We start from the raw sequence: 144179 nt of genomic DNA on the forward strand, positions 1-144179 counted from the left end.
GACATGTCAGTATGGTGCATTTGTTATGGTTAATAAACCAATATTTACACATTATTAACTAAATGTCTTTGTCAGCATTATGGATTACTCTTTCTATTGTGAACTTTCAAGGTTTTTTTTTTTTTAATTTGCAATGTCTTGCTCCACCTTGCATGCACTCATCATTCTGTTGCTGACAATCCCCTGTGCTTCAACTGTTAGTCCTTCTGTCTTTTTCTCGGAAACAGCTAATTTTTTGTTTTAGACCAATCTCACTCTGTTACCTGGACTGGAGTGCAGTGGCATGCTGTCAGCTCACTGCAACCTCCACCTCCCAGGTTCAAGTGATTCTCGTGCCTCAGCATCTCAAGTGGGATTACAGGTGCCCATGACCATACCTGGCTAAGTTTTACATTTTTAGTAGAGACAGGGTTTCCCCGTGTTAGCCAAGCTGGTTTCTAATTCCTGACCTTGAGTGATGTGCCCACCTCAGCCTCCCAAAGTGCTGGGATTACAGGCATGAGCCACTGCACCCAGCAGGAAACAGCTGATTTTTAAAAATTGTCTCTAGAGTTTGCCTTTTTACAAAATGACACCTAGTTTGAATCACAGATTATGTAGCTTCTTCAACAGACAATCCCAGCCTCCAGAATGGTGAGAAAGAAAAAACTGTGTTTATACCACCCAGCCCATGGTATTTGGCTTACCTTTTCTTTTCTGGGGACAGGGTCTCACTGTGTTGCCAAGGCTGTAGTGCAGTAATGCGATCTGAACTCATTGTAGCCTTGACATTCTGGGCTCAAGTGATCCTCCCATCTCACCTGGGACCACAGGCACCCACCACCATGCTGGGCTAATTTTCTTTATGTTTTTGTGGAGATGGGGGTCTCACTATGTTGCCTAGGCAGGTTTTGATCTCCTAGCCTCAAGCAATGTTGGAATTCACTCAGGGTGGCTGGCAAAATATTAAGGGAAATATCAGGGAAAGTTATAAGATATAGTCTCAAATGTTTTGGAAGATGAAAAGATTTTTATAACTTCTAATAATGAAACAGGCTGAAGGCAGCTGGTTCTTACCTTACAGTATTAGGTTATGGGAAAAAATTAGGGATAATAGAAGCTTCCCCAGTTAAGTCTGTTTACCTCACATTCCTTTGTCTCTACTCTAACTCCCTTGTTTACTTGTGGTCTTAAAACTAACCTTTGAGCTGGGTGGCCCTATTGGGGGAGGTCAAAGGGAGATTACTCCTTAATGATGTTAGCTCTGGGCCCTGGAACCAAATCTTTAACCGTGTTAATTATTCACAAGCATGTTGAATTAGAGTTTCTGTCATTAAATCTAAACTGAATAAATGTGAGGAGGGACAGCTATTGAAGGGTTGGGTAGCTGCAGTGGCCCTCTGAGAGCAGCTGACTGATTCACTGTACTTTGTGTGTGGAGGGTATTTATTCATCTGCCACAGAGTCAGGATTTGCGGGACAGGCCCCCGCAGGTGGTGATCAACCTCTCAAAGCAATCCACCTGCCTTAGACTCCCAAGGTGCTGGGGTAAGAGGCAGGAGCCTCAGCACCCAGGCAGCCTTGTTCTAGCAGCCTGCACTGACCCTGCCTGACTTTTCCAGAAGACACTGGTTGGAGAGGGCCGTCAGGAGGGGCAGCATCAGGCTTTAAGCTGTGTGAAAGGGAAAGTTTTGCTCAGCAGCAAATTCTCTCCAGATTAAGAGTTTTGTAATTGGCAGCCACCGTGAACTAGAGAGACACATCCTTCAGGGAAAGCCTGCACCTCCCGCAAGGTGTCTGTGCTGGCTTCTGGGGCCTTTGACCACTGCCTTCCATCTGGGGGATTCTGTGTTCACAGTGGAAGCAAAAGACCTGAGAAACACCATGCAGCGTGACTTGGTCCTCATGGTCCCTTCTCTCCTGTAATTGTAGGTGGCCTCAGGAAAATAGCCTGTATTCTGGAATCACTGACTCACTGATAAAAAAATCCAGATGAAAAGCAAGGCAGGATTTTTCTGCTGGCTTCAATCTGATTCTAGCTTCCCACCGGGCACAAGACGGGTGGTGTAAGGACTGATTTTTGCAGGCAAAGAACCCTGGCATCATTGTACAGTCCCTGGAGCAACCATATCCCTCTAGGTCTGTGTGCATGAGACTCTGGAGGGGTCTTCGTGGGTGTCATGCGGTGTGACTGAATGTGTGTGGGAGTGTGTGGGTGGAAGTGTGTCTCCTCATGAGAGGTGTTCCACCTACACAGCACAGGTGCTACATCAACAGTCTCTAGGGGAACCCCACTGCCACTGTGTGCTTCCCATGTGTTGACATGTTCATGGCTCACCACAGCCTTGCCCAGGGGCTCTCTTTCCAGTCCCATGCCTCAGAAAATGAGGCACAGAGAATGATCCACACTCCTGAGCTTCTCTGTGAAAGAGATGCAGGGTGAGTGAGGGGTGGGGCCCCATGTGGAAGCTCAGGACCACTGGGTGGCATTCCTCACTCAGTAGCAGACTCATGGGTCACAGGGCAGGGGAGATACAGCCCCATGCATATGCCTGGAAGTACCTGGGTGTGTGGAGTTCCAAGACACCACCCATGGTTAAAAGGCAGCCCCTGTGCTGACATAGCCCAGGACATCTTTGCATATATCATAGATTTTCACCCAGCTATTAGCCTAAAAAGTCCAAGTCATGGAAACAGAGTAGAAGGGTGGTGTCTGAGGATGAAGAAAATGGAGAGCTGGTGAAAGGGCACAAACTTTCAGTTATGCGATGAGTACATTCTAGAGACCTGGCACACAGCATGGCAACCATTGTTTATAGTGATGAATTGCACACTCGGAATCTGGTGAGAAAGAGAACCTGGAATATTGTCACCACACATGCAAATGGCAACAATCTGAAGGGATGGGAATGTTTATGAGCTTGATGGTGGTCATCATTTCACATTGTTTGCATATATCAAACCTTCACATGTTATACCTTATATATACATATTTTAAAATTGTTCAACTTTGTCTCAATAAAGCCAGGAAAATATCCTCAGAAATATTCAAAGTCTGTGAGCTACACATCCTGGAAGTGATGAATTAGAACCGGCAGGACCCCTGCTGATCAATGAGCCCCATTAGCCTGGCTGAAGTGCCCCAGGACAGCAGAGTTAGAGCAACAGCGCCAGGCCCACACCTCCCCCTGTAAGGAGCCACCCTTCTGGCCTATGTGAGCAGGTCTAGGGAGATGTCAAGAAGATACTGGCAATTTAGTGGCAGTTAAACATGGCAGGAGAGGTCAAAGGACTTTCTTGTTGCATTACAGTGTAGAGTTGGGCACATGGAGAGACTGAGCATTTCCTGTTGAATTAGGTGGCCTCTAGATCCTTGGCTGAGGACCCTGAGCCTCATCCCAGTCCTGCTTCTCTTTTCCAAGCCTCTTCCACTGAGGGGGATGACCCAGCAGCAGCTGAGCCTATGTGGTAAGCCCACCATGCCCATGCAGGGCTGTGTCCCCCTCAAGCCACTGCCCCAAGTCATCCACAAGCAACACCATCAATGCACTGCCAGCCAGCCACTCTGTCCTCCTAACCTCCCTAAGAGGCTACTGGAGGAAGAGTCAGACCTCACAGCAAGGAAGGATTGCCTGTCTTTGTCCAAAATAGACACGACAATTTGTTTATTTATTTCATTTCAAATTCATTCATGTATGAAAATCTGGCAATATACATAACATATGATATATACTGTTTCCTGGCAAGACAGTGTTAGTCATGAATGGCAGCCTCAGCTTATTAACAAACTGGGAGAGGGCCTAACCTCAGCACTTGTACTTCCTTCTTCTGGGACTAAGAATTTTCCAACTGCCAGCCAAAATAGACTGGGAAGACCCACAGACCCACCCTCCAGGGAAAGCTCCTGCATATCCTACAGGTGTCCTCACAGTCACTGTGGGGCTTTGACTAGACTACAGTTTCCCCTCTGTTTTTCTAAAGCAACCTGTTCTGTAATTATGATACAGAAGTGCTGAGAAGGGAAGTGTCGTTCCTTTAAATGATACAAAACAGGGGAAGGGAAGAGCTGGGTAGAAAAGGGTGAGGTCCCTGGTGGGGCTCCACCCCCACGGACCTGGTAAGGACAAGCACTCCTGCCTTCATGCCCAAATGTTGCATTTCCCAAGACCATTCTGGCCCACCATGTTGAGAGAAGCATATTGGTGGAGCAACACAGAGGTGGCTGGACGTTGAGAGGAATGCACTGTCAGGTGCCAGCACAAGGGCAGGCCACTGGCCAAAGTGGAATGATGTGGAGTTTGGCCAGAGTGGTTGAAGAGGAGTCCCACCGCTGGAGAAGAGTTGCACCACCAATGTCCCAGCTCTAGGGGAAAGCCATCTCCCTTCTGGCTTCCAATCTGCTGAGAACTACTCCCACTCAATAAAACCTTGCACTCATTCTTCAAGTCCACATGTGATCTGATTCTTCCCCTACACCAAGGCAAGAAACCCTGGGATTGAGAAAGCCCTCTGTCCTAGTGACAAGGTATAGGGTCTAATTGAGTGGGTTAACATGAGCCACCTGTAGACAGCAAACTCAGAGAGCACGTCGTGACACACTCCCACTGGTGCCTCAGATGTAAACATTCACCCCATACACTGCCGTAGGGTCAGAGCCCCACAACCTGCCCAACTGAAGAAGTGAGCTGCACCCCCACTGCATGCCCTGTGAGGGGAACAAGAGAACATTTCCGGTTTCAATTACAAATCATCCCAAGAGTGAGTAAAAGTGGTGCATGTTCTGGAATTACTCAGTTGCTGAGAAATAGTGGAGGTGATGTGGAAAGTGGAACTTTCCTTTTGGCTTTGGTTGGAGAGGTTGATTCTGGGTTCCTATTAGGGGTGAGGATCAGGGAAGTGTTGATGGAAACTGATTTTCCAGATAAAGAGTAACGGACACGTTTCAGGGAGCAGCTGTACTCCCCTTCAGATGGTGGGAGGCTGGTGTATGGAGCTGGCACTCTGAGTGTGAATGCGCCTGCTGCTCTCTGAGTGTGGCTGTCTAGGAGGCCCTGCATTCATATCCCCTCTAGTAGCACAGCCACTATTGTGAGTTTCCAAATGCAAAACTCACATCTCCATGATTGCATATATAAATATATATATGTTTAAAATTTATCAGGTTTTACACTTCATATGTGTGTAGTTCATCACAGTTCAGGCTGTGGTCAGGGCCAGGGAAGATTAAGGTGGGCTCCTGGGGACAGTGAGGTGTCCTCTCCCCTCTGCTGCAGCTTCCCTGATTTTCCAGCACATGTTTTCAGGCCATGCTCTTCACTCTGTTTACAGTTTGCCACAGTTCTGAACCCCTCTAGGGCCTGGATATGACCCACTGTTTAGCATCCCCAGGGCCTCAGAGTGGCCAGTACTTGTGCCTGTGCACAGGAAGTACCTATTAAATGAAAGATAGCACTTGTCCATTGATTGCTACTCTGCAAGAAAAAAACAGGGGAGATGGGGTGATGTCTCCCACATCTCCAGATCCCCAGTGCTATGCTCTCCAGGGTGTCAGCCATTAGCCAGGTGTGTCTATTTTAATTAATTTTTTAAAAAATGTAATATTTAGCCCCTCATTGGACTGGACATGTTTCTGGCACCCAGTAGCCCTACACACAATGCAGAGAGAACATTCCCATCTGCACAGGATACTCTTGCCACAGTGGCTCTGACCTGGCACAGGGTCTGTTTGTTGGATCACTGACCTGAAGCCTGCCTGTAGCTGTTGGAGCCCCACATTGATCAGACTGGTGGTAAGAGCTGTGATGATCTAGTGGATAGGGGAGTGGCAGGTTGCAAGGAGGTCCTCTCTTGATGTGAAAGTTTGCAAATGTGACCATTGACCTGATGAAAGCCTCTGATGCAAGAGATCCCAGATAAGTTCTGGGAAGGCTGAGGACAGAGCAGGGAGTTGCTGTGGGAGCCAGTGTGGCCTCCCCTGCAGCATGCAGGATGGGTAAGCTCCTCTGGTTAAACACCTTGCTCGTGTTTGTGTCTCCAGAGCTTGATTGGCCACAGGAGAAATGGTTCCAGGTAGATCCACACTCTGGAGAGAGGGTGCCACAGAGGAGGCTTGAGATGTCAATCACCACCAGCAGAGGTCTGTCTGCAGTCCCTGACTCAATGATGGGTGAATAAATTCGCTCTCACACCTGCTTCAGTGATTCAAGTGGGCTAGGGATGGTCATCTGCTGCTTTCAGAGGGTGACTGCAGCCAATTGACCAGACCCTTGTCCATCCTCACATTTATTCAGCGTGAATTTCATAACAGAGTTTCTAAGTCAACATGCTTATGGATAATTAACACGGTGAAAAGAGTGGTTTCATGATGAGAAAAGCTTTTGGTTCCAGGGCCCAGAGCAAACACCATTAATGGGTAATTCCCCTTTCACCTCCCCCTGAGAGGACTATCCAGCACAAAGTTTACATGAGGAAAAAGAGTAGAGACAAAGGGATGTGGGATAAAGACCCTCAACTGGGAAAGCCTCTCACCATCTATCTTTTCCCTAACATAATGGACCAGCTGCATTCAGCCTGTCCCAATAAAACCTTTCAGCCTTCCAAAAGGTTTGAGACTAATCTATAACTTTTCCTAATATTTCCATAATATTTTGCCAGCCACCTCAAGTGAATTCCAACAGAGGCTTCCCAGGGCAGCCCAGCCAGTCCTACTGCTTCAGAGATGAAGAAGAGGGAAGAGGATGAAATCAGAAAAAAAAGGAAATATGTGTAATTTGTAAAATGTTAATGATACAATTTAAAAAGCAATTATGTCTATGGCCTTTGAGTGTCATGTCTGTCACCATCTTTTCTTGCTTTGCTTCTCGAAGATTATCTTTGCCACATGACCTGATCTTTTCTGCCTCTGCCACCACCAAATATCAGACACTTGGGTTTTGTTGGTTATCATCTCTTGAGAATTGAGCATAGAGCAATTAGTCTGGGTGGTGCTGGCCTGAACTGTGAGATATCCATGGGCACAGCTCTCTCCCAGACACTAGAACCTGGGACCGAGCTTTCTGACTGTGTCAGGTGGGGGTTGGAAGTGGACCTCTCCCATCTGCACTGCGCTCCCAGGTCTTGTAGCAGCAATTTGGTGTTTCTGTCCCCACCACTTACTCCTGGTTTAATGACATTCCTGTGGTTGTGGAACCTCACTAATCAGCCTCAGTGTGGAGCACTTGTAGCAAACTCAGTCCTTTCTATGATGGCCTCTGGAGCTAGGACAGCCCCTTCAAGTCCTGAACTGGGTGAGGGGCTAGGGTTTCATCACTGCACATAGCTCAGTCATGGAGTGCAGGTGGTCTCTGGAAGTATAATTGTGAGTGACCCCTTATCCAGTTATAAGACCTTATCCAGTTATGCTTGTCTGCCGTGGGAAGAGGCCCTCATGATGCAGCAGCACAAAGGGATGGTCCGGTGTGTGAGGGGTGGACCCCACACACAGGCCAGCACCCCCTCACATTCCACCCGGGGCGCTGGGCCTGGAACCAGAGCGAGGCTCCAGTGGGCCCCCAATGACAATAAGGCATCTCTGATGATGCTGGCTGAGCAGTAATATTCAGGCATTTGGGAATGCACATACAGCCCTGAAGAGGCATCATGATGAACACCATCAAGTCCACTAAAACCCAGCCCTTGTACTGTTTAGACACACTTATTTTATGTGCGTGTGTGTGTTTGCACTCCCCCAAGCTTCACACTTATTTCATGAAGTAGTTTCTCCAGTAATCTGTTTGGCCTTTTTTCCCAGAAAAAAATGTCAAGAGTTCATCAGTGGAAGGAACCATAGGCTCTGCTGGTCTCCAGTGGTAACTGATGCTCACTGTCCTCCTCTTCCACTGCCCTTCAAGCTGCCCCAGCTGGACACTGAACGTGTGTCCACAAAGCCATGTGTGGATATCCAAGCCCCAGTGTGATGTCCTCAGGAAGCACAGCCTCTATGCAGTGATTAGGTCATAAGGGCTGAAGCCTAATGAAAGAGCCTCCCATAGCTTCTCCCATCCCCACCATACAAGGATGCAGCAGAAATACAGCCACCAACAAAGGAGGAGGCAGGCCCTCCCCAGGCATCACCTCACCCAATGCCTCCATGTTGGACTTCCCAGCTTCTGGAACAGTGAGAAGTAAATTTCTGTTGTGTGTGCACCACCTAGTTTACAGGATGTTACTACAGCACCCTGCATGGGCCATCTGCATCATGTGTAAAGGCTTGCTGTGCCATGGAGGACAGCAACACCTGGCCTCCTGCTCAGGCTGGGCTCTGCAATGACAGGGAAGCCTTGTTACCAAGCAGGGAACTGAAAATCAGATGGGTACCCCTGGGCCCAGGTTGCTGGTGTCACCTATGAGACCCTGGGCTAATAGATTAGAGTGGGCTTCTGTTGGATGCAGTGGGAAGAGCACTGGTACTGATGGCCCCAGCACTGCAGCCACAGGGGACTGGGAGCGGCTCTCCAGGAGCTGTGGACAGTGACACTTCCTGAGTCACCACAGCCAGGGCAGCTCCTGAAAACAGATGTGAGAGCAGAAGGTCAGGAGGGGAGAAGGGACAGGAAGGTTCAGTGTTGCCTTCCCACCCCCAGCATAGAAGCTCCCCCAAGCTGCACAGGCAGCCAGGACCGTGAACAGGAGAGGAGCCCAGTCTTAGTGTAGGTGACCCAACGTGGTGCTCTTCTAGACCTGCTCCTACAGGGCCACCCCCAGCACCTGGGGTCACACCAGAGCCCTGTGGGTTGGGGCTCAGACACAGCAGCTCCTTTCCAGGGGACTCTTGGAACAGTCTCCACTACCAAGTTGCTGCATATCAGCCACTGTGGGTTCATGGTACGTGGGCCTGGAGGAGCCTTCCCATTGTCCTTGCTCTGCAGAGCCAGGCCCAAGGTGTCCACTGTGGTCCCAGAGACATAGGGTGCTGCACTTGCTCTTGCAGGCCTTTCCTGTTACCAGTAAGCACCACACAAGCCAGCAAGCCTCACACACCACCAAGCAAATGCTTGCTTGCTCACTCTTCCCAAAGTTCACATAGACCCTGTCTTAAGGTATTCCATTCTAATCTTAGTGAATTGCCTGAGAGAAACAAAACTGTGTGTCCACATAATGATTTCTAGAGGAAGGGACATTGCAGGATTGTTCATAATGGATTAAACTGGACACAACCCAAGTGATTGCCAGTAGGTGACTAGATTAAAATATGTCCATCTGATGGAGCCCTGCACAACATAACAAGACACACAACAACATGCGTGAATTTCAAAGCTGTCATGTTGAATGCTAGAAGGTCGGTATGACAGAGGACGTGATACCTGTTTCTTTCCAGATGAAATCCTACACAAGAGAAATCTGATCTGTAGTGACAGAAAGCAAATTCCTGGTTGTTGGGGCCAAGGTTGTTGGGGTAGTCTGTATGTTCATTGTGGAGCAGATTGTGGAGCAGTTAAAAGATTCTCTCTCTCTCTCTCTCCACACACACACACACACACACACACACACACACAAAATTGATTTATCCATTCCTACATATTAGTCATTTCTCACAAGCTGTGCTCTTAATATAGACACATATGATTTCATATGAAGCCTACCTCAATAACATTGATTTAAACATAGAACTACTGCACTATTTGCATCAAAGTAGCCCAAGGCCAAGTAATGGAGAGTTGGAGAAAAGAGAGGATGGCTTTCTCAGGACTGTCAGGCCTTATACACTGGGCTGGGGTGGAAGAACTCAGCAGAGGTGCAGCCTGACTGGAGTAGGGGACAGCCCTGGCTCCAACAGCACAGGGGAATTTAGGTCTTCCATTCCCATGGTCTTGAGCACTTTGTGATCAGCACCGAGGCTGCTGTCCTGGGTCAATGTCATCATCGGCCTCCTGCACTTACTGGAGCCCAGAGAAGCTCTGGGAGGTTGAGCTGCTGACTGGAGCTGAGACCTGCACTGGGATTCAGAGCAGGCTCGTCCTGGCAGAGCAGATGTTGAGGTATTTCCCAGCTGCCCTGGTAGCAGGACCCCAGTTACCCCCAATGTTGCTGGTGTTCCCTGTGGGTGGAGATTCTGCCTCCTGGATACATCACTGGAGACACCAGGATCCCTGTGTGGAATCAGATGCTGAAGCCCATGTGTGGATTGATGTGGCTGTACTGATCAGGATTTCTAGGCACAGAAAACAGTGTTGACTCCTACTGGTTTAGTCCAGATCCTAAGGGGCTGGGCATTGGGCTGTGTTGCCTCATCCATCTGTGCCTTCCTGAGATGCCCGAGGCTGCCTTGTGATAAGGCACCACATGTTTGCCTGTCTCTCTCCTGCTAGTGGGCATGTCTTACTAAGAGGCAGGTGGCTCCTCAGGGGCTCCACAGAAGCTTCTTAGTGAAAAGATGCTCACAGCCAAGGTCTCTGGGCCCAGGAATTTTGTCTTACTCGCTTTTTTCAGATGAAAATCTTCCACTACAAAGAGCAATAGCACAGTGAAAACCAAATTCAGCCCAGAGCCCTGGTGCTTGCATGAGTCTGGGTCATATCTCAGGAAAAACCAGGTATGTGTCCCAGCATGTTATATAGTCACCAGCATGGAAGCCACTGCTCAGGATGCAGGTGAACAGATGGCCCTGGGGAAGCACAGACGGGGAGCAGCCATGTCAGCACAGGGTGCTGGTGAGCCTGAGACACCCCCGGGGATGCATGGGTGGGGGTGGCTGAGTCAGCACAAGGTGTAGGTGAGGCTGAGATGTCCCTGAGGAGGTACAGGTGGTGAGTGGCCAAATCAGCACAGTCTGGGAGATGGAGCCTGCAGGTGCAGACAGGGGTGGGTGTGGGCACCACCAGTGTAACTCTCACGGGGTCTGAAGCTGAGGAGCTGACACAAGCTGGGAACTGAAACCTGGTCTCCAAGGCCTGCTGCCACCTGTGCAGTGAGAGAGGAGCACGAGGAGAGGAGCCCAGACCCTGGTGGGCTCTGTCCTTGACCCCTCCATGGGGCTGGAATGCCCAGGCTGCCTTTGCTTCCCCCTCTCCAGAGGAGGGGCTGCTTCTGCAGATGTGTTTCCATCTGGGACTGCCCAGCCCTCCCTGAGCCCTGGGTCTGGATCTGGGCTCACTCACACTGCAGATCCAGGAGGGGGAAGGTTTGCTTTATCCACTGGGGGAACCCTGAGAGGAAGCACCTGCCAAGACCATGCAAAGGTCCCTGCTCAGGGACTCTGCTGTGCAAGAGAGGACACTGCCGCTGAGTTCCCCCCCATCAGTAAGCCCAGGGCCCAGCCTTGAGGCGCTGGCTCCTTGGAGTAAATGGTCTTTATTGAGTAGCTGTGTAGAGATCACAGCGTCAGCCCCTCGTGCCTCTCCTGGTCACAGGCCACACAATCTGCCATGGTCCAGAGAACTGAGAGCCCAGCTGGTCTCTGCCATTCACCAGTCACTGTTCACACATGCACGGTTCAACTCCAACATTTGGGCCTGTGGGATCTTCTCCCTCTCATCACACACCATGTCCCACTGTGGCAAGGCAGTCCTCACAACCCTCCCCACCTGTCCCCACCTTCACCCTTGATGGGACAGGGGACCATCAACAAAAATGCACAGGGACGTTATTTAAGAGGCCATTTTTAAGAAAAGAAAGACCCACTTCTCTTGTGACTCCTCCACCCAGAAGACGAGCAAGGACACCATTCTCCCAGCATGCAGCCAGAGCCACAGCCCTGAGAGGGCACAGGGTGTTTGGGGGCCCCCACACCAGGTGGGTGTGCACATCCAAGTGGCATTGGAGCTCTGGAGAAATGTAGAAGGCTTCGAGTTGCCTAGAAAAATAAGGACCAAGACTAGGAAGTCCCCAGACACCCTATTCCAGCTTGAGACTCAGTTCAGTCATATTTACTAAATATAATTTACAATAATTCACCTACAGTTCTTAACATTGTATACTACCACCCATAATTACATTATTTTAAAGGCCTATTTTAGTTCTGGTTGATAATCTGGTCCACTTTCCTGCTCTCTTGCCTCTGGGGCAAGAAATCAAGACCCCAAAGACAATATCATTCTTCTTGATAGACTCAGGCTGAAGATCAAATGCAGCCCATCCATTCATTAGAAGTCACCCCTGTGTCAACCCCACCTGCCTTTCTCAGTCCAAGGCAAATGGCTGAGGTGGAGGGAATTTAACCCTCCTGATCAAGAGCCTGACACCATCGGGCCACACTGGAAGGTGTCACCAAAATGGTGACAGCCTCCTTGGGATGTTCTAGTTTGCATATGCCCCCCAAAGGAGTCCCTTTTGTGATGGGCACCAGCCCAGTATTCCCACAAGCACAGGACAGTGCCTGAGAAGAGGGCCAGGCTGCTCCAGCCATGAGGACAATGCCCTGCAGGGCACCTAAACACACAAAACAGGGAGGGTCAAAGCCATGAACTTTGTGCTTTCAGCAAAGCTCCCCAACACCTAAGGGTCCAGGACCTCTGATACTCAACATAATCCTGTCACCATGGTCAATGACAATCCCAACCAGGGGAGCTGTCCCCCAATAAAAGAGGGATTCTGCCCACTGTAGATCAGTTCAGCTGGCCCATGCTCCCAGAGTGGCAACATGGCCCCTGCATGAATCCCTGATCCTCCCTCAGTACCCTGTGGGATGGGTCTTCATGTGAGAATGTTCCTCATTCCCAAATGTCCCCAGGCCCACTGAAATCTGGGCATGAGCAGCAGATGACCTTGGGGTGAGGGGAGGATGGTTATTGCAGGACCTGATTCAGTGAGCTGGGAGCCACATCTCACTGTGGAGTAGCTTCTGTCCTCCAATATCCCTGGAGCTGCAGAGACCTCCTTCCTCTGAGCCATGGGAGAGGACAGTCCCAGAGACTGGAACGGACAGTTGGAGGGAAGGCAACCTCATTGGAGCTGCTCAGTGGAACTGGGCTTGGGGCTCACTGGACCCAGTGACCATCTAGAAGCTCTCAGACCACACACATCCTAGACCCTGGGCTGGCATGGATGGGGCCATCACGTTCTTCCTCATCCATCATGCCCTTGGAGACTGTTGAGCCCTGAGGACTGACTGATGCCTGTTTGGATATAATCAGAACTGCCCAGGCATGGTGGCTCACACCTGCAATCTCATCACTCCAGAAGATTGAGGCAGGAGGACTGCTTGAGGCCAATAGTTCAAGACCACCCTGAGAAACATAGTGAGATTCCATCTCTAGGAAAATAAAATTTAAAAAGTAGGCAGGCATGGTGCCATGTGCCTGTAGTCTCAGCTATGGGGGAAGCTGAGGCAAGAGAATCACTTGAGCACAGGAGTTCAAGGCTGCAGTGAGCCATGATTGTACCACTGCACTCCAGCCTGGGCAACAGAACAAGACCTCATCTCTGCAAAGAAAAGAGAAGTCCGTGTGCAGATGGAGGCGGTGGCTGGAGTGACACTGTGGTAAGTGAATGAATGGCAACAATCGCTGGCAAACAGCAGAAGCTGAGAGGCAGGAAACAGGCCTCCTCCAGAGCCTCCAGGAGCCAGCCCTTTGCGCCCCTCAAATGTGGGCTTCTGGCCTCCGGTGCTGGGACACCGTGTGTTTCTGTCATTGTAAGCAACCCAGTCCCTGGAAGTTAGTTACGGATGCCACAGGATTCTCATCCAGCCATCTGACAAGGGCAAGCTCCAAGGAAGGGATTCCCTCCTTATCTATGTTGTCTGAAGATTTTACAATAATTTACTCTTGTATGGCTAATCATTGTTAACCAATGCAAATAAAATAGTAAAGAAATGACCTACGTCTTCAGTTGGGAGTTTGGTCTGCTGCTTATCAAGTGTGGAATCTTGAACAAGAGTTAAACATCTGAATGTCTCCATCACATCATCTGTAAAGTGGGAGTGCTCACACCCACAGGGCTCACCTCCCAGGTTGGTGCCAGACTTTCCCTGGGCCCCTGTTCTCTCACCAGCCATGCCCACTCTTCCCCCAAAATGGCTTTCCATTCCCACCACGTTTGTCTCTAACCCCAGCAGCAGATCAATGTCAGCAGAACACAACTGAGTGTTCTTCTCCTCATGCCCCTTCAGGGGTTCCTCACCACCCACCAGAACAGGTGCAAGCTTCCAAGCCTTGCTGGATACTCTCTACATTCTGAGCTCCACCTGCCTTCCCATCCCCAGCCTTCCCCACTCCTGGTGGAAAAGAGCTGGGTGTGTGGATGGTTTCTGAATGCTGAGCATGGCCTTTTGCAGCCAGTCCACTCCTTATGCTGTCCCTATCAGGGTCTCCACCCTAAGCCTTTCCATCCTGGAGCCTCTTCCCAGGGCCCCACAACAGAAGTGACTTCCCTGTCCTTTGAATTCTTATAGCAAAAGGGCTACTATCTCCCATTAAACTGCAAACTCCTTTTGTGGAAAAAAACTTTATTCATTATTGTGCTATCACTATCTTATGAAGAACAGATTGTCAATAATTATTTGCTGAATAAAGGAATAACAGTTACAAAACGCTTGTTTTATATGGATTAATACTGGTTCTAAAACTGAGAAATTACAAACAGCACTGATATTTAGCCAGTACACACAAGTCTGGGCACAGCAGTTGTAAAATACTGAAATATCCACTGCCACTGACCCTTAGCATCCAGATGCCCCTCACTGCCACTGCTCTCCTCCCTGGAGTGTCTGGACCTCCCACAGGCTTGTAACTAAAGGGCTGACCACAGCCGGGAACACCCAAGACCCAGCAGCCACGTGGCCAGGTCCACTGGTGAAAGCATCCATCCTGACTGACCAGGTCCTGCAGGGTTTCAGTGTTAAATATTTTGATAATATCCCTGATTATAAATAAGGCTCAGTTATATAGTTGGAAAATGATGCTTCTCATTGCAAAATCTTTTGGAAGACTCTGTAGATCCAGGACGGAAGTGGATCTTTGAAAGTTTAGGGCATATTCATTAGCACTCTGTCTTCATGTAAACCAGAAGATATGCAGTTTCTTGCCTAGGGAGATGAGAAGACACATCAGCAAAACAGCATAAAACCTTCATCAGAAAAGGATGCTTCATTAATCCATGACATGACAAGTGTCAGCAAATATCCAGGCAGCTGGATCAAGCCTTTGTCTATCTATCACCTTGGAGAAGAACAAAATAGACGGCCTGGGAAGATAAGCACTAAGTTTCTGTTAGTTAATATCTAAAGCAGAGGCTAACAAGCTCCAGGCACACAAGCCAAATTCAACTCTGTCGGGTTTCTAAAATAAACTTTCAACTTTTATGTCAGATTCAGTGGATACACGTACAGGTTTGTCATGGGTGTGTGAGCATAATACACAACAGTTGGTTTTTTGCCCCTCCCTCTCCTTCCCCCTCTATTAGTTCCCAGTGTCTATTGCTGCCATCTCTAAGTCAATGAGTGCCCAGTGTTTAGCTCCCATTTGTAAGTGAGAATATGCATTGTTTGTTTTTTGATGAGACGGTTCTTGCCCTATCACCAGACTGGAATGTACTGGCACAATAATAGCTCACCGCAGCCTCATACTCCTGGGTTCAAGTGATCCTCCTGCCTCAGCTTTAGCTTCCTGAGTAGCTGAGACTCCAGGTATGTACCACCATGCCTAGTTATAACTTTTACTTTTTTTGTAGAGATGGGTCTTGATTTGTTGCCCAGGCTGGTCTTGAATTCCTGGCTTAAAGTGATCCTCCTACCTCACCCTCCCAAAGTTCTGGAATTAAAAGCATGAGCCCATATCCAGCCTCCAAGCCCCTTTTTGGAAATAAATTTAACTGGACCCCAGCCATGCTCATTCACCCATGTACTGTCTATGGCTGCTTTTACTCCACAAGGCAGAGTTAAGTGGCTGCAACCGGGCACTGTACAGACCACAAAGCCTGAAGCACTTTCTCTTCAGCCCTTTATAGGGGAAGGCTGCCAACCTCTGATCTCAATAACAGGGAAATCAATGGCAGCCACTAAGTGGCAGAGATTGGGTGTCTAAGAGGATGCTCAGAATAAACAGGAGAGAAAGATGAAAAGTAGAATGAAGATTTCAAATGTCAGCTTCACCTAATCCATTATTTTTCAAATGACCAGGCCTATCTCTGTAGCTGAAAGTCACCTCAAATAGCGTTTCTGATATACAACCTAAAATCTCAGCTAAGAAAACTTACAAAATCTCTCTGCTTAAACTTCATCCAGCCTTTTTCTCTCCAGCTTCTCCTCTGTGGTCATTGGTTATAAACATATTTATTGACACTTACTAATGCAAGGAAGACAAAGAAATATGAAAAAAGTCATCCTTCTCTCAAAAGGGTTAATAGTCTAATGTTATAGAAAACTATGTAAGCAAACAATTTTAAAAACCAGTGGCTGGGTGTGGTGGCTCATGCTTGTAATCCAAGCACTTTGGGAGGCTGAAATGGGCAGATGGCCCAGGATTTTGAGACCAGTGTGGCAATATAGCAAGAATTCATGGTGTTCTCATCCTGTAGCGAGCATAATACCCCAGACTGGAAGGGCCAGACCAGGCCAAAGTGCAAGGCCAGGACAGTCCAGGCCAAAAGGCAAGACCAGACCAGATCAGTCCAAAAGATCAGGCAAGGCCAGGCCAAAAGGCAAGACCAGGCCAGAGCAGCCCAGACAAAAGGTAAGACCAGGCCAGAGCAGGCCAGTCCAAAATGCCAAAAAGGCCAGGCCATGCCAGACCAACAGGCAAGGCCAGGCCAGACTGGGCCAAAAGACCAGGCCAGACCAAAAGTCCAGGCCAAAAGGAAAGACCAGTCCAAAAGGCCAGGCCTGGCTAGGTGAAGCCAAAAGACAAGACCAGGTCAGGCCATGCCAGGACAAAAGACAAGACCAGGTCAGACCAAAAGATCAGGCCAGGCCAGGCTTAAAGAGTAGGCTAAAAGGCAAGACCAGGTCAGGCCAGTCCAAAATACCAGGACAAAAGGCAAAATCAGGATAAGCCAGGCCAAAAGGCCAGGCCAGACCAAAAGGCCAGGAGATATGGCAAGGCCAGACCAGGCCAGACCAAGAGGTAAAGCCAGACCAAAAGGCCAAGCCAATAGGCCAGTCCAGGCCAAAAGGTAAGACCAGGCCAGAACCAAAGGCCAGGCCAAAAGGCAAGGTAAGACCAGATCAGGCCAAAAGGTAAGACCAAAAGGCCAGGCCAGATCAAAAGGTAAGGCTAGGCTAATAGGAGAGGCCAAAAGGTAAGGCCAGGCCAGGACAAAAGCCCAGGCCAAAAGGCAAGCCAGGCTTGGCCAGGCCAAAGCCAAGACCAGGTGAAAAGGCCAGGCCAAAAGGCCAGGACAAAAGGCGAGGCCAGGCCAAAATGCCAGGCCAAAAGGCAAAGTCAGGCCAGACCCAGCCAAAAGGCCAGGCCAAGAGGCCAGGCCAAGCCAAACGGCAATAACAGCCCAGGCCAAAAGGTAAGGCCAGGTCAAAAGGCAAGACCAGGCCAAAAGGTAAGGCAAGGCTAAAAGACCAGTCCAGGCCAAAAGGTTAGGCCAAAAGCCCAGGGCAGACCAGGCCAGACCAAAAGATAAGACCAGGCTAGACAAGGCCAGGCCATGCCAGGCCAAAGTCCAGGCCAAAAAGTCAGGCCAGTCCAAAAGGTAAGACCAGGCTAGTCAAGGCCAGGCCATGCCAGGCCAAAAAGTCAGGCCAGACCAAAAGGCCAGGACAAAAGGCAAGGCAAGGCCAGACCAAATTTCCAGGACAAAAGGCAAGGCCAGACCAGTCCAGGACAAAAGGCAAGACTAGGCCAGATCAAATGTCCAGGCAAAAAGGCCAGGCCAGACCAAAAGGTAAGGTCAGGCCAAAAGGCAAGGCCAGGCTTGATGAGGCCAGGCCAAAAGACAAGACTAGGCCAGATTAGACCAAAATGCCAGGTCAGACCAAAAGATAAGGCCAGGCCGAAAGTCCAGGCCAAAAGGCAAGACCAGACCAGAGCAAAAGACCAGGCCAGGTCCAAAGAACAGGCCAAAAGGCAAGAGCAGACCTGGCCAGACCAAAAGGTAAGGCGAGACCAGGCCAGACCAAAAGGAAAGGCGAAGCAAGGACAAAAGGTAAGGCCATGTCTTGGTCAGACAAGGCCAAAAGGTCAGGCCAAAACCCCAGGCTAGGTCAAAAGAACAGGACAAACCTGCAAGGCCAGGCCAATAGGACAGGCCAAAAGTTAAGGCCAGGCCAAAAGTCCAGACCAAAAGGCAAAGCCAGACCAGGCCAGACCAAAAGGTAAGGCAAGGCCAAAAGGAAAGGCCAGGCCAAAAGAACAGCCCAAAAGGCAAGGCCAGGCCAGACCAGACCAAAAGGCAAGGCCAGGCCAATAGGACAGGAAAAAGGCAAGACCAGGCCAGGGTAGACCAAAAGATCAGGCCAAATGTCCAGGCCAGACCAGACAAGGCCAGGCCAAAAGGACAGGACAGACCAAAATGCCAGGGCAAAAGGCAAGGCCAGGCCAGCCAAGACCAAAAGACATGGCAAGGCCAAAAGTCAAGGCAAGGCCAGAAGACCAGGTCAGGTGAAAAGGCCAGGCCAGACCAAAATGCAAGGCCAGAGCAAAAGGTAAGGCCAGGTCAGGCCAGACGAAAAGGCCAGGCCAGACCAACAGGTAAGGCCCGGCCAGGCCAATCCAAAAGGCCAGGCCAAAAGGTCAGGCCAGATCAAAAGACCAAGTCAAGCCAGGACAGACCAAAAAGATAAGGCCAGGCTAAAATGCAAGACCACGCTAAAAGGCAAGACCAGGCCAGACCAAATGGCCAGGCTAGGCCAAAAGCCGAGGCCAAAAGGCAAGGCTAGACCTGATTAGGCCAAAAGGCCAGACCATAAGGCAAGGCCAGACCAAAAGGTAAAGCCAGACGAGGACAGATCAAAAGGTAAGGCAAGGCCAAAAGGTAAGGCCAGGCCAAAAGGCCAAGCCAAAAAGCCATGCCACACCAGGCCAGACCAAAATGCCTGGTCAAGCCAAAAGGTAAGGTCAGGCCAGGCCAGACCAAAAGGGAAGGATAGACCAGGCCATGTGAAAAGACCAGGCCAGACCAAAAGGAAAGACCCGGGAAGGCCATACCAAAAGGCCAGGCCTGGCCAAAAGGCAAGGCCAAAAGGTAAGGCTAAGCCAGGCCAGGCTGAAGATCAGGCCAAAGGAAAGGCCAGGCCAATAGGCCAGGTCAAGGCAGGACAGACAAAAAGGTAAGGCTAGGCCAAAAGGTAAGGCCAGGCAAGACCAAAAGACCAGGCCAGACCAAAATGTAAGGTCAGGCCAGATCAGGCAAAAAGGCAGACCAGACCAAAAGGCCAGGCTAAAAGGCAAGGCCAGGCCAGACCAGGCCAGACCAAAAGCATGGCAAGGCCAAAAGGTAAGGCAAGGCTGAAAGGCCAGGCCAAAACACAAGGCCAGACCAAGCCAGGCTAAAAGACATGGCAAGGTCAAAAGTCAAGGCTAGGTCAAAAGTCAAGGCTAGACCAAAAGGTAATGCCAGACCATGCCAGGACAAGAGACCAAGCCAGACCAAAAGGTAAGGCCGGGACAAAAGTCAAGACTAGGCCAGAGCAGACCAAAAGATAAGGCCAGTCCAAAAGGCCAGGCCAGACCAAAAGAGAAGGTCAGACCAGGACGGTCAAAAGACCAGGCCAACAGACAAGACCAGGCCAAAAGGCCAGGCTAAAAGGTAAGGTCAGACCAGGACAGACCAAAAGGTAAGGCAAGGCTAAAAGTCCAGGCCAGACCAAAGGGCTAGGCCAAAAGCCCAGGCCAGGCCAGGCCAGGTCAAGAGACAAGCCCATGCCAAAAGTCCAGGGCAAAAGCAAGACCAGGCCAGACCAGGCCAAAGGCTAGGTCAAAAGGCCAGGCCAGACCAAAAGATAAGGTCAGGCCAGTCCAGGCCAAGAAACCAGGCCAAAAGGCAAGGCCAGACCAAAAGGCCAGGTCAAGTCAGGACAGACCCAAAGTTAAGACCAGACCAAAATGCAAGGCCAGACCAAAAGGTAAGGCCAGGCCAGGCCAAATGTCAAGGCCAAAAGGACTGGCCAGGCCAAATGTCAAGGCCAAAAGGCCTGGCCAGGCCAAAAGCCAGGCCAGACCAAAAGGCCAGGCCAAAAGGCAAGGTCAGGCCAGACCAAAAGGCAAGGTAAGACCAAAAGGCTCTCTCTCATCTTCTGTTCTGTTTTCTTTTCCTACCATTGTCTTCTTACCACCCCCAATAATTCTTGCTAACATCTTTTAGACACTGTTAATTTACCATTTCCTTCTCCCAGCTCCCACTCCCCAATCTTTTTCCCCACTTCCCACTCCCTTTTTCCCTCTTCTTCTGACCCCTGCTCCCTTCTTCCCTCTTCCCCCAGCTCCTGCTCTGTTCTTCCCACTGCTCCCACCTTCTTTCAGTCCTGTCTTCTCCCTGCTCCCATCTCTTCTCCCCATGGCCTTCTCATTCCCTCTCCCCACCATATTTTTCTCCCCACTGTTTTTTCCTTACATTCCCTCCCGCTACCTTTTAGTGCACACCTTCTTCTTTCCCCTGCTTCCTCTCCTCTTCCTTCCATTTCTTAGCTATGGACATCTCACAACCCTTTCTCTCTCTCCCCATGGTATCTTCCGTATCTTCCCTCCCCACAAACTTCTCATTCCCTCTGACCCCAACCCCTCCCCACCATCTTGTTTCCACTGTTTTTTCCTCACCCCCCTCCCCATGTTCTTCTCACCACCCCATGCCCTCTCCCACTATCTTGTTATAACACTCATCTCATCACCTCCTTGGTCTCTCCTCAAGTTCTTCTCCCTGACTTCTTATATTCTTCTCCCCATGTTCTTCTCCCTTCTCTTCACAGAATTACCTCTCCTTACCACCTTCTCCCGACTGTCTTTTCCCCACTGTCCTTTCCCTTTTTAGTAGAGATGGGGTTTCTCCATGTTGGTCAGGCTGGTCTCGAACTCCTGACTTCAGGTGATCCACCCACTTTGGCCTCCCAAAGTGCTGGGATTACAGGTATGAGCCACTGTGCCCAGCCTTTTCTTCCATTTTTAAAAATCAGTGTTTTATAATGATAACTATAGAGATTTTTTACTTCTCTAGTTAAAGTTACATATAGGCATTTTTTTGGTAGCTATTGTAAATAGGATTGCCTTTTTTCTTGTTCAGATTGTTCATTGTTGCTGTATAGAAACATGACTAATTTTTTTTTGAGACTAAATCTCACTCTATTGCCCAGGCTGGAGTACAGTGGCATGATCTCAGTTCCCTGCAGTCTCTGCTTCCTGGGTTCAAGCCGTTCTTGTGCCTCAGCCTCCTGAGTAGCTGGGATTAGAGGCACTCACCTACACACCTGGCTAATTTTTGTATTTTCAGTAGACACATGGTATCACTGTGTTTTCCAGGCTGGTCTTGAACTTCTGAACTCAAATGATCTGCCCTTCTTGGCTTCCTAAAGTGCTAGGATTACAGGCCTGAGCCACCATGCCTGGCCAGAAATGTGACTGACTCTGTATTTTGTAACTTTACGGGAATTTGTTTATCAGCTTTAAGAATTTTTTGTGGAATCATTAGATTTTTCTAAATATAGGTTCATATTGTTTGCAAAAAGGGATAATTTGATTTTTTTCTTTCCAATTTAGATACCTTTAGTTTCTTTCTCTTGCCTAATTGCTCTGGCTAGGACTGCTAGTAATGTGTGGCATGAAACTGGTGAAGGTGGTCATCCTTGTCTTGTTCCTGGTCTTAGAAGAAAGGCTTTCAGTTTTCTCAAATGATAACAGTGAGTTTGTCATTGATGGCCTTTTTTGTTCTGATGCATGTTCTTTCTGTACACAGTTTGTTGAGAGTCTTTATCATGAAGGGATGTTAAATCTTACTAATTTTTTAAGCATCTATTGAAATCATATGATTTTTGTTCTTGATTCTGTTAGTGTAATATATAATTTTTGTTGATTTGCTTATGTTGAACTATCCTTGAATTGCTATAATGAATCCCACTTGATCATCATGAATGATATTGTTGTTGAATTTTGTTTGCTAGTATTTTGTTGAGGATTTTTGTGTCTATGTTCATCAGGGATACTGGCCTGTAGTTTTCTTTCTTCATCATGTACTTGTCTGGTTTTGGTATCAGAATAATGCTGGCCTTACAAGATTGAAAATATTCTCCCCTCTTCAATTATTTGGACAAGTTTGAATACAATTGATATTAGTTCTTTAAATGTGTGGTAGAATTCAGGAGTAAAGCCATCAGGCCCTGAGTTTTTTTTGTTTTTGTTTTGCTGGTAGACTTTTAAATTATTGCCACAGTCCTCTACTCATGATGAGTCTGTTCAGGTTTTGTTTCATCATGGCTCAATCTTAATCGATTCTGTGTCCAGGAATTTGTTCATTTCTTCTAGGTTTTCTAGTTGTTTGGCATTTGGTTGTTCATAATATCTTAATAGTTTCTACCAGTGCTTTTTTTTTTTCCTTTTTGAGAAGGAATCTTACTCTGTCACTCGGACTGGAGTGCAGTGGCACCATCTCAGATCACCGCAACCTCTACCTCCTGTGTTCAAGTGATTCTCCTGCCTCAGCCTTCCAAGTAGCTGGAATTACAGGTGCGCACCAGCATGCTTGGCTAATTTTTTAGTTTTACTTTTTTTTTAGTAGAGATGGGGTTTCACTGTGTTGGCCAGGCTGGTCTCAAACTCCTGACCTCAGGTGATCTGCCCACCATGGCATCCCAAAGTGCTGGGATTGCAGGTGTGAGTCACTGAGTCTGGCCTTTTTTTTTTTTTTTAAATAATTTTTATTTTGGAGACGAAGTCTCTGTCATGCAGACTGGAGTGCAGTGATGCTATCCTGGCTCACTGAAACCTCTGCCTTCTGGGTTCAAGTGATTCTCTTGCCTCAGCCTCCCAAGTAGCTGTGACTGTAGGCATGTACCACCACTGTTACAGTTAGGAGGAAAAAGGGCAGGTGTTCTATTGGAGACTGTAGTTAATACTGTATATTTCAAAATAGCTAGAAGAGAGTTTTGAATGTTCTTACCATGAATAAATAATAAATGTGTGAGGTGATAGAGATGCCAACTGTCCTGATTTGGCAGTTTGTTTTTCTTTGTTTTGTTCGAGATGGAGTTTTGCTCTTGGTGCCCAGGCTGGAGTGTAATGGTGTGACCTCAGCTCAGTGCAACCTTTGCCTCCTGAGTTCCAGCAATTTTCCTGCCTCAGCCTCCTGAGTAGCTAGGATTACAGGCCTGTGCCACCATGCCTAGATAATTTTTGTACTTTTAGTAGAGATGGAGTTTCTCCATGTTGGCCAGGCTGGTCTTGAACTCCTGATCTCAGGTGATCCACCCACCTTGGCCTCCCAGAGTGCTGGGTTTAGAGTTATGACCCACCATGTCTGGCTTTTAACAATTCTTTGTACTTCTGTGGTATCAGTTGTAATGCCTCCTTATTGCCTCTGTTTTTATTTATTTGAGTCTTTTTCTCTTTTCAGTTTAGCTAAAGATTTTTCAGTTTTATCTTTTCAAAAAATCAACCTTTTGTTTTGTTGGTATTTTGAATGTGTTTTTTTGTTTGTTTGTTTGTCTGTTTGTTTTTCTTTGAGACAGAGTCTCTTGTTTGTCTCCCAGGGTGGAGTGCAGTGGTACAATCCTGACTCACTGTGACTTCCTCCTCCTGGGTTCAAGTCATTCTGCTGCCTCAGCCTCCTGAGTAGCTGAGACTATACGTGCCTGCCACCATGCCCAGACCTGTTTTTGTATTTTTAGTAGATATGGGATTTCATTATGTTGGCCAGGCTGGTCATGATTAATTTTTTTTTAAGAGACAGAGTCGGGCCAGGAGTGGTGGCTCATGCCTGTAATCCCAGCACATGGGAGGTTGATGGGGTTGGATCACCTGAGGTCAGGAGTTCAAGACAAGCCTGGCCAACTTGGTGAAACCCTGTCTCTACTAAAAAAAAAAATTAGCTGGGTCTCGTGGTGCATGCCTATAATCCCAAATACATGGGTGGCTGAGGCAAGACAATTGCTTGAACCCGGGAGGCAGAGGTTGCAGTGAACTAAGATCACACCCTTGCACTCCAGCCTGGGCAAAAAGAGTGAAACTCTGTTTCAAAAAAAAAAAAAAAAAACGTGACAGGGTCTTGCTCTGTTGCCTAGGCTGGAGTGCTATGGCATGATCATAATTCACTGTGGCCTCAAACTCCTGGGATCAACTGATCCTCCTGCCTCAGTGTCACAAGTCACAGGGACAACAGGTACATGCCACCATGCCAGACTAATTTTATTTTTATTTTTAGAAACAGCGTCCTGCTACATTACCTAGACTGGTCTTGAACTCATAGCTTCAAGCTATCTTCCTGCCTCAGCTGACCAAAGTGCTGGGATTATAGGTGTGAGCCACTGTGGCTGGCTTTCTATTCTCTATTTCTAGGAGATAAGCTTTTTTAGTTTTCACATGTGTGAACATGTGGCATTTATCTTTCTGAGCCTAGGTTATTTCACTAACATAATATATTCCAGGCTCACCCATGTTGATGTGAATGACAGGATTTCATTCTCTTTTAATGGCTAAATCACATTCCATTGTACATATATAGTCCACATTTTTTATCCATCTTTTGATAGACACTTATGTTAATTCTCTATCTCAGGTATTATGAGTAGGGCCAAAATAAGCATGAGGGTGCAGATCTCTTCAACATACTGATTCCCTTTCCTTTGCATATATATTCAGCAGTGGGATTACTGGATCAGATGATACAGCTATTTTTAGGTTTTTAAGGAGTCTCCATACTGTTTTGCATACAGGCTCCACCAATTTACATTCCCACCAATAATTGGTCCTGAGTTGATTTCTCACTTGAGCAGCATGGTAGTTAGACTTAAACCCTGTCCAGCTCGTCTACATCTGGCCCATCACTTGCCAGTTGTTTGACCTTGGGAAAGGCACTCATTTCTTTGTATCTCAGGTTTCTCATCTGAAAAATGGGTATATATCAGTAATTAATTCACATGGCTGTGTAAGGATAAAAAAGACAGTATATATAAAAGGCTTCCACTTTTTATAAGAAATAGTGATTTGATGTTATTCATTATTAATATGTTATTTTATTCCCTCTTATTTATTTATTTAGATGCAAGGTCTCATCCTGTTCCCCAGGCTGGAGTCAGTGGCACAATGATACTTCACTGCAGCCTCAAACTCCTGGCCTCAAGCAGCCTCATCTCAAGTTTTTTTTTTTTTTTGTGGAGAATGGAGTCTCACTATGTTGCCTAGACTGGTCTTGAATTTCTGGGCTCAAGTGGTCCTCCAGCCTCGGCCTTCCAAAGTGCTGAGATTACAGGCATGAGCCAACATGTGAGGCCTCATCTCTGTATCTCTAGGGTTAGTCACTGGCACCTTAAATTTTTCGTTTAGTGATGTCATGTTTCTCTGATTGATCTTGATCCTAATGGCTGTGTGCCAATGTCTGTGCATTGACATAGGTACTGAAGCCAGTCTTCATTGTCTGGCTTTGTTTGGGCTCTTCTTTCATCAGTAAATCTATCCAAGATTAAGGAGAGGCTGATTGGACCTGAGTAAGATGCTTTTGGTTCACTCTGGGATTCCACTGTGAAGTGCAAGAAATGAATTCTGTAAGGGTCTTAGTGTCCCCAGGAGCCAATTTCAACCAGCAGGGTGAGTAACTCACACATACAGTTCAATTTACTCACTGTAGGACTGGCTTTCTATTTTGGCTGCCAAGAATCTCTGAATCCTCTTACTGTGCTGGCACAGGAGAGGGTTTCCTTAAGTTATATGGAGACTCAGCAGAAATGAGATTGTAGTAAAGAGTAAAGAGAAAAAAGGAGGTGATGGTTTAAAGGGCTGCAGAACATAAGAAGTGTGTTCACATATTCTTCTATCTTCTCAGCATCTTTATAGAAGGGTATTTTTGGAAATTGCCATGTTTGTTACCTTAAACATCAATAATTTCCAGTTCAGAGACCCCAGCTTCATGATATCCTGAATTATCTTCTTAATGCATCACAAGTGATGTGAAATTCTAAAATTCAAGTTGAGTTTAATAAACTATATGAATAATGTGTATAGATCCACATTAACTTATAATACATTTTAGAAGTGGGAGTTTTTTCAAAGCAATCTAAGATTTACTGATAAACTGTGGTGGCTTCGTAAAAATTGGGTAGCAAGTAATCCCAATATAGAGAGATGACTGACATGGCAATAGGACTAGGATCGTGATAGGTGATTACAGGTTTCAATGCCACTATTGCTGTGGAAGTGTATATATCACACTAAAATACTGCAAGTGAAAACATGCTATTTAGACATATTATATGTGCACATATTTGTATGCCAGGAAGAAAGGAAATCCATGTTTATATTATTTATTGATAGGGGAGTTAATATTGACAAAGAAAAACTTCAGATTTTGTAAAAGCTACCACTTTTCACTTGCTTGACACTATGCTAAAAGATGATATTTCATGGTGTCAGTATTTCCCAAAGATGTCTAGGATCTGGAATCACCCGAAACAATGTTCTAAAGATTCGGTCACAGGCACCGCAGTCATAGACATCCTGACTCAGAATGGGATAAAAAGAGGAATGGGTATTTTTTGAGAAAGTTTCACAAAAGATTATTCTGATGTGTAGTTGGGTTTAAACTGTTCTGGAGCTTGCCTCTTACCATCAAAAGCTCGAACACAATTCAAGTAAAGTAGTTATGTTTGCTTAGCAAAAAACTTTAGATAGCTGTGCAAATCAACTTCAAGAGCTCTTCCGAGCAGCAGAGTAGTAGTGTATAGTGGCTAGCAAAGGCAGGTGTGGTATAATGTTTAGGTGAGAAACATATAACGTTTTTGTTTTATTATCTTAGAAAACATTAACTGGTTGCATTACTGCTTAGGTTAAGCCCTTTGCTTTTTTTGAGCCCTGGTTGGTTTTCTCATCTGTTGGGAGAAGGTTGGTCTTTTGAGACCAATCAGCAATGGTTCTAGAAGTCTAAGATAAAATATTTTTTAAATGATGGAAAATTGCAAAATAGTGGCTGCATTTATCTAGATACATATTGGAAGGGAGTCAGGAGATGATGTGCCTGCTTTGAAGAGAAGATATCTACAAGAAAAGAAGGAGGAGGAGATTGCCAAAAATATATTGAGCACTAATTTTAAGTCAGGTCCAATGCTAAGCAATTAGCATAAATTATTTAATTTTAATCTTCATGTAAACCCTAAGAGGTTAGATAGGTCTACAAAATGAGGAAACCAAGCCATAGCAAGGTGAAATCTATGTTTCTAAGGACACATGCAAAGGAAAGGCAGACCAGGAGTTTGAACCAGGAGAGCTGACTTTGTGCTTTGAATCACATTATTTTCAGCCTCAAAATATACATACATTTGAAAATGCAGACTGGATTCAGTCTACATTATTGAATCTGGATAGATCACTATGGACACTATCCAGTGCCCCTTCAGATAATACTGCTTTTATTATTTATTTATTTATTTTGAGATGGAGTCTCACTCTGCTGTCAGGCTGGAGTGCAGCGGCACAATCTCAGTTCACTGCAACCTCTCCTTCCCGGGTTCAAGCGATTCTACCTCAGCCTCTCAAGCAGCTGGAATTACAGGTGCATGCCACCATGCCCAGCTAATTTTTGTATTTTTTAGTAAAGACGGGGTTTTGCCATATTGGCCAGGCTGGTCTTGATCTCTTGACCTTGTGATCTGCCTGCCTTAGCCTCCCAAAATGCTCAAATTACAAGCGTGAGTCACCATGCCTGGCAGCACGGTTTATTTTGAAAGAACTTCATAATTATTTTTCCTGTAATTTCTCCTCTCCTTACTTCCTCTCTGATACCTGGTAGCTGTGGCAGATGACAAGGTTCAAAAGCAGGCCTTAGTTTGAAGCTTATCAACATGACTTCAAACACCGGCCTTGTTATGGTGTATATTGCTGCCAAATGCCTTTTTAACTTTTCTTTCCATCTGTAAGGTATTATTTACCAGGGTCCCATCATGGGTTTATTAAAAGTTTCATGACTGTCCTTTTAATAGTTATGCTGAAACGATGTTCCAAATGACTGAAGAAGTCAAGAAGTTAAATAACATGGACATCATTGAAGAGGAAAATAATTATTTAATAATTGACTACCCTTTCTATTGTTACTTTATTTTCAAGTTCTATGGAAATAGACTCCCTGCTGTTTGCAGTTTCTGGCTATCTTTATTCACCTCATTATTTATTCCTTTTTACCCCTTTCTCTGCTAATCAGCCCCAGTGTCATGGGTTTGGAAGCCTGGCTTGATTGTACATTCTCTTTTGGATTCTGGGTGACTAGCAGACCCAGGCGAAGAGTCAGCCAGTCACCAAGGTCAAGGGTATACTTGTGAACACCACAGCTGCATCTCACATACAGTTTATGCAATGGTTACACTTCGAGGTCAGAGTTCACTGAGAATTTCCACAGATCTGATGAGTAATGTGCCAAATGAGATTAGAGACGGTTTCAGGTGATCACGGTCAAATGAAAATATCTTATGTAAATTTCCTAGTACAAGCTTGAGGCAGGTAGTTAATACTTCTTTGTGAAGAGCTAGAGACACACACTGGGAAGAAACACTAGCTCTTGTCTAAATAGAAAGATGAAGCATGTGGAGCTTCTAAAAAAGAAAAATGTAGATTCTGGATCAGAAGATTTTTGCTGCCAGGTTTGTGTCTGTTCCCATATGTATTCTATATTACCTGTTAACTCTTACTCTAATTGTTACTTTAAAACACATTTTTTCTTCAATCAATTTGATAAGTTGCATTTATATACTTAGATGTCAATACATTCTTCAAGTTATTTTGTTGCAAAATACAAAACCAAGAAGGACAAAAGGGCATCAGCAAATGGAGGGTCGTTTACAGATTTCATCTCTAACTACTTATCCATACACACATTTTTCTTTTAAGCTTTGACCTGAAACAACCCAATTCAGAAAAGTGCATTTTAAGCCACCCATCTTGGAATCGATACAAAATATGAATTCTACTTATATTTGAAAATAAAATAGCATTAATATTTCAAAGCAATTTTAAGAAGAGCAGTGAAGATAGCAGACTTGTCAGCTATCCTAGCCTCTGGTCACCCAACACAGCTGAGAAGTTAAAGTCATAACCATAGTCTTACATCTTCATTGGATATGCTGAGAAATGCCCAGGTGTAAATATAAATGAAAGAATAAATGCAGGGACTTAAAGCATATATTACTGATGATCAGGGGCTGTTTGTTACTACTGCAGAAATTCTATCCAATTTAACACATTTATTGAACACCTACCTGTCTTTTGTCAGGCCTCTGGGATGTTGGGGAGAATCTCGAGAATGATCAGATGGTTTCTGCAGAAGCCCTGTAAAAAGTCATTAGGAAGGCAAAGTCTTCCTGGGGAGCAAGTGGGAAATGATACTAGAGGGCTTGTGATTCAATGATGAAATGGTGAATCTAGGCAGGAGCACTCAAGGTCAAAACCAGGAGGAACTGGTGGAGCTTAGTGCACTTGGGGAATAAAATTCTAGAATGGCTCTGGAGGAAGGGGCAGAATTTGGGGAAAAAGTGAGGGAGAGCAAGGACACTTTAAGTGGCAAAAATAGCCTGAGGTCAGGAGAGGAAATTGGCCTAGTTTGTTCAAGGGTCTCCAAGCTAAATAAGCAAAAGATGATTGGAGGCAGAAGACTCCAGTTCCTATCTTGGGTCTGACACGTCCATCCTGCATGATCTACTTGAGTTAATCTACCTCCTCACCAGAGAGATGAGAGCATTAGGGCAGCATTTTCAATGTCCTTCCCAGTCAAATACTCACTCAGCCTTGGAGCTTAGGGGCTCTGATTTGGGGTCCGGAGTCAAAGAGAATTGAGTTCTACTCTTTGCTTAAATTAATTGTTATAACTAGCCTCCTAACCCCTGAAAGGCTTTCATTGAAATAGAGACCATAATGGCACAGTAGTGGCTGAAAAAGGTGTATATGCTTGGCATACAGTGAATGCTCAGAATACGTTAGTGATTTTGTGAAGTCTATGTAGAATGATTTGTTTTTGTTTTTGTTTTTTTTTTACAAAGAATGTCTGGAGAATTAGATAATACTTTTCAGCATCTACTAATCATTATGAATTATCGATCAATAGATACTGATTACAGGTTGAGTAAGATGGCATTTTTGGTAGTTATAAAGACATTGGTTGTCTGTAGTAGACATTTGGGCTGTAAGTAATGGGAAATGAGGCCCCATGATGGTTTAACAGTACTTGTTACGAAGAAAGTGAAATTTTAGAAAGATTCACCTGGAGGCACGGTTATACGTGGATTTGAACAGGTGACCTCTAGGTGTGATTTACTAGAGGTGGCATATGGTATTGAAGAACGAAGTGTGATTAGGAAAGACATGACAAAGGGAGAACTTGGCGACTCCTTAAGTGACAGGGAGACAATGCACATCCATGATTCAGAGCCCCGGTAGCCAAAAGAGTAATGAAACCAGGAACAGAGATGGGGAGATTTGGAGATGAATCCACAATAGCTCAAGTAGAACTGTGGAGAAAGCAAACTTGGATGTGACACCACTGAATTTCAGGGAATGGCAAGCATGTCTGTTGCCTGCAAGTGGTCAAAGATATGCAACTCATAAGCTTTGTGAGGAAAGGGCCAGAGATGGTGGTTTCAGGCCTTTATATACAGGTGTTCAGGGAAGGTGAGAAGAGATAGGAAGGAGGAAAGTCATGCTCCCCTAACTGGCTGCCCATGGCCATGACCCGGGTGGTGTTGAAAATACCAAGGCCTGGCTGGGTGTGGTGGCTCACGCCTGTAATCCCAGCACTTTGAGAGGTCGAGGTGGGCGAATCACTTGAGGTCGGGTGTTTGAGACCAGTCTGACCAACATGGAGAAACCCCATCTCTATTAAAAATACAAAATTATCTAGGTGTGGTGGTACATGCCTATAATCCCAGCTACTTGGGAGACTGAGGCAGGAGAATTACTTGAACCCAGGAGGCAGAGGTTGTGGTAAGCTGAGATCATACCATTACACTCCAGCCTGGGTAACAAGAGCGAAACTCTGTCTCAAAAAAAAAACCAAAAAACAAAAAAACAAAAAACCAACCAACCAAACACCCAAACAAAATAAAAAAACAAAAAAATTATCAATGGCTAGATTTTATCCCAAGATGATTTTGATGTAATGGGTCTGGGGTACAGTGTGGGGATGGGAATTTTTAAAAACCCAGCAGTTATCCCTGCAGAGAGAGAGAAAGAGAGAGAGAGAGAGAAAAAAAAAGACCATAGACCATGAGTTCAGCCAACTATGAAGAGTAAAGAGAAAGAGAAACACCTGAAGAAGATTCACCTACCAAGAACCAGGCTCCTGGCCTGGGGCTTTTGCACATGTATTACCTTGCATCATTCTCATAGCCGTTCTCTGGTTCTCTGGGGGACGTTCTAACTCCAGCCTGAGATTCAGAAAGGAGGTGGAATACATGGAAGGCCTCCCAGCCCTGACTCTGCAGTCATTGTTCTTAAGATTAAAAAAGTCTTTAGGAGGAAAGCAAAAAACAAAAATTGACTAGACTGACACCTTGTATGTCCAGACCTAATAGCACACTTTAACTCTCTAAAAGCAAGAATCTAAATTTAATGTCAAATAGCGGTGTAAACATGTATTTTAATAATTAGTTGATGATCTGTTTATTAACTTTATACAAACCTTTTCACGTCTCACTCAAAACCTATATTTTTTGGTTTATATACAATTCTAACCAGTTTAGAAACCCGATGTTCCAGCTCAGTAAGTGAAAAACAGCAATTTCAGAGGGAAGAACAGGTAGAGAAGAAGGACTAGATATTAGCCAGTAAGCCAAGAAGACTTAGAAATATAACACATATTGAGCATTTGTTTGTTTGTTTATTTATTTATTTGAGACGGCATCTTGCTTTGTCACCCAGGCTGGAATGCAGTGGCATGGTTTCTATTCACTGCAACCTCCGTCTCCCAGGTTCAAGCAATTCTCCTGCCTCAGTCTCCCAAGTAGCTGGGGTTACAGGTATGCACCACCATACCCAGCTGAAATTTTTTGTATTTTTAGTAGAGATGGGCTTTCACCATGTTGTCTAGGCTGGTCTTGAACTCCTGACCCTGTGATCTGCCCGCCTCTGCCTCCTAAAGAGTTGGGGTTACAAGTGTGAGCCACCATTCCAGCCTTATTGAGCATTTATTATGTGACAGGTACTGTTAGAGATGCTTAAAACATTTGCCTTCATTTAATTCTGTAGTAAATGTATGATCTGCACAGCCTGTGAACATGTTCTTCTTTTCGGATATTTCTGTGGTTTAGGTTTTGGAGATGTTTGACCCTGCTTCCACAAGAACTCTAAAAGGAGCCCTTTTCCTTTCCCCATTCTTTGCCAACCAGATGGCCTTTGAATTGGTCAGGTGTACTGTGATGGCAGAAGGACAACTAGAGATTGTGTTGGTGTCTCAGTGAGGCACTGAATATCTGATGTCAGTGCACCCAGTGAAGGCTTCTCCCTGGACAAGTAACTGGCTTCTCCTGTGTTGCCTGCTACCTAGCCCCTTGGTTCCTGCCCATTTTCTCCTTCACTTATGAAGCTTAGTTTGGCTGGATATGAAATTCTGGGTTGAAAGTTCTTTTCTTTAAGGATGTTGAATATTGGCTTCCACTCTCTTCTGGCATGTAGGGTTTCTGCTGAGAGATCCACTGTGAGTCTTATGGGCTTCTCTTTGTGGGTAACCGGACCTTTCTCTCTGACCGCTCTTAGCATTTTCTCCTTCATTTCCACCCTGGTGAATCTGATGACTATGTGCCTTGGGATTGCTCTTCTTGAGGAATATCTTTGTGGTGTTCTCTGTATTTCCTGGACTTGAATATTGGCCTGCCTTCCTAGGTTGGGGAAGTTTTCCTGGATAATCTCCTGAAGAGTATTTTCCAGCTTGGATTCATTCTCTGTCACATTCAGGTACACCTATCAAATGTAGATTAGGTCTTTTCACATAGTCCCATATTTCTTGGATACTTTGTTCATTTCCTTTTACCCTTTTTTCTCTAATCTTGCCTTCTCATTTTATTTCATTGAATTGATCTTTGACCTCTGTATCCTTTCTTCTGCTTGGTCAATTCGGCTGTTGAAACTTGTGCATGCTTCATGAAGTTCTCCTGTTGTGTTTTTCTGCTTCATCAATTCACTTATATTCCTTTCTAAGCTGTTATTCTCATTAGCATTTCATCAAACCTTTTTTCAAGGTTCTTAGTTTCTTTGTATTGGGTTAGAACATGCTCTTTTTTTTCCTTGAGATGGAGTTTTGCTCTTGTTACCCAGACTAAAGTGCAATGGCACTATCTCAGCTCACTGCAACCTCTGCCTCCTGGGTTCAAGCAATTCTCTTGCCTCAGCCTCCTGAGTAGCTGGGATTATAGGCACGCACCACCATGCTCAGCTAATTTTTGTATTTTTAGTAGAGCCGGGTTTCACCTTGTTGACCAGGATGGTCTCGATCTCTTGACCTCATGATCCACCCGCCTCAGCCTCCCAAAGTGCTGAGATTATAGGTGTGAGCCACTGCACCCTGCTAGAACATGTTCTTTTAGCTCAGAGAAGTTTCTTATTACCCACCTTCTGAAGCCTGTTTCTATCAATTCTTCACACTCATTCTCCATCCAGCCTCGTTACCTTGCTGGTGAGGAGTTGTGATCCCTTGGAAGAGGAGAAGCATTCTGGTTTTGGGTGTTTTCATCCTTTTTGCACTGGTTTCTTCCCATCTTTGTGGATTTATCTACCTGTCATCTTTGTAGTTGTTGACTTTCAGATGGGGTCTCTGAGCAGATGTCTAGTTTGTTGATGATGAAGTTATTTCTTTCTGTTTTTTACTTTTCCTTCTAACAGTCAGGCCCCTCTGCTGTAGGACTGCTGAGTGGACAGTGGATCACCTGCAGCAGCTGCAGAACAGTAAGTGTTGCTGCCAATTTCTTCTTCTGCTATCTTTGCCCCAGAAGGATACCTGCCAGATGTCAGTCTGAGCTCTCCTTTATGAGGTGACTCTTTGGATATATGGGGGTCAGGAAGCTGCTTGAGGAGATGGTCTGTCCTTTATAGGAGCTCAGGTGCTGAGCTGTGAGCTCTGTTATTTCATTCAGAGCTGCTGGGCAGGTACATTTAAGTCTGCTGCAGCAGAACTCATAAACATCTTTTTTTCCCCCAGGTGCTCTGTCCCAGGGACTTAGGGCTTTATTTATGAGTTTCTGTCATCCTGCTGCCTTTTTTCAGGGCTGCCCTGCCCAGCGAGGAGGCAGCCTAGTCACAGTCTGCCTGCAAAGGCTTTGCTGAGCTGCTGTGGGCTCTGCCCAGCTGCTGTGTAAACTTCCTTGCAGTTTTTTTTATATGGGTATAGTTAGAACTGCCTCGGCAATGGCAGTCTGCCTCTGTAACAGTGGACTCTCTCTGTAATTGCCAGCTGCCTCAGCAATGGCGGGCTGCCTCAGCAATGGTGGACTACCTCAGTAGTGGTGGACTGCCTCGGTAATGGCGGATGCCCATCCCCACAGAGCTGGACCCTCCTGGGTTCAGCTGTGCTTGTTATGAAACGGTCAATCCAGAGCGTTTCATATTGCTGTTTTTTGTGGGGGTGGGACTGGCTGAGCCTGATCAGCTGGCTCCCTGCCTCAGACCCCTTTTTCTTTTTTTCAGTTGAATGGGCAACTATGTCTCCCAGATGTCCCAGTCACCAGTTGAAACAGTGCCCGGATTTGTGTGATTTTTTGTGTGTAGATCTGCTGCACCAGTTGAAACAGCTGCTGGAGACTCGTGGTGCTTTTTTGCCCGGGAATGTCCTGGCCTGGCTCCCTGTTTCAGTCCCCTTTTTATCAGCTAAATGGGTGACTCTAAGTCCCAGGCATTCCAGTCACCTGTTGAAAAGGCACTGGGATCTATGTGATTTCCCATGACCCACTGTGCCAGCAGCTGCGCAGAGATTCGTGGTGCTTTCTTGCCCAGGAATCTCCTGGCCTGGCTCCCTGTTTCAGTCCCCTTTTTATCAGTTGAATGGGTGACCCTGTCTCCCAGAAGCTCCAATTGCCAGCTACAATGGTGCCTGGATCCATGTATTTTTTTGTGTGAAGACCCACCACGGCAGCCAGAACAGCCATGCTGGTGACCTGTGAGGCTCCTCCACCTGGGAATCTCCTGGTCTGTGGGCAATAAAAATCCACCTGGAAATGTGGCATCCACTCACCCTCTGTGCTTTCACTGGGAGCTGCAATCCTGAGCTGCTCCTAATCAGGCATCTTCAATTCCTGCTCATTTTCCTTGCTTAGTTTTCCAGATTTTTCTTCAATCCTGTGAGTTACCTGACATCTTTCCAAATGTCTACCTGCCACTAGAATTCTTCTATAACTACAGTGTTCCAATCACCTGGAACCTCATGAGAAAGAAGACTTAAAGTCAGACCCTAGAAGCTAATATGTTCCAAAAGCTCTGGCTCTGCCATTGGCCAACTGTGTGAAACATTGATGTATCCCCGTAAAGCTTCGTTTTCTTCATCTATAAAATGAGATATGGATTAGAGATCTTTTCTTGCATAACAAATTATCCCAAAACTTAGTAGCTCTAAACAACATTTATCATCTCACAGTTTCTGTGAGTCAACCCTCTGACTTGAGGTCTCTTATAAGACCACAGTCCTCTCAAGCTCAACTGGGACAGATCTGCTTCCTGCCTCATTCACCTGGTTATTGTTGGCAGGACTCACTTCCTAAGGCCTTAGTTTCCCAGGAGCTGCTGGCCAGAAGCCTCCCTCAGTGCCCTGCCTCATGGACCTCTTCATAGAACATCTCACACTGTAGCAGCTTACTTCAACAGTGCAAGCAAGCTAGAGCAAGAGAGTGGACCCACCAAAGAGAGTGCTAGCAAGATAGAAGGCCCAGTCTTTTGTAATCCAATCACAGATGTGACATCCCATCACTGTTGACACATCCTGAGTTAGAGGTAAGTCATTAGGTCCAGCCCACACTAAGTAAGTCATTAGGATTACACAAGGATGTAAAGACCATCAAGAAGATCATTAGAAACAGCCTACTCTAAGATAATAATAATAACAATACCTAGGGTTTGTTTAAAATTTAAATTAAAGCCTGCACAGTTGGCAGCTACTTAGGAGGCTGAGGTAGGAGACTCACTTGAGGCCAGGGGTTTGAGGCCAGCTTGGGCAACAGGGTGAGCCTCCTCCATCTCTTAAAAAAAAAAAAAAAAGAAATATGGCTGGGTGCGGTGGCTCATGTCTGTAATCCCAGCACTTTGGGAGGCTGAGGCAGGTGGATCACTTGAGGTCAGGAGTTCAAGACCAGTCTAATCAACAGGGTAAAACCCTGTCTCTACTAAAAAGAAAATACAAAAATTAGCTGGGTATGATGGCACATGCCTGTAATTCCAGCTACTGAGAAGGCTGAGGCAGGAGAGCTGCTTGAACCCAGGAGGCAGAGGTTGCAGTGAGCCCAGATCGCACCATTGCACTCCATCCTGGGCGAAGAAGCAAGACTTTGTCTTAACAACAAAAAAAGAAATATATGTGTGTATATTTTTAAATATACAAAAATCAAATTAGAGAATATGTTTGATTCAGGGCCCGTATATGTTATGCCATATAAAACTGTTATAGATAATAACTATTATTACCATTAATATTAGTATTGAGTATATAATGGCTGGTTTTCTCCCCTAGCTCCTAGAAGGAACCCTTTTATGAGGAGTAAATGAAATAACATACATAATTCAGGACCTGACATGTAGTAAATGCTCAACAATCATTAGTTATTATTAACATTATTAATAAATGTGTGATATTTAATATTATTTCCAAGCTACTGGAAGGAAATACTGTGAACTCTCGTAACTTTTCCAGGATGGCCTTATATATTTTGTTCAACTTTTTTCATTAGCATCCTATAATTGCCAGAGCACAATTCTAGATTTGGGGTTCATAAAATATGACCACCAAAGCCATGACACAGTCTAATTTCCTGTCTGCTGTATACCAAGAAGGGTATGTCCAAACCAGTAAAATGGGCTAATTATGGCAGCACCTCCTATATGCAGAAAAGTCAGAGCCTGGCCCCATCCAGAATCCAGAGAGAGGGGATTGTGCCTGGGAGAATGAGCAGAGACTTGGCTATGTGACCTTTGTCCTTTTCAAAATATGCTTGTCATTTTGCAATCTACTGAGTCAATCCTCCACTAATAATGAGAGAAAGAGGGACCAACAAGGCCCTACAGATGGGATAAGGGTGTCCAAGAAGACGTTTTCACACCTGGGTTGAAAGTAATATGAACCAATAAAAATAAAGAGCAATTTTGCAATTAGAAAGTTGGAAGAAGAGAGTCCAGTTTGCAACATGAAAGAAAGATCACTAAGAGGCTGGAGTCATCACTTCAGGGCTGGGTTGAAGCTGTCTTCCTTATAAAGGTGGAGGATTTTGAGGGTTGGCCTGTGGCCAGGGAAAATGAGGAACTATAATCAAGAAAACTCCATTATTTTGGCTTTGAGTCATTTCTCAGGGCTCACCCATAATTATTACATAAGAAAGAGAAAAAAAAAACCTACTAAAGTGTAAATGATCCTTAAACCAAAGATGCTGTAGAAATACAAAGATCCAGACCAGACACGGTGGCTCATGCCTGTAATTCCAGCACTTTGGGAGGCCGAGGCGGGCAGATCACCTGAGGTTAGAGTTCGACACCAGGCTGACCAACATGGAGAAACCCTGTCTCTACTAAAAATACAAAATTAGCTGGGTGTGGTGGTACATGCCTGTAATCCCAGCTACTTGGGGTGGGGAGGGGGCCGGAGGTGCTGAGGCAGGAGAATCACTTGAACCTGGGAGGCAGAGGTTGCCGTGAGCCAAGATTGCACCATTGCACTCCAGACTGGACAACAAGAGTGAAATGTTATCTCAAAAAAAAAAAAAAAAAAAAAGAAGAAGAAAAAGAAAGAGATACAATGATCCAAGTCTTTGTAACTTATCTGTCTTTGTCTCTGACTGTTTCTTTTTCTCCCTCCCATATTTGCAGACGTTCTTTCATTTCTTTTCTATGCAGAAGAAAACTATTCTTACAAGGAAATGCCTTCAGATCCTTTAGGCTGAAACTGTTTTCAGATCAGGAATCATCTCTAGCAGTCTCCACTGCCTGCCTCTCTTGGACTCCTGTGGACAGGATTAGAGCTCAACATTCACAGATAATAACAGTTTACACCTCTGCCTCTAAATCAAGTCACTACAGCTGTGATTTAAAGAGGACGACTGATTTTCTGAGATGCACTAGCCCTGGCCCTGTCTTCTCCTGAAATGTCCCAAACATTACCGGATTTGTACCCAGAAAACCTCAGAGCAGAAGTTGCTGGGAAAGTTCTGTAAACATGAAGAGAAGTGCACCAATATCAAGTTCCTCGTCCTGTGGCTCTGGTTTTCTCTCCTTCCTATTCTGTGTTTCCTCTGTGTCTGGGACAGAGGATACTTGGTTTCCATACCACTTAATAGTCAGAGAAAACCTTGTTCTGCCCCTTGACAGGTTAGTTTTTGAAGGGAAAGATAGGCTAAAGAGATGAGGACTTGCCCCCAGGAAGTCTGCCTGTACAATAGGAATGATGTATTTATTTATTCAGCCCTTTCCTCCACTGCAGCCAGAGCAGCAGCCATTTCATTTCACCCTCAGGAAGTGTATTTAGTGGTAAGCTTTCTTTCTTTTCCTGTTAGTTTCCTGCAAAAGAACATCAGTGTCCTCCTCACTGGAGCAGCTGATAAGGATGTTGTTGCTCAAATAGAGACAGAAATACAGACAGGTCTGTATTTCCTGTCACAGACCTAGGCCATCCCAAGGCCATGGAGAATTAGACCAAGCTGCAGAAATAAAGGAAGAACCTGATTTTCATGGCTATTTCCCTGGTGAGGTCTTCCTCCCTGAAATACTCTGCAATAATTACACCTTCCACTTAAGTAGGATTTCACACTTTTCCAAAGTAGCATCACGTTGTACAGAAGTAGAGTTGCTGCATTGTAGTTGGCATAGCCTATTAGTTACTTTGGAGGGTTTCTATGAAGAGCAACTTTGGGTTTAAATTTACGTCTTGGGGAACTCATACAAATGGCATAGGTTACCCTAAGGTGGATTCCATTTGCTAACTCCTGCCCATCCTACAGATGTTATCTTCAAAGTTACTATTGTGGGGGAGGCTTCCTGGTACCCCTTTCCCAGCCACATTGGGTTGGGTGGCCCTCATACACACTGCACTTCCACTTTGGAATACACATACCTCATGGGTAAACCTGCTCAGTGCCCATCCATCCAGCAACATGTTGGCACTGTAATACCAGGGACAACAACCTTCCTGCTCATGGCTGCCTAGCACAGGGTCTGGCCCACAGTAGTTCACTAAATATTTAGTGGATGAGTAAGTCAGGAATTGTCTCTAGGAGCAGCCTTGCCACCTGACACAATCATTTATTTTGAGGTAGTGCTCTAGAATTTATAAAAAAGAGATGCTAATTATCACATAATGATCACAGTGGTTACAGTAATTAGAGCACAGTGGTGGAGTATGACTAAATAAAGCTCTCCACCAGGTGGGGGGCTATCCCTGCACTCTGAATTTGGAATCCCACTGCCCATCTCTCTTGGACTCCTGTGGACAGGGTCATTCCTTTGGAAAATTCTATTTGGAGTTGCCAACACCAGGGAACAGGGAGAATTAAGCTCCATTTCCCCAAACTCAGTGAAATCTTTCTGATATGAAAATTATTAAAGAACAAGGTCATTGGTGGCCCTCTGCTGCTTTTGTTTCAGCCTCTGAGACAGATTTCCCCATCAAGGGTCTGTGCTGAGTCATCCCTCCTCCAGCAAAAACAAGTCAGCAGCACCCTGAGGATGGGTGATGGAGGTAAAGAATCATCCTGCTAATCTTTTCCTCTCACAGAGGCCAAGGTTCATGGTCTTCACCCCCTCCCTGGGAACAAGAGAGCAACCCAAAAGAAAAGACTCTTCCTTCCCACTCCTCTCTCTCTTACAAGCTCGTGGTCTGTGATTTCCTCTTTCTTCTGCCAATGGAAGTCAAAGATAGAGATAGGGGAGGAGGAAGAAGAAATAAAAGGGCACAGAACTGTACTTTGCTGGCTGCGGGGAGGTGGAACACAAGGGTGAGGGGTATGAATTGGGATGAAGAATGACAAGTTATGAAGAATCCTTTGAGGTTCTCCAACAATTCTCATATCTAGGACAGCTAACGCACAGCTCAGTTGCAGGGACACCAGGGAGCCCAGAAATGTAAATAGTGGGAGGTGATGACAGTGAAGAAGCAGGCAGATCTGATACACAGGCCCCTACAAAGAGCTACGCCCTGTGGGAGAACCACAACCTGCCTAAGACTGGGTAATGGGAGAGTGGGCATTCAGTGTGAGACCTTGAATCAGAGGCCCACGCTCTGTATCCAGCTCAGTCTCCAATTTGTGGGGAGGACCTGGGTGAAAGATGAATGTCAGAGATGTGGCTTAATCAGCTGCCAATGGGATGGGCACATGTTTGGGAGATACTTTGAAATCTCTAGATGAAAGGAAATGCCAGAAAAAGCTATCATTACCTTGAGTGCTGATCATAGAGCAGCCAGAGCATCTTTGAGCTCCTATATTGGAATCAGAGACTATAGTATTTTCATATTGTGCAGCCCAATTTCTGAAGACCAGTTATTTATTTATTTATTTATCTTTAAAAGACAGGGTTTTACCATGTTGGTCAGGCTGGTCTTGAACTCCCAACCTCAGGTGATCCACCCGCCTTGGCCTCCAAAGTGCTTAGATTACAGGCGTGAGCCACCACGCCTGGCCCAAGACCAGTTTTTTAATAACATCAGCTGAGAACAAGTCAATTGTGAGGTGCCCTAGGAATACAACCAGAAATCTCATCACTGGAGTATAGAAATTTCCAACCAGGCTCTAGCAAGTTATCTATGCAGACTGATTCTAGCCAGGCCTAATTTGCCTAGGGGGATGATGTACAGGCTATGATCTGATGACACGTCTCCTTTTCTCTCCTCTCTTTCTCTCTTTCATATGTGCATAAGGCAACTTAGAAACATTAACTCACCAAAGAATACTTGGAGATTCCCAAATGATCACCCCAACTGTGGCTCTTCATCTTCAAACACTTAGCCTATTTTTTTTCTTTTTTCTTTTTTTTCTGAGGCGGGGTTTCACCATGTTGGCCAGGATGGTCTCGATCTCCTGACCTCATGAACCACCCGCCTCGGCCTCCCAAAGTGCTGGGATTACAGGCGTGAGCCACCGTGCCCAGCCACCTTTTTTTTTTTTTTGAGACGGAGTTTCAGTCTTATTACCCAGGCTGAAGTGCAATGGTGCGATCTCAGCTCACCGCAACCTCCGCCTCCTGGATTCAGGCAATTCTCCTGCCTCAGCCTCCCGAGTAGCTGGGACAACAGGCTGCGCCACCATGCCTAGCCAAGTTTTGTATTTTTAGTAGAGATGGGTTTCACCATGTTGACCAGGATGATATCGATCTCTTGACCTAGTGATCCACCCGCCTCGGCCTCCCAAAGTGCTGGGATTATAGGCATGAGCCACCGCGCTCAGCCTGTACCATAAATACTTCTACTTGATACCCTCCTCTGATCTCTATTCTATGAACCATCTAGATTGTCATTCCAAATGAATACATTTGTCTTTGAGCCCTTAAATCCAAGAATTTTCCCCTTCCTGGTCTCTCCAAAGCTAACAGGCTGACTAAACTTAGTACAGGACTTTAAGCTGACAACAAGTACTTACCTGTCCTGAATGACCTAAGCTGCAGTCATCCTGGGTCACAGTCATCAGAGGAACAGATTTATTTTTCTCCTGGTGCACAAAGTGAACAAAGGTTGTCTAGCTGGAGCAGAATGGATCTCTTGATAAAGCCAGAGCTCCTTGTAAACCAAGAAAAATCTCAAGAATGGGCATGTGACTGCTAAGCAAGCTCTGTGGGAGAGTTCAACCTATAATATGACAAATAGTGTGCGCAAGACCAACATGAAATCATCTCTCAGATACCCAAATCTTAGGTTTCAGTGTCTCTTAAAGAGTTCCCGGAGAGTTACGTTTAGGACCAATGTAAAGGAAGGCTACTCTAAACTGTAGGTAAATGCATGGCACTCATTACCCAGGGAGGGAATACAATCAGAATACAGAAAAAAATCGGCCAATTTATGAATTGCAGAGCCGTGTATGAGTAAAGCTGGATGGAGGTTGAACTACTCATTTTCTCTCTCTTTCTCTTTCTTTCTTTCACTTTCTTTCTTTTCTTTCTTTCTTTCTTTCTCTTTCTTTTCTTTTCCTTTCTTTCTTCTTTCTTCTTTCTTTCTTTCTTTCTCTCTCTCTCTTTCCCCTTCCTTCCTTCCTTCCTTCCTTCCTTCCTTCCTTCCTTCCTTCCTTCCTTCCTTCCTTCCTTCCTTCTTTCTTTCTTCTTTCTTTCTTTTTCTTTTGGCGCTGTGACTCGGCTTTAACTACTCATTTTCAACCCCAATCCTGTGTGAGAGTCTCAGGTCCCTCTCCTAGTTCTCGGTATTTCAATTCAGTAGGCTGAAGTGGGGTCTTTATATTTTTGTAAAGCTCCCCCAAGTGATTCTAATTTATAACCAGTCTTGAGGACTACTACTTGAATAACATGAATAATCTTTCACCTGTTGGATAAGTCTGACCCAGCCTGGTCATCTTTACGGTCCTAATTGTCAAACTACTTGGTTGATGAATGACAATTCAAACAGATACAGCTGGTATCCTTGCAACATGGGAACAAACTCCAGAGCATAGACCTTGAAGCTACAGATCAAATCAAGCAGTATAATAATCCTCTGGTCTCTGGCTCATTTAGAGTCCTCTCCAAGATCTGTAAGTCTTTCCCACCTTAGGGATGACTCAGCAGAGGCGTTTAAAACAAGGTACTACTTTTGGAAAGAAATATTCAGATTTGCTTATTAGAATAAGATGCTGCAGATGTTTTTTGTGCATGTGTTACGGAATCTCCATTTGTCGCACAGGCTGGAGTGCAATGACATGATCTTGGCTCACTGTAGTCTCCACCTCCTGGATTCAAGCAATTTTCCTGCCTCAGCCTCCTGAGTAGCTAGGATTATAGGCGTGCACCACCACACCCGGCTAATTTTTGTATTTTTAGTAGAGATGGGGTTTCCCCATATTGGCCAAACTGGTCTCAAACTCCTGACCTCAAGTGATCCACCTGCCTTAGTCTCCCAAAGTGCTGGGATTACAGGCATAAGCCACTGTGCCCGGCCAGATGCAGACTTCTTTACACATTTCTCTCATGGCTCTTTTTGCACAGTGTTTAAACACAGTACTAGAAATTCACTCATTCAGTAAATATTTATTGATTAAAAATTAGATATGGCTAGGTGAGATGGCTCACACCTGTAATCCCAGCACTTTAGAAGGCCAAGGTGGGCGGATCATCTCAGGTCAGGAGTTTGAGAACAGCCTGGTCAACATGGTGAAACTCCATCTCTACTAAAAGTACAAAAATTAGCTGGGCATGGTGGTGGGCGCCTGTAATCCCAACTACTCAGGAAACTGAGGCAGGAGAAGCTTGAACCTGGGAGGCGGAGGTTGCAGTGAGCCAAGATTGCACCACTGCACTCCATCCTGGGTGGCAAGAGCAAGACTACTCCATCTCAAAAAAAAAAAAAAAAAAAGAAAAAAAGAAAAAGGCAGAGCATGGTGGCTCATACCTGTAATCCCAGTACTTTGGGAGGCTGAGGCAGGGGGATCACGAGGTCAGAAGTTCAAGACCAGCCTGGCCAACATAGTGAAACCCCATCTCTACTAAAAATACAAAAATTGACTGGGCATGGTGGCGCACACCTGTAGTTCCAGCTACTTGGGAGGCTGAGGCAGGAGAATTGCTTAAACTGGGACCCAGGAAGCGGACGTTGCAGTGAGCCAAGACTGAGTCACTGCACTCCAGCCTGGACTACAGAGTGAGATTCTGTCTCAAAAAAAAAAAAAAAAAAATCATACTCAATGCCAATAGTTTGTTGCTGATATAAATAATTAAATAAGGCAGTGATAAAACAAACCAGGTGTGGTCCCTAGCCTCTTAGTTACCTTATAAGCTCTCAAAAATACTCTTATCATAGTGGCTGGACACAGTGGAAAACTCTACCTAAGGGTCAACCTACCGTCTTAGGAACACAGCATTTAAGTTCTTTAGCAGACAGAAGTAACCTGAGGCCAAGAACAACGGTAAAAAAATGTGCCTACCTATTCTTCTCAAATGTACCTACAAGTGAAGGTTAAAAATGAACTTCTGCAGAATGAGAACTGTACTATATTCATCTTTAAATTTCTGGTACCAGGTACAGTGTCTTGCACATAGTAAATGATGAGTGTTTTTAAAAAAATTTTATTTTGGAGACAGAGTCTTACTCTGTCACCCAAGCTACAGTGCAGTGGCACAATCTTGGCTCACTGCAACTTCAGCCTCCCGGGTTCAAGCTATTCTCCTGCTCAGCCTCCCAAGTAGCTGGAGCTACAGACACACACTGCCACTCTTGACTAATCTTTTGTATTTTAGTGGAGACGGGGTTTCATTCGCATTGCCCAGGCTGGTCTTGAACTCCTGAGCTCAGGCAATCTGCCCACTTTGGCCTCCCAAAGTGCTAGGATTCCAGGCATGAGCCACCGTGCCTGGCCTAGCGTTTAAAAATTTTAATTAATTAATTAGTTAATTAATTAATTAAATTTGAGACAGGGTCTGACTCTGTTGCCCAGGCTAGAGTGCCATGGCCTCATCTTGGCTCACTGTAACCTCTGCCACCTAGGCTCAAGTAATCCTCCCACCTCAGCCTCCAAGTAGCTGGGACTGCAGGCATGTGGCATCACGCTTGGCTAATTTTTAAAATTTCTTTTGGTAGAGATGGGGGCTCATTGTGTTGGCTAGGCTGGTCTCGAACTCCTCAGCTCAAGTGATCCTTCCACCTCGGCCTCCCAATGTGCAGTAATTGCAGGCATGAGCCATCACACCCAGCCTGTTCAATGTTTTTGAATGAGTGAATGAATGAATGAAGCTGGAATCCCAGTTCTGCTACTAACTGTGTATCTTTGCACAAGTTGCAGATTCTTTGTAAAACCCTTTCTTCATGACTGGGATGATAACTACCCTGCTTATCTGTTGTTACGTGACTAGAAATCATGTGTTCTAAGAATCACTGGTGTCTGGGCATGGTGGCCTGTAATCCCAATACTTTGGAAGGTCTAGATAGGAGGATCACTTGAGCCCACAAATTTGAGAGCAGCCTGGGCAACATGGGGAGACATCATCTCCACAAAAACAAAACAAAACCAAACCTAAAAATTAGCTGGGTGCGGTGGTACGTGCCTGTAGTCCTAGCTACTGGGAAGGCTGAGGCAAGAGGATCCTTTGAGCACAGGAGGTCAAGCCTGCAGTGAGCCATGATTGCACCACTGCACTCCAGCCTGGGTGACAGAATGAGACCCTGTCTCAAAAACAAAAACAAAAACAAAAAACAAAAAAACTCTGTGCTGGCATTCAGCAGGTGCTCAACAAATAATTTTGGTGATGCTGTATAGTTGTTACTCAGAGAAACAGAAGTGTCTAAGAACCAACTTGTATGGTCAAAGTGACATCTAGTGGTGAAATTTTAGAACACACACTAAAAGCACTGCTGATTTAAAATCTAAATTGGGGAATGACTAGGAACTAACAGGGCACCTGATTTGCTTAAGTACAGTAACATTATTTAATTCTCACCAGTGATTTTCAACACTAGCTGCATATTGGAATGACCTGTGAAGCTTTAAAAATCTACCGATGTCTGGATCTCACCCTCGGAGATGCCAATTTAACTTGCAGGAGGTGTGATTCAGGCTGTGACATTTTTAAACCGCAATTTTAACATGCAACCTGGTTGGGAACCACATGCAAGAGACCCATGAGATATTCTTCTCATTTTACAAATGATGAAAGTAAAACTCAGAAGGATAAAGTAATTTGCACAAAGTTACACATTTATTATTAGCAGTAGGTAATTTGAACTTGCGTCTACTATTTTCCCGCAAGACCACATTGTTTTTGCAGAGGCTTTTGGAGGTCTGATGTGCTCCACTTAGCTCCTGCCTGGTGGAGTCTCAAACTCAGAAGCCTTAGGGAATTGCATGGTGCTGTGAACTGAGGCACTCCAAACAACAGTTTGGTGTTGATGGGATAGTGTGGTCTGATGAAGGCACTAACTGCCTGATCCTCTCTATATATCCTTTTTTTCTCAGAAAGGTGTTGCTTTGTTGCCTAGGCTGGAGTGCAGTGGCAGGATCACAGCTCACTGCAGCCTTGAACTCCTGGGCTAAGCTGGGACCAGACACACATGCCACCATGCCCAGGTATCTTTTTATTTTTTGTAGAGATGGGGTTTTGTCATGTTGCTCAGGCTGGTATTTTTTTTATGTTTTATAGAGTTGGGGGTCTCCCTACGTTGCTATGAACATTCATGTCAATCTGTCTCTATATATTTTACATTATTTCAAAAGAAACGTATTGTGATTTTTTTGTGTTAAAAAAATATAACTTGGGTTAGGCGTGGTGGCTTATGCCTGTAATCCCTGTATTTTGGGAGGCCGAGGCGGGTGGATCACTTGAGGTGAGGAGTTCAAAACCAGTCTGGTCAACATGGTGAAACCCCGTCTCTACTAAAATACAAAAATTAGCTGGGCATGGTGGCACACACCTATAATCTCAGCTACTTGGGAGGCTGAGGCAGGAGAATTGCTTGAACCCAGGAGGTGAAGGCTGCAGGGAACTGAGATGGTGCCACTGCACTCCAGCCTGGATGACAGAGTGAGACTCCATCTCAAAATAAATAAATAAATAAAATAACTTGGTCCAGGTGTCATGGCTCATATGCCTGTAATCCTAGCACTTTGGGAGTCCAAGGCAAGTGGATCACTTGAGGTCAGGAGTTTGAGACCAGCCTGTCCAACATGGTAAAACCCTGTCTACAATACAAAAAACCTGAAAATACAAAAATTAGCTGGGTGTAGTGGTGTGCACCTGTAATCCCAGCTACTCAGGAGGCTGAGGAAGGAGAATTGCTTGAACCTGGGAGGCAGAGGTTGTAGTGAGCTGAGATTGTGCCACTACACTCCAGCCTGGGCGACACAAGACTCTGTCTCAAAAAAAAAAAAAAGAAAAAAAAGAAAAAAAAGAAACCTTAAGCATACACATTAAAAATCTACCAAAACTTTTTAAAATTCAGTTTCCGCACTTCATTTAAAAAAATATAGCTGAAGTCTCAAAAAAGAGTAACCACGTTGCTCTTGACCTCTGAAAGGCTCTGCTGCTGTCTCTAACAACAACAAAAAAAGCCCATTCTATCCAATTAGACAACAAATCCACAAGGTCAGAAAAACCACGTTATATTTGCTGGCATATTCACGGTGGCTACTAATATATGTACTAATATATGTATTTGGTAAATGTTTGGTGACAATATAGCCCATCAAGAAATGATGGAAAGGCCAGGCATGGAGATTCATGCCTGTAATCCCAGCACTTTGGGAGGCTGAGGTGGGCAGATCACTTGAGGCCAGGAGTTCGAGACCAGCCTGGCTAATATGGTGAAACCTTGTCTCTACTAAAATATATATATATTAGCCGGGTATGGTGGTGCACACCTCTAATCCCAGGTACTCAGGAGTCTGAGGCACAAGAATCGCGTGAACCCCAGAGGCAGAGGTTGCAGTAAGCCAAGGTCCCAACACAAGGAAGGAAGAAAGGAAGGAACAGGGTTGGGGGGAGAGAGGAAATTCTAACACAGGTGCTTTCCTTCTGATCCACAACCCCCACTTTGCTGTTGGTCTGGCTGATGTGGTTCATGAGGGGATGGTAACTTAGATGGAACATGTAAACCAATGGGAACATGAACCTCGATTGAAAAATAGAAAATTTCTCTAGATCCTGACTAAAGGAAGGTCAGCACATTTCTCCCCACATGGTAGCCCAAACAGAAGCTTTCTTTTATGGCAGGATAGGGATCAGTCCCTTGTTTAATCAACCAGTGGAGTTAATGAATGTGGCAGACACAAGAGAGAGGAAAGATGACAAGAGGAGCAATGAAAAACAAGCAACTGACACAGTTCTCTTCGTGAGAAGTGAGAATCACCGATAAATGCCTCAGCCAGGAAGTACAGATGGGGCTCTTTATAAAGGATTTGTGGAACTTCTGGAGTATGTTGTCATTATAACATTTTGTTACTAGATTAATGAGGCCAGGTGCAGTGGCCCACGCCTGTAACCCTATTACTTTGGTAGGCTGAGGTGGGCGGATCACTCGAGGTCAGGAGTTTAAAATCAGGTTGGCCATCATGGTGAAACCCCATCTCTATTAAAAACACGAAAAGTAGCTGGGCATGGTGATGCACACCTGTAATCCTAGAAGCTGTAAACTGGGGAGGCTGAAGCAGGAGAATAGTTTGAACCTGATAGGCGGAGATTTCAGTGAGCTGAGATCATGCCACCACACTTCAGCCTGGACGACAGAGTGAGACCCCATCTCAAAAAAAAAAAAGATTAACAAAAGTGTAGTCAGGCATGGTGGCTCATGCCTGTAATCCCAGCACTTTAGGAGGCCTAAGTGGCAGATTGCTTGAGCCTAGGAATTTGAGACTGGCCTGGGCAACATAGCGAGACCCCATCTCTACAAAAAATATAAAAATTAGCCAGGCCCTGTGGTGCATGCCTGTGGTCCCAGCTACTGAGGAGGCTGAGGTGGGAGGGTTGCAGTGAACTGAGATCTCACCACTATACTTCAGCATGGGCAACAGAGTGAGACCCTGTCTCAAAAAAAAAAAAAGAACACACACACACACACACACACACACACACACACACACACACACAAAACCATGATGGTAAGGAGAGTAAATACCTGCTTCTCTGTTGTGAAGAAACTTGGGAACCACTATGGAAACAGGAGAGGGGAAAGGAGCTGTCATGGACCCCTGCCGAGCTCCTTCCTTCCCCCAGCCTTTTCTCCCATCCCTTCCCTTACCTGGAAGGTCCTCCCTACTCCTCTCTGCCTAAATCTTCTGCCAGCTCAGATCTAGCTCAAATTCCCATGTCTCCATGATGACTTCTGCCCCCTTCCCTGAACTCTTACAGCACATCTGCTGTGTACCACACAATTCTCACTAAATTAAGCATATTGTCTTTGAAATGTTCTTGTGTGTCTGTCTTCTAAACCCCCTTGTAAACTCCTCGAGGACAAGGGCCATTTCTTCTGCTGCTGCTCCATCTCCCACAGTGCTGATGGCCTAATAGACCCTCTGTATGGTCTTGCTGGCTGACTGACTGAAGGGTTCAGTTCAGCTCTTTTGCTCTTGCCAGCAAAGCAAAGAGTACACAATAAAGTCCTTTCACTATGAAACAACAAATTTAAAGATAGAGGGGCTGAGAAAGTACTCGTACAGAATTATTCATTGTCTTGAATGTCTCATAGCAGCCAGATCCCAGAATCCTCAGGTTAGATGTGGAAGTAACTTTGATCCATCCCAGAATCTTCAGGTTAGATGTGGAAGTAACTCTGATCCATCCCAGAATCCTCAGGTTAGATGTGGAAGTAACTTTGATCCATCCCAGAATCCTCAGGTTAGATGCGGAAGTGCTTTTTAGATTAGTATTTCACTTAGAGGGTAAGTGTAAAGTAAGACACATTCTATGGGTTACATGAGTCAAGGAAAGGGAAGTCTCTGTTACAATGTGCCCAAAGATTCCCCCACCATGTTTCACAGCACCTAGGAATTCATAGGAGAAAATATTACTGTGTGTATATATATATTTATTTATTTTGAGATAGAGTCTCACTCTGTCACCCAGGCTGGAGTGCACTGGCAGGATCTTGGCTCACTGCAACCTCCGCCTCCAGGGTTCAAGCAATTCTCCTGCCTCAGCCTCCTGAGTAGTTGGGATTACAGGTTCCTGCCACCATGCCTGGCTATTTTTTGTATTTTTATTAGAAACAAGGTTTCACTATGTTGGCCAGGCTGGTCTTGAAATCCTGACCTTAGGTGACCCACCTGCCTTGGCCTCCCAAAGTGCTGGGATTACAGGTGTGAGCCACCATGCGCAGGCTTGCTTTTTATATTTTTGACAACAACAGTGCCACGGGAAAAGAGGATAGGATTAGGGGAAGAAAAAAAGGGAGAGGCTCACATGGTTTTTATTTTCATTAATGAAGGTCTCAAACATTTTAGGGTGTAAACAGCAATCAGTATGTAGAAAAGGAGGTTGGATTCACACTACTTGGAAATCTGGGTCTTTCCTCATCCATAGCAATTTTTGGGTATCATGTGCTCTTACAGAATCCCATCTTATGATACAGAATGATACAGATTCAGTTTGCAGCTGTTCTGTGATGCCTGAGTATTTCAAATATTAAGTACATTGAGGCTCATGAGAATTGCTAATTGGCCTTGTGAAACTGTGGAGTTGTTTCCGAGGGATAGAAATGCATTCACACCCACCCACACAGTACAAAGGGGGAAATGATTACACTGGCCTGGTTTTTTTGTAACAGTCCTGTGACATGGCTTCATACTGCTCTGTGGCTGCAGTTAAAGAACCTAATCTAGAACAAGACTAGACTTGTAGATTTAAAAAGTCACCTAAGCTGTTTCTTTCCTAGACAAATGGGATTCTAATTTGGGTTTCATTTTATTTTATTTTTCTTCTTATTATTTTTTTGAGACTGAGTTTCATTCTTGTTGCCCACGCTGGAGTGCAATGGTGTAATCTTGGCTCACTGCAACCTCTGCCTCCTGGGTTCAAGCAATTCTCCTGCCTCAGCCTCCCAAATAGCTGGGATTACAGGCATATGCCACCATGTCCAGCTAATTTTATATTTTTAGTAGAGACAGGGTTTCTCCATGTTGCTCAGGCTGGTCTCGAACTCCCAACCTCATGTGATCCACCTGCCCCGCCCTCTCAAAGTGCTGGGATTACAGGTGTGAGCCACCGCGCCCGGCTATTTTATTATTTTTTGAGACAGAGTCTCACTCTGTAATCCAGGTTGGAGTGCTGTGGCATGATCTCAGCTCTCTTCCATCTCTGCCTCCTGGGTTCAAGCAATTCTCCTGTCTCAGCCTCCCTAGTATCTGGGATTACAGATGTGTGCCACCACACTCAGCTACTTTTTTTTTTTTTTTTTGAGACAGAGTTTTGCTGTGTTGGCCAGGCTGGTCTCGAACTCCTGACCTCAAGTGATCCACCCGCTTTGGCCTCCCAAAGTGCTGAGATTACAGGCGTAGGCCACCTCACCTGGCCATTTTTTTTGTATTTTTAGTAGTGACAAAGTTTAATCATGTTGGTCAGGCTGGTCTTGAATTCCTGGCCTCAATTCCAACCCACCTTGACCTCTCAAAGTGCTGGGATTACAGGAATAAGCCAGGGCACCTGGCCCTAATTTGGGTTTCAGAGGGCAATTTGTACCATTTGCAAAAGATGCGGGGTCCTTCAATATTACTGCTCTAGAAAGATTTGGAACTCTGACCCATATTTAGTACATGATCTTTCTGGAGTGTGGAAAAATATTCTTTGTCATCTAATACGATGTCAATTTTCTTTAACCTTCTGTGAAAATAGTGTGCATTAAGACATGAAGTCTACTCTTAAATAATTTTTCATTATAAACATAGTGACAACAAGATTGTACAGTGCCAATTAAAAAGACCCATCGTGACCAGGTCCGCTACTTCCTGCATCTTGAAGTAAGAGAAGTGTTCCGCTTAGAGATGAGCACGTTTCTTTCCAGAAGGAGGAGACTTGATGGTAGAATCTTCTCTCTGAGTATTTACCCAGCTACAGAGTCGGGTTGTCAGATCTAAATGGTCCCACGGCAGTCCTTTTCTCCTGGGAGGTGCGTAGATCTTTGACAAGCAATGAACGAACTCTGCTCCCTGTGGTTAGGCCAGGGACTGAACTTTGTAACCAGGGATTTGGTGCATGGGGCTTCACAGTCTGCAGAGAAATATGAAAACATGAGTGTATATGCCAAACGTGTCTCATGTGAGAGACAGAGCCAAAGTGAAAGCTTCTTTGGCCATAGTGTGCCTTTCTTAACTAGTACACTAAATAAGAAAATATAACCTAGAAGTTCAAGACCTGCCTGCCTTGACCTTGTTCAAAAGCCCGACGTAGAAAATAGCCCTGGATTGCCCACTCAAAAGCTTTGGTCATACATGTGGTGATCTTTGGGGTCAGCAATAATGGGAAACTCTTCTTGTAGCTGTGAGTAAAGACCTTTAGTTCTGGGAGGTGCTGAGGAAAGGGATTCACTCAGAGTAAACAGCCCACTGCTCTATTTCAACCCCATAAACCAATGTAGCGATGGCTAGGGTTGAGCTTGCACCTGGGTTAAAGCATCTCCAGGAATCTAAGTAGTTCTAATATTAATCCAGGTGTCTCCATCACTCCATGGAATAATAAGAGGGATATCCTCCTCACCCCCAAATGGATTATCAGCCTGGGGCAAAAGTATTAATGGGGTTATTAAAATATTTGGAAAGAATAAATAAGACCTAGTATTTGCTAGCACAACAGGATACCTACAGTAAAAAACAATTTTTTTCTTCGAAAAAAAATTTTTTTCTTTTTTTTTTTTTTAAGACTGAGTCTGTTGCCCATGTTGGAGTGAAATGGTGCTATCTTTTCTTTTCTTTTTAAGATTGAGCCTCTCTGTCACCTGGGTTGGAGTGCAGGGGCGTGATCTCAGCTCACTGCAACCTCCACCTCCCAGGTTCAAGTGATCCTCCTGCCTTAGCCTCCCGAGTAGCTGGGATAACAGGCACACATCACCATGCCCAGCTAATATTTGTATTTTTAGTAGAGACAGGGTTTCACCATGTTGGCCAGGATGGTCTTGATCTCTCTCTCTCTTTTCTTTTCTCTTAAGAAAAAGAAAGTCTCGATCTCTTGACCTCGTGATCTGCCTGCCTTGGCCTCCCAAAGTGCTGGGATTACAGGCGTGAGCCACTGATCCTGGCTCCCTGATGTGATTATTATGCATCACATACCTGTGTCAAAATATCTCATACACTCCATAAATATATACAACTACTGTGTACCCACAAAAGTTAAAAATACAAAAATATATGCATATAAATGAAATCCCATTTATCGTATGCCTAAATATTGAAATGTTAAAAATCAAGTCAACAAATTATTGAGTAAAATACATTATATCACCTACCTTGACAAGGAGAACAGGTCTGAATCTGGAGTTTTCGGATTCTTTGGAGCTCTTTACCAGAATGTGGTGACACAGGAAAGCTGACCCACAGCTCACCCATCTCTTTCCATTACCAACTATATCCCATACTCTGAGGACTTCACAGTTACATATGTGGACACTCCAGGCTGCATGTCCAAGCTCTGTTCACATATCCCGCCAACAGCTACCTGGTGTCCACTCCTTCAGTTTAAGGGTACACATACTAGCAATGCTTCCCACACTTGAGGAGACAGATCAGGCCATCCCAGCCTAAAAATGATCAGGAAATTTCTGAGTTTTGAGTGCCCAGAGTATGTAGTCTATAAGGCAGCTGTAGACTCTCATAGAGCATGCCCATTTGGCCCCATGAAATTCTTGCCTTTCGGGGGGTGATGTGGCTAGAGGTAAGAGCTAAACCCTCTAAATCTGAGACACCAGGGTGGAGGCTCCTTCTGCTACAGTGTTACTGCTGAGATCATTGCCAGCTTTTCTGATATAAGGTTGCCTTCCAGGAAATCTACTGCCCACAGTCATCACTAAAACAGGTTACGTGATACAAAAATACAGGGGCCATAGGTTAATAAGAGCACGTCTTATGCTGCCCAACACCAAAGTATGTTAGTAACAGAGGAAAAACGAGGTTTGAAATGTATACGGGCCAAAGCTGGCTTATAGATAATTCTTCTAATTATCACATGTACAAAAATTATAAAATAAGAAGAATTTCAGGATTTTTTTTAGACAAAGTCTTGCTCTTGTCACCCAGGCTGGAGTGTAATGGTGCGATCTCTGCTCACTGCAACCTCCGCCTCCCAGGTTTAAGCGATTCTCCTGCCGCAGCTTCCTACACAGCAATGGATTACAGTCCTGTGCCCTTACACCCAGCTAATTTTTGTATTTTTAGTAGAAATGAGGTTTCACTAAGTTGGGCAGGCTGGGGTCCAAAACTCCCGAGCAAGCAAACTGTTGGGATTACAGGCGTGAGCCACCGGGCCCAGCCAGGATTTCATTTTTATTTGTCTACTTAAAAAGTTGTCTTCCCTCACTCCCCTACAAAAAAAGAATAAAAAAAGAAAAGAAAAAAACACCAGACCAGAAACAAAGTGGTCTCCTAACGATGCAGCATTACAAATGTACCATACCTTTTTTTTTTTGGGTAGAAATCGAGTAAAATAGAATTTATCAGAATTTGTGTGTTTATGCGGTGGCTCACGCCTATAATCCCAGCAATTTGGGAGGCCGAGGCAAGTGGATCATCTGCAATCAGGAGTTCGAGACCAGGCTGCCCAACATGGTAAAACCTCATCTTTACTAAAAGATACACAAAAAATTAGCTGGATATGATGGTGTGCACCTGTAATCCCAGCTACTCAGGAGACTGAGGCAGGAGAATCGCTTGAACCTGGGAGGTGGAGGTTGCAGTTAGCCGAGATCACGCCAGTGTACTCCAGCCTGGGTGACAGAGTGAGACGCTGTCTCAAAAAAAAAAAAAAAAAAAAGGATTAATCAATTATAATGGACCACATCATTTTAATTTTAATTTTGAAGATATATTCTTTTTTTTGAGACGGAGTTTCGCTTTTGTTACCCAGGCTGGAGTGCAATGGCACAATCTCAGCTCACCCCAACCTCCGCCTCCTGGGTTCAGGCAATTCTCCTGCCTCAGCCTCCTGAGTAGCTGGGATTACAGGCACGTGCCACCATGCCCAGCTAATTTTTTGTATCTTTAGTAGAGACGGGGTTTCACCATTTTGACCAGGATGGCCTCGATCCATCCGCCTCGGCCTCCCAAAGTGCTGGGATTACAGGCTTGAGCCACCGCGCCCAGCCGAAGATATATTCTTAATATTGTATGTAAAATAAAAAATGAAGTCATGATACAAAGTCTGACCTGTACATGAATGTTTGTAGAAGCTTTATTATAATCACCCAAAACTAGAAGCAACCAAGATGTCTTTCCAGAAGTAAATGAACAAACGGCTACACCTATATAATGGAACAGTATTCAGAGGTGAAAAGAAATGAGCTGTAAAGCCAGGAAAAGATATGCATACATGAACCTCCTGAAATGTGTATTGCTGGTGGGCGTGGTGGTTCACACCTATAATCCCAGCACTTTGGGAGGCCAAGGAGGGCAGATCACTTGAGGTCAGGAGTTTGAGACCAACCTGGCCAACATGGTGAAACTCTGTCTGTACTAAAAATACAAAAATTAGCCTGGGGTGGTGGTACATGCCTCTAATCCCAGCTACTTGGGAGGCTGAGGCATGAGAATCGCTTGAACCCAGGATGTTGCAGTGAGGCGAGATGGTGCCACTACACTGCAGCCTGAGCGACAAAGTGGGACCCTGTCTCAAAAGAAAAAAAAGAGTATACTGCTAGGTGAAAGAAGACAGCCTGTAAAGGTTACATACTATATAATTCCAATTATATCACATTGTGTAAAAGAAAAGTAGAGATTGTAAAAAAGAAAAAAAATCAGTAGTTGTCCAGCTACTTGGGAGGCTGAGGTGGGAGGATCCCTTGAGCAGGGGTGGGTTGAGGCTGCAGTGAGCCATTATCATGCCATCGCACTCAAGTTTAGGCAACAGGAGGAGACCCTGTCTCAAAATAAAAACCAAAACCAAAAACAAACACAAACCAAAAAAAAAGAAAAATGAAAAATCAGTGGTTGACAGGTATTTGTGGGGAGAAAAAGAGGGTTGAATGAGTAAAGCACAGTCCAGGCGGGGTGGCTCGTGCCTGTAATCCCAGCACTTTAGGAGGCTGAGGTGGGCAGATGGCTTAAGGCCAAGAGTTTGAGACCAGTCTGGTCAACATGGTGAAACCTGTCTCTACTAAAAATACAAAAATTGGCTGGGCGCAGTGGCTCATGCCTGTAATCTCAGCACTTTGGAAGGCCAAGGCAGGTGGAACATGAGGTCAGGAGTTTGAGGCCAGCCTGACCTACATGGTGAAACTCCATCTCTACTAAAAATACAAAAATTAGCTGGGCTTGGTGGCACATGCCTGTAATTCCAGCTACTCAGGAGGCTGAGGCAGGAGAATCGCTTGAACCCAGAGGTGGAGGTTGCAGTGAGCCAAGATCGTGCCATTGCACTCCAGCATGTGTGATGAGAATGAAACTATGTCTCAAAAAAAAAAAAAAAAAAAAAGAAAAATTAGCCCGGCGTGGTCGTGTGCTCCTGTAGTCCCAGCTACTCAGGAGGCTGAGGCAGGAGATTCACTTGAACCTGGGAGGCAGGGGCTGCAGTGAGCCGAGACTGCACTCTAACCTGGACGACAGAGCCAGACTGTGAGACTCCATCCCCCCCAAAATAGACGGTAAGCACAGGAGGCTTTTCAGGGTTTTGAAACTATTCTGTATATTCTGTATGATATATGTAGTTGGGATTACAGGTGCCAGACCTGGTGTGCATGCCTGTAATCCCAGCTACTGAGGAGGCTGAGCCAGGAGAATCGCTTGAACCCGGGAGATGGAGATTGCAGTGAGATGAGACTGCACCAGCCTGGGCTACAGGGAGACTTGTCTCAAAAAAAAAAAAAAAAAAAAAAGAAATTATACATAATGTATATGGGCTGCATTTTTTAAGCAAAAAATGGGACAATGTATTTGTCCCATTGATTTTTAAACATATTTTAGGCCTCTTTCCTTGTCATCCTTTTAAATAACTGCTGGACTGATAGATATCTGAATAATTTCCAGTTTCAAAATTACAAGCAACAAGCATCTGTGTATAAATATCTTTGTACACATGGGTAAATTTTTTTTTTTTGAGACAAGGTTTAGCTCTATTGCCCAGGCTGGAGTGCACTGGCACGATCTCAGCTCACTGTAACCTCTGCATCCCAGGCTCAAGCCATCGTCTTATCTCGGCCTCCTTAGTAGCTGGGACTGCAGGTGTGTATCACCATGCCTGGCTGATTTTTGTATTTAAAAGTTTTTCGATGGATGGAGGTTGCAGTGAGCCAAGATCACACCATTGCATTCCAGGCTGGGTGACAGAAGGAGACTCTATCTCAAAAAAAAAAAAAAAAAAAAAAGGCCTGGTGCGGTGGCTCACGCCTGTAATCCCAGCACTTTGGGAGGCTGAGGCAGGCGGATCACGAGGTCAGGAGCTTGAGACCAGTCTGGCTGACACAGCGAAACCCTGTCTTAACTAAAAATACAAAACATTAGCCGAGTGTGGTGGCAGGCGCCTATAATCCCAGCTACTCAGGAGGCTAAAGCAGGGGAATCTGGTGAACCCGGGAGGTGGAGGTTGCAGTGAGCCAAGAGCAGGGCGACTGTACTGCAGCCTGGGAGACAGTGCGAGACTGTCTCAAAAAAAGGAAAAAAAAAAAAAAGCCAGGCGCAGTGGCTCACACCTGTAATCCCAGCACTTTGGGAGGCTAAGGTGGGTGGATCACCTGAGGTTCAGAGTTCGAGACCAGCCTGACCAGATGGAAAAACCCTGTTTCTACCAAAAATACAAAATTAGCCAGGCTTGGTGGCATATGCCTGTAATCCCAGCTACTTGGGAGGCTGAGGGAGGAGAATCACTTGAACCCTGAAAAGCGGAGGTTGCGGTGAGCTAAGATCGTGCCATTGCACTCCAGCCTGGGCAACAAGAGCAAAACTCCATCTCAAAACAGACAAAAAAAAAAAAAAAAAAAAAAAAAAAATCACAAAAAGTATTTTACTTTTTGACCCAACAATTTTATTTCTGGGAGTTTATCTTAAATGATTCAAATGAAGAGAAGGAATCTTTTGTACAAAGCAATTAGTTGCATGACAGTGACCATGTTCTCAACAATTACACCCTCATGCCACCACATTGCCTGTTAAATTAGAGGCCCAGATTTAAGAAGTCGATTTAAGAGCCAGAGAAGTTATAGCTAATGAAACAAAACTGCAGAGGGGCAGGTAGGGCAGATATCAAGAATGCAAGTAGAGAACTTCATAACTTCTTTTTCAGAGAGGACAATGAATTTGAGAACTTGCACTGGAGAAAGAAGGAAGAGAAGTTAGGATTGAAGTCCTAGATAGGGCTTCAATCGGTGAATTCATCTGCAGAGCAGAACCCAAACTGCCTGAGGGCATTCCGTGGAAACAAGAATTCTGCACTTTTAGGTGGGAAGCTGCCAGGGAACATCCTTGTTCAGAAATGAGGACGTCCAAGGAACACTGCAATATCCAGAGACTAGAAGGAAAGAACAGTCAAGTAACCATTTCTCCTGGGGAATCTCTAGTAATATCATCTTGTTTGTTGTTTTTTGAGACGGAGTCTTGCTCTGTCACCCAGGCTGGAGTGCAGTGGTGCCATCTCAGCTCACTGCAACCTCCACCTCCCGTGTTCAAGCAATTCTGCTGTCTCAGCCTCCTGAGTAGCTGGAACTACAGGTGCAAGTCACCACACCTGACTAATTTTTGTATTTTTAGTAGAGACGGGGTTTCAGCATATTGGGCAGCCTGGTCTCGAACTCCTGACGTCAGGTGTTCCACACACCTCAGCCTCCCAAAGTGCTTGGATTACAGGCGGGAACCACCGCGCTGGGCCGCAACTTGATTTTTAAATTGCCCTCTGAGTGTAGATTCCCGGTTTGTTTGGCAAGGGTTCTTGCCGCTATAGCGTGAAGCCAAGCATTTAATGAAGGCAAGTGGAGGGGCCGGGTAGAATGGTGGGCGTGTCCAATCCCGACACGGCTGGAGGCCGCGCCCCCTTCCCAGAGTGCACCGCAGCTGCTGCGTTCAGGAACCCTTTTCGCGTCGGCTCAGGCCGGGAGTGGAAGACTGTCCGGCCGTGGATGGTCCCCAGGCTAGTGCAGGGCTGTTAAGGTGCGGGTGGTAGAGGCGCGGGCGCCAGCCCCAAGCACACAGCAGCTCGGTCCTGGCCTTGCCCTTGAGGCCCAGGAAGATACGAAGGCAGCTCAGGAGAAGGGTTGCATCCCACATAGCAGCACAGAGAGTTCAGACGCTACCTAGCGAGGAGTCTGAGGACTCGAGGGTGGAGTCGACAGCCGACGACCTGGGGGACGCGCTACCCGGTGGGGCGGCGGTGTCGGCCCTCCCGGATCCAGCCCGGAGAGAGCCGTATGGCCACCTGGGGTCCGCAGAGCTGCTGGAGGCCTCGCCCTCCACGCGCTTCCTGCAGACCCCGCCGGCGCGCCTGGTGCCGGCTTCCGCGCCGGCTCGCGTTGTGGAGACCTCCGCGCTGCTTGTGCACCGCGCAGCACTTGGCGGCAGCCCCGTCGTCTGGGGCCCCTTCGACGGCGTTGGGGCCTCAGGTGGATAACACGGGTGGGGAGCCGGCCTGGGACTCCCGGCTGCAGCGCATCTTGGCCGAGCTGAACCGCATCCTCAGCAGCCGGCGGCGAGCGGCGCGCCTCTTTGAGTGACTCATCGCGCCTATGCCGCCATATCACTTCTACCTGCGCCTGAGGGAGCGGGAGGCGGTGCTGGTGCGGCGGCAGGACCACACCTACTACCAGGGCCTTTTCTCCACCGCCGACCTGGACGCGATGCTGCGCAACGAGGAGGTGCAGTTCGGGCAGCACTTGGACGCTGCTCGCTACCTCAACGGGCGACTCGAGACCCTGAACCCACCGGGCGGTGCGCTGCCTGCTGCCGCGTGGTCCCTGTACCAGGCCGGCTGCTCTCTGTGCCTCCTCTGTCCGCAGGCTTTCTCTACCACTGTGTGGCAGTTTTTGGCTGTGCTTCAAGAGCAGTTTGGAAGCATGGCAGGCTCCAACGTTTAGCTCGCGCCCCCTAACTCTCAGGGCTTTGCCCCCCACTATAACGACATCGAGGCATTCGTGCTGCAGCTGGAAGGTAGGAAACTCTGGCGTGTATACCGACCCCAACTTCCAACCGAGGAACTGGCTCTGCCATCCAGCCCCAACTTCAGTCAGGACGACCTTGGTGAGCCAGTGCTGCAGACCGTGTTGGAACCTGGAGATTTGCTGTATTTTCCTCAGGGCTTCATTCACCAAGCTGAATGCCAGAACGGAGTCCATTCTCTGCACCTTGTCCACATACCAGCGCAATACCTGGGGTGACTTCTTAGAGGCTGCAATGGAAGAAAATGTGGAGTTTCGGAGGGGTCTGCCCTGAGACTTCATGGATTACATGGGAACCCAGCATTCAGATTCTAAGGATCCACGAAGAACTGCTTTCATGGAGACGGTGCGGGTCTTGGTGCCCCGCTGGGCCACTTTGCTCCTGTCGATGCTGTGGCCGACCAGCGAACCAAAGACTTCACGATTCTCTGCCCCCTGTTTTGACTGATAGGGAGAGGGCACTTAGCGTTTATGGGCTTCCAATTTGCTGGGAAATTGGAGAACCTGTAAACGTGGGGACCCAGTTGACAAGAGAAACAGAAGTTCACATGCTTCAGGATGGGATAGCTCGGCTGGTGGGTGAGGGGGGCCATTTGTTTCTCTATTACACAGTGGAAAACTCCCGTGTGTATCATTTGGAAGAACCCAAGTGCTTGGAAATATACCCCCAGCAAGCTGATGCCATGGAACTCTTGCTTCACTCTTACCCAGAATTTTTGAGAGTGGGGGACCTGCCCTGTGACAGTGTGGAGGATCAACTTTCCTTGGCAACCACGTTGTATGATAAGGGGCTGCTGCTCACCAAGATGCCTCTAGCCCTAAATTAGTTTCTTGTTGATTGCTGGAAACAAGACAGTAGCGATTCTTTCCTGCCACTGCTACCCTTTTTTTTGATTCATGTTCTTACCTTGATCACCATCAGTGTGCTCACATTTACCTTTATGACTGCTTCAATGTCACAAACTTCAGAAGATCTTCTAGGAAGAACTATCTCATCTAGGTACAAAAGGAAAAGCAGAAGTTGGAGGTGGAACAATAAGCTTGATCCATAATCATTTCAGAGCACCAACTTCACCCTCAGGCTTCAGTGTACTGTGTAGCACTGACCATGTCATTCTGCTTGAGACAGACATTAGAAGACTTTTTTTTGGAATTTACATCTTTCATCTGAGTTCTTTTTCATCAGTTTGGGGGGAGGGTCGGGGTCAGTATCCTGTTTGTTACTGTTAAATTTGTATGAACCTTAGAAAAGTTATTAAAGTGCCAAGGAATGTTTCCCTTTTCTAAGGCTAGATTATTATGTGGGATGGTTAAAAGAAATGCAGGAGTAGGAGGAAGATAGGGAAAATCTATAATGGCTGAAGTGAAAAGCAACTTGGGGTGATTGTAGGATGTAAAAGGAACATGTAAATCAGCCTCTTAAGACAATCTCAGGCTGGGCGCAGTGGCTCACGCCTGTGATGTCAACACTTTGGGAGGCTGAGGCAGGTGGATCGCCTGAGGTCAGGCGTTCAAGACCAGCCTGGCCAAGATGGTGAAACCCCATATCTACTATATAAAAATTAGCCAGGCATGGTGGTGTGCACCTGTAGTCCCATAGAGGGGCCGAGGCAGGAGGATTTCTTGAACCTGGGAGGTGGAGATAGCAGTGAGCTGAGATTGTGTCACTGGACTCCAGCCTGGGTGACAGAGTGAGACTCCATCTCAAAAAACAACAAAAAAACATCTGATTGGGAACAGTTCACTAACTTTCTGGATAATTAGTACTATTTAATTATGTAACCCAGTTCTAGTAGAAAAATTATTTTCTACTAGCTAGTTCAGTTTTAAGAGCATGGTGTGTTTTTCTTTCTTTCTTTTTTTTAAAGATGGGGTTTCACCGTGATGGCCAAACTGGTCTTAAACTCCTGACCTCAGGTGATCCACCCACCTCGCCTCCCAAAGTGCTGGGATTACAGGCGTGAGCCACTGCGCCCAGCCAAGAGCATGGTATGTTTTTGCTTGCTGTTCAATTGCATCTGTGGCTGGCACTGCTGTCATAAGGGCAGCGTGTCACCTAGTTGTGCCTTCATAGGCCTTAGGTAACCAGCTTTTAGCAGCTGGCCATGAAGGAAGGCTGGTGTTCAAGTTACTTTCCACTCTCATTTTTTTTTTTTCTGGAAGTTGGAAGAAACTTCCCCAAATCTGACAAGTGAATATTCTCATGGTTGGTGGAAAAGTGCCTGGTGTACCAGAAAGAGCACTGGACTTGGAACCAGAAGACCTGGGTTTGGGGTGGTAGCTGATAGGCAGCTGGTTGAGTGACCTGAGGCTGCTGCTACTCTTGGGCACACAGATTTTGTAAGTATATTTTGGTACAGCTTGATTTCTGCACCCTCGTCGCTTAGGTTGTGTCCAGGACTCAAAGATCCTATCACCATAATGGATCGTTTTCTGTTATTTAAGGTTGAGAACTTTATAAAGTCTTTTTTTTTTTTTTTTTTGAGATGGAGTCTCATTCTGTCGCTCAGGCTGGAGTGCAGTGGCACAATCTTGTCTCACTGCAACCTCTGCCTCCCAGGTTTAAGCAGTTCTCTGCCTCGGCCTCCCAGTAGCTGGGATTACAGGTGCATGCCACCATGCCCAGCTAATATTTTGTATTTTTCGTAGAGATGGGCTTTCACCATCTTGGCCAGGCTGGTCTTGAGCTCCTGTCCTTGTGATCCACCCACCTCAGCCTCCCAAAGTGCTGGGATTACTGCTGTGAGCCACCGCACCCGGCTGTAAAGTCTTTTTTAAAAAGTTACAAAAGCATAGATATACATTAAGTAAAAATGATAGCTCTCCTTCCAAGCCCACTTTCCAGAGACATGGACTAGTTTTTGTTTGTTTGTTTGAGACAGGGTCTCATTATGCTGCCCAGGCTGGTGTGCAGTGGTGAGATCTTGGGTCACTGCAGCCTTAACCTCCTGGGCTCAAGCAGTCCTCCCATCTTGGCCTCTTTAGTAGATAGGATTACAGGTGCGTGTCACCAAATTTTTGATTTTTTTTTTGGTAGAGATGGAGGGGTCTTGCTATGTTGCCCAGACTGGTTTTGAACTCCTGACCTGGGGTGATGCTCCCACCCTAGCCTCCAAAAGCGCTGGGATTTCAGGCATGAGCCACTGTGCCTGACCAGCAACTACTACCACTATTAGGGTTAAGCTCATAAGGCTTTTTTTGGTGCTTAATCAAACGTACACACTAGTTTTTTTTTTCTTTTTTCTTTTTTTTTTTTAACCAGGACCACCAGAAATTCATTTTTTTTTATAAAGACTTGTGTTTTTGTGATATGTCCTTTTTTGACCTAACTTTTAAATCAGTTCAAATAGAGATAACTTTTTTTGTAAAAGGGGAAAAAAATAAATGGATAAAAACCTGAGAAACAAAAAAAATTAAAAAGACTGAGTGGATGGTAACCAAGAGAGAAGGGAGTATCCTTTCCTGTTTCCTCCTCCAGGGCTTGCTACTGAGTCCCAAAACCTCCAGATCCTGGAAGAGGCTTATTAAAGGAATCAAAGCATAGAACTCACCCCTAGGAAACCTACCCTGAAAAGTTTTTTGGAGTAAAGTTTGAAGTGTTAGTGGTTCTTGTTCTCCTTTGGGTTTCAAGTAAACACGTTTTGCTTCCTCCCTTACTTTTCCCATGACCATCTCCAGCTTGAGTATTTTCTGCATCAGCAAGTCCTTTTGGCTTAGTGTTTTAATCTAAATTAGAACAAATAATGTTTGAATAACAAAACAAAACACCTGTACTAGGCAGCAAGTTATCAGAGAGCATTAATAAAGTAATTGTGGGAGGCTAAGGAGGGAGGATCACCTGAGCCCTCAAGGCTACAGTGAGCTATGATCATGCCACTGCACTCCAGCCTGGGCAACAAAGAGAGACCCTGTCTCTAGGAAAAAAAAGAAGTAACTAATTGCATTATGCTTATCAGTAATAGGTGGTATATAAATGCCTGAGAACGTTGTTCTCTTATGATATTGCTTGGAGTTTTATATCTGTTCATGAAAATTTTCCTTCAGCTTTTTGGGCATGATAAAAGGAACCCATTAAGAAATGGTTGCTTGGTGTAAAGTTGGTTTCTCGAATTACCTTTTTAAAGTCCTTTCTCCTCTATTCCTTCATCTCATCTAACAGCTTTGAAAAATTAAAACAATGCAACAGCTGCCTCTGCAAAAAAAAAAAAAAGAAAAATTAGAACAATCCATGCCAGGCGGGATGGCTCATGCTTGTAATCCCAGTGCTTTGGGAAGCTGAAGCAGATAGATCACTTGAGGCCAGGAGTTCAAGACCAGCCTGGCCAACATAGTGAAACCCTGTCTCTACTAAAAATACAAAAAAAAAGTAGGTGGGTGTTGTAGCACATGCCTATAATCCAGCTGCTTGGGTGCCTGAGGCACAAGAATCTCTTGAACCCAGGAGGTGGAGGTTGCAGTGAGCCAAGGTCACACCACTGCTCTCCAGCCTGGGCAACAGAGCAAGACTGCTCTCCCACCACCAATTAAAAAAAAAAAAAAAAAGGAAAAGTTAGAACAATTCTTTTTTTTTTTCCTAATTATTTTTATTTTTATTTTTAAAGACGGGGTTTTACCATGTTGGTCAGGCTGGTCTTGAACTCTCGACCTCAGGTGATCCGCCCACCTTGGCCTCCAAAGTGCTTGGATTACAGGCATGAGCCACCATGTCTGGCCAGAACAATCCTTTCAGCTAGAGATTTTCTTTGGTGAGAGAACCCAGATTAGGAATTCAGAAAAATTAAGAAAAAAATCTAGGGGGCCAGCTCCAGTCTCTTATTTCCTCCCTATGCCTATCTGCAAGAAAGGAAAAATAAACAACTTGGGTTTGGGGATGATGGGGAGAAAACAGGAAGGGAGAGAAATAGTCTTTCTGAAACAATAAAAATAGACCCTGATTTTTGAGGGCTACTTGATAGGACTAATAGGATTTTTGTTTTGTTTTTGTCTTGACTAGTAGGACCTTATTATAACCCAATCTTGCATAGATGCTTTGCATCTTCAAACAATATGACATCTGTGTCTTGTGTTCAGAAAGTATTTCTGTGGCGGGAAAAAGGGTATGTATATATTTGAGGGGGATAGGGTCTGAGGAATTCTTAAGAGCCCTGAATTTTCTCTTGAAAACAGAGCTTGCACTTACTTACCCTGTTCTTGATCTCCTGAAGCATTTCTTGGTTTCCTTCATTTCCTAAGTTGAGTCTCTTCATTTTCTGGTACATTTCTCTGAAAGAATAGAAGGGCTTCTTAGATAATTCTACTCTGTCCTTTAAAAAGACATGGGGGGTAGGTAGAAAATACGGGACTTGGAATCAGGTAAGAATCCCAAGTTCCAATCCTAACTGCAGTTTTGCTGAGCCTTATATGCAAAAATGGTGTGATGCTTAGCGTTATTATTTTTTTTAACAGAGTTTCATTCTGGTTGCCCAGGCTGGAGTACAGTGGTGCAATCTTGGCTCATTGCAACCTCCACCTCGTGAGCTCAAGCAGTTCTGCCTCAGCCTCCCGAGTAGCTGGGATTACGGGCATACGCCACCATGCCCGGCTAATTTTTGTATTTTTAGTAGAGACGAGGTTTCACCCTGTTGGCCAGGCTGGTCTCAAACTCTGTGATCTGTCCACCTTGGCCTCCCAAAGTGCTGGGATTATAGGCACAAGCCGCCTCGCCCAGGCATATTTGTTATTTTTAATTTTTTTTTTTGAGACAGAGTTGTCCAGGCTGGAGTGCAGTGGCTTGATCTCCGCTCACTGCAACCTCTGCCTGTTGAATTCAAGCCATTCTCCTGCCTTAGCCTCCCGAGTAGCTGGGACTACAAATGTGTGCAACCATGGCCGTCTAATTTTTGTATATTTAGTAGAGACGGGGTTCCCCGTGTTGGCCAGGCTGATGTCGAACTCCTGATCTCAGGTGATCCACCCGTTTCAGCCTCCCAAAGGGCTGGGATTATAGGTGTGAGCCACCACATCCAGCCCAGACAATATATTTGAAGGTACCAATAGGTAGCATTTACTGAACACCTTTATGACAGGCACTAAACATGTCATCTCAGTATCACCACAACCCTGTAATGTAAACTATCACCTGCATTTGATACATGAAAAAAACGGGCTCACAGAGTTTAAATACCTTATATAGGCTCATATAGCTATTGCATGCCAGAGCTGGAATTCAAACCCTGGTCTTTTTGACTCTAAAACTTGTTGTCCCATTAGGCACTTCATAAATGTTAGTTGAAAAGTAACTTAAAACCATCTTGGTGGGGAGAAAAGGTACCTGAACTACATAAGCTTGACTTTCAATCTAATTTAGGCCAGTTTTTCTGTTACCTACTTGGGTGAGTGGTGAAAGTGCAGGTGAGCCTGTGCTTTTACTGCTATTAGGCAGCCTGGAAAGAAAGGCAGGGATGTATTCAATGACCAAAGATGTAAGAGTTGGCAGTATAAGGTCATGGTGGGACCCTGAGGTTTAGTGCTTACTTTAGAACAGCATCGTGGTTCTCCAGGAGCAGCACATCTAGGAAGGTGTCCCTGACCAGGTCCCCTTGAAGTTTGAGAGCTAGGATGCTACAGCAAGCTTCCAATCGTACACCTGGTGACTCTTCATAATGGATAGCCCAGAGCAGAAGATCTGTCAGTTCGGGACTTACTTGTCCAATCTGTCCCAAAGCTGCAGAGATTAGAGGGCAGCATGTCACTGAAGACTGAGCTTACTATATTCTAGCATCCAGAAATAAATTGAGTTTTCCAAACAATACCTTCCCTTTGGATGGTAATTAATCACCATTAGAATTTTAGGGATAGGTTAGAGTGGGACATTTACCTCCAAAGGATTTCTAGAAGAGGGATGTTCCATCCCATCCTTGCTCATTAGGCTGTTTTTCTATTTTGGGGATGAAATATAGGACAGACAACAGAAGACCAGCCTAGTCCTGGCAGGGTGATGGGGAAAGGAGGCACAATTATTTACCTATGTCAAAAAGAGAAGCAATGCCAAAGATTCTAAATAGAAACTAGGCAGATTAAGGGTCAGGGTTTTAGGTCTGTAGCAGTTTTGAAACTGATCTGATTTTTACAGAGCATAATAGTTGAAATCTCCAAGGAAAGCAAGATACATCCAGCAGTGGATACCTACTTAGGACTTATCCTTAATTCTGTTGGCAGGGTCTGTCTTGTCAGCCCTTTCTTTTTTTTTTTTTGAGATGGAGTTTCACTGTTGTTACCCAGGCTGGAGTGCAATGGCACGATCTCGGCTCCCCGCAACCTCCGCCTCCTAGGTTCAGGCCATTCTCCTGCCTCAGCCTCCCGAGTAGCTGGGATTACAGGCATGTGCCACCATGCCCAGCTAATTTTTTGTATTTTTAGTAGAGACAGCGTTTCACCATGTTGACCAGATGGTCTTGATCTCTTGACCTCGTGATCCACCCGCCTCAGCCTCCCAAAGTGCTGGGATTACAGGCTTGAACCACTGCACCCGGCCCAGCCCTTTCTTTACCTTAACAAGTTTGTCATATACCTAGACTCAGGATCTTTAACTAAAAAATTAAAAAGAAGAAAATAATTTTTCTCTTCTCAGACAAGGAACTTCTGAAAAACTAAGATTATTACCTCTCCTGCACTTCACCCCTTTATTAGAGAGTTTCTGGGGATCAGTTATACTTGCATAGGGGAAGATATTTAAGGTTGAAGAGTTTGGGGCACTACCTCTATAATACCTCGAATGGCAAAGGCTTTGATTTTCCAGTAAGGATCTCTCTGCATCAGGTTCAGGAGGCATTCAAGCACCTGGGATGGATAAAAGGCAGTGCTGAGTGGGGAGAACCAGAGCAAGAATGAACTAGAAACAGCCAGGTGTGGTGGCTCATGCCTGTAATCCCAGCATTTTGGGAGGCCAAGGTGGGCAGATCACTTTAGGGTCAGGAGTTTGAGACCAACCTAACCAACATGATGAAACCCTGTCTCTATTAAAAATACAAAAATTAGCTGGGCATGGTGGCACATGCCTGTAATACCAGCTACTCGGGAGGCTGAGGCAGGAGAATCACTTAAACCCAGGAGGTGGAGATTGTAGTGAGCTGAGATCATGCTGCTGTACTCCAGTCTGGGTGACATAACAAGACTGTCTCAAAAAAAAACAAAAACAAAAACAAAAACAAAAGAATGAACCAGAAACAGGGACACCACTTATCTCTGAAAGGAGCTATAATTGAAAAAACGATCTATCAATTCTGGTGACAAATGAGCTGGAGCCTAAAGTACCAACCTATATGTATCGTGAGTATATTAGCTTAATTATTATCTGGTATTTATTTTCTCAGTTTACAGATCTGTGGCCATATGGCTTATCTTGAACACTTCAAACAGATTTTTCCCTAATAATGGAATTATAAAATTATAACTCCATTTATGGGAGTTGATCCTAAAGCCCATCAGCATCCAAGGAATGAGAAGCTAGTTAACTTAGGTGAGAACAGGATTCAAGGGTGCTCTAGAATGGAAGTCTGGCTGGCTGGGAGCTAAACCAAGCTTGTCTGACATGCGGCCCAGGACAGCTTTGAATGCAGCCCAAGACAAATTTGTGGTCTTTGTTAAAATGTGAGATTTATGCATGGACCTTTTTTTTTTTTAAGCTCATCAGCTATCTTTAATGTTAGTGTACTTTGTGTGTGGCTCAAGACAATTCTTCCAGTATGGCCCAGGGAAGCCAAAAGACTGTACACCTCTGACACAGTCCTGTTTGAAGTGGCTTGTATATCCCCTTCCCAGTTCCAATCTCTCATTCTGTGTCTCCGAAGAATGTTGTGTATACTGTGAACAACCAGGGAAGGTAATGCTCTCTTCAGGTCAATCAGGTAAGATGAGAATATGTTTCCTTGACTCACCATCTTGTCGTGGATCTGCAGGGCACCAGCTGCCACACAGGCTGCCTGCTGAACTGCTGTGAAGTCATCAGAGAAGCAGTGCAGGAAGCTTGGGAGAAGCTTGGCAGTCATAAGCTTGAGCTCACCTATCAGGGAGAGAGCTTCCACACGCTCCTGGGAATTTCCTTGACCCAGCCTGACTCTGTAAGGCTCAAGTTGCTTTTCTTTCACTTCCTTAAACTTTCAGTACCTAACCCCCAACCCCTACTAATGCCCTGTTCTGATAAAATCCAAGTTCTGCAGGTGTCAATCCCATTCACCCTTATGCTCATGAGACAAGTTTTACTGGGTACAGAGCTTGATCATCATCTTTACTTGAATCCCTTATACATAGTTATTAGGTTATTAGGTAATCTAGGGCTTTCAGTTACAGCGAATGACTGAATAAAGGAAAGTGTCAGCCTGCACCCCTTATCACAGGCAAGTTCTCTTCTCCATTGCCCTTATGTGTGCCATGATTATTTCTGCATTTGGCTTCCAGCCTGGAATGCCTATGCAGTCTTTTTCTTTGTTTGTTTAAAGTATTTTTAGAGATAGGGTCTTGCTCTGTTGCCCAGGCTGGTCTTGAACTCCTGACCTCAAGTAAGTCTCCTGCCTCAGCCTGAGTAGCTAGGATTATAGGCACGTACCCACTGTGCCTAGCTCCTATGCAGTCTCTCTCTCTCTTTTTTTTTTGAGATAGGGTCTTTCTCTGTTGCCCAGGAATGCAGTGGCATGATGATGCCTCACAACAGCCTTGGACCTTCTGGACCCAGGCAGTCCTCTTGCCGCAGCCTCCCAAGTAGCTGGGACAACAGGCATACACCACCACACCAGCTAATTTTTAAAAATTAATTAATTATTATTATTTTTAGATGGAGTCTCACTCTGTCACCAGGCTGGAGTGCAGTGGCATGATCTCGGCTCATTGCAACCTCTGCTTCCTGGGTTCAAGCGATTCTCCTGCCTCAGCCTTCTGAGTAGCTGGGACTACAGGTGCACACCACCATGCCCAGCTAATTTTTGTGTTTTTAGTAGGGAAATACAACAAATGCTGGGTGGCTGGATCCCAGGCCTCCTAAACACTTATTTTTAAAAAATTTTTTTCTTATCATAATCAAGTCTCACTAAATACTTCTTAGAAGAATGTCTCCTCATGTTGACTGGGTCTTACCTGATTATGTCGTGCACCTCTTTCCCAAGCCTCATTTGCCCCAGCACTTGTGCAGCTGCTCGCCTCACTTCCTTATGCCAGTCATTCCACATCAGCTGGATCAACTTAGGTTTCATATACTATAAATAGGTATGATCATTAGCTATCTCTTATTGAACATTAATTTTGTGCTTGGCATTATGCTGTTTTTTATTCTTTTTTTACTCACCACTATACTAACGAGGATTGTACTGAGTGTTTTTGCCCATCCCATACTTTCCTAAAGAATCCAGTGGGGTGGATGTTACTTACTACCATTTATAGATGACACAATGGAGTCTTTGACCAACTTGTCCAAAGTTAGCCTGGTGAGTACTGGAACCAGGACTCAAACCCAGCTCTCTCCTAAGCTCATCCTATAAACTATATAGTGTCAGTGCCAACATAATCTGTACCTAGGAGACTTAAAATTTGAAAGTGATACTTGATGAGGTGACCAGTTCGTTGCAGTTTGCCTGGGACTTTCCTGGTTTTAGTACTGAAAGTCCCTGGACAAACCAGGTCACTCTATAAGTGCACTTGTCTCAGAGAGGAATGGTCAAAGATTACTACATGATAATTGCATAAATGTGCCCATGCTGCTCTCCCTGCTAGATGCATCTCCCTTCTCTACTCCTACCTGGTACTTGATGTTTTTGTACTATTTCTTTAGGATTTAGCTCCAAAGTATCTCATTATCACACTGAAATTTTATTGAAAAATGTAAAAAATAAAGACATCTTCTAGGGCCGGCGCCGTGGCTCAAGCCTGTAATCCCAGCACTTTGGGAGGCCGAGGCAGGTGGATCACGAGGTCAAGAGATTGAGACCATTCTGTTTAACCTGGTGAAACCCCGTCTCTACTAAAAATACAAAAAATTAGCTGGGCATGGTGGCATGTGCCTCTAATTCCAGCTACTCAGGAGGCTGAGGCAGGAGAATTGCTTGAACCCAGGAGGCGGAGGTTGCGGTGAGCTGAGATCGCGCCATTGCACTCCAGCCTGGGTAATGAGTGAAACTCCGTCTCAAAAACAAAACAAAACAAAACAAAAGACCCCACAAAAATTAGCTGCGCATGGTGGTGCAGGCCTGTAGTCCCAGCTACTCAGGAGGCTGAGGCAAAAGAATTGCTTGAACCCAGGAGGTGGAGGTTGCGGTGAGTTGAGATTGCGCCACTGCACTCCAGCCTGGGTAACAAGAGCAAAACTCCGTCTCAAAAAAAAAAAAAAAAAAAAACAAAATGTAGCTGGGCATTGTGGCACACGCCTGTAGTCCCAGCTGCTTGGGAGGCTGAGGCAAGAGAATTGCTTGAACCCAGGAGGCGGAGGTTGCGGTGAGCCAACATCTCGCCACTCCTCTCCAGCCTGGTTAACAAGTGCGAAAATCCATCTCAAAAAAAAAAAAAAAAAAAAAAAAAATTAGCTGGGTATGGTGTCGTGCGCCTGTAGTCCCAGCTACTCTGGAGGCTGAGGCAAGAGAATTGCTTGAACCCAGGAGGCGGAGGTTGCGGTGAGCCAAGATCGCGCCATTGCACTCCAGCCTGGGTAACAAGAGCGAAATATTTCTCTTAAAAAAAAAGAAGTACAAAAATTTGCTGGACATGGTCACGCACGCCTGTAGTCCCAGCTACTCGGGAGGCTGAGGCAAGAGAATTGCTTGAACCTAGGAGGCAGAGGTTGCGGTAAGCTGAGATCGTGCCATTGCAATCCATTCTGGATAACAAGAGCGAAACTCTGTATTAAAAAAAAAAAAAAATCAAAAGGTAGCTGGGCATGGTGGCACACGCCTGTAGTCCCAGCTACTCAGGAGGCTGAAGCAAGAGAATTGCTTGAACCCAGGAGTCGGAGGTTGCGGTGAGCCGTGATCGCGCCATTGCACTCCAGTCTGGGTAACAAGAGCGAAACAACGTCTCAAAAAAAAAAAAAAAAAGTACAAAAATTAGCTGGGCATGGTGTCACTCGCCTGTAGTCCTAGCTACTCGGGAGGCTGAGGCAAGAGAATTGCTGGAACCCAGGAGGCGGAGGTTGCGGTGAGCTTAGATCGTGCCATTGCACTCCAACCTGGGTAACAAGAGTGAAACTTCGTATCAAAATAATAATAATAATAATAATACAAAAATTAGCTGGGCATGGTGTCACGGGCCTGTAGTTCCAGCTACTCGGGAGGCTGAGGCAAAAGAATTGCTTGAACCCAGGAGGCGGAGGTTGGGGTGAGCCAAGATGGCGCCACTCCACTCCATCCTGGGTAACAAGAGCGGAACTCTGTCTCAAAAAAAAAAAAAAAATACAAAATGTAGCTGGGCATCTTGGCACACATCTGTAGTCCCAGCTACTCGGGAGGTTGAGGCAAGTGGACTGCTTTCACCCCGGAGGCGGAGTTTGCGGTGAGCTGAGATCGCGCAGTTGCATTCCAGACTGGGTAACAAGAGCAAAACTCCGTCTCAAAAAAAAAAAAAAAAAAAAAAAGACATCTTTTTAGTGAAGTCTTCTTTGCCCCTTGTAAGCACTGGAAATCCCCAGAACACCTATGGTTGCTTCTGTTTTAGCTATTTATCACATTTACCAAGGGAAGACTTATCCCTGCACCCTCAGTGGTAGCATAGTGCCTGGTGCATCATATGTGGTCAGAAACCGCATGCTTACTGAATGAGTGAAAAGACTCATAGACACTGCCTTCCTTAGTTCCAGCAGTCTGCCATGAGATCCTCATCATCTTCACCTCAGCCCCTGCTAGCTCTGCATGTCATTTTACTTTTAGTTGGCAATTCTAAGTGACAAGCTCCAAAGAGGTAAAGGTACAAATGAATTGGATGTTCTTAAAACAATATTGTTAAAATGCAGATTCTGATTGAGCTGGCCTAAGTGAGATTTTTGCATTTCTAATATGTTCCTAGGTGACACACCTTGGCTGCTGGTCCAGGACTTCATCAGCAGGGTGCTATAGCACTTGAGACAGAACTCACTCAAGTCCAAAAACTTTTCACGTGATTACTGTACTGAGTGGCCAGATTTTGTGCTTCCCATATCAAAATATCAGGATTACAGAGTGGAGGGTATTCACTTATCATGAGAATGGCAATGTTTCTGGCTATTCTGGAGATACCCACTGTTATAAGGAAAAGATGAAGTAGCACTAGGAAGAAGGGAAAGATCCCAATTGGACAGTTGAGGATGATTGGGAAATAATGGCAAAAACAAGGTGTTGCCTGGAATTCCCTCTTTAGTTCTAGCTGAGCCCACACTTCTTCACAGACCTTTTTTTTTTTTTTTTTGGATGGAGTCTACCTCTTTTACCAAGGCTGAAATGCCCCCGTGTGATCTTGGCTCACTGAAACCTCCACCTCTGCCTTCCAGGTTCAAGCAATTCTCCTGCCTCAGCCTCCCACGTAGCTGGGATTACAGGCATGCACCACCATGTCCAGCTAATTTTTGTATTTTTAGTAGAGACAGGGTTTTGCCATGAAGGCCAGGCTGGTTTCGAACTCCTAGTCTCAAGTGATCCACCTGTCTTGCCTCCCAAAGTGCTGGGCTTACAAGCATGAGTCACCGCACCTCTTCACAGAACTTTAACCAATAAGTTTAACCCATACATATCTCTCTCTTTCTGAAAAGTTTTAAAAGAGTACCTTATATTTATTGCTTGTTCTTGAATCATCTGTATATATTGGTCTTGTTGTTCCTACCACAATGTTAATTTTGTGAAAGCTTGGACTATGTTTTTGTTGTCATTGTTTTGAGACAGAGTCTCGGTCTGTTGTCCAGGCTGGAGTGCAGCAGTGTGATACTGGCTCACTGCAACCTCCGCCTCCCGGGTTCAAGCGATTCTCATGCCTCAGCCTCCGGAGTAGCTAGAATTACAAGTGCATGCCACCACACCTGGCTAATTTCTGCATTTTAGTAGACATGGGGTTTCACCATGTTGGCCAGGCTGACCTCAAACTCCTCACCTCAGGTGATCTACCTGCCTCAGCCTCCCAAAGTGCTGAGATTACATGTGAGCCACTGTGCCCTCTGGGACTATGTTTTATATGTTTGTGCTGAACACTCAGAGAACCAGCACAGACACTCGTGTAGATGGGTTTTTGGGTAGTTTAAGTCAGTGCTTCTTGAATGATCCTTGATGAAGGACCAATTGGCGGGGGAATGCACCATTGACTGATAAAGTCTGTTGATATTGAGGCAATGTCAAATCACTATAAAAGTTTCTAAACTCTGGTCAGTTTTTGTGCTATTTCATTGTGGATCAGTTACCAACAGTTCGTGGGCTACCACCACATTGAGAAGCATTGGCTTCACAGACAGACATGTTGGCATTTGAAGATAATTCTGGGCTAGATGTAAGAAGTAATGATGTGGGAACAGAGATCTGTTTGGTAAGTATGGGATACTAGTTAGCAGCAAAAAGTAGAAGGCCTCTGTAGCTCAGCCTCTCTTAGGTTTTCTGTCCTGGAGAAAAAGAAAGGTTTACCAAGCAGACATTTCCACTGATCCAGGAGAAAGCCTGGCAGGCCACAATCCGGTTCTTCCATTGACGGCTGTTCAGCTCCACAGCAAGCATGGTGTGTATCAATGTCTGAGGAAATGGAAGACTTGTATGGATATTCACAATCATTATTAGAGATACTAGAACCTTGAAGTTATGTTCTGACATGGCATCCTGCATAATTAATATCACCAGAGTTTACAACATCTCTTGATGGGGCATGTTTCCATCTCAGCAAGCTGACTCTGGGATCATAAATTAGGCAACAAAATAGAAATTTAAGAATCTGAACAGAAAACTGAGACCTTTGTTTCCTGACTTTATATATTATTACCCCTTAAATGATTTTTATATGCCTCGATCTTGTAACTTTCACATTGCTATTGAAAGTAACTGACCATAATGTAGGTCTCTGCAGTTTACAATGGTAAGCTTCTAGCAGAAGCAAATTCTACATGCCACAACTCTTCTTCCATATGCACATAGAGACAATTTGCAACCCAATTCTCACTTTTCTCTCAGCTAACTGTTGTGACTTCCCCTTGTATACACCTCTACACCCAGGTTTACTCATGCTTATTCCACCTTATGTTTGAGATCATCAACCTAACCAGCTGCATTTTATTTAACTAATTAATTAATTATTTGAGACAGGGTCTTACTCTGTCAATCAGGCTGGCATGCAGTGGTGCAATCTCAGCTCACTGCAGCCTTAAACCTGCCAGGCTCAAGTGATCCTCCCACCTCAGCCTCCTGAGTAGCTAGGATTATAAGCATACACCGGCCGGGCGCGGTGGCTCACGCCTGTAATCCCAGCACTTTGGGAGGCCGAGGCGGGTGGATCACGAGGTCAAGAGATCGAGACCATCCCAGTCAATATGGTGAAACCCCGTCTCTACTAAAAATACAAAAAAAAAATTAGCTGGGCATGGTGGCGCGTGCCTGTAATCCCAGCTACTCGGGAGGCTGAGGCAGGAGAATTGTCTGAACCCAGGAGCGGAGGTTGCGGTGAGCCGAGATCGCGCCATTGCACTCCAGCCTGGGTAACAAGAGCGAAACTCTGTCTCAAAAAATAAATAAATAAATAAAATAAGCATACACCACCATGCCTGTGTAATTTTGTTTCTTTTTTTGTAGGGACAGGGTCTCACTATATTGCCCAGGCTGGTCTTGAACTCCTGGACTAAACAGATGTTCTTAGCCTCCCAAAGTGCTGGGATTAAAGGCGTGAACCACTGTGCCCGGCCCAGATGCATTTTATTTTATTTCATTTTACTTTATTTTATTTTATTTGTTTGAGATAGAGTCTTGTTCTATTTGTTAGGCTGGAATGTAGTAGCGTGATCTCAGCTCACTGCTCAAGCAGTTCTCCTGCCTCACCCTCCTGAGTAGCTGGGAGTACAGGTGTGTGCCACTGCACCTGGCTAACTTTTGTATTTTTAGTACATATGGGGTTTCACCCATGTTGGTCAGTCTGGTCTTGAACTCCTGGCCTCAAGTGATCCATCTGCCTTGGCCTCCCAAAGTGTTGGGATTACAGGGGTGAGCCACTGCCCCTGGCCCCAGTTGCATTTTAGATTGCTTACATTCATTGATCTCAAAGACCTCAAAAACAGTTCCCCAAAACTGTTTCTCTGACCCTGTAATGGACACATACTGTCTTCTCACTCAGATGGCTCAGGAGGATATAAGACTGTTCCTCGGTGTCCTCATTCTTCTTTGTAAACAGCTCGTGGAGGATCCTGTTAATCACAGGGTAAGTGGCAGTACCTTCCAGAGCCAAGCACTGAGCTGCAGCCCACCTACCCACAGTTACCTGCCACAGTTGGGTGAAAAAGAGTTCAGAGTGGTGATGTGTTTTCTCCCTTTGGATTGATACCTAAGGCTGCTACCCACCTGAACCTCACTTCCTTATATCCCACTCGGTCTACAAATACAGTTTCTTATTTACTTATTTATATATTTTTTGAGACTGAGTCTTGCTCTGTTGTTGCCCAGGCTGGAGTGCAATGCCATGATCTCGGCTCATTACAGCCTCTGCCTCTCAGGTTCAAGCAATTCTCCCTCCTCAGCCTCCCAAGTAGCTGGGATTACAGGCGCCCACCACCATGCCCGGCTAATTTTTGTATTTTTAGTAGAGATGGAGTTTCACCATGTTGGTCAGGCTGGTCTTGAACTCCTGACCTCAGGTCCACTCAACTCGGCCTCCCAAAGTGCTGGGATTATAGGTGTGAGCCACCGCACCCGGCACAATTTCTTATTTAAACCATATTTAGAAGAATTATATTGGCTGGGCACAGTGGCTCGTGCCTATAATCCCAGCACTCTGGGAGGCCAAAGCAGGTGGATCACCTAAGGTTAGGAATTCGAGACCAGCCTGGTCAACGTGGTAAAACCCTGTCTCTACAAAAAATACAAAAATTAGCTGGGCATGGTGGCGGGCGCCTGTAATCCCAGCTACTTGGGAGGCTGAGGCAGGAGAATTGCTTGAACCTGGGAGGTAGAGGTTGCAGTGAGCCAAGATCCCACCATTGCACTCCAGCCTGGGCAACAAGAGCAAACCTCTGTCTCAAATAAAAAAAAAAAAAAAAAAAAAAAAAGAAGCATATCAAGATTTAGAATATAAACTGAAAATCTCAAACTGAAAAGTTAAATCCTAATGGCTCTTGTTAGGAAACAGAGCCACATAAGGCATTTTAGCCTAGCTGAGAGATGCAGTTGTTTTCCCCCTAAAGATTAGGAAGACTGGGGTGAGAGGTTTTCTTAATACAGAGGAATTAAACTGTTGAGTATCTATGTGCAGTAGGCCAAACCCGTCAGCCAGTTTTCCTTGTCAAGGTGAAGAACAGCCTATCTCTTGGAGATAGCACTTAGGCACCCTAGGTATATCATCTGAGAGCCTTTTTGGTTATAACTCCAACAACATGTGGACAGGGCCTGGAAGTTAATGTGCAAGAAATGAAAGACATGTGTTCAGGTGGTAATTTTTTTTTTGAAAATTTCAAAGAGTACTGGTTGGTTATGGTAGCTCATGCCTGTAATCCCAGCACTTTGGAAGGCTGAGGTGAGTGGATCACAAGGTCAGGACATCAAGACCATCCTGGCTAATATGGCAAAACCCCATCTTTACTAAAAATACCAAAACTAGTCAGGCATGGAGGCATGTACCTATAGTTCCAGCTACTAAGAAGGCTGAGGCAGGAGAATTTGCTTGAACCTGGGAGGCAGAGGTTGCAGTGAGCCGAGATCGCACCACTGCACCCCAGCCTGGGTGACAGAGCGAGACTCCGTCTCAAAAAAAAAAGTATTTAATATTGTTATGTCATCTTTTCAATGAAAATGTGAAAGAAGTCATGGTCTCTAATCAAGTGCATCTATTAAAAGTTTAGTCCAGGCTGGGTGGAGTGGCTCATGCCTATAATCCCAGTACTTTGGGAGGCCAAGGCAGATGGATCACTTAGGGCCAGGAGTTCGAGTCCAGCCTGACCAACGTGGAGAAACCCCATCTCTACTAAAAATATAAAGTTAGCCAGGTGTGGTGGTGCATGCCTGTAATCCCAGTTACTTGGAAGGCTGAGGCAGGAGAATCGCTTGAACCCGAGAGGCGGAGGTTGTGGTGAGCGGAGATCGTGCCATTGCAGTCCAGCCTGCACAACAACAGCTAGACTCCATCTCAAAAAAAAAAAAAAAATTAGTCCAGCTACCACTTGGTGGCAGTGTACCTGTTTTGTTAAAGTACATAGGAGGAAGAGCAAATTTTTTTTTTTTCTTTTTTTTAGAGACGGTCTTGCTCTGTCTCACCCAGGTTGGAGTGCAGTGGCACCGTCACGGTTTACTGCAGCTTCAACACCCTGGTCTCAAGCCAACTCTGATAAGCATGTATGTGTAGGCCTGCCTCAGCATCCCAAGTAGCTGGGTCTACAGGAGCACACCATCACACCTCTAATTTTTAAATTATTTTTATAGAGATGTGGTCTTGTTATGTTGCCCAGGCTGTTTTAGAACTCCTAGGCTCAGGTGATCTTCTTGCCTTGACCTCCCAATGTTCTGGGATTACAGGTGTGAGTGACAGTGTCTGGCCCTAATTTTTAGATATTCGAACAGAAATCCAAACCCAGTACAGCAGACATCACAGAGCATGATGGTGAAGAGGAAAGGACTGGGAAAGCTGAAAGTGAGATGTCTCTTTATCCCATAGTTCCAGGTCAGAAGCAACAGAGTTACTCACCCTTCAGAAGGGCAGTCTGCATGACGTTCCGGGCAAGGGGATTATGTGACTGTATGGCATATTGGCATATTGCTGCTGCCATCCTCACATTGGCATTCTTGTCGCAAAGAGCAGCCTCTAGGGCAGGCAGTAGAACCTCTGGCAAGTCCTGGATAGTCTTGCCTGTGATCAAAAGAGCCAGATAAGATAGTACTAGCCCCTTTGCTTTTCTCACACACAGCTTCCTTTCCACAACCACGTGGTGGCCAACGTCAGTCCCAGTTGCAGTTGCTTAGTGGTATGTAATACAATTACAGTTTAGCTGAGCCCTTGAGATGGGCAGGATTTTATGCTCAAAGGGTTAAAGCTCACCTCTGTGCTGGTATGCCAGTTCCCAATCCTTTATCATCTGTCCTCTAAAGAGCTATATTCAGGCTGAAGAAGATTATTTCCAGTGAGGCTACAGTGAACTACACCATTGGTTTTAGTGATTAAAAGCAGCAAATTTTCCCCAGGAGCCTTTGTATTTTTAAGAACAATTATATTTAGGTAGTGCTTTGCCATTTACTTATATAATACAGTGTTTTCACATTGATTATCTCACTGTCTTCCAACCTTGGTTGAATTAGGCAAGGCAGGTATCATTGCAGAGCTCACCAGGGAGTTTTTTTTGGTTCAACTAAACATGAAAGTTCATGAGACTGTCATGGTCTGTGTATGGCACCAGAAGGATATGGGACAGGACTTTAGTTTGTCAACGGGGCAGCAGCATCAGGCATCCCTTTTGGCTGGAGTACTATTATTGTTATTATTTTGAGACAGAGTTTTTGTTCTTGTTGCCAAGGCTGGAGTGCAATGGCGCAGTCTCAGCTGACTGCAACCTCTGCCTCCTGGGTTCAAGTGATTCTCCTGCCTCAGCCCCCCAAGTAGCTGGGACTACAGGCACCTGCCACCACGCATGGCTAATTTTTTTATTTTTAGTAGAGACAAGGTTTCACCATGTTGGCCAGGCTGTTCTCAAACTCTTGACCTCAGTTGATCCCCCCCGCTTTGCCCTCCCAAAATGCTAGGATTACAGGTGTGAGCCACCACGCCTGGCCTTGGCTGGAGTTCTTGAGGCTGTCTTCATTCCACAGAGCCCTTTGGGGATAGCACAGGAGCCTGTTGTTCATTCACTGGGTGAATTTATGCTTTACAGGAACTAATACTCTTATGAAAACTCCATAGACACAATTCTAGGGTCCAAAAAAGGCCTGCCTAAGTTACAGCATCCAGGGAGGACCAAACTATGGTGTCCCTATCGAGTATTTATATTTCACTTATAGCTGTTCCCAGTCCCAGTGTAATGTATTGGTCAGAGTTTATATCATAACTAGTGTTGCCTATAAAGATAGTTCTTACACGGTTTTTAGGGGAATAGGTGGGCATTTAACTGAAGCTCAAATTCTCAAGTAGGAAGGGGAAAGGTCTTATTAATCTCTTTGTCTACCTCATTTTATAGATAAGGAATTTGAAGCTCAGAGAGGTGAGCTGACTTCCCAGAAAGTGGCACAGCTGAGCCTGTGACTCATATTTTAAGATTTTGTCAGTCACGGTGGCTCACACCTGTAATCCCAGGACTTTGGGAGGCTGAGGCGAGCAGATCACTTGAGGTTAGGAGTTCGAGAGCAGCCTGGCCAACATGGTGAAATCCTGTCTCTACTAAAAATATAAAAAAATTAGCCAGGCATGGTGGTGCACGCCTGTAGTCCCAGCTACTCACGAGGCTAAGGCAGGAGAATTGCTTGAACCCAGGAGGCAGAAGTTGCAGTGAGCTGATATCACGCCACTGCACTCCAGCCTGGACAAGACAGAGAGACTCTGTCTCAAAAAAAAAAAAAAAAAAAGGCATTTTGACTGGGCACAGTGGCTCACACACCTGTAATCCCAGCAGTTTGGGAGGTTGAGGTGGGAGGACCACTTGAGGCCAGGAGATCACAACTAGCTTGGTCAACATAGACACAGTCTCTACCCAAAAAAAAAAAAAAAAAAAGAATGGGATCTTCAATATGGGAAATGTTAACTTCCCTGCAGGCCACTGAGCAAACAAAAGGTGATTAAACGAAGTTCAAAAATTGCTGGACTAGAAGTCTAAAATTTTAATCTCATCCCTATTGCTTATAAGTGTGTATATATAGGCCAGTCTCTAAGTCTTGGTTTCCTCATTTGTAAAATGATCTCAGATAAGCTCCAGGCCCTCACCACTTCAGACGTTCCATGGCTTCACGAGTTGCTTATGTTCTCAAGCAGTTCAGCTTTGGCTCTCACCTGAGTCCCTCTGGCTGGTGGCAATCCGGGACTGTTCCACAGCAGCTGTGGCGCATGTGGTGATAGCTTGGATCCGAATGTCGTCATGCAGGTCTGCCAAGCTCCAAAGCAGCTTCTCTACTGTCTCGTGGTGCCACTCTGTAACTGAGCCGCAGTGAGGGAAATGAGAAGATAACCCCCTGGTTAGGGTTAGATATGGTGCGGCAGGCAGGCGACAAGAAGTCTGCCTTCACCCAGAATAATTCAAGCAAAACATTAGCTCAGAGAATAAAGGACCCAGAGGTGGGGTCTTTAGGGAGTTATTTCTCTGATGATCGATGTACCCTCTCAGGTAAGTTCCCAGACAAAACCTCCCAATCCCATCATATCTATCTCTTTCCTTAAATAACTTTTTGTTGTAACCATCTGGAAAATAAAAGCAACTATAAAACAAAGTAGTTAAGGATACTTTGTTTTCAGACATACCTGGTTTGGGTTCACAATTATTAGCTGTGTGACCGTTGATAGATTACTTAACCTCTCTGAGCCTGAGATTTCTTATTTGTAATGTAGGCATAATACTAGATAGAACCCACATATCGAGTTAATCTTAGTGTTAAATGAGTCAGCTAGACAAAGTGTTTAGCAAAATGCCTGGCAAGATAATAAAGGTTCAATAAATGTTCATTATTGTGGTTTTCATTAGGTTCTTTGTCTTTGAGGGCACTTCCATTTGGCTTTCAACATCTTCCTCATTTTAGTTGCTAACTATTCTTTTGGCAGGTATCAGACTTTTATTTCAAAGTTCCTACTATCTGCAGGTGCTTCCTTCAGTTTTTGTTGTTGTTGGTCTGATCCAGTTTACCTAGTGGATCACCTCTCCTGTTCCTGCACTAAGTTTATCTGTCATGTTCTGAAAGCCAGCAGCATTGAGTTCTCAAATACCATAGCTTTCAATAGTTCTTGCCAGGCCATTACTTTGCCCCAGGCACTCAGACTTCTAGTCTCATATCTTTGAAGGCAAAGTAGGTATAGGATAGCCCCAATTCTGGGCTGGGTGCGGTGGCTCACACCTGCAATCCTAGCACTTTGAGAGGCCAAGGCGGGCAGAGCACGAGGCCAAGAGTTTGAGACCAGCCTGGCCAACATGGTGAAACTCCATCTCTACTAAAAATACAAAAATTTTCCGGGCCCAGTGGCGGGAGCCTGTACTCCTAGCTACTTGGGAGGCAGAGGCAGGAGAATTGCTTCAACCTGGGAGGCGGAGGTTGCAGTGGGCTGAGTGTGACATTGCGCTCCAGCCTGGGTGACAGAGCAAGACTCTGTCTCAGAAAAAAAAAAAAAAAAGAATAGCCCCAACTCTACAGATGCATTTTGGAGACGGATTGTTTATACCTCAGTCAACTACGATATGGGCAATGGTTAGGCAGCATATTTTGTTCTTCCCTTCATGCATCATGTTTGGAAATTAATAAGATAGGGTCGCCCGGGTCCAGTGGCTTACACTTGCAATCCCAGCACTTTGGGAGGCTGAGGCAGGTGGGTCACCTGAAGTCAAGAGTTTAAGACCAGTCTGATCAACGTGGTGAAATCCTGTCTCTACTAAAAACACAAAAATTAGCCAGACAATGTGGCACACGCATGTAGTCCCAGCTATTTGGGAGGCTGAGGTAGAAGAATCACTTGAACCTGGGAGGTAGAGGTTGTAGTGAGCCAAGATAGAGTGCCATTGCACTCCAGCCTAGATAACAGAGCAAAATTCCATGTTGAAAAAAAAAAAGATAGGGTCCCTGCCTCTGAAGAGTGTTCAGTGTAATGAGTTTCCACAAATTACTGAAGTAATACCCACTTGTGCAAAAAGCACCCAGATATATGTTAACCAAACTTCATCTAATACCCACTATGTGAAAGGCTTTTTTTTTTTTGAGACAGAGTCTTGCTCTGTTGCCCAGGCTGGAATGCAGTGGCATGATCAACCACCTTCCAGGCTCAAGCAATTCTTCTGCCTCAGCCTCTTGAGTAGCTGGGACTACAGGTGCATGCCATCACACCCAGCTAATTTTTGTATTTTTAGTAGAGACAGGTTTTCATCATATTGGCCAGGCTGGTCTTGATCTCCTGACCTCATGATCCACCCACTTCAGCCTCCCAAAGTGCTGAGATTATAGGCGTGAGCCACCATGCCCGGCCCCAAAGGCTCTTATCTAGTCTAGCCTTAATGAGGCAAAGAGATTTTTACATTTCACAAAGGAGGGATGGAATTTCAAAAATTGAGAAAGCCTTGTCCAAGATCAGAACCACCTCTCACAAACACATATAGTATCTCAGAATCTCCCTTCACTCACTCAGAGCCCAGGCAGTCTTCCATTCCTTCAGCATCCTCCGCAGGACCGTCGGTTCCCAGGTTACATCCTCCTCCAGTGATTGTGCCTGCCTCTTCAATCTCCAGGTCTTAACAGGCACATCCTCCTCACCCACCTGCAACAGCATATCCTTGGCAGGGATGGGCAAAGCAGTCCAACACAAGGCTCCTTGCACAGGTCTGCAAGCTGAGCACCATGGCAGTGTGAGGTCTTCTCACTCCGCTGCCCTAGGCCCTGCCACACAGTGGCCCTAGTTTGCATCCCATTCCTATTCCTAATATCAAAGCAAAACAAAACCCTCAAGAGTGAATTTTCCCATGAGTATGTAGGGAACTGAGCACAAGGACACAGGGAATTATGCAAAGTCCTGACCACAGACATGGTAAGTATCATGATGAGGGGCCAAGAGACTTGTGGGGGAAAGTGAGATATCTGCACACCTTTTAAAGGTTGTCTTTAGGAACCTAAATCCTTAGGAACACAGTTATGCTTTTACACAACGAGATTTGCTCATAAACGTCAGTATTTGATATGTTGCAATTTAGTGTCATTGGCCATTAATTTCTAACATACTAAGTTTTCCTTTTAACATTTTTAATTTGGGGAGAGTAATGGTGCCAAAAGATGTGAAATTTTAAAGATTTTAACATCTCTGAGTTTTTCCTCATGACAACAAATTTGAGAACAGAAGAAACCATAAATATTAGACATAGTTATTTATTTATTTATTTAGAGACCTAGTCTCACACTGTCACCCAGGCTGCAGTGCAATGGTGCAATCTCTGCTCACTGCAACCTCCACTTCCTGGGTTCAGATGATTCTCCTGCCTCAGTCTCCCGAGTAGGTGGGATTATAGGTTCGTGCCACCATGTCCAGCTAATTTTTGTATTTTTAGTAGAGACAGGGTTTCACCGTGTTGGCCAGGCTGGTCTCGAATTCCTGACTTAGTGATGCACCCACCTTGGCCTCCCAAAGTGCTGGGGTTACAGGCATGAGTTACTGCACCTGGCTAGTTATATTTTAAAGCTACAGTTGTTATGTTTTCTGAACTTAATGTTTTTTACGGTGTCAAGTTTAGAAAGCCTCTTTCTCAGAAAAAAAAGGTGTATGGAGAAGGGGAAGGGAAAACGATAAAAACGTTTCCAGACATACTAAAGTCATCCTTTATACCGCCTATTAGTCTCATGTTTTAATCAGTCACTATCAGCCATTTCTGTTTTTTTCCAAGATTTCATTCCAACTCTTAACATCTTCAGATTTGCTCTGAATCAGTTCTTTCTTTTGAGCAAGGAAAACATAACGCAAAAGGAGTCCTGTGAGGCGTGGCATGGTGGCTCATACCTGTAATCCCAGCACTTTGTGAGCCTGAAGCGGGTGGATCACTTGAGGTTAGGAGTTTGAGACCAGCCTTAGCAAAATGGTGAAACCCCATCTCTACTAAAAATACAAAAATTTGCCAGGCCTGGTGGTGGGTGCCTATAATCCCAACTACGTGGGTTGAAGCAGAAGAAGTGCTTGAACCAGGGAGGTGGAGGTTGCAATGAGTTGGGATTGCACCATTGCACTCCAACCTGGGTGAAAGAGCAAGACTCCATCTCAAGAAAATAAAAAAGAGTCCTGTGAGACTCCAGAGAAGTTTACAGATGCCCGTACATTGCATCTCTTCCAAATGGTCCCCACCAGCTTAGACATGCTGGGGGACTCAACTACTCTGCTGAGGCCTCCCTCTTTTGCGGGATAGGATGTATGCAACTGGGAGCTGTGGAACCACCTCTAACAGGCCAGCTCACACTTTGCCTTGTGACCCTCCCTGACTTCTCCCTCTTGAAGAAGCGAGAATTAGCTGAATTAACCCCATTTCTCCTATATCCCCCTGCTCAAGGAGTTAAAATGGACTTGTGGTGAGAAAATCTTAGATCTCTGGTATTTAACCCCATAGGAATAAAAAACACAACTGCCAGCGTTTACTTTAGTTCCAGTCCTTTGGGTTATAGATGGATAGAAACACATCCACTAGCCAACTTCCATATCAACAGTCATCTGAAGCAGGGGTCCCTAACCCTCAGGTCATAGGCCTGTGCCAGTTCATGGCCTGTTAGGAACCAGGCCACCACAGCAGGAGGTGAGTGGTGGGCAAGCAAGCATTACTGCTGAGCTCTGCCTCCTGTCAGATTATCAGTGGCATTAGATTGACACAGGAGCGTGAACCCTATTGTAAACTGCACATGTGAGGGATCTAGGTTGCACACTCCTTATGAGAATCTAATCCCTGATGATCTGACACACACCCCTTATGAGAATCTAATGCCTGATGATCTGAGATGGAACAGTTTCATCCTGAAACCATTCCCACCCAACTGGTCTGTGGGAAAATTGTCTTCCACGAAACTGGTTCCTGGTGCCAAAAAGGTTGGGGACTGCCAATCTAAAGGGAACACACAAATTAATGACTCTTGGCGGAGCACAGTGGCTCATGCCTATAATCCCAGCACTTCATTTGCAAGGCTGAGGTGGGAGGATCCCTTGAGGCCAGGAGTTCAAGACCAGCCTGGGCAACTTAGTAAGATCCTATCTTTAAAAAGTTAAAAATTAGCTGGATGTGGGGTGCACACCTGTGACCCTAGGTATTTGAGAAGCTGAGGTGGGAGGATTACTTGAGCCTGGGAGATCAAAGCTGCAATGAGCCATGATCATATCACTGCACTCCAGCCTGGGCTACTAAGCAAGACCCTGTCTCCAAAAACAAACAAAAAAAGAACTCTTTCATTTTCTTTTTTTTGAGACAGGGTTTCACTCTGTCACTCAGGCTGGAGTGCAGTGGCATGATCAGGGCTTATTGCACCCTCAATATCCCAGACTCAAGTGATCCTCCTACCTCAGACCTCCAAGTAGCTGGAACTACAAGTGTCCATCACCACGCCTGGCTATTTTTTGTATTTTTAGAACTACAGAAAGGGTTTTGCCATGTTGCCCAGACTGGTCTCAAACTCCTGGGCTTAAGTGATCCACCTGCCTTGGCCTTTCAAAGTGCTGGCCTTGTACCATAAAACCTATGCTTGGTATACAGGAATGGTGTCATGGTAAATGGAGTCTCCTGGATGATATGCACATTTTCTTTCATAAGCTAATTTCTTGGCCACCTCCCTTCTCTCTTTGTCTTACAGAGTGAAGAATGATGTCCTTGTGAAAGTTCAGGTATAGGTGGGCTGAGTGTGGAGTGGGAGGGTAGAGCCAGCCCAAGGGAAAAGGGCAGAATGCTGGGTCAGGAGTTTGATGCATTTCCCCTATTATTAGCATTAAAATAGGAGCTGCCTTGTTGATAACTATTGGCTCTAAAGCACTTAGTTATACCTAAGTTATATCAGGTCTCAACTGAATGTATGTTCCTGTGAGGCTCTTCCTAGTTACAGTTAGTATTTCGTAATATTGTGAGATTATTTTTGGTAGGTAGAAAGGGGATTGCCTAGATGCTAACGGCGCCTCAGTCTATGAACTGGGAGTGCTAGCACATGAATGGGGGTAATGATGGGAAGTAGCCACATTCCCATTTTTAACCCCTGCCTCTCCCATTATCAGCTTCCTCCTTACGTGCTTCAGGAATTGCCTGGGCACTCCATTTTTCTGGAGTTTCAGGGAAGACCTTAGACAGCTGCTTGTTATAACGATTTAGGTTTTCCAGGGGAATCTGGCCTCTCTTTGCACCAATCTGGTGGATGATTCGGACTTCATCTGTGAACACAGATGAACACTTTCTTCCTGGGTTCGCAATCACCAGGATCAGACCCAACTTCCTTTTAGGCTAATCTAAGCCCCTAGGATCCATGACTAACATCTCTGGGGCATCCTTTGAAGGTGACCGTTGCTTAGAAATATCACAGTGATAAGTCACCATAGTGTCTGTGGGAAAAAAAAATGTCATAGTTAGTTGCCTCATGAGAGGTCTGGGAGCCAAGGATGGTGCTTTCTTTCCTAAGGCAGAACCCATGGCCAGGTGCCGTGGCTCACACCTGTAATCTCAGCACTTTGGGATGCTGAGGCGGGTGGATCACTTGCAGTCAGGAGTTCGAGACCAGCCTGGGCAACATTGTGAGACCCTGTCTCTACAAAAACTACAAAAATTAGCTGGGTGCAACTACTCAGGAGGCTGAGGCAGGAGCATCTATTGAGCCTAGGAGGTGGCGGTTGCAGTGAAGATAGCACCACTGCACTCCAGCATAGGCAATAGGAGTGAAACCCTGTTTAAAAAAAAAAGGATAGAACCTATATAACCACTTAGAGGCCTTATCCCTTATGAAAAGCAAGATACTAAAAAAGAGGCACCTATTGATTCCATGAGTCATGAATCCTTCGAGTAGTTTTGTTAAACACTTTGAGAAGCCTTTCAGCTGCAGCAGTTTAAGAACAAGATGGGGCTTGGGAAGAAGAAACAGCTTGGAACACGAAGACCTAGATCAGGTATCCTGGAAGCCCAGGCATCTACAGGACAGCAGCAAGGAAGGGGAAGATGGTGAACATTTACTGAACACCTTAGACAGTGGGCAAGAAGCATTACAGGTGCTTTCTCATCTACTCAAAGTGCATTTTTGTTAGTATCATTTCACAGATAAGGTACTTATGGATCAGAGGGATTATATAATTTACCGAAAGTTACTAAAAAATACTGAGCCAGGATTTAAACTCAAATGTGCCTGACTCCAAAGCCCTAATTTTTTCCAACATAGCACATTGGTGGGAGAATATTTCAAAGTGAGAGAAGGGAGAAGGGTGGACAGAGAAGAGACTGGTTTTTCCCAAAGTCTTGCCTACTTTACAGTTCCATCCTTCATTGCCTCTTCAATAAGATGGAGGGACAGAGAAAGCAGGGAGAGAGCAGTTCCCTCCCTATTAGATAACATTCCCAACCCGATGCCTGTGCTAGTATGGGTGCTGGGTCATGAACATGAAAACCAGGGTCATCCAGGGCCTCTTGTCCATACCCACAACTGTTTCTAGCCCCCAGTGACCTTCTCTGCCCCTACCACAAGGGCCCAGCTCTATTACCAAAGTAAATCTCCTGTTCAAAGGTGTTGTCTGTGGAGTAGGAAAACTTTCCAGCTTGGGGATTCATCTGGCGAAAATAGCTCTGGTTTTGGGGCTGGGAGATGCTCATCTTTTCATGGAGATCCTCAGTGGTCTTGTTGCTGGGCATGATTTCAACTGTCTCTGCTTGTGGGAAGTAACTGGGCAACCTTGGCAAGGGTGAGAAAGGAGGGAAAAGTAGGAAAGCATAGAAGGTGGATCCCCCTTTCCATTAGATCCACAGCTCATTTCCTTTCCTGTTTAAGCTCAGCTCCTACACACGTGAACATTGCAGAACACCTATGTTTAACTTTTAGCCATGTCCCCATGGTGCCAGTTGAATGCGGAGCTGCCAGAAGGGCCTGTCTACAGCCGCCCTGCCCAGCTCCTGAAGGATCCACACCTGCAGCCACCAGGCAGCATGGTAGAGTGGCTGTGCTCCAGCATAACTCTTTTTTAACATTTGTGCCCTTAGAGGCTGCATGGCCTTGGGGAAGGGAACCCACCTCCTACGTCATCTCACCCTGTCTATTCTGTGTGTGGTTATTTAATGTCCATCCACCTGGTGGACAGGCTGTAAGCTCCTTAAAGGTGCATGTCTATGTCTGTTGCTTTTACATTGTATCCCCAGCACTTTGCAGAGTACATGGAAAGTAGCAAGAACATAGTTTATGTTTGTCTAACAGATGAATAAATGGATTTCCACTTGTTTTTAGTTCACTCTTGGGAATCAGGGATAGTGTAATAGCTCATCTTCCCTCTAGCTATAAATGAGACGGAAGCAATCTGAGAAACACGTACTCATCTTTTTCTCTCAGGTTGTCTGGTTCTCTGTCCTGTAGCTAGTCAGTTTTTGAGTCAGTGACACCCTGGTTCCTTATTCAGAGTGAGGCAGGACCACTCAGTGCTATGAGGTTCTTGCCTTCCTCACTCCACCAAGGATATATTTTTGGGAGCACCTGGATGGTAACTAGACCAGCAGTCTGATGGCTAAGTCTGCTGGAGAAGGGTGGGAACCTGCTAGCATCCTATAAGGCATAGGGCAGCTCCCACAACAAAAATTATCCAACCCGAAATGTCAGCAGTGCAGACCGAGAAACCTTACTTTGCAGAGCTCTCAGAGGGCAGGCTGCTGGTGGAGAACATGAGGTTGATGGGAGAGTGCATTCCGAAATGGAAAGTGTGAGTCCACCTGGACTTCACAGGCTCTCTAGGTCACCAGTAGCAGAGGCTCCCAAGATTACCAATATTCTTTCTTGCCGGGAAGAAGGTGGTCTTTCCTTACATATGTGAAAAAGTGTAGGCATGGAAGGAAGCCAGAAGGAAAACCCAAAAGTGTTAACAGTGATGACACTCAGATAGAAAGGCTGCGATGTACCTTACAGAGAAAATATGTGTGTTAAATAAGGCAGGTGACCTTTTCTTACTTCTGTTTTTCTGCACTTTTCAATTTTTCTATAATGAGCATTTATGGCTTCTATAATTGGAGGAAAGCAAGAACAGGGGCTCAGAGAGGTTAGTTAATTAGGCCACGGGAGCACTTGCTGTATATTCACAGATAGGTAGTTGGGACTCAGATAGGGACAAGGATCTTTTTCTGGAACCTGAAGCCCAGGGAGGGAGGATGCTTAGTGATAGTTTTTATTGATCTTCTCACTCACCCTCCTGACCCTCCCTGGAAGAGAAATGTGGGTGAGGTTGCTGTAGCATTGTAATTGCTCTGTGTTCCACCCACACTCAGGGTGGGAGGGAGATTCTGAAGTGTTGTGTTTCTTGTGAGCTAGTCAAAGGCGATTAATTCATGTGGTATATACTGTGGATGGGACTGGCTATGTAGTTTGCAGTGCCCAGTGCAAAATGAAAATGTGGGAGTCTCCAGTATGTTAAAAAACTGCTAAGAATTTCAAGACAGTGGCAGCAGAAATTGAAGTCAAGGACAGAGTCTTTCTAAATGTGGGGTCTTGAGGGACTGTCTAGGTTTTTTTCCTGTGAAACTGGCCCTGCCTGTGGACACTTCCACTGGACCCCTGTAAGCCATGCCCAGGGAAGGGATGGAAAGGGAGGCTTAGAAGGCTGTGACAGATGGACAGATGGGCCTGCAGGAGAGCAGTAGAGGAGAGATTCCCATTGGTGGCCCCATCTCTGTGGCAAGTCTGAAATCCAAAATGGGTCCTATTTGAGACGTTAAAGAGTCAGGAGTTGCAACTTCTGTTCTCTGTACTGTGCAAACATTAATGAATTTCCCCTCTTCTCCCCTCCCCTTCCCCTTCCGTCCCTGCCTTTCCTTCCCTCCCCCATCTCCTCCCTCCCCTCCCCTATCCTCCCTCCCCTCCCTTCCCCTCCTCTCCCCCCTTCCCTCCCCCTCCCCCTCCTCTGCCCTCCCCCTCCCCTCCACTTTGCCTCCCCTTCCCTTCCTTTCACCCCCACTTCTCCCTCCCCTACCCCCTCCCCTTCCCCTTCCTCTCCCCTCCTCTCCTTCCGTCCCTCCCTCCCCTCCACTTTCCTCCCTCCCCTCCTCTACTGTCTCAGTTTCTTTATTTCCACAATGAGGGGGATGGAGTTGATCTGTAGTGTCTCTGTTAACTCTAAAAAAATTCTGTGATTTGGACTTTCTGTGCTCATGTAGCCCGTGTGACAACAGCTACAAATGTGTTTCATGAGGTCTTGAGTTGAGCAGCTTCTTTAAAGGTGTAGGTCAGGGTTGTTACGCAGAAATATCATGGTGACATTGGGGATGATGATAGTGGCTAAAAGATGTTGAGAGAGACAGTGCAAGAGAGGAAAGCATCTTCACCCTGGACCCTAATATGGAGTCACCTTTGACTAGCCAGCAAGAAAGACAAAACTTTAACTCTCCCTCTCTTATGTTGAATGTGGGTGGAACACAGTGATTCTGAAGCTGCAGAGAGTGGGAAACCATCCCCAGGGAAACGAAACACCAAGAGCAAGTTGTGTTGGAGGAAGCAACCCTTCGCATTAATTACAGTTGCATAAAGTACTTGGTAGGTCGGGTGAATTTTTGTATTACAATGTTGGCAGAGATTTCCTATGAAATTCTGGCAAGTCACAGTATGGACCCCGATTTTAAAGGAAGCTGTAGCCCTGTAGAGAAGAGGTGGAAAAAGAACAGAATGGGATAGTCAGTTTAGAGTTTTTACTGGTTCCTTAAGTGGAAGGACTGAAAATTAACATCAGGACCCTGCTGTTTGTTTAGTGTGTACATATCAATACTCAGTTTCACGCACTTCTCATTTTCAGTCTTGTTTTGTTGTCTTCACGATGTCTGTCTGGTGCTGATGAGCTCTTCCAGGCATTGTTCTAGAGGTGTATTCAGAACAGCTGGTTGAGATTCTGTTTTGCAGAGGGACAAGGTTATGGGTGTGAGACACATTGAATTTGCAAATCAAATTTATGAGGTGCTTTGATGACATTTTATGTGAAGATAAAGCAAAAGAAAAGCCTCAAGCTGTGATGCAGAGAAACGTGAGAAGAGTGATTTATGTGAGGAAATAGGAATTTGCAGGGCGGTTTTGCTTGGCTATGTGAATACATTTTTTCATCAATATTTGGAATTTCGTGTAAAAAAATTTGTTAATGGCCAGGTGCGGTGGCTCATGCCTGAAACCTCTTTGGAAGCTCTTTGGAACGCCAAGGTGGGAGGATGGCTTGAGGTCAGGCATTTGAGACCAGTCTGGGCAACATAGCAAGACCCTGTCTCTACAAAAAAACTAACCGTGTGTGGTGGTGTGTATCTATAGTTCCAGCTAGTGGGGAGGCTGAGGTGGGACCATCACTTGAGCCCAGGAGTTAGAGGCTGCAGTGAGCTATGATCCCACAACTTCAGTCTAGCCTGGGTGACAGGGCAAGACACTGTCAAAAAAAATGTGTTTGTAATACTTTAAAATTTTCTGTTTTCGAAAAGTAATTTTTTTTTTTGAGACAGAGTCTCACTCCCTCAACAGGCGCCAGGCTGGAGTGCAATGGTACAACCTCGGCTCACTGCAACCTCCGCCTCTCGGGTTCAAGCAATTCTCCTGCCTCAGCCTCCTGAGTAGCTGGGACTACAGGCATGTGCCACCACGCCCAGCTAATTTTTTTGTATTTTTAATAGAGACGGGGTTTTCACCATGTTGGCCAGGATGGTCTCAATCTCTTGACCTCGTGATCTGCCCACCTCGGCCTCCCAAAGTGCTGGGATTACAGGCCTGAGCCACCGTGCCTGGCCAAGATTTTTCTTGTTGTTCTTATTCACTTGGCCAGTCCAAAGGTCCTTTTCATTGTCACTGTGTGGACCAGTGTTTCTCCTCCCATTTCCTGTGATGCATGTATGTTTTGGGTCAACAATCCTGCAGTGATCTCTTTTCTTTAGTTTTAATGTAATTTTTCCTCTTGCATGCCACTTTCAGGTTTTCTCATAGAAGTACTGGGAAAGGATTGTCATATTTAAATGCATGTATGTTTGAGACAGAGTCTTGCTCTGTTGCCTAGGCTGGAGTGCAGTGGCATGATCTTGGCTCACTGTAATCACTGCCTCCTGGGTTCAAGTGATTCTTGTGTTTCAGCGTCCTGAGTAGCTGAGACTACAGGTGTGTACCAGCATTCCTGCCTAAGTTTTGTATTTTTTTGATAGAGACAAGGTTTCACCATGTTGGCCAGGCTGGTCTTGAACTCTTGGCCTCAAGTGATCAGCCCGCTTTGACCTCCCAAAGTTCTGGGATTATAGGCATGAGCCACTGAGCCTGGTCTTTATATTTAACTTAAAACCTTTTTAAAATGTATTTACTTGTGAGACGGTGATCTCACTCGGTTGCCTAGGCTGGTCTCAAACTCCTGGGCTCAAGCAACTGTCCTGCCTTGGCCTCCAAAGTGCAAAGATTAAAAGTGTGAGCCACCACGCCCAGCCCATATTTAACGCTTGACCCCAATTTTTCTCTTTCCTTTAGGATGGAAAAATAATACATGCCAAAAGAAATTTGAGGAACAAATTCAGGTAAGTTTGGTGGTTCTGACATTACTGTGGAATTAAAAGATCACTAAACGCAGTCTAAGATTTAAGACTTGCTGGTGGAAAGAAAACAGATATTTTCATCTTTTTTAGGTCCTGAAGTTCAAAGGATGAATTCAATTACATTGTAATTACAAAGGATGAAAATCATTTGTAATTGAAAGCATCTGTGAGATGGTAGAAGCCACAGACTCACAGCTGGAAGGGAATTTTAACAGGTTATCCTATTCGGTTTCTGTCTTTGGTCGGACAAGACACCAACATCTCCATTTACCTGGTCAGAAAGTCCAGGCCCACATAAACTAGGTGGTATATACACAGGTGCGCATGAAGAGAGTGGGTCTGCTTTGTTGAAGGTTATTTAGGTGAGGCTGATAGACTGCAAAGATGGCACCAGTGATCTATCCCTGGGTGCACATTCTGTTTCTTCCATCAGTGGCTAGGAATTTGAGGGATTGTTTCCTGTCCCCTTGGCTGGGCAGGCTCTGTGACATCTTTTGACTGATAGAATGTGCTTGGAGTGATACAGCGTGACTTCTCGGCCCAGCCCTTCAGAGACCTTGTGGCTTCTCTTTGGGCCATCTTTTTATTTACCTATTTATTTATTTGTTTGTTTTGAGAATGGTGTCACTGTACCACCCAGGCTGGAATGCAGTGGCACAAGACATAGCTCGCTGCAGCCTTGATCTCCCGGGATCAAATGATTCTCCCACCTCAGCTAACTGAGTAGCTGGGACTATAGGCATGTGCCACCATGCCCAGCAAATTTTTGTATCTTTTGTAGAGATGGTACTTCATCGCGTTGCCTAGGCTGGTCTCTAAGTGCTGGGATCAAGTGATCTGCCCCCCTTGGCCTTCTGAAGTGCTGGGATTACAGGCATGAGCCATTGCTCCCGGTCTGGGCCACCTTGAGATCCAGTTGCAGTGTCAAGAAGCTAAGTGAAGTCAACCCACAGAATCATAAGAAATAATAAATCATTGTTTTAAGCCACCAAATTCTGGTGTAGTTCGTTATGCAGCCATAGATAACCAAATGTTACGGTCAAGTATCATATGGAAACTTACGAATTTTGGGGTTCCTTCTCTATGTAATCCTGCTGAAGTTTCTGTCAGTTAGAGGAGTCCCCTCTAATAATAGTATTGATAGTAGCAGTGATAACGACAACGAATGTCAGTCATGACACAGAGTTAGGACTTGACAGGTATGGAGTTTGTAGCAAGATGAAGATCAGGAAAATAAATGACATTGCATTTTTGTAAACGAGAGCCGCACACCTACGCTATTTACTTCCTCAAGGCTGAGATAGGTCAATGAAACAGTCCTCCAGTCTTCCTTAGGAAATGTATGAATCAGCATTTACCCTCCCCTGGAGGAACGCAGGAGCTGCGCACTTCTGGGATCTCAGGAGGGCTTGTGGGAAGAGTGGAACTGGGCTGGAGTCAGGGTTTCTGGGCTGACTCCAGATTTTCTCCGGCTCTCCTCACCTGTGATGGCTGGAGAGTATCTGAAGACGACAGGTGACTCCAGGACCTACGGCTCCCTCCTTAGGAGCGGAATGGGGGACCAGTTTGCACACAAGTGATGGTGGGAGCGTGGGCTGTCTAGCACATGGCTTAGTGAGCAGGATTTGAGATAGTCACCCCACTTTCTGGTGGTGCAGACCCCTACTCCCAGTGACACGAGATGGTTGGACCTGCGGCTCATTTACTGCCTTAATCCCAATCTTTTTGGGCCAGTTTTAATGAGCACCCAAGCAGAAATGCCTTTGACTCCTGGACTGTGAATAACCATTATTAGTACAGGGGCCAGCTGCTTGCCGTAGAACCTTGCATATTTCCATATTAATAACACCATAAACTCTCCCAAAATGACATCTCAACCACTTGAAATGCAGAGGCTCGCTTCTGCACACTCAGGGGCTGAGAATGGGGCCAGTGAGCTCTGGGAGGAGCAGCGCAGCAGGCCCTGCCCAGGAGCCCAGGGTCTGAGTCCACATTCCCCATGCCCAGCTCCCTTCTCTCCCATGTGTGTCCCCATGGGGTCTACCTCTAGGGAGCACATAGCCGATTCCATGGGGTGACTGGAGGAGGGTCAGGAAGTTCTGTCTGCTTTCAGATATCTTCCACATGAGTCTATCAATTTGTCTGAGATTCTGTCATTTAAAAACCCAATTAACCTGAACCTTCAAGTTACTCCAAACTCCTGGATTCCTATGTGAAAAGGCGAATACCTTAGGGACAGAATGCACAGATTTTATCAGTTTTCAGCAATAGGCTGTTGGCAATTAACGTCATTGATTCACGTGACATATTTGCTGAGCATCTACTGTGCTCTAAGGAGCTGGGAATATGGTGGTAAACAAAACACACAAAATCCGTGCCCTCCAGAAGTTTCAAGTGGAGGGAGATAAATGGTAAACAAATAAACATGTCTAGCGTGTAGCATGCCAGACGGTGAGAAGCGTGGCATGAAATAAAGCGGGAGGAGAATGGGGAGTGCAGCTGAGAGGAATTTGTGGAGTCATTACCCACAGGGAAATGGCCAAGAGCAGATCCTTGGAAGATTCTCTTCTGGGACAGAGGTGCCTGGGAGAGGGCAAATTTGGGGCCACTCCTCCACATAGAATGGCTTCCTCTCCCCTAGGTCAGGTTCCAGGGGAAGAGAGATCTCAGAAAGAAATCATGTCTCTCTTCTCTTTCTAGCCAGTGTCCTTAGCTTGTGAAGCTTGGATAATGGCCGGGGCCCTGAGACTCCTTGGCCCCTCCTCAACCCCAGGTCTTCAAATGCCCAACACATGTTCATCATTTCTGTGGCATCCCAGGGAGTGTTACTCTTTGGCTTCAAGCTGTTGGGTGTGACTCTGAGCGGTTTCTGTGCAGCTAAGAAGATTCCGATGTGAGACACACTGTCTCTTCAGAGTGCCCCAACCCGTCTCTCCAGATTAAACGCTAACCAGGGCTGCCACAGCAAAGTGCCTTGACTGGGTGAATTCAACAACAGATTTACTTTCTCACAGTTCTGGAGGCAGGTGTCCAGCTTCAGGGTGATGGCAGGGGATTCCTTCTGCAGCCTCTCTCCTTGGCTTGCAGATGGCCGTCTTCTCTGCGTCTTTCCAAGTTCGCTCCTCTGCCTGTCAGTGTTCTCACTTCCTCTTCTCATGAAGACACCAGTCACGTTGGGTGAGTGCTCACCCACGTGACCTCATTTTAACTCAGTTATCTTTATAAAGACTGTTTTTAAACATAGTCCCATTCTGAGGTACTAGGCGTTAGCATTTCAACCCATGAATTTTGGGGGGACACAGCTCAGCCCATAGGATGAGCAACTTGCCCTTTGCAGAAGGTCCATGTGGGAGAGGAGGAGGGGCTTACTCCACACTCTCCATGGCAACTGCTCAGTCTCTGGGTATTTGGTTCTTTCACAGTCCCATCTTGGCCCTTCCACCAGCAGGCTTTTCCCTTTTCAGTTTTGGATTGCTGATTTTTGCCCACCTCCGGCCTCACTCACTCTTCTACTTCTTCCTTTTGCTGGCCCTCCACAAAATTGGCTTCCTCCCGAAATAGTGACCCCAGAGCTTTTCCAGCACCTCAGCACTCTTCCTGGGGACTTCTCACGCCTGCCACTGGAGTAGCAGCATCATCACCAACTTAGTTGTGGAAGGCACTGCTGGTGGACACCTGATTTCACTGGGGAAGCAATGACCCAGTTAAAAATGTTCATTTTAAGGCCAGGTATGGTGGCTCATGCCTATAATCCCAGCACTTTGGGAGGCTCAGGTGGGCATATCACCTGAGGTGGGGAGTTTGAGACTAGCCTGGCTAACATAGTGAAACCCTGTCTCTACTAAAAATGCAAAAATTAGGAGGGCATGATGGTGGGTGCCTGTAATCCCAGCTACTGGGGAGGCTGAAGTGGGAGAATCACTGGAACCTGGGAGGCAGAGGTTGCAGTGAGCCGAGATTGCACCATTGCACTCCGCCTGGGTGACAGAGTGAGACTCTGTCTAAAAAAAAATGCACATCTTCCAGGACTCCCTTGAAGGTGGGGGTGGGCATTAGCATTCTGGCTAATAAGGTGGGAGTGGAAGTCTCCAGGTAGTGCTCTGGGAGAATTGGAAAAGGGACATGCATTCACTAGCATAATCTTTGGTCCTTTGCAATCTGCATCTTCCAGCCTGGGATGAGAATGCAGCAGCCACCGTCCATGTCCTGCATGTTGACAACCAAATGTTAGGGCTGACAGAGAAGGAAAAAAGAAGGAAGGGGGTCCTTGGTAACATCTTTGAGCACTAGCCCTAGGCATCTACTTCTAGATGTCTTGCTACATGAGACAAATGATTCCTAATTTGTTAAGGTAGATTTTTGGTTTTGAGGCATTCAACCAAATGCAGTCCTGACTAATACACTATTGGGATTGGGTATTTGTGGTTCAGTAGAGAAACAATCAGCTACAGAGGCAGGAAGAAAAAGTCTGGTAGATGGTCTGGGATTAGGTCCCAAAAATTTTCACCTGAGGGTGGTGCCAGGGCTTTGGTGCATGTGTTTCATCTCCTTGGCTGGTGGCTTTCACATCTCTCTCTCCCTTCCCCGGAGCTCGTGGTTGCAATGTGCCTGCTCATCTGAATCTTCCTGGCCTTGAATGTCCTCTTCTCAACATCCAGGAATGTCCAAACATTCATCCAACAACCAGTCTGGGCTATTGGGCCACGCAAGGTGCCTGGTGTATAGTTAGCACTCAACACATAGACCTTAACTGAGTTAACGAATAGGAGATGATGAGCAGAGCTATTGCTAGGTTACAAACACGTATTGATCACGCATTTGCTTATTCATCAATTTAAAGGAAAGTTTGTTTTCTCCCATTATAAGAAATAGCATTAGCTGTCCTTTTACTGTGTGTTAGACAACATGCTAGATGCTTTGCTTTCATTATTGCTTATCTTCAGAAGTCTGCGAGGTGGATATTGTGTCCATTTTATAGATGAAGAAAATGAGATTTAGAAAGCCAAAGGCACAAACATAGTAAATGGTGAAGCAAACATTCAAATACTCTGAAGCTAATGCTTTTTTCTTTTTCTTTTTTTGAGATGGAGTCTCGCTCTGTCACCCAGGCTGGAGTGCAATGGCATGGTTTCAGCTCACTGCAACCTCTGCCTCCCAGGTTCAAGCGATTCTCTGGCCTCAGCCTCCTGAGTAGCTGGGATTACAGGTGCCCGCCACCATGCCCAGCTAATTTTTGTATTTTTAGTAGAGAAGGGGTTTCACCATGTTGACCAGGCTGGTCTCGAACTCCTGACCTCGTGATCCACCTGCCTTAGCCTCCCAAAGTGCTGGGATTACAGCTAATGCTTTTTTCAATATAGTATAGTAAATATATCATGCTGCAGTTCATAAAAGTAATGCATGCTTATTAGGGCATAAATATTTATATACATCCCTGGTGGTCTAGTGAAAAAAAAATTATATACATAAATATATACATGCAATATATAGATTATATGTGTATAGTTTCTATAGAAATTATAGCAAAATAGAAAAAACAACTTAATCTCTTCACATAGTTCTGCTTCACACATATTTCAGATGGTTGAAGTCAAACTACAGAGGGCAATTGTTTGTACACTTGCTATGTGCCAGGAATTGTCACGAGTTTGGTTTTTATTCACCTGTCACTTAGCATGAGCATTTTTCATTGCCCATGCACTTTAATGCATTGATCAAATGCATTAATCAAGCGATGATGAATCATCAATCCAAGCTCCTGCCTTTGTGTCTGGCCATTGATGGTGAGCATTTTCACCTGTTGCCGGAGAGCACTGGGGGCCATGGGCTTCGGGCACCTTAGAACCCTCAATAGAAGACACAGGTTCTAAGTCGTGATCTCAGCTCAATGCAATCTCTGCCTCCCAGGTTCAAGTGATTCTCCTGCCTCAACTTTCCGAGCAGCTGGGACTATAGGTGTGCACCACCACACTCAACTAATTATTGTGCTTTTAGTTGAGATGGGGTTTCACCATGTTGGTCAGACTGGTCTCGAACTCCTGACTTAAGGTGATCCACCCTTCTCTCTTTTTTTTTTTTCATTTTTCACGACAGTCCTTGTGAGTTGGGCATTTTTTTTTTTTTTTAAGAAAGAATGCTGTACCAAAGCTATCAGAAGATAAATAAAATTTATTTATTTATTTTTTTTTGAGGGAAAAAGAGAAAAAGAAGGGGAAAAAAGAAAAAGAGGGAAAAAGGAATATTACTTCATTCCTAAAATGGGTTTCAATAATGGCCGATCAATATTTTGAGTGTTCAAAGTGGTTAATGCATATTTTATGTGTTTAAAATGGAGACCTCTATTGTGTTTATTTGTTCTGGCTCTGAGTTCAAGTCCTGGATATTGTTATCAATTTGTTGTCTCGTTGAATCTAAATCTCATTATGTGTCTTATGTATCTGGGTGTTAAGATCTCTTATTGTTGCATTAATCTTTTTACCCTTGCATCCTTGTAGCTTTGAAATCTATTTTATTAAGTGTGAGAATCGCAACTCCTGCTTTTTATTTATTTATTTTTGCTCTTCATTTGGTTGGTGAGTTTTTTTCCATCCCTTTGTTTTGAGTCTTTGTATATCTTTAGATATATCATTAGATTTTGTGGATAATGTATATTTTATGTGTTTAAAATGGAGAGCTCTATTGAGTTTATTTGTTCTGGATCTTAGTTCCAGTCCCGGATATCATTAACAATTTTCTGTCTCGTTGAATCTAAATCTCATTATGGGTCTTATGTATCTGGGGGTTAAGATCTCTTATTGTTACATTAATCCTTTTACCCTTGTATCCTTGTAGCTTTGAAATCTATTTTGTCAAATGTGAAAATTGCAACTCCTGCTTTTTATTTGCTCTCCATTTGGTTGGTACGTTTTTTTTTTCCCAACCCTTTATTTTGAGTCTATGTATATCTTTGGATATACCATTAGATTTTGTCTGTATCTTTTGATTGGGAGATTTGGTCGATCTAAATTTAGGGTTGCTGCCATTTGATATTAACTGGCTATTTTGTCCTTTCATTGATAAAAATTCTTCTTTATGTTAATGCTCTTTACTTTTTGGTGTGTTTTTAGAAAGGGTCATACTGGTTGTTCCTTTCTGTGTATAATGTTTCTTTTAGAAGTTCTTGTAAAGCAGGCCTGGTGGTAATAAAATCTCTGAGTACTTGCTTGTTCCTAAAAGATTTTATTTTTCCTTCAAATGTAAAGCTTAAATTGGCAGGATATGATATTCTGGGCTGAAAGTTCTGTTGATTAAGTATATTGAATATTGGCCCCCACTCTCTTCTAGCTTGTAGGGTTTCCATTGAGAGATCTGCTGTAAGCCTAATAGGCTTACCTTTATGGGTAACTTGATCTTTCTCTCTGGCTGCCCTTAATATTTTCTCCTTCATTTCAATCTTGGTGAATCTAACGATTATGTGCCTTGGGGTTGGTCTTCTTGAGGAATATCTTTGTGGTGTTCTCTGTATTGCCTGGGGTTGAATAGTGTCCTGCTTTGCTAAATTAGGAAAATTTTCCTGGATAATGTCCTGGAGAGTATTTTCCAGCTTGAATTCATTCTCTCCGTCACATTCAGGTACACCAATCAAGCGTATATTAGGTCTTTTCACATAGTCCCATATTGCTTGGAGACTTTGCTCATTCCTTTTTATCCTTTTTTCTCTATTCTTGTCTTGTTGTTTTGTTTCATTAAGTTGATCTTCGACCTCTGATACCCTTTCTTCTGCTTGATCCATTCGGCTGTTTAAGCTTGTACATATTTCACTAAGTTCTCGTGTTGTATTTTTCAACTCCATAAGTTCATTTGTATTCCTCTCTATATTGTCTATTCTTTTCAACATTTCATCTAACCTTTTTTCCAAGTTCTTAGTTTCTTTACATTGGGTTAGAACAAGTTCCTTTAACTCCCAGAAGTTCCTTATCATCCACCTTTTAAAGCCTACTTCAGATAATGGAACACAGTCCTTTTCCATCAGGGCTTGTTCCGTTACTGATGAGTCCTTTTCCATCAGGGCTTGTTCGGTTGCTGATGAGTCCTTTTCCATCAGGGCTTGTTCCGTTGCTGATGGGTTCTGATTTTGAGTTTACTTAGGCTGTTTTTTTCCCTTCATTTTAGATGAACCACCTTTCTAATTAGGTTTCTGAGTCGACGTCCAACTTATTGATTCCCAGTGCTGGGATCCGAGCAACCCGCTGTGGCAGCCTAAATAGCAGCGATAAGACTGATGGTGCTCTTCTGCCCGGGAATCTCTGGTCTGGCTTCCCTCTTGAGTCCGCAACAAGCCGCTCTGATTTCCCGGAGCTCCAAACTCCAGTCAGTAGGGGAAGCAGTCCCGTTGGCTCTGCATGAAGAGCTGCTGCGCCGAGACGCCGGCAAAACCGCTGCGGCGGCCACAAGAGTCGCACTGGCGTCCCGTGGGGCTCCTCCACTGGGAATCGGCTGATCGGTGAGTGACGAAAATTCATCTAAAAGTGTGGCGTCGTCTCGTTCTCTGGGCTTTCACTGGGAGCTACAATCCTGAGCTGTTAGTGGTCGGCCATCTTCGATCCACCCTTCTCGACTTCCTGAAGTGTTTGGATTACAGGCGTGAGCCACCATGCCCGGCCTAGGAATGACTTTATGACCTTGGGTTAGGCAGCTATTTCTTAGATACAACAACAAAACACAGTCCACAGAGAAAAAGTAGATAAACTAGACTTCAATAAAATTAATTTTTTTTTGTACTTCAAAGTAGACTATAAAGAAAGTGAAAATACATGAGACAAAATATTTGCAAATTACATGTCTGATGAGATCAGGTGCATTCAGGCTGGTATGGCCGCAGAATGAAAATTTCATATCTAATAATAATCTAGTCTCCAGAATATATAAAAAATTCTTACCAGGCAACAACAAAAACATAAGTAACCAATTAAAAAGTGGACAAGAACTCTAAATAGGTATTCCTCCAAAGAGTGACCAATAAGAACATGAAAAGACGCTCATTTTATTAGCTACCAGGGAAATGCAGATCAAAACTACAATGAGATATCACTTCACACCTGCTAGGATGGCTACAATAATAAAGACTGATAATAAGTGTTGGCAAGAATGTGGAGAAATTGAAACCCTCATACACTGCTACTGGGAATGTAAAATGGCATAGCCACTTTGCAAGAACAGTATGGCAGTTCTTCAAATGGTAAACATAGAATTAGATATCTATCTATAGTTGATGAATGGATAAACAATACGGGATATCAATTCTGTTCACCTATAAAAAGGAATGAAGAATTGATAAATGCTACGACAGGGATGAACCTTGAAAAGATTATGTCAGATGAAAGAAGCCAGCTATAAAAGGCCACGAACTATCTAATTTCATTGATATGATTTGCCCAGAATGGGTGACTCCTTAGAGATAAAAAGTAGATTAGTGATTGCCTGTGGTTGAGGGCCCTGGAGAGCTGATGGCAAAAGGATGCTTGGTTTCTTTTGGGGTTAATAAACATATTCTATAACTGTGGTGATAGGTACTCAACTCTGTGAATATGCTAACAGCCATTGAATTGTACACTTTAAATGGGAAACTTGTATGTGATGTGAATTATATCAATAAAACTGTTAAAAAAAAAAATGAAATGTCAGTGAAGCGTCTGTATGCATGCCCCAGGAAAGACTGGCTGACCTGCACTTTGCGACTCCACAGCCCCTGTTAGGAAGATGTTTGAGGCTATTTGGAACATATCAGTGTCTGAATTTGTTCCTTTGTTTAGGGAGGCCCCTACCTCTCCTGTCGAGGGATGGCTCCCCTCTCTCAGGGTGTTCAGACTGCTGTGCTGTCTGCATGCGTGTTCCTCCATAGACTGGCCCAGAAGACTGGCTAGGAAACTTGAGACTTGAAGAATGAAACGGTGGTGAATTCTCTGGGTTTTCTTTCTTTCTTTCTTTCTTTTTTTTATTATTGTACTTTTAAGTTCTGGGATACATGTGCAGATAGTGCAGGTTTGTTACATAGGTATCACATGCCATGGTGGTTTGCTGCACACATCAACCCATCATCTACATTAGGTATTTGTCCTAATGCTATCCCTCCCTGAGATCCCCACCCACCAACAGGCCCTGGTGTGTGATGCTCCCCTCCCTGTGTCCATGTGTTCTCATTGTTCAATTCCCACTTATGAATGAGAACATGTGGTGTTTGGTTTTCTGTTCCTGTGTTACTCTGAATTTTCTTTTTGCCTCCCTTATATTCTAGATGGGAAGCTGGGGGAAGTGTCAACCTGAAACCATTAACAGGCACAGAAAAAATAAAAAGCCCCAAGGAAAGCCTGTTTACTCTAGCCAAAGGACCAAGAAATGGGCATCCAAGAAGACAAAACCTGCCTGATTGCAGCCAAACACAGAAATAAAAACTGCTCCCTATGCCCACCCCGACCCCATGGTGTTGGTGGGGCTGAGTGGGGAAATGCATTTCTGGCCCCACCTGGAGGCTGTGAACTTACACCTGAACCTGGTGGCAATGAGGTGATGAGTGTGTGTGCTCAGTTTCTGCTGGTGTCAGCGGGCCCCAGACAGGAGATGAACTTTTACTCCCACTTTGGCCTTCATGCTATCTCTAAACAGGGTGATTGCCTACAGAAAAGAAAGAAAAAAGGTTAAGTAGGATTTAGAGTCTTAATGCACAATGTCCTTCTGAAAAATGTGGTTTTGCCAAAAATCAGGAAAATCTGTTTGAAAGAGAAAAGGCATTCAGTAGATGTCAACGCAGTGATGATACAGAAATTAGATGGTAAAGCAGCCATCATTAAAATGCTGCAATAAACAATTACAAACATGTTTGAAACCAATGAAAGAAAGGCTTAGGAAGGAAACTGAGATACAAGGAAAAGCAAATGAAAAGTTCAGAACTAAAACATATAATAACTGAAATAAAAACTCAGTGTGTTCATTCAATAGCAGAATGAATATAAAAGATGAAAGAATCGGTGAACTTAAAGACAGAACAATAGAAATTACCTGATTTGAATAACGGTGGGGAAACAGATGGAAAAAAAATGACAAGAGCCTCAGGGATCTGTGGGACACAGCAAAAGATCTAATATTTGTATTATTGGACTTCTAGAGGGAGATAAGGAAGTATGGACTGAAAAAAAATTTGGAGAAATGATGACTGAAAACTTTCCAAATTTGGCAAAAGACACAAACCAAGAAGCTAAGTGAAGCCCAGACAAGATAAGCCCAAAGAAATCCACACCAGAATCATCAATCAAAAACTAAAGACAAAGAAAAAGACTAAGGACAAAGAAAAATTTCAAAAGCATCTAGAGAGATAAGGCATTAACTGTAAAGAGCTGATGGAGGATTTTTCTTTGTAAGTGAACACCGAGGTCAGAAGGAAGAGGAACATTTTTCAAGTAAAATGCTGATTTGCTCCAAAATATATTTTTCTGCTGCCTTAAACTCACATACTTTTTTTTTTACTCTTGTTGACCAGGCTGGAGTGCAATGGCACCATCTTGACTCACTGTAACCTCCGCCTCCTGGGTTCAAGTGATTCTCTTGCCTCAGCCTCTCAAGTAGCCAGGATTACAGGTGTACATCACCACACCCAGCTATTTTTTTTGTATTTAGTAGAGATAGGGTTTCACCATGCTGGTCAGGCTGGTCTCGAACTCCTGACCTCAAGTGACCCACACGCCTCGGCCTCCCAAAGTGCTCGGATTACAGGCAACTCACACCATTCTTAATTCCTTTATTTCAGCATTACCTTCTCCACGAGCATTACTCATAAATTGCAGTCTCATCTTTTTAGTGGAAATGTTAACTTTTTAAATTAAAACTATGTCTAGATAATTCTTAAAAATAATTACTGTGATTAAATATCTTAACTTTTCTAAGTGGTTATTGCTAAGCTATGGAGAATCTATTATTTTGAAAGTTTAGCTTGTATTCTAGCTACATTGCTGAATTCCTATGAATTCTAATAGTTTTAGAGCTTATTATTTGTAACTTGTAGATAAACAAAATATCAGCCAACAATGCATTTTTCTCTATGCCATTCTAAAATGTCCAATTCTTATTTCCATTTTATGTATTTATAGTATTGGCTAAAAAAAATCTAGAAAAGGGTAATAATAATTGTTGTGGGAAGTAGTCTTGTTCTGTTTTTAATTTTAACTAGTAGTGTTTTCTAAAGTGTGTTTCATGGGGTTCTAAGGTTTCTGAATGTTTTGGGTAATGCTTGTTAAACAGGATATATACATATATTTTAAAACACTACACAATTTCTGAGTATTAGGTAGGATAGTGCTCACTGTGGATTTTCAGGAGGTGAGGTTGGCAGTCAAGGGCCCCTCCTCTTTTTCGCTGTATTTATAGTCTTTCAGACATCAGACGTTGGATAGCTGGCCCTCCAAATCTCATGCTGAATTTTGATCTCCAACATTAAAGGTGGGGCCTGTTGCCGGGTGTTTGGGTCCTGGAGGTGGACCCCTCATGAAGGGCTTGGTGCTGTCCTTGTGGTAACGAGTGAGTTCCAGCTCTGTTGGTTCTCATGAGCACTGATTGTTGAAAAGAACCTGGCATTTCCTCCCCACCTCTCTCTTCCTTCTTCTCTTGCTGTGTGATGCTCCCCTTCCCCTTCTATGATGAGTGGAAGCAGCCTGAGAAGTTCACTAGAAGCAGATACTGGCATCATGCTTCTGATACAGTCTTCAGAATTGTGAGACGGTTGTACTTATTTTTATTTTTTGAGATGGAGTCTCACTCTGTCTCCCAGGCTGGAATGCATTGGCACAATCTCAGCTCACTGCAACCTTCGCCTCCTGGGTTCAAGCGATTCTCCTGTCTCAGCTTCCTGAGCAGCTGGGATTACCAGCATGTGACACCACACCCAGCTAATTTTTGTATTTTTAATAGCGATGGGGTTTCATTATGTTGGTCAGGCTGGTCTCGAACTCCTGACCTCATGATCAGCCCACCTTGGCCTCCCAAAGTACTTGGATTACAGGCATGAGCCACCTTGCCCAGCCACTTCTTTTCTTTACAAATTACCCAGCCTCAGGTATCCCTTTCTAGCAACACAAATGGACTAAGACGGTTTTCTAGGGGTACACTTGGGGAAATGTTAGAATTTCCCTGGGATGTATGCTGCAACCAGTTGGGTTGAAATGATATTCTCTGTATTAAAAGAAGTATTTTCCTAGTTCTGAAATATTCACTTCAGTTCTCTTTGGCTCATGGAATTGGACTGGGAGAGTCAAGTGATTAAAATGAAGTGATTCTTTTTATCCTCATCTTATCAAACTTTTAAAATAAACTGGTATTAGGTTTAAAATTAAACAGGAACCCATGAAATACAAATACTTCTGGAGAAAGAACATCTTCAGTATTTGATCAGAATTGTTCTCTATGAGGAAGGGAGTGCCATCTGAGAGTTCCTGTGTGTGCCGGGAGCTGAAAGAGGAAGCCAGGACCAAGGTGGGGTTTGAGGCATATCACTGAGTGGCTGACATCATTTTGCTGCTTGATCGGCTACCAGCCAGAGGCAGTTAGGGACCTGGGCTTTTTTCTGCGCATTTCAATTGTAGCCAAATTCATCGTCAGCAAGTTGAGTGAAAATCTTTCAGGCCAGTTGCTCACACATTTGCTAGATGAAATCACGTATTCCAATCACTTTTTTGGCATTCAACAAATTTGATTTTTTTTTTTTTTTTTTGAGACGGAGTTTCGCTCTTGTTACCCAGGCTGGAGTGCAATGGCGTAATCTTGGCTCACCGCAACCTCTGCCTCCTGGGTTCAGGCAATTCTCCTTCCTCAGCCTCCCGAGTAGCTGGGATTACAGGCACGCGCCACCATGCCCAGCTAATTTTTTGTATTTTTAGTAGAGACGGGTTTCACCATGTTGACCAGAATGGTCTCTATCTCTTGACCTCGTGATCCACCCACCTCGGCTTCCCAAAGTGAACAAATTCAATTTTTATGTAAAATTATCTCCCAGCTCTTCAGAAAGCTGTCTTTTTTCTTCTAAGAAGGTGCAAGTTCAACATTCCTTTTCAAATAAATATAATTTCTTGAAAGCCAAAAATTAGAGCTTTTGATGATGTTTTTCCTTCCTTATGATGAAATATCTCTGATCTTGGGTGATTTAGTGGCAGTATTTGAATTCTTTCTCTTTCCTTCCTCCCTCCCATTCCTTCTTCCCTCTTTCTTTTTTATTTATTTGTTTATTTATTTTTTTTATTGTACTTTAGGTTCTGGGATATATGTGCAGATCATGCAGGATCGTTGCATAGGTACTACATGGCAATGTGATTTGCTGCCTCCATTCCCCCATCACCTATACCTGGCATTTCTCCCCACATTACCCCTCCCCAATCTCCCCATCCCCTGCTGTCCCTCACTAACAAACCCCAGTGTGTGATGCTCCCCTCCCGTGTCCATGTGTTCTCACTGTTCAACACCTGCCTATGAGTGAGAACATGCGGTGTTTGATTTTCTGTTGTTCCCTCTTTCTTTTTCTTCTTTCTTTCCTTCCTTTCTTCCTGGGAGAGGGGCATTAGGAGGGAAAACTGTCTTTTCTGAAATCATCTTTTCAAAATGCCTTTATTAAAATCACCAATAGGTAGGATCTAGGAGATCCACTAAACAAAAGAAATACCAACAGCAGCAGCCACTCCTCCTACTAATGCCTGTTTACTGAGCACTTTCCATGGAAGAGTGCTTTGCTCGCATCATCTTATGTGAGCCTTACAACATTCCTGTGCGCAGGACTTATCCATAGATCTGAGGAAACAGAGGTTAAGTAATTCACTTAAGATCACACAGTTAGTAAATAACAGAGCCAGAACTTGAATCCTTGTGTCTTCCACTATCTACTCCAACCAGCTAAATTTATTGTACAAGTTAGAAATAATGAGTGACTTCAAATTAAGGCATTTCCCTTGAGTGAAGAAAAAAAAAGAATCTGTTGATACTTTGGTGGAAAGACAGAGAGAGAGAGAGCAGAGGAAAGGGTAAGAAATTTCAGAAGAAATGAACCAACAGATGATCTGATGTCAGAACTCAGGGGGATTTCACTCCCTTCATTTTACTAGCAAGGAAAGTGAGGCCCAGAGAGGGGAGGGGCCCACTCTTGGTTGCAGCAGATGTTGGTTCAGAGCCTGGTGTGGAGTCCAGGGCTGGCGGTTGCCAACCTAGTCCTCCTCTCCTTCCATCTCACCAGGTTGCCTTCCCAGTAATATATGTTTTAAGGCTCCAATTTAGTTGTTTTTAGAATGTTAAAGCCATTAGAAATTCCAAGTGATGGAAGGAAATTAATGAGAGTCTATTTTCTCTTTCATTAAAAAAACTTTTTTTAAATTTTACTTTAAGTTCTGGGGTACATGTGCAGGTCATGCAGGGTTTTGCATAGGTGCATACATAACCAGGTGGTTTGCTGCCTCTATTCCCCCTTCATCTATATCCGGTGTTTCTCCGAATGTTATCCCTCCCCACCCTCCCTACCCCCTACTGTCCCTCCCCTAGCCCCACCCCCGACTACCCGCAGTGTGATGCTCCTCTCCCTGAGTCCACATGCTCTCGTTGTTCAACACCCACCTATGAATGAGAATGTACATTGTTTGGTTTTCTGTTCTTGTGTCAGTTTGCTGACAATGATGGTTTCCAGATTCATCCAAGTCCCTACAAAGGACACGAACTCATTGTTTTTTTATGGCTGTGTAGTATTCCATGGTGTATATGTGCCACATTTTCTTTGTCCAGTCCATCATTGATGGGCATTTGGGTTGGTTCCAGGTCTTTGCTATTGTACACAGGGCTGCAATGAACATACATGTGCATGTTTCTTTATAATAGAAAGATTTATAGTCCTTTGGGTATATACCCGGTAATGGGATTGCTGGGACAAGTGGAATGTCTATTTCTAGATCCTTGAGAAATTGCCACACTGTCTTCCACAATGGTTGAACTAATTTAGTGAATGAGAGGTTCTTATGTTGCCCAGGTCGGCCTCGAATGCATAGCCTCGCCTCCTCAAGCGCCAGGACAACTGGCAAGAGCCACATCGGCCCTCTATTTTCACTTTCAAAAAGTGGGTGAAACTCCCGGACTTTCTACTGATGCTTGAAGACATGACTTGTAGTTCTATTTACATTTACAGCTCAGCTTCTGTTTCACATATCAGAAACTAGGCCCGGATCAAAGCTGAACAGTTCCATTTCTTCTGTCATTCAAAGATCGTTGTGGTATTTTGTGTTATCTTCTCAGTTGAGGTCAAAGCCAACTGACTTGGTAAATATTGGGAACTTCCTCACTAAGGAATCTAGATAGACGCTGCTAGGTCTGATGTAGAACCAGACACAATTTCTCCCTTCTGGGATTACCCATCCCCCCATTTTTGGATTTTATGGATTCTATGACATTCTGGGCTTCTGCCTGGCATGGGGTTCAGTTTCAGCCATACCATTTAGTGTGTGTGTGCGCACGCATGCGTGTGTGTGTGTGACTTATTAATCACAACAGTGAACACTGTTAATAGCATTTATTTTGTATCAGATGATATTCTCTAGCACTCCCTGTATATTAACTCATTTATATTTTTAACAACCTTCTCAGGCTGATTAATAGCTCTCCAATGAGGTTCACATTCTAATCCCTGGAACCTGTGAGTATGTTGGCTTAGATGGCAGAAGGGACTTTGCAGATATAATAGAATTAAGGGTTTTTTTTTTTTTTTAATAGACAAGGGTCTCACTATATTGTCCAGGCTGGTCTTGAACTCCTGGGCTCAAGTGATCCTCCCCCCTCAGCCTCCCAATGTGCTGGTATTACAGGCATGAGCCACAACACCCGGCTGAATTAAGAATCTTAATATGGGAAGATTCCTCTGGATTTGGGTGGGCTAAATGTAAACATGAGGGTCCTTTATGAGAGGGAGGGAGGATGTCAGGGAGAAGAGAAGATGCTGCCATTGAAGATGGAGGAAAGGGCTGGGAGCAGCTTCAGAAAGCAGAAGCAAAGATCACATCTACCCCTGGAGCCTCTGGAAGAAGCCGGCCCTGTGGATTTTAGTTCCACAACATTCCATTTGGGCCTCTGACTTTCAGAACTACAAAAGACAAAATGCATGTTGCTTTAAGCCAGCACATTTGCTGTAATTTGTTACAGCAGCTACGGGAAAAGAATCCAGGTAATTTCTATTATCATCTTCATTTTACCTATGAGGAGACTGAGGCTCAAGCCCAAGGCCACACAGTCAGAAAATGGCACACCTTGGAATAACACTTTTCTCTCTGACCCCAGAGTTGGTCCATTTGACTAATACGATGTATGACCAAAGGCGAGTTACTTAACTTTCATCATCCTCAGTTCTCTCGTTTCTATTAATCCTCATATTACCAGATAAGAGGACTAAGTGAGATATAATGCATAATATCCTAGGTTGGTTCATGGTAATGATGATAACAGTAAAAGCTGCCACTTGTGAGGCGTAGGAGGTAAGCACTGCACAAGCTTTGGGCAGGAGAGTGTGGAATAGGGAAAGACTTCGAATGTTTCCCAAAGGGGCTTTTTCTGAGATGGCGTCTTCCTCTGTCACTCAGGCTGGAGTACAGTGGGGTGATCTTGGCTCACCGCAACCCCCACCTCCCTGGTTCAAGCAATTCTCCTGCCTCAGCCTCCAGAGCAGCTGTGGGTACCCACCACCATGCCTAGCTAATTTTTTGTATTTTTAGTAGAGACGGGGTTTCACCATATTGGCCAGGCTGGTCTCGAACTCCTGACTTCATGATCCACCTGCCTTGGCCTCCCAAAGTGCTGGGATCACAGGCATGAGCCACCGCACCCGGCCCTCAAAGGCGGCTTCTGCTGGTGTCTTCTGATCTTCCTTTGGCTTTGTTCTCAGCAGTCAAATGCTTCTTTTCGAATTCCCACCTTAGCAGCTCTCCTCACACGTCAGCTCCTTGTCCCAGCTCTGCACATATATTCACAACTAGTTCAATTTTTTTTTTTGAGACAGGGTCTAACCCTGTCACCCAAGCTAGGGTGCAGTGGCATGATCTAGTCTCACTGCAAACTCCACCTCTTGGTTTCAAGCAATTTTCCTGCCTCAGCCTCCCGAGTAACTGGGACTACAGGCATGTACCACAATGTCTGGCTAATTTTTGTAATTTTAGTAGAGATGGGGTTTCACTATGCTGGCCTGGCTGGTCTTGAACTCATGGCCTCAAGCAATCAGCCCACGTTGGTCTCACAAAGTGCTGGGATTATCGGCATGAGCCACCACTCTCGGCCCCTAACTCAAAAATTTAACCAGTCCTTTTATGCCAAAATCCAGGGGCAGGGCAGAATCCACATAGGAGACTGTCATTGTGCCAGGGTTGATGGAGGCCTTTGGGACACCCTGCTTGCTGTCCCAACAGCCCCTGGTCAAGCTGACAGTTCAGACCCAAGTTGATAGAGAAGTGCTAATGTCAGAATGGGGACAGGACATTTTGAGAGAAAAGACCAAAAGTGGTTACATATACATATATGGAACTTTTTTTCCATCATAAAAGGACTCTACATTCATTGTACAAAAGATAGATGTGTATTAAGAGTAAATGTCTCCCATAATCTTACTAGAAAGAATCACTGTAAATATTTTCTACGTATTTTCTTTCTTTCTTTTTTTTTGAGATGGAGTTTGCCCAAGCTGGCGTGCAGTGGTGTTATCTTGGCTCACTGCAACCTCTGCCTTCTGGATTCAAGCGATTCTCCTGCCTCAGCCTCCTGAGTAGCTGGGATTAGAGGCGCCTGCCACCACGCCCAGCTAATTTTGTACTTTTAGTAGAGACGGGATTTCACCATGTTAGTCAGGCTTATCTCAAACTCCTGACCTTAGGTGATCCGCCTGCCTCAGCCTCCCAAAGTGCTGGGATTAGAGGAGTGAGCCACTGCATCCAGCCAGAGAGAATCACTGTTAGTATTTTCTACTAATCTTTTTTTCTGCAAGTATAAATAGGGTGAACAGTTTCATGTCTTTTCTTTTTGCAGTTAACAGTATATCGTGATCACCACTTTATACCAGTAAATTGCATTCAAAAGATGTTATTTTTATTAGTTCTATAAGATATTCTATTTGTATTCCATTCTCTTTATATATAGATGGAAACCAAGAATGAGTCTCACTAGTATTGTAAAGATTTCTTATAACTTTCTTGTTGATTATTTGGGCCCATTTTTTTTTCTTGGTAGAGCCAGAACCCAGCAGAGTGGAGTTTCAATGAGAGTAGGATGGAGAAGAGGTTGAGAAAGTGAGTCTCGTTGGATAGGGACTGTGCATGTATGTGTCTTTGCGGAGTGAAGAGGGTGTGACCTTGATATCCAGAAGTGCCCCCATATACCATCCATGGGGCTTCTTGAATTCCACCATTATATTTCAGAAGCTATTCGGTTGAAGAAGCTGCATTAAACTTGTTCTGAGATGTGGCTTTTTGTGGGCTGGAGGAGAATACAGCAAAACAAAGAAACAAGGTTTACAATCTTTCTGATTGGTTTCCTCATTTTTTTTTTTTTTTTTTTTTGAGACTGAATTTGGCTCTTGTTGCCCAGGCTGGAGTTCAATGGCTTGATTTTGGCTCACTGCAACCTCCAACCTCTTGAGTTCAAGCAATTCTCCTGCCTCAGCCTCTGGAGTAGCTGGGGTTATAGGCATCCACCACCGCGACTGGCTAATTTTTTGTATTTTAAAAGAGATGGGGTTTCACCATGTTGGCCAGGCTGATCTCAAACTCCTGACCTCAGGTGATCCACCCACCTCGGCCTCCCAAAGTGCTGGGATTATAGGGGTGAGCCACTGTACCCGGCCGGGTTTCCTCATTTTCCTTAGGCATGACATTTGAAGTCATTAATAATAACTTCCCAAGATGCATTTTTTTTCCCAAAAGCATGGGAAGGCTCCAGTTTGGAACAAGTGCTGAGACGGATGTTGAGACGGGGTCAAGTTCTGGGCTGCCTTTGCACCTGGGCTTGTCTTTAACCTAGCTTGTGGTAGCCAAAAGGTGACCCCTTAATCAACCATGCCTCCCAGTATTTCTTCCCTTGTATACTCCTGTTCCCTTGAATCCAGGCTGGACCTGTGACTTGATTTTGACCCGTAGAATGCGACAGAAGAGACTGCATGGCTTCTGAGGTTGCAGCTTTTGGGAGAAGTCATCTACCATTGATGACAGACAGCAGTGGAGAAGCCAAACCAGCCATGTGGAGAGGCTACCTGGACAGAAGCACAGGGCTGGCGCCAGCTGTGGAGCCAGACACGTGAGTGAAGAAGTCATCTTTGAGGTACAGCCAAGTTGGGCCTTCAGATGACTCAACTTCAGACTGCAACCACATGAAAGACTCTAAGTAAAAGCCTCCCAGGTGATCCCAGTTAACCCACAGTGCTGAAGGGGATAAGAATAAATTATTGTTTTAAACCACTAAGTTTTGTGGGGCCTTGTTGCATAGCAATAGATTATCCAAACTAATTTATTGCAAGGTATTCTAGGTGTCTGTTGAGCTCAGGAAACTGGGAACTCCTTCAGGCAGGGCCTGCATTTTAGTGTTTTTGTTATTGTGAGAGCTAAATCCTTTGGCACGGAGAGGCAAACCTGGAATGTTCAAACAGTACTTTGTTAAAAGCTCTGGGATAAAAGAAAAAGCAACTGTAGAGAAGTGTATGAAATGCAAATCTATCCACAGAATATATCTTATTCATTTTCTGCTGTGGTCCACCATGGATGCTTCTATTCCAGGCACTTGACCAGCTTCTACGTGACAGTGGCCATTTTTTTTCCTTTATATACGTTTGAAAAAGTAAATACACTGATTTAAAATAATTGGTTTAAAATGGAAAGACACAAAAGTCTTCCTCTCTTCTCCAACCACAGCCCTCTGATTCCCTCCTAAAAGCTCCAATAATACCAGTTTCTTGTGTACCCTCCTGAAAACATTCGATCACCTATACAACCATTTTATATATGCATATGCTATACATCTATCTGCACATATATGTAATAAGTATGCTTATGTATGCTAGCATACCATGTGCACTTTTTCCATATAACAATATATTTTGGAGAGCTTCCCATATCGTTCTTTTTTGTGGCTACCTAGTATTCTGTTGTATCGTTGTATCGCAATTTATTTAATATCCTCTTATTGAGAGACATTTAGAATGTTGCCAATATTTTGTTATTAAAAACAGCCCTGCTATAAATACCATGTGGTATTATATTATGACTTATAGCAGTACCGTTTGGCACATGTGTATTCCTCTGGTGGGTGTATTCCTAGGAGTGGCATTATTGGGTCTGGCTGTCTGAATTCATGGTCCTCATGGGAGATGGGGCCTTTTCTGGAGAAACCCCATCTAGGCACTAAATGCTGAGATGCAGTACACACACTTAGGGATGCCTGCAGCCATAGCAGGGTCTGTTAGGCTTTGAGATTCTGATTTCCTCCCCAACAGCCCAAGGCAGGGAGTGCTGGTTGGTGAGTTTGTGTGAAGGGCCAGAGAGTGAGGGGCCTGGGAGGGCACTGGCCTAGAAAGATGGACCACTGCACTCGTCTTTAGGGTGGAAACCAGGGATTTATTTTCTGGTTTACAGCTGAGTTTATCTGGGTACTGGGGTAGCACAGGACCAAGCTCCTTGCTGAATCTTACCCATCAAGAAACTTTCTAAAGTTTTCAAGAATAGGCCAGGTTCTGGCCCTGCCTCCTGGTAGCTGAAGTTTAAAAGTATTTGCTTATACCCATTACTGGAAAAAAAAACCCAGAAAGTTTAAAAATAGGCTGGGTGTGGTAGCTCACGCCTATAATCCCAGCACTGTGGGAGGCCAAGGCGGGCGGATCACCTGAGGTCGGGAGTTTGAGACCAGCAGCTTGACCAACATGGAGAAACCCTGTCTCTACTAAAAATACAAAATTAGCTGGGTGTGGTGGCGCTTGCCTGTAATTGCGGCTACTTGGGAGGCTGAGGCAGGAGAATCTCTTGAACCCAGGAGACAGAGGTTGTGGTGAGCTGAGATTACACCATTGCACTCCAGCCTGGACAAGAACGAAACAAACTCTGTCTCAAAAAAAAAAGTTTAAAAGTATCTTTTCACTCATTAGTGATCTCCAGCTTAGAATTCTGGCCAAGTTAGACTGACCTTTCCCCTAGACAAGAAGCAAAGAAGAGGCTTTGTAGCACTGAAGGCCAGTAGGCATCATTACTTTAGCTCTGTTAGTTGAAGTTCTCAAAAACAGCCAAAAGATGGCACTAGACACAAATGATTCCACCTGGCTCCAAGGCCACCACTGCTTTCGGGGACGCCGCCAAAGCCAGATCCTGCTTGAGCTTCCTGCCTTTTCCTAAGCTTCTGAAGCACATAATCCTTACTAGAACATGATGTTAATGAGGAAGCCAAAAACAGGAAAGGAAGCAGAATGAAAGCAAGCCAACAAACAGAATAATGCTTAGCGAAGAAATAAAACGGCTCTGCTCGTGTGTCAGGCTCCCACAGCAACGAGCTTGATTGCCCTGCCCCTGTCCAGAGGGTCTTATTCAGGCACCGTGGGTGTTGGGTAGATGGTGGTGGCTTACGTTTTCATTCTGCATCTCCTAAGCAGGACCTTGCAAAGTTCCCAGCCCTGGAGGCATTTTTATTAAGGTTACCCTTATACCCTTGGTGGGTCTGGCCTTGGGACCATGGAAATATTTGATCACCGATACAAGCATTTCATATATGCATATGCTATACATCTATCTGCAAATATATGTAATAAATATGCTGATGTATGCTAGCATACCATGTGTCCTGTCTACTGCATTCCACTTTCCATCTGTCCAGCCATGTGCAGCTTGCACACAGCCCAGGGCTCCTCTCCCATCTTCTCTGGGGACTTTCTGCCATCTACGGTAATTCCCAACAAGAGTCAGGGCCAGGGACCCTGCAGTGTCCTGAACTCCCCAGCCTCTGGCCATGAAGGTGACAGTGGTGGGGATAGCACTGACGTAACTGTCACAGCATTGGCACTTCATAAGTAGCCAATGAAGAAAGCAAACAGCAAGCAAAACTCCTTTGTCTGGATGGGACAAAGGAGTTTCAGAAGGTTACAGGGAGGGCTGGTGATGAGAGGAGAAGCCTGGGGCATTGCTTTTATTCCCTCCTGACCACCAGGGCTGATATGATTTGGCTGTGTCCCCACCCAAATTTCAACTTGAATTGTATCTCCCAGAATTCCCATGTGTTGTGGGAGGGGCTGGGGGGGTAACTGAATCATGGGGGCTGGTCTTTCTGTGCTATTCTTACAATAGTAAATAAGTCTCATGAGATCTGATGGCTTTATCAGGGGGTTCTGCTTTTGTTTCTTCCTCATTTTTCTCTTGCTGTTGCCATGTAAGAAGTGCCTTTTTACCAGTAGAGTGGGGTGTTGCTAAAAAGATACCCAAAAATGTGGACGTGACTTTGGAACTGGGTAACAGGCAGAGGATGGAACAGTTTAGAGGGCTCAGAAGAAGATAGGAAAATGTGGGAAAGTTTGAAGCTTCCTAGAGACTTGTTGAATGGCTTTGAGAAAAATACTGATAATGATATGGACAATGAAATCCAGGCTGAGGTGGTCTCAGATGCAGAAGAGGAACTTCTTGGGAACTCGAGCAAAGGTAACTCTTGTTATGTTTTAACAAAGAGATTGGAAGCATTTTGCTCCTGTCCTAGAGATTTGTTCAAATAACTTGAGAGAGATGATTTAGGGTATGTGACAGAAGAAATTTCTAAGCAGCAAAGCATTCAAGAGGTGAATTGGGCGCTGTTAAAAAGATTCTATTTTAAAGGGGAAACAGAGCACAAAAGTTCAGAAAATTTGCAGCCTGATGATGCAGTAGAAAAGAAAAACCCATTTTTTGAGGGGAAATTTGAGCTGGCTGCAGAAATTTGCATAAGTAACAAGGAGTCATATGTTAATCCCCAAGACAATGGGGAAAATGTCTCCAGGGCATGTCACAGGTCTTCATGGCAGCCCCTGCCATCACAGACCCAGAAGCCTAGGAGGAAAAAATGGTTTTGTAAGCCTGGCTCACAGTCCCCATGCTGTGTGCAGCCTAGGGATTTGGTGCCCTGCATCTCAGCTGCTCCAGCTGTTGATTAAAGGAACAAGTTACAGCTTGGCCCATGGTTTCAGAGGATGCAAGCCCCAAACCTTGGTGGCTTCCATGTGGCGTTGAACCTGTGGGTGCACAGAAGTCAAGAATTGAGGTTTGGGAACCTCTACCTAGATTTCAGAAAATGTATGTAAATGCCTGGATGCCTAGGTAAAAGTTTGCTGCAGGGTGGGGCCCTCATGGAGAACCTCTGCTAGGGCAGTGGGGAAGGGAAATGTGGGGTCAGAGGCCCCACACAGAGTCCCTACTGGGGCACTGCCTAGTGGAGCTGTGAGAGGAGGGCCATCATCCTCCAGACCCCATAATGGTAGATCCACTGACAGCTTGCACCATGTGCATGGAAAAGCTGCAGACACTCAATGCCAGCCTGTGAAAGCAGCTGGGAGGGGGGCTATAACCTGCAAAGCCACAGGGGTGGTGCTGCCCAAGACCAAGGGAGACCACATTTTGCATCAGCATGACCTGTATGTGAGACGTGGAGTCAAAGGAGATCATCTTGGAGCTTTAAAATTGGACTGCATCTGCTGAATTTTGGACTTGCATGGGCCCTACCGGGCCTTTGTTTTGGCCAATCTCTCCCATTTGGAACGGCTGTATTTACCCTTTATCCCCATTGTAGCTAAGAAGTAACTAGCTTGCTTTTGATTTTATGGGCTTATAGGTGGAAGAGACTTGCCTTGTCCCAGATGAGAACTTGAACTGTGTTAATGGGTTAATGCTGAAATGAGTGAAGGCTTTAGGGGCTGTTGGGAAGTCATGATTGGTTTGGAAATGTGAGGACGTAAGATTTGGAGGAGCCAGGGGCAGAATGATATGGATTGGCTATCTCCCCATCTCAACTTGAATTGTATCTTCCAGAATTCCCATGTGTTGTGGGAGAAACTCAGGAGGAGGTAATTGAATAATGGTGGCTGGTCTTTCCTGTGCTATTCTCATGATAGTGAATAAGTCTCACAAGATCTGATGGGTTTATTAGGGGTTCCTGCTTTTGCTTCCTCCTCATTTTTCTCTTGCCACTGCCATGTAAGAAGTGCCTTTTGCCTCTTGCTAAGATTCTGAGGCCTCCTCAGTCAAGTGGAATTGTAAATCCAATTAAACTTCTTTTTGTTCCCAGTTTTAAGCATGTCTTTATCAGCAATGTGAAAACAAACTAATACAAGGGCTTATGGAGAATTGCATTTGTGTGAACCTCGTGGAGATTTTTGATAGTAGCTTCTGGGGCCTCTCTCCAGTTCTCTTTCTTTTCCTTCTTTCCTTCCTGTCTCCTGAGCAAGGCCTTGCAGAGGGTGGAAAGACCAACACTGCCGGCATGATGCAGAGCTTTTTTTTTGAGACAGAGTCTCACGCTGTCACCCAGGCTGGAGTGCAATGGCATGATCTCAGCTCACTGCAACTCCACCTCCCAGGTTCATACAATTCTCCTGCCTCAGCCTCCTGAGTAGCTGGGATTACAGGTGCATGCTACCACACCCAGCTATTTTTTTTGTATTTTTAGTAGAGAAGGGGTTTTCACTATGTTGGCCAGACTGGTCTTAAACACCTGACTGCGTCATCCACCCAACTTGGCCTCCCAAAGTGTTGGGGTTACAGACATAAGCCACTGTGCCCGGGTAGAGCTTTGTTCTTTTAAAGGTATAGGTCTGGGAGTGAGACCTGTTAGCTGAAGGGCTTCCTTTCCAGAAACTGACGTGGCTCTGGGGTGGTGGAGAGTGCTCTCTGGCTAAAGAGACCTGGCCAAGGGCATGGGCAATGGTCTGAAAAAGCTGCCTATGGTGTACTGCTATCCTCCTGTCCCACTGGAGGAAGTAGGGAGCACTTCCTTCCCCCAAGCAAGGGGATGCTAATGGAGAGATTTTAGGTTTAGAGAAAGGTCAGGGGATGGTGGAACTTGTTGGATCCCACAGTGGGTTGTGGCCTCCTCCTCCTCCCTAAGACTGGTCCTCATCACTTTGCACCACCTGTTGCACTTTTACTGTCATTGATTATATCTCAACTCTGGGATGCTTCTGATTCCTCTCAGCGCTCAGTGCAAGTGACGTCTGATGCAGGTATGAGTGACACTCAGGTTATGATATTCCAATACCCAGGGGCTCTGTGGAGAAGGTGAAGGGCCAGCCACATTAATAAGATTCAAGTCTTCAGCTAGACACGGAGAGAGGAGAGGAATATGAAATACAGAGAATAAAGAGGCAAAGCAATAGAGAAAAATGAAAATCTTTAGATATTTGGTGAGCCTATTTTCCAGAACTGGGTGAAGCAGGAAATGAAGCGGAGAACTGCACAAAGCCTGGCTTTCAAAGACCAGACATTTCCTGGGGGCGAAAGAAGGGGCAAATAAAAGGGCAGATCTGTCCTATACAGCGATCCTTTTCTTACTTTTTGCAGATGCCTGAAATATTAACTAAAAGGATGAGAAAACAGTCCAGCTTCACATACATCTTCTCAAGCCTGGCAGCCCTGTTCCTGTAACACAGCTGAGCCATATAGATCCTGGGCAGACTCCTCGAGAGACAGGGAAGGTGCTGGGCTTTCTGCCTCTCTCTGCCAAAGTGGATAAAGAGCATCACTTACTGGCCAGTTAGTAAATGTCAGTTTCTGTGCTAGTCGTGTACACAGATCTCTTTACTGAGAACTCACATTGCCTCTATGAGTTAAGTTCTACTATCATCCCCATTTTACAAAGGAGGACACTGAGGCTCTGTGAGGTTGTGGAACTTGCTGAGGGAGTATGCACTGGTACTGGGCCTGACTCGAAGTCAGGATTCAGCCCCAGAAGCTCTACCCAATATTGCATTCATTAGTTGTAAAACGGATCTTGCTGCTCATTCATGCTCAGATCCACACATCTAAGCATCTAGAGAAAACCAGGCTCTTAAGGTTTGGAAAAAGAAGACAGAATAATTGTCCTGCTACCACTCCCACCCTCCCTGCATTCTTGTTGCCTCTGTTCTTCCTGTCTTTTGTCATTCTATGGTTCTCCCTTGACCATTGTCAAAGCCTGGCCACCACTGGGGAGAAGGGACAATTGGGGACTGCTCAAAAGCATTCTGAGAGAGAGGTTTGGCCAGAACAAAAAACGGAATTATTAGGCCACTCTTGGCCCTCTGTGGCAAGTGGGGCAGGACGCACAAAGCCTGTGGTGTTGGTGGTGCATTCTCTTGCTGCCCCCTTTTTCTTCTCTAGAAGCTCCCTTCATCCATCCCTTCCAGGTGGGTGAGAAGAGGCGGCTGCTACTTGGCTGGCTTTGCCACTGCCCCTGCCCTGGTGCCACAGCCTTGAGCAGCATGCTCTGAGGAGGCCTTGATTGGGAAGGCAGGCAGTGGTGGTGCCTTAGGAATGCCATCCAGGCAGGGCAGGAACCACCAGTAAGATTGTCCCTCCTTGGAAGGAGTGGAGGGGATGCGGATGGGGAGCTGGCAGGAATTTGGCACCTGCCATGTCCCAGGCATGCAGTCACACATGCCTCATCTCACTTAAACCTAAGCACACTTCCACCTGTATGGGGGAAGGCCCATCATTGCACAGCCGGCACTCCTGCCCCTGGTGCTGGGAGCCACCAGCCCAGATAGCTGGGGAGTGAGTGAAGCGTTTTGCTATGTGACCCTTCTGCTACAACTGATTGGTCCAGGGTTGGTCCTGGATTGTTGCCTGGCAAAACCTGCTGAACTAGACCAACTGGATTCTTTCTCTCATCTTGAACTTGAACTAAGAAATGAGGAAAGGTTACCAGATGTCTGTGGCAGAGGTTATGATGTTCAAGTGAGGAGGGAATAGAAACCCAGCTTGAAGCCTGCTGGTAGAGAGAAGGGACTAAAAGCCTGAAAAGGAATCTACAGATTCAACATTATTTTCTCTATTGCTTTGCCTCTTCCTTCAAGGGTATTCCTATCAAACTACCAACGTCATTTTTCACAGAATTAGAAAAAAGTAGGAACTCAAAAAGAGTTTGAATAGCCAAAGCAATCATAAGCAGAAAGAACAAAGCCAGGGGCATCACATTATATGACTTCAAACTATACAACAAGGCTACAGTAATCAAAACAGCATGGCACTGGTACAAACACAGACACAGACCAATGGAACAGAATAGAGAACCCAGAAATAAAGCTGTATACCTACAACCATCTGATCTTTGACAGTGTCAATGACAGTAAGCAATGGGGAAAGCATATTCTCTTCAATAACAGATGCTGAGATAACTGGCAAGCCACATGCAGAAGAACGAAACTGGATCCCCATCTTTCACCATATGCAAAAGTTAACTCAAGATTGATAAGGATTTAAAGGTAAGATCTCAAACTATAAGAATCCTGGGGGAAAAAAACAGGAAATAACATTCTGGAGATTGAATTTGGCAAACTGTTTATGACTAAATCATCAAAAGCAATTGCAACAAAAACAAAAATTGACAAGTAGAATCTAATTAAACTAAAGAGCTTCTGTATAGCGAAAGAACCCATCAACAGAGTAACCAGACAGCCTGCAGAATGGGAGAAGATATTCACAAACTATGTATCTGACGAAAGTCTAATATCTAGAATCTGTAAGAAACTTAATTCAACAAGCAAAAACCATTAAAAATTGGGCAAAGGACATAAAGAGACACTTCTCAAAAGAAGACACACTAACAGCGAACATATGAAAAAATGCTCAATCATTAGATAATTGCAAATCAAAACCACAGTGAGACACCATCTTATACCAGTCAGAATGGCTACTATTAAAAGGTAAAATAGCAAGCTGGCTGCAGAGAAAAGGAAATAGTTATACACTGTTGGTGGGAATATAAATTATTTCAGCCACTGTGGAAAGCAGTTTGGCAATTTCTGAAAGAACTTAAAACAGAAATACCATTCAACCCAGCAATCCCATTACTGGGTATATACCCAAAGGAAAATAAATTCTACCAAAAAGACATATGCACTTGTATATTCATTGCAGTACTATTCACAATAGCAAAGACATGGAATCAACTTAGGTGTCTATCAACAGTGGATTGGATAAAGAACGTGTGACGTGTGGTGCATATACACCAGGGAATAGTATACAGCCAAGAAAAAGCACAAAATCATGTCCTTTGCAGCAATATGGATGTAGCTAGGGTCCATTATCCTAAGCAAATTAATGCAGGAACAGAAAACAAAATATTGAATATTCTTACTTATGAGTGAGAGCTAAACATTAGGTACTCATGGACATAAAGATGGCAACAGTAGACATTGGGAACTATTAGAAAGGGGAGGGAGATGTGGGATGAAAAACTAACTGTTGAGTACTATGCTCACTACCTGGGTGATGGGATCATTTGTACCCCCAACCTCAGCATCATGCAATATACACAGGTAACAAACCTGCATTTGTGTCCCCTGAATCCAAAAGAAAAGTTGAAATTATTAAAAAAAAAAAAGCCTGAAAGGTATGTGGAGATTGAAGATACATACCATGTGTGCAGGTTGTTTCCTTCCGGAAAGCACTTGGCTGTGGCCACGGGGGCTGAATCTGTGAGCTCCTCCTAGACCATGTCTTGGTCCTGGTCTCGCCCACCAGCGGGAGGGGCATCTTTCTAACTGGGCGGCCAGACCAAGTGGCTGTTTGGACAAGGATGGAGGCACAGTGGATCTTTAGACCTGCTCAGTCCTGAAGCTGCTAGAGCCCCACACCTAGACCCACTTGCCTTGCCACAAGAGTCCTGTTTTCTGGGTGGCTCATTAGATGCCCTCTCTAATCACAGAGGGATGGTCTCTGTGCTTGCAACCATCTGATCCTACTGTCTCCCATCTTAATGCTGTTGAAACAGAGGCTCAGAGACTTGTCCACTGTCACCTGGCCCTCATCTGGCTCCTTTCCTGCAGTTCTATAGTAGGTGAGAAGTTCCTTGAGGTTTTTTTTTTTTTGACAGAGTTTTGCTCTTGTCACCCAGGCTGGAGTGCAATGGTGAGATCTCAGCTCACTGCAACCTCCGCCTCCTGGGTTCAAACAGTTTTCCTGCCTCAGTCCCCCAAGTAGCTGGGATTGCAGGTGTGTGCCACCACACCCCACTAATTTTTCCTTGTAGTATTAGTAGAGGTGGGGTTTCACTATGTTGACCAGGCTGGTATTGAACTCCTGACCTCAGGTGATCCACCCATCTCCGACTCCCTAAGTACTGGGATTACAACTGAACCTGGCCATTCCATGAGGTTTCGTAAATGGGCTTGCCTGTCAGTGAGTCTAGGAGGACAGGGGAGGGATGTGAAGGGCCATGAGTGAGGGTGGCTGAGTTAGGCTTCAGTGAGCTGCGTGTAGACTCAGACCCTGCTCCCCGACTCCAAGGCCCCTCTGTGCAAGGCTCCATACCTCCTCCTAGTCAACCTGCCTCTCCCTTTCTCATCTGAAGGGACTCCTGCAACTGCACACTGACATCTTGAATCTCAGTGGCTCTTGTTGAGACAAAATTTTTTTGGTTATCTTACCTGTCCATGTGCTCCTTCTCAGATTTTCAGGTTGAATGACGGCAGAAATCTAAGTATTTAGAGCTAGTCATAAATGAAGACACCACACCTGAGTTGCTAGTTTCCTTCCTTGACATGGCTCCCTGCCACCAGACAGAGGCACTGGGTTCTCTGTGCCCTGTATTTGGAGCATGGGCCAGAGCAGAGACCATCCACCGGGCTCCTAGACATCTTCCTGTACCATGCTCCTCCTCCTTTGCCTTTGACAGCTGCAGTGGGAGGAAGGGAACAGAGCAGAAGGACAAGGAGCATCTCTTTCTTCTCCCTTCCCTGTGGGCAAAGGCTGTTTCCAGTCAAATCAGTGCACATGTATGGAATGGAGGGGGTGCACCATGAGGTTTAGGGTGACTCAGGATCCTGGGGCAGATGTCTATTTCTAGTGGCTGGTGCCCGGGGACGGGCTGTCATGGAAGCCCATAGGTTGATTCACCCTCCCGAGGAGGGCAGCAGGGCAGTCTTCCACCAGCTTCCCATGGTTCTGGCAGAACCACGGGAGGCACTTGAAGGTTCAGTGCTCCCCACTATGAAGAATCTGCAGGCTGGCTTAGAGAGGCGCAGAGCACTGCCCTGGAGAGAGACATCCTTGCCCCAAAGGGAGTGCAGGAGTGCACATTCTAGCAGTTGGCAGGGGAGATGGGTAGCCCCTCTCTGAGCTGTCTGTGCCTTGGAGCTAGGGAAGAGGGAGGATCCCTGCAGCATGCATCTTCCATAACAAGAAACCACAGTTGACCATGGCATGGTGCATCAGACCTGGCCGCTGCGAAGAGCTGGCAGTTTTTCAAGCTTATAACTGAAGGTGGAGGGAGAAGTAAACAGTGGCGAACAGGGAGAGAGAGGACTGCTGTTTGAAGTCCCCCCTCAGGGACGTGAGCACCATGTCCCTTGGTCTTCCCCACTTCTCTTCCAGGCCTGGGCCCCTTTGTGGAAGGGCAGGAGAGAAAGGGCAGGCAGCTGCTCCGGCTCTAAGAGGGGGGTTTGAATTGATGATCGTAAAAATATCTATCTGTGATAGGCTTATAGATTGCACTGTTGTAACCAGAAGTGGCTGAGAAATTATCAGAAGGGCCAAAGACACATCTCTTTGGGGAGACTTGTGTTTCTTCCCTTCTCTACCCTCTTCCCGCAGACAATCCCTCCATGGCCATTGAGAGGATGGGGGCTTAGAAAGTGGAATTACTGTCAAGTCAGTCTAAACAAAAGGTTTTAGGTTGGCATGCAGCTGCGCTGAGGGTGCTCAGTGTGTACCTACTCTATTTTGGGGCCCTCTCAGGACTTCCCCAAATGCTGGGGTGGCATTTATGAGCACTGCGAGTGGCTTACAACCCTAGACTGAAATTGGAGAACCTGGTCACTGTGAGGCCAGGGCTGGGGCCTGGGAGGGAAGGTGTGCAGAGGTAGATACTGGGGAGTGACCAGGAGGGAGAGAAACAGGGGGCAAGGAACGTTATTGAAAGGCCCTTCTCAGGCTGGGAATATTTTAAGGACAATCTCAAAGGGGAGAAGCAAAGCAGACCACAGATCTGGAGGCCTGGGCCAGAGGGATGTGTTTGGAGGAATGGTTGTGTCTCCAGAGTTGGCCAGGAAGAGAACGTTAACCTGAGAGCCACGGCCCCACGTAGCAAGCTCGGAGACGGTTGTGTTGTCTCCTGATCATCGGCCGAGGGAAGGAAGGGCAGGAGGTGGGGACGTCACCCAGAAGCCAGATTTAACTAGTCCACCTGGGAGAATTTGGGAGAAAAGCACATCCTGTCTGAGCAGACTCAGCTCATACTTTCTTGGAAACTGGAGGCACCCGGAGAAGCGTGGCTATCCTTTGTGGGCTGCACAGTTTACTACGGGAAATATAATAGGGCTGTGTTTTGTAGTTTCTTTCTTATGGCTCTGTATTTAGAGCCCAATGCTGGGGCCTCAGATAGTAGGACTTCCCCTTGGTGAAGAGTGAGGTCTTTCATTGAGGTTTGTTTGCTGCTGTAAGGAAGGTGGAACATTTGATGGAAGAAGCGCTTTAGCCAGGCAGGAGCCCTTTCCTTCCCTGTGGAGGAGAGTTAGAGGGAGGCAGGCAAGCAGCAATCAGAGTGTGGGGAGTGGGGGCTGAGCCCGCCCCTCCAGCAGAGTCCTGGGAATCCTGGCTCTGTTGGGGTTGGGAGGGCAAATGTTTAGTAGCTCGAGGAGGAGGGAAGCAGAGGGCCTTAGCCCTTCTCCCCAGGGTGAACTTTCTTGTGGGCACCCCTTCTCTGCACCAGCATGGGGCACCTGCTTCAGAGCACAGATAGTGTAGGGGGCAGAGAGAAGGTCTGAGTCACCCTTCCTGGATTGCCGGGGCTCCCATGTGACATGGCAGTGACCCCAGGTTCCTGGGTCCTGGGAGGGGCAGCTGAGTGGGGAGCAGTGAAAATTCATGGGGGAGGGGGGAGGTCCTAGTGGTGCTGGTGTCTGCCCATTGGCCCTGTGCCCTGTGCCCTCTGCCTCTGCGACTGTAGCCGGCTTGCAAATCACAGGCATGCTCAGAGGGACTCTCCAGCTCTGCCACTCCCATTTCAGCATCGTCAGTTTCCATCAGTCAGTTTCAGCCATCACAAGTGGTGTTTGCCAAGACTTTTGGGTTAGCCTCCTGGCTCCCATTCTGGACCCACAATTAAAAATTTACAGGAGAACCCCCCTTGCCCCTCTGCAGGTCAGCCCTGGATTCTGCTGCCAGGAATTCAGCTTCAGGCACCGCTCACAGGGATGCCTGAGAGGAGTACATGGTTGTTTTCCACAACATCAACCTCCAAGAGTCAGGGATGCTCCTTAACAGCCTGCTGTGGATTGACCGTGAATTTATTTAAGCCCTCCCTGAACCTGTTTATGTTTCATTAAACTCTTTTATTGATCCTCTTAATTTTCCCTTTGCTGATTTACTCTGGGCCTTGACTTCACACCCCTCTCCCTGGAGTTCAGCTTTCAAGGGCTTCCAAAGTGCGTCCATACCCCAGGCCCCAGCCAAGGGCCAGAGCCACAGAATGGGCCTCCTGTGGCCCCCTGCCACCTTTGGCAACTTCCTCCTCCTGCTCCTCTAGAACCAACAGGAAGGTCAGGCCTGCCTCTCCCCTGCCTCCGTTCAACCTTTTCCTTTTAAATGCTTAACCCCAAACAAGGAGAAATTTCAGGCTGCTCTCATCTAGTGGTAAGGCCTTTTTGGGGTGGGAAGGCCTTTAAACTCCACTTTGCATGTGGCTCTCTAGTCTGCTTTTGGCAGAAATAATGTTCATGAAAGTCACAATCCATTGAGAGGGTGGGGAGGTGGGAAGTTTGCAGAATGACTCTTGGACCAGCTTGGGAGATTTACAGACAATCCTCTTTCAATCCATTCTCATTTGTTCCCCCAAATTGAGTTCCATTTACACTTGGCATTAAGAAAAAACAAAAAAAGAAAACGAGGGCTTGGTATGTGGCTGTAGTAGACAGAAAGGAAAAGGCTTGGCGGCCATGAGAGCGGTTTCCTGGCCCTGCTCCTCTGGGGTGGTTACTTCTCTCTCCTTGGTATATTTCCTTTCCAGCACCATTTGAGAATGGGGTTTCTAATTAGAGGAAAACTTTTAAGAAAGTTGATTAAAATACAGTTTGTTTCTATTGATTTATCTAAAACTCCTGTGCATTTGTGATGGAAGGGTTTGTGTTAGTTACTTTACTATTTTGCCGAACCAGAAATTATCTGCTTCTATTTTTCCTTTCTTTTCTTTTTTTTTGACAGAGTTTCACTCTTGTTGCCCAGGCTGGAGTACAATGGCATGATCTCAACTCACTGCAATTTCCGCCTCCTGGGTTCAAGTGATTCTCCTGCCTCAGCCTCCCGAGTAGCTGGGATTACAGGCAGGCGCCACCATGCCCAGCTAATTTTGTATTTTTTTTTTTTTTTTTTTAGTAGAGGCAGGGTTTCTTTATGTTGGTCAGGTTGGTCTAGAACTCCCAACCTCAGGTGATCCACTCTCCTCAGCTTCCCAAAGTGCTGGGATTACAGGCATAAGCCACTGTGCCAGGCCTTCTGCTTCTATTTTTCTAAGGAAAGAAGTACATACAATATTCAGTAAGAATATTTTTATTGTTTCTTTTTTAGTTTCAGTAGTTTTGGGGGTACAAGTGGTTTTTGGTTACATGGATGAGTTCTTTAGTAGTAAATTCTGAGACCTTGGAGCACCCATCACTCAAGCCAAGTGTACCCTGGACCCAACGTTTAGTCTTCTATCCCTCAGCTGCTTCCAGCTTCCTCCTGCCCAGGCCCCACAGTCCATTATATCACTGTATGTATATCTATGTGTCTTCATAGTTTAGCTCCCACTTACAAGTGAGAACACACAGTATTTGATTTTCCATTACTGAGTTACTTAGGTAAGAAAATTCTTAATTCAAGGCCGATCAACCCATATTGCCTTTTTTTTCTTACTCTCTCAAAGTTATAACCCAAATCAAAAAATACAAGCTCTTCTGTGGAGAGGTGCACTGATCCCTAGACAGGGGCTCAGAAGCCTGTCTTGACTCCCCTTTCGTTCCTGTGTTCCAGTCCAGCAGCCATGCTCCCGGGGGCCTGAGCCACTCTTGTCTATTGCAGGCCACCGGTTCACAGCTTCCATCCTGGAGGCCCTGATCCTTGCTTCTTGACTGTGAACTTCCTCCTGTCATTTACAGCAGGCTGCACACTGGGGATGGGGTGGTGGTGCTTGAAAATTGCACAGACACTGTAGATCAGGAGAGTGACTAACAAATTTTGGCAGATGGTAGGAAAGTGTCTTGTGGGAACCTTTTTGTAATTTGCACCAAGTCCCTGTTTGGGATAGTGTTGGGGCTGCTCAAATATTTCTTTAAGTGTGCTCTGTATTTCGGTATTGATTCCTGTGGAAGTTTGCTCCTTCAGATACACTCTGTGAATTGCTTTTGTTAGGTAGCGGCAGCAGCAATAAAAACGAACATTAATGAACTCCTAATAACGTCTATTATTAATTGCTAACATTTATTGACTGTTTGCTATAGACCAGACATTGTGCTAGATGCTTTTAAAATACAATTTTTCTTTGTTTTTGTTTTTGTAGAGACGGGATCTCCCAATGTTGCTCAGGCTGGTCTTGAATGCATGTACTCAAGCAGTTTATCTGCCTCAGCCTCCCAAAGTGCTGAGATTACAGGCGTGAGCCACTGTGCCTGGCCTTTAACTACTTCAGCCTACAAGGTAGCACCAGTGTGAAACCCATTCTACTGCTCGGCGCCAGGGCATGACAAGGTGATGTAACTTGCCAGGCACTGCAGAGGACAAGTGATAGAGCTGGTACTAAGCCTCCAGCTGTTTTACCCCAAACCCATATTTTCTTCCTGCTGTACTGGGTCCCTGGGTTCAGAGATGAAGCAGCTCTCAGTCATGTGGGACACATTCCAGCCAACTCTTCCCACATAACGAGCTACTGGCTATGTTGGGGTTACCCACCAGGCAGTGGGATCCCAGGAGAGGGAGAGCTACAGTAGCTGAGGGTGACCAGGGGATGCTTCACAGAGGAGAGGACTCATTCCCTTACCTGGGTGTGGTTTCCACTCTTTTCCACTCCTACAGCCCTGCATCTCTGCCTGTGTCTCCTGCCTCCATTCCTAGGTGTGCTCAGGGTCCAACATGGCAGATGCTGGGAAGAATTATACTTTCCACTGGGCTGGAAGGGTGAATTCCTTACAGGGATGCAGACTGAAAAACAAGCTCTTTACTGGATAGAAAATGGACATATAGTGATGTTTCTTCTTTTTTTTTTTGTTTTTTTTTTGAGATGGAGTTTCACTTTTGTTACCCAGGCTGGAGTGCAATGGCATGATCTTGGCTTACCGCAACCTCTGCCTCCTGGGTTCAAGCGATTCTCCTGCCTCAGCCACCTGAGTAGCTGGAATTACAGGCATGCACTACCATGCCCGGCTAATTTTGTATTTTTAGGAGAGATGGGGTTTGTCCATGTTGATTAGTCTGGTCTCGAACTCCTGATCTCAGGTGATCCACCTGCCTGGGCCTCCCAAAGTGCTGGGATCACAGGTGTGATCCACCACGCCCGGCAGTGATGCTTCCTGAATCAGCAGACTCCTGGAATCCATCACCCACGGTTTTATAAACGGTCTCTCTCACAACCCACTCTCAGATGGGCCACCTCTGACCCTCAGGCTGGCCTTGGCTGCACCTACAAGTTCCATGAGTGCCTAGTTAAGAAAACAATAGATCTCTTTCACAGAGCTGTGAGAGTCCTTTTCAACACAATGAGAGATTCATCAGCTACTGATCAAGGAAAATTAATTTATGTTGGTCCCAGTGTCTTGTAGCATTGAATTTCAAATAATTGTAAACAAAATGAGATAACTCAGACATCTCTCTGTTTCCCACTCAGTTCTCACCATCAGTGGGAAGCTGCTCATATAAGAGAAATAGTTGTTTGTCCTTAAACTCTGGAAAACACCACCAGAGTGGTGTGACTTGATTCCACTGGGCTTGATATCAGGAGGGTTGAGTCTTGATAGAGGTGGGAGCATCAAGCCTTGACCCTCCTGATACCAAGCCCAGTGGAATCAAGTCACACCACTGGCTCCACTCCTCTTGCCCCTGGGGCATCTGAACACATCACCAGGGGGTAGTGACGCCATCCACTGACAGGTTATAAAACATAAATATTATTACATTCACATGACACCACTGACTGGATGGCGTCACTACCCCCTGGTGATGTGTTGAGATGCCCCAGGGGCAGGAGGAGTGGAGCCAGTGACCTCAGCAGGCACCAAGAACACTGTTTTAGGTGCAGAATTGCTAGGCATCCCCCACAACAGGACATCTGTTGGAAAGAGCACTGTGATCATGGTTCTGGATACCACAGCCTGGGTCTCCATGGTTCTGTTAGTGCTGACTCAGCTTTTGCTATCTAGAAACCTGTAGGCTTTTTTTTTTTTTTTGAGAAAAGACTTCCTCATAAAGCAAGAGAACAGTATAAGATGGTGAATAATCCACTGTTAGTTTGGTGAGAGAGATGGAAGATGCAACCACTTTTCAAAAACATACCTTCAAAAGTCATTTCTGAGTGGTAAGGAAATTGTGTATATTTATTTTATCAGACTTTTTTTTTTTAAATGGCAAACTCAAAACACATTATCAGACATTTTATTATTTATTTTATTTGAGACAGGGTCTGACTCTATTGTTCAGTTGTGCAATAGTGTGATGATAGCTCACTGCAATCCTGGACTCCTGGTCTCAAGTGATCCTCCTACCTCGGCTCCCTGAGCAGCCAGGACTACAGGTGTGCACTACCATATCCAGCTAATTTTTATTTTTGAGATGGAGTCTCACTCTGTCACCAGGCTGGAGTGCAGTGGCGTGATCTCTGCTCACTGCAGCCTCTGCCTCCCAGGTTCAAGCAATTCTCCTGCCTCAGCCTCCTGAGGAGCTGGGACTACAAGCACATGCCACCACATCCAGCTAATTTTTGTATTTTTAGTAGAGACAGGATTTCACCATGTTGGCCAGGATGGGTTCGATCTCTAACCTTGTGATCCCTCTGCCTCGGCCTCCCAAAGTGCTGGGATTACAGGCTTGAGCCACTGCACCGGGCCTCATTTTTATTTTTGGTAGAGACAGGGTCTTGCTATGTTGCTCATTCTTGTCTCAAACTTTAGGCCTCAAGTGATCCTCCCATCTTGGCCTTCTAATGTACAGGGATTGTAAGAGTGAGCTATAACCTGTGCCTAACTTTTTATCACATATTTTTACATTTTCTAAAATCATTACATTCACATGTAGAACTACAATTCATTTGGAATAGCCTCTTTTTTTTTGGTATGGTGTGAGGTAGGGGTCAAGGTTTATTTTTGTACTGCAGCACCACTATTACTGTAAATCAGGTGACTGTATGTGGAGGTTTCTCCGTTGTCTGATTAGTCTGTCTATCCCTGCACCAATACAACACTGTCTTAAATGTCACAACTTTCTTAAGAAGGTCTGAATAACCTGGTAGTGTGAGCCCTCCAACTTTGTTCTTTCTCAAAACTATTTTGATTATTTTTTGACTCTTTGCATTCCATATAGATTTTAGAATAAACTTATCAATTTCCACAAAAACACCTGCTAAGATTTTGACTGTGACTTTATTGAATCTATGTATTCATTTGGAGAGAATGGACATGTTGATAAAATTAGATCTTTCAATAATATATCTGACTCCAGAGGGTTGGTTTTTGCCAATTTTCTGGGGCATCATTTAGCTGAGAACCAAATTTTTTTAGCCTGGGGATTCCAGATCAAGTTGTGTTGGACAAATTTGAGCCCCACATCTATGTGAAGTCAGATTTGTTGTGTGAATTCCCAGATAACTATCTGATTTATTTCTTTTCCACTTTAAGTCTAAGCTTTCTTTATCATCCACCTGAGTTGGTAAGAAATTTTTTTTCTAGTTTGTACTTTCATTTTTCATCAGATCCACTCCCTGTGAGCATCAATCCCCAACCCCCCTGGGTGGTGGGAGCTCATGCCCCTTCCTGAATCCAGTTCCACAGCAACAGCTCATAGGTTTTTTTTTTTTGCCTCTGGGAAGTTCTATTTCCTTTTTTCAGGGCTCTGTCAAGATGGGAAAGGCTGCTTATTATATTTACTCAGCATTTCATGGTATTTGTGGTGTTCTCTGATTAAAATTTCGGAAAAGGTGTTGTTCTGAGTAGTTGCAATATAAGCAGAGAGCTGGGTTCCTTTTTCAGTTTGGGATATTCTTTCCCATTTTCTTTGCTTACCAGAGCTTTGTTCTTGGTTCTGACCAGGTGGGCCTGGGCATTAGGTACTCCTTAGCAGAACAGATGTGACCATGTATGAAGCCACCAAGTGTGAAATAGTCTCCCTGATGGAAGAGACCATGCCATGGGACTTCCTTCCACAGAACATTTTGTTATCAGCTGGCCCACCACCTTCAGAGTATTCTCAGCTTTCGTCCTCCTTCTTTTCTTATTGCCCACAGCCAGAAATAATTCTATCTGTAAGTAATTATAGATAAAATTGTTAGACACCAACACAGCATATGTGAATTAATTAAACCAGTCGGTATCAGGATGCCTGACTGTGTCAGGCACTGTGCTAGTGCTGCATAAGACAGGATATACAAGAGAAATTATTCTGACACTTGTTAAAATGGCAAGGAGGATTTTGTTCAGGGCTATTGTAATACGGGAGGGAGATGGAACTCAACTCCAAATACAGCAGGGACAAAAGGGGATTTATAGGGCATGGGCAGGGTGAGGGAGTGAAGGGAAGACCACTAAGACCCTTGATCAGGATGGAGGAGGAGGAGAAGTTTATTTGGCCAAACTGGAGAGGGTTTCAGTAACCTGGCTCAGCAAGATTCTCACCCAAACTGGATTCTGTCATGAGGCTCAGACAAGGCCTGCTTGAAAAGAGGGCCAGAGGAGGCTGACTGAAGTTTGGGCAAGGAGGGAGTCCTTGTAAAGGGTCCCTGACCTCATGGAGGTGTGTCAATGGGATGCAAAAGATGGGCCTGGCATAACCTTGAAATCCCTGCTGCAACTTTGCCAATTATGCCCTGACCCCAGGTCCCAGGGTCCTCACTGTGGGGCATTTTGCTATATTTTCATGACCTCCTCTTAAGGATATCAGCCCTCCTGGGGAACCCTATATTTCTCATGAATAACTTCTGGTAATGAGGGTAGAGGGAGAAGGTTGGTTATTAAAAAAAAAATAGAAAAAAAAACCCCTGCCTAAACTGCTACACCTGTAGATTGTCCCTCACCTAACTCTGATTCTCACTGCATCCTCCTGGGGCATCCTGCTGTCTCACCAGTCACTCAAGGGCAAGCCACATCTCTTTTTGGATCTGGAAGCCTTTACCATCATCCTCACTTGGTCTTCCATGGACTTCCAGGGGAAGCTTTAACATTCATTACTTGTCAGTTGCTGACTTAGTCTCCACACACTCCAGATGCCTGGAACAAAAACACCTGCATTTTTCTTCCAAAGGCTACTAACATCTGTCCCAGCCCCATCTGCTTCAGGAAGTGCCCTGTTTACTCCATGTAGCAGGATAGGAAAGAGTGTGTTACCGCTGGCTGTCCCTCAGTGCCAGTCCAGAGCCACACTTCATACACACCACTGGTACCTCCTCTTTGCAAAGGTGCCCAAGGTCCCACTACCACACCTTAGTTATCTGGGGTAGGAGCAATTCGATTTCTAGGAAATAATATAGGCGATATATCATTCCGCTTAGCTATTTGGAAGTCGTTCACATTTCAGGTAGAAAGAGTCACCTCTATTGCCCTAGAATAAAGTCATCCTGAGGGAGTTGGATGCTGCAAAGGTCAAAGGTTAGGAGAGCCCTGGGGTGAGTGCGCACATGTTCACGTGCATACACGCGCGCGCGTACACACACACACACACACACACACACGCACACACACCCAGCTGTAGAGGAGGGACCGAGCAGGCCTGCATTACCCTTCCCGTTTTCCTGTAGACTCAGGGAGGTGTGGCGAGAGGATGTGGAGTGATTTTATTTGTTCAGCAAACATGGGAGCACCTGCTCTACTCCAGGGACTGTGCTGAGGGCTGCGGTCAGGAGGAGGAGGACATGATCACGAGCTATATGGGAGTAGGAGCAGGGGACAGATGGAGGGACAGACAAGGAGAGGCATGGTGTGCTGGCAGAGACTGCAAAGGGAATGGTGGGAGGAGACAATTGTACTTGAAGGGCAGGGCCAAGAGGGGCTCCACCTCTGAACGAGTATTCAATCTATGCAGTGTTTGCTAGGCAGGTAGAGATGCAAGTGGGAAGAGCACTTGAGTGGAGGGAACAGCATGAGCAAAGTGCAGCTGTGGGGTTCACTCTGGGAACTGTAAGTAGCTCTTCGCAGGTGGGAGACCTTTGGGTGTGAAGGGTGATGAGAGACAAAGCTAGAGAGGCCCAGGAACTTGGAAATGCCAAAGAATTCAGATTTAATCACTTGGGAAACAGGGACCAGGAATCTGGCAGCTCCGAAGCTTGGTTCAGGATTCTGTCCTGGGGCACAAGCTGGCTCATCTTGAAGCCTCTGTCCCCTCCTCCCACTTCCAGCACAGGGCCACTACTTTTCTAGAGCTACAGATATTTCTCAGACTCTGAGCAGGAGCTGCACCCTGATAGGGGATGCGAATGGGCCCTTAGTTTCCCTCCCTACATATCCCAGAGGTGGAGCTAAGCTGCTGAAATAAAAGCTATTTCTCTCTTTGGCTCCTTCTGAAGGCTGTGCACTGGGGTATAAATGAACTGCACCTCTAACCTTGGTCCGGCTCCACACCCAAATTTCCCTGCCACTCCCCCAGATCACTGTCTTTCTGAAATGAGGACCGTTTGCAGCTCCTCAGGTGATGAATGGTATGGGCGGAGAGGGAGCTGCGGCCCTGGAGTCCAGGTTCTTTGGCCTGTCCTGTGGCCTTTCTATTTGCCCTTGATATTTACGAGGCTGTCAATTATCCTGATCTATTCAGTCACCCAGAGCAGCAGTCATGGAACCTCACCGGGCTGTGAGCGGCTTGGGAAGCCACAGATGTGCTGGCCACAGGACAAGGGGATATCAATTCTGCTTTCCCACAGTGTCCCCTCTGCTTAAATTTCTATCCTAGTATCATAGCAGAATAATGCCTGGAGTGGTGATTCTCAAGCTGGGGTGATTTTGTGCCCCAGGGGACTTCTGCAATGTCTGGAGACATTCAGGGTAAATAAAACCTGGGGCTGATGCTATTGGAATATAGTGGGCAGAGGCCAGGGATACTGCTAGGCATCCTGCAATGCCCAGGACAGCCCCCACAGCAAATAACTATCCGGTCCAAAATGTCAGTAGTGCTGAGGTTGAGAAGCCCTGATCTAGAGCACTGTGATATACTCCTCCAGGGAGCCTTGTAGAAAAATCTTCTTTCAATGGCCTTCTGAGCAGTCTCTCTAGTGCTTCTTATTCTCTTCCCTTGGAATGGCCTTCAATCCTAGTTCATCTGGCAAACTTTCATGCATACTTCAAAACCCATCTCAGGGGCCACCTTTTTTTTTTTGAGAAAGGCACCCCGGCCTTCTAGAACCTGACCGTGGAGGTAGTTAATTCCTTCTCTGTCCTTCCTCTCTACTTGCACAGATTTTGAATGCAAATGCTTTTAAGCTACCAGTATTTTATTTCTATGTCTGTCTCCTGAATCTTTTTGAAAAGAGGGATCCTCAGGTCTCAAATCCTTGGGAGAACTGGTGAGGGAGCTTCCCGCATTCAGGAACCAAAGCTAAAAAAATATTGGCCGGGCGCGGTGGCTCATGCCTGTAATCCTAGCATTTTGGGAGGCCAAGGCAGGTGGATCACTTGAAGTCAGGAGTTTCAAACCAGCACGGCCAACATGGCAAAACCCCATCTCTACTAAAAATACAAATATTAGCTGAGTGTGGTGGCAGGTGCCTGTAATCCCAGCTACTCAGGAGGCTGAGGCAGGAGAATCGCTTGAACCTGAGAAGTGGAAGTTGCAGTGAGTTGAGATTGTGGCACTCCACTCCAGCCTGGGCAATAGAGCAAGACTCCATCTCAAAAAAAAAAAAAAAAAAAGAATTAAAAAAATATTAAAAATATGAATGAAATTCTTTCTCAGTTGGATTACATAACCCTCAGTCTTTCTAAACAGATTCTTTTTACTGGGTTTCCAGCTCCAAGGGCTGGACACAGTAATTACTTAACAAACATTTGTTAAATCGAGTTGATAATGAAAAGGAGAGAGGGTTTTGCAAATTGGAAATGGTCAGCAAATGGAAGAATCCCTGGAGAGCACCGAGGATTTTCATTACTTGTTAAGGACTTGAGGCTTGGGTCTTTTCGTTTTGGTTTTATGACTTTTCTTGGTCAGATGAACTGTAGCTTTGGAAGGTGTGTGTGTGTGTGTGTGTGGTCTGAAATGATAAATGGTGCCAAGTGGCCCCTTCTTGGAAATGAATGACTCATTTCTCTTTTTTCATGCCAAGCAGGTGCAAAGAAAGTGTTTACCCTGAAGAAATAAGCAATCCTAAATATAGGTTTGCTTAATGAGGGATGAATCTTGCTAAGTAAAGAAGGCTGTGTTTTAGATTCCATCATTCCTGAAGCCCAGCACTCCTCCACGAGGGCTCAGCAGGGGTATGAGGTTTCAGGGGAGAAGGGGGATGATTTTCATTTCGCTTAACTATTTCTAAGCCATAGCTGAAGCATGCTTTGCTTCTGCACCTGTTTCTGTGGTATGAACTGATTCACATGAGTGCAGCAGAGGGGAATTATGTCAGTAAAATGTGTGGCCTACTCTCCTTTGTTTTAAAGTTTGAAGTCATGTGATGGTGAGTGGAGCAAGCTTTCTCCCAGTGAAAGAGGAAGCCTCAGGAATAGAGGAAAACCTTAGGAACAAAAAGCTCAATATCCTTTGCCCCAGTGGAAGCAGAGGGCTTCCTTTGGCATGCAGAGTGTGCTGGGGAAGGCTCATACCTGCTTGTGGAAGATGATTATTAAATGCTCAGGAATTTTGCAAGCCAGTTGTTAAACTCAGCCATTATTAAAAACTAAATTATATAAGCTTCAATGATATTAATTCTATTTTAATTTTTTTTTTTTTTCTGAGACAGTCTCTTTCTATTGCTCAGGCTAAGTGCAGTGGTGCAATCACGGTTCACGGCAGCCTTGACCTTCCAGGCGCAAGCAATCCTCCCACCTCAGCCTCTGGAGTAGCTGGGACTGCAGGCTTGCACCACCATTTCTGCCTAGTGTTTGGTTTTTGATAGAGACAGGGTCTCACTATATTGCTCAGGCTGGTCTTCGAACTCCTGGGCTCAGCCTCCCAAAGTGGTGGGATTACAGGTGTGAGCCACTGTGCCTGGCCTAAACTATATTTTAAAAAGGTAACAAATACTCACAGCTCATCACTTTCCCATTATTTTACTACTATGTGTAGTAGTGAATGTCCTGGATGCTATTCACATTTCCTGTGGCTGGGTGGTTAGAGAAATTCTGTGTGTGCTACTGTGCATCTCTCCCCAGTTATGTGTTCCAGGATGTCATTGGTAGTATCCTATAAATGGGAGTATTTACACCACAGAAACTGGCAAACATAGAACTTGGGGCTTTTCTCTCTTTCCAGAGACCCAGTTTGTAAAGCTTTGCTAGTACCCACTGTATAGACCCATGGGGGATGTGGAGGCTGGGAGGGTGCAATGGGGAAGGGAGTCCTGAGGGCCCAGATTTGGCAGAATGATTCCTGGGAATGGCCTTTCAAGGCGGGTGAGAGGATACCACTTTCAGTAGTCAATGTTAAAAAAGAAATGAAGAATACTTTCATGGAAACCTTTCTGGCATGGGTGACATAAACCCTTGTCTTCCCATACAGGATGTACCAGGTGTAACGTAATCCTTCCTCAATTACCTGGTACCTCACTGTGAACCCTTGGGTGTGGTGGGTGGTGTTAGTGAAGGGGATTCTGAGGTTTGGGAACTCTGGGAGGGCACAGTTCTGCTGTGTCACCACCAGCCTCCCAGGGCATAACACAGTGCTCAGCACATAGTAGGTACTTAGGGACCGTTTGCTGGAAGAAGGCGTCATGTTGGGTGTTTTATCCACATACAAAGTGGCTCTGCACTGCCTGTGGCCTTTCTTCTTTTTTAGAGACAGGGTCTTTCTCTGTCACCCAGGCTGGAGTACAGTGATGTGATCAGAGCTCACTGCAACCTTGAAATCCTGGGCTCAAGCGATCCTTCTGCCGTAGCCTCCCGAGTAGCTAGGACAACAGAGGCACACCATCATGCCTGGCTAATAAAATCTATTTTTTTTTTTTTTGTAGATACAAGATCAAGCTATGTTTCCCAGGCTGAACTCCTGGTCTTGAGCAATCCTTCTGCCCCGCCTCCACAAAGTGCCAGGATTACAGACATGAACTACCTTGCCTGACCTTTAAAGTGTTTTTTCAAAATTTTATTTTAATTAATTATGTGTATATATTTAAAGCGATGGAGTGCCTGTGGCCTTTCTTCTTTTTTAGAGACAGGGTCTTTCTCTGTCATCCAGGCTAGAGCGCCATGGTGTGATTACAGCTGACTGCAGCCTTGAAGTCTTGGACTGAAGCAGTCTTCAGCCTCCGATATGTGGTCTTTGATGGGGTGCTGGGCTGAATGGTAGCGGGAATGAGGAAGGGATACATTTGAGAAAAATTTAGACAGGACTTAGGTGATGGATTAGATAGGGAAGGTGAAAAGTGGAAGATGAGTATTAATTTCATGTTTTTTAATTAAAAATCTCAAACATACAGTAATGAAGCTGGTGTAATTAAATCTATCACCTAAACATAATCATTTTTTTAAAACCATATTTGCCTCATCTTCTTTATTGAAGTATTTAGAGCAAATTATAATCATTGTGACATTTCCTCTCTAACTACAATAGTGCCCCCTTATACTCTGGAAATATGTTTCAAGATGCCCAGTGGCTCTGAAACCACTGATAGTACCGAACTCTATATACAGTATGTTTCTCCTATGCAGTAATGGGGCAGTGATGGGGAGGGGAGGGTAGTGTTTGCAGGGTGCGTATGATGGACAAAGAGATGATTCACGTCCCAGGTGGATGGAGCGGGACTGCATGAGATTTCATCATGCTACTCAGAACAGTGTGCAGTTTAAAACTTGGGAGTTGTTAACTCCTAAAATTTCCCATTTCCCTTGCAGACCACCTTGCCTGTAGGCTCCATTGAAACCGAGGAAAGTGAAACTTTGTTAAGTGGGGGCTATTTTAATGAAGTCTCCATCTCTAACATCTCCAGCGTCACCAACACCAGTTGATGGGATCACTTTCCCCCTTATCCTCTAAGTATATTTTACAGGCTTTGTTCAAGGGTTTCTGTGTTTTAGGCTTTGCAGGTCAAGAGAAAAAATCGAAGGAGGCTAAAGATTTTTACATTTTACATTTGCAAATCTAAAAATCATTCTTGGGGCTGGGTGTGGTGGCTCACACCTTTAATCCCAGCACTTTGGGAGGCCAAGACAGGTGGATCACCTGAGGTCAGGAGTTTGAGACCAGCCTGGCCAACATGGTGAAACTCCATCTTTACTAAAAATACAAAAATAAGCTGATGTGGTGGCACGGGCCTGTAGTCCCAGCTACTCAGGAGGCTGAAGCAGGAGAATTGCTTGAAACTGGGAGGCGGAGATTGCAGTGAGCTGAGATTATGCCACTGCATTCCAGCCTAGGCGACAGAGTGAGACTGTCTCAAAAAAAAATTCTTAGCTCACGGACCACACAAAAACAGTTGGTGGGCTGGCCTTAGCTCCCCAAGCCCTAATTTGCAGAGCCCTGCCTTAACACTCACCTGGGATAAAGTGGGAACTTCTTTCTTGGTTCCTTCCCCTCCCGTCTGGCTTCCCTTACTCTCTAACAGGCTTTTTCCAGGAGCATGCCTCGATACTTTACTTGCTCACAAATCCTCATCTCAGAGTCTGCTTCTGGAAAACATGACCCACTAGACAGCCTGACTCTGCTGGACTCTTGTGCTGGAGCTTGATGGAAGGCAGCTGGGGGCAGGGCTGAGACCATCCCCTCCGAGTCCCCAGCAGACCTGGGAGCTGGATCCTGCTTGCCTGCACGGAGAGTGGGTGGATGGGTGGACCTCAGTCCGCAGCCCAAGTCAGAGGTGTTGCCATCAGAGAGATGTGGAGAGAAGCCCACAGTTAGGCTTCAGTTGGGAGATCTGGTGAATTTCCTGAGGGGCCCTGTGTCTCTTAACTGGAGCAGCATGAGGCCAGGAGAGGGCTGCAGCCTTCTGGGCAGTCATGCAAGGGTAGTGGTTCTCTCTCCCACCCACCCCCAGAGGGATGAACATTGGGAAGGAGAGGGAAGATTAACACATCAGTGCTTCCCCAGGCCCCCCACCAACTCAGGCCCATGAACCTGGCCTATGCTGGAGGAAGAGTGGACAGGGAGTGCTTTGAATAAAAAATGAGATTGAAGTTGTAAAATGAACAGGACTGAGCCTTAAAAACCAGAATGAGATTGCTTTAATTAACTGAAATGACCACCAAATTATGGAATCCAACCTCGATGTCATTAAGGGAGCTGCTCCCCCTTGGGAGGTGGGGGTAGGGTTGTGAGTGAGTCCAGCTGGTGGCGGGTACTGAGAAAAGAAAGCTGCTCGTGCACACCCCAAGGCACAGGTGAAGAAGGAAGAATAAAATGGAGACCCAGTGCAAAGTGGCATGCAGATTTCTCCAAACTGGGCCAGTTGGCGGCTCCAGTGACATCGTTAGAAGTTACAGAGAAGGACAGAGGGCTGCTGTGGGAAAATGGAGATGAATGATGAAGATCTGGAGAAAACAGATGTGGGAGGAAACAGATGCAGTCCGGATGTGGCGCTTCTCCTCAAAGCTGCCTGAAAAATGATGGTTTCTATGGGCTCCAGGAGGAGGAGTATGACAGTGTGGTTTAGACACTTAGAGGAATTGAAATGAAGGGTGAAGATCCTCAGTCATCCATCACGCTGGGTGGTGAGGGACCCCCGCCTCCCTAAGCTGATTTATTAATGATCCAGGACAGGGAGCCCAACAGTGCCTTTGTTAAAGTCACAAATGATTCTGGGAGCTGGGAAGCCTTGGGAACCACGGTGGGGAGGACAGTCAAATTAATACCCAAATTAGGAGGTTGAAAATATATGGGTAACAAAGAAGAGGAACTTTCCCTGGGAAAAAGAATGCCCGATAGATAATGAATGACTTAACTCTTTTCCTATTTAAGAGAAGAAAATCCCCTAGCTGAATTCAGTTCTTTAAAAAGTTTGGGTGGTTTTAAAAACTGTTACTAACTTTTTTCAAAAATTGATTTTTTCCAAAAATCAATCCAATGCCTTTTTCCCCTCCCCTAAATCAGTACGCGTGGACGCTCACCTCGTCAAACACAGTACTGGAAAGGAGCATTATTAACAATGACGTAGGTTCCAAGCCTTCATAAAATCATAGACTGGAACTAACCCATTTTAGGGGCCTTAGGGATTACGAGCTTCCATTCCTCATTGTACAGATGTGGCACAGAGGCCATGAGCCTGAATGGCAGTGCAGGCCCAGTGCTGTCAGGCATTCAACTGCCTCTCCAGCGTGCTGCTCCTCCTCCACCCCACATCACACCACTCCACTCTGCACTTATTGGGAGCTCACTTTAAGGGAGGCCGTGGGTTGGTTCCTGGGGCACATGAAGAGGGGACACTGCTTGTGACAACAAATGTGTGTTTTTTCCCCACACCAATTCTGCAATGCTTGAATATCAACTGCATATCCAACAATTCAAGTCCAATCTGACACTACCTCTGGAGTGAGCGCCAGCCCCACAGGTTAGCGGCTCAGTCCCACAACGCTTCCCCTACTTAGGAGGCCATGTAAGTTTCAGAGGTCACCAGAACTTCTGTCCTACAGGCTGTACATTTGGGAGTTCCCATAACCCTCTTCTCTGGTTTGTTAACTGCTACAATAGCTCACAGAACTCAGGAAAACACTTTACTTTTGTTTGCTGGCTTATTGTGAAGGATTTAACACAGGAACAGCCAAATGGAAGAAATGCTTAGGGCCACGTGTGGGGGTGGGGTAACATGGCACTTCAGTGCCCTCTCTGGGTGCATCACCCTCCCAGCACCCTGATAAGAGGTTCTCACCACCCTGGAAACTCTCCATCCTCCCAGCACCTTAATGGGAGGTGCTCATCACCCTGGAAGGTCTCCAAACCCCATTTAGTTTTTTTTTTTTTTTTTTTGAGATGGAGTCATGCTTTGTTGCCAGGTTGGAGTGCAGTGGCACCATCTCAGCTCATTGCAACCTCCGTCTTCCCGGTTCAAGTGATTCTTCTGCCTCAGCCTTCTAAGTAGCTGAGACTACAGGCATGCACCACCAGGCCCAGGTAATGTTTTTTTGTATTTTTAGTAGAGACGGGGTTTCACCATGTTGGCCAGGATGATCTTGATCTCTTGACCTTGTGATCTGTCTGCCTCAGCCTCCCAAAGTACTGGGATTACAGGCGTGAGCCACCGCGCCCAGCCCAAACCCCATTGTTGAGGGGCTTTATGGAGGTTCATTACACAGGAATGATTGATGAAATCATTGGCGACTGGGGATTGCAGTTGGTCTCTAGTCCCTCCCTGGAGGGACTGGGGCTGAAATTCTAGCCCCCTAATCACATTTGGTTTTTCTTGCCACCAGACCCCATCCTGAAGCTCTCTAGGGTGTCCCTCCCTCCGTGAGCCATCTCAGCATACAAAAGACAGTAAATTCAAAGGGTTTTAGGAGTTCTGTGCCTAAACCAGGACCACAAGGTGCAGAGTGAGCTGAGCTGTGTCCCAAGAGGGGATGGGAAGAGGTGAGATGGTGGGTAGGGAAGGAGAAGAGGAATACTTCCTTCAGGGAGTGGCACGGAAGCAGTGGTTTAGAAGAGGGGAAGGACTCAGTTACCCAGAAATGGAGGAGGACATTTGTATTGGTGGGCAATGCCAGCAAGGAAGGTGTGGGGAAGGAAGAGAGGCAGGTGCGTGCAGAACATCAGAGACCTGCCTTCTCTGTGGCTGGAGTGTGAGTTCTGGGAAGAGGGGTAAGGGACTGGATGTTAGGGTGGTTGATTGGGGTCTGGCCACGGGGAGCCTTGAATATCAGGATTTTTTTACATCCAGAGGGGTCATTCAGGTTGTGAAAACTGTCAGAGTCAAAATGGAGTCACTTGTGTTAAAACCTTAACATTGGAGCTGCAGCAGACCATGAAGGGAGGGTTCTCATGCACAAATGCCTGACAGTGAGGACTATCACAAA

The 144179-nt window shown here is 45.4% G+C and overlaps 1 long non-coding RNA gene and 1 pseudogene across 1 annotated transcript; both read left to right on the forward strand.

The window, feature by feature from the left end:
- Nucleotides 1–19946: 19946 nt before the first annotated feature.
- On the forward strand, nucleotides 19947–61538 carry LOC100393777 (ribosomal oxygenase 1-like; annotated as a pseudogene).
- Nucleotides 61539–62235: 697 nt separating this feature from the next.
- LOC128932399 (uncharacterized) lies at nucleotides 62236–94205 on the forward strand. The gene is made up of 3 exons (XR_008482202.2): nucleotides 62236–62484; nucleotides 93609–93655; nucleotides 93764–94205. It is a non-coding gene; the product is annotated as an uncharacterized LOC128932399 (long non-coding RNA).
- The last annotated feature ends 49974 nt before the right edge of the window (nucleotides 94206–144179 follow it).

Source organism: Callithrix jacchus, chromosome 6 (assembly GCF_049354715.1).
Source record: "Callithrix jacchus isolate 240 chromosome 6, calJac240_pri, whole genome shotgun sequence".
NCBI lineage: Eukaryota > Metazoa > Chordata > Mammalia > Primates > Cebidae > Callithrix > Callithrix jacchus.